Source organism: Aquarana catesbeiana, linkage group LG04 (genome assembly GCF_042186555.1).
Source record: "Aquarana catesbeiana isolate 2022-GZ linkage group LG04, ASM4218655v1, whole genome shotgun sequence".
In the NCBI taxonomy this organism is placed as follows: Eukaryota; Metazoa; Chordata; class Amphibia; order Anura; family Ranidae; genus Aquarana; species Aquarana catesbeiana.
Window position 1 is genome coordinate 119,524,238 of NC_133327.1, and position 144,179 is coordinate 119,668,416.

General features: G+C 43.9%; 1 protein-coding gene across 2 annotated transcripts; it reads right to left on the minus strand.

The window, feature by feature from the left end:
- Nucleotides 1–27,607: 27,607 nt before the first annotated feature.
- DZIP1L (DAZ interacting zinc finger protein 1 like) lies at nucleotides 27,608–113,470 on the minus strand. 2 transcript variants are annotated; one of them, XM_073625500.1, is made up of 16 exons: nucleotides 90,429–90,492; nucleotides 77,426–78,001; nucleotides 74,220–74,304; nucleotides 71,813–71,937; nucleotides 70,648–70,800; nucleotides 68,023–68,154; nucleotides 66,276–66,338; nucleotides 55,528–55,668; nucleotides 52,109–52,160; nucleotides 43,763–43,825; nucleotides 40,191–40,324; nucleotides 37,406–37,598; nucleotides 34,605–34,785; nucleotides 34,222–34,433; nucleotides 32,160–32,296; nucleotides 27,608–31,575 (listed from the first exon to the last, which is right to left on the minus strand). In XM_073625500.1, exons 1-16 carry the CDS (start codon nucleotides 90,429–90,431, stop codon nucleotides 31,417–31,419), a joined length of 2,409 nt encoding a protein of 802 aa, XP_073481601.1. In that variant the 5' UTR covers nucleotides 90,432–90,492; the 3' UTR covers nucleotides 27,608–31,416. The 2 variants fall into 2 exon arrangements, with proteins under 2 accessions (XP_073481601.1, XP_073481602.1); XM_073625501.1 differs by lacking the exon at nucleotides 90,429–90,492 and adding an exon at nucleotides 113,344–113,470 and having other exon boundaries at nucleotides 27,609–31,575.
- Nucleotides 113,471–144,179: the final 30,709 nt, after the last annotated feature.

Consider the following 144,179-nt stretch of genomic DNA (forward strand, 5'->3'; position numbering starts at 1 on the left):
ACATGAACTGTGTTTGCTATTGCGTTCAGATGGGGTGAATTCACCCCAGGAAAAGCCAAATTTGGAAGATGCACACAAATTTACCAATGTCAACATGTGCTAGCTGCCATCACGGGGGATCAAGGGACGTGTTTTGGGGGAGAAACCCCTTCCTCTCAGCTACTTTATTATTGAGGAAGGGGTTGCACCCCCAAAACGCGTCCATTGATCTCCCGTGATGGCAGATAGCCGATGTTGGCACACTGTGTGCATCCTCCAATTTTGGCTTTTTGAAAAATCGCTAAAAGATTTTTAACATTGTAGCACACAAAAAAACAAAGGGATTTGGAGGGGTTTTAAACTCGCCCCAAAACATCAATGATGTTTTTATTTTTTTGAATAACATCATTGATGTTTTTCTTGAGGTTTTCCAATTGTAAATTACACCCCATGATCTCCCCGATCAGGATCTGGGCACTTTCTGATGTGAAAGGATCTGGATCCACAACATCACGATCACCTAAAAAGAGAGAAAACTCCATCTCTTACCTGAGCCTGTGGTCGCAGACACTCACCTGTTGTGGTGACAATTTCCACCACATCTTCTTCCTCCTGCCCTTCTTGTGTTGGGTGGATTTCCCCTTCTTCCAGAGGTGGGGGGTCTGTGGTCTCCTCGGATGAGGGGTGTCCTCCGAGTCTTTTATCCCCTATGTAAAACAACAATGGTAGAATTAGCACACAGATATTTGATGGCAGAACTATAAATAGGAAACATTGCTTGAAGTGGGGTACAATTGTCTATTTTGGCCGAGTTCCAAAATGGAGCATTTTCAGTGTCCTTTGTCAAGCTTCAATACTTTACCTGTCTTGTACAAGCTTCACAGATGGAGACCCCCCTATAGTATACACTGGAGCACCTGTGTGGCCCCTAATAAAAAGGGTGTTCTTGTGTCCCACACTAGTGCTCCAGCGTCCAGATGTGAAAACAGCTGCACAGTGTCCTCTCCTTACACAGAATCTAGTTTGCATTTCATTCTAGTAACAAAGCTATCTACACAACCAAATTAGTTTCATACAAGTAGGGCGTAAAAATTGTGGCCAAATGCATATGGCCAAAACAATGGTGTTTTATAGGCCGAAAGAAAAATGTTTGATACGAACGAATAATGTGCCCATGAACATGAAAGTTGCCATTTTAAAATGTCCACTTGTAAGAAAAGCACATGGAGCAGCATGAACGTAATAAACATAAAGAATAGGAACACAGGACAACTACTTACTTTTTTGCAGCACTCTCTGGATCTTTCTGTACTGCTCATGTTCTCTTAATTTGAGGTCCGACCTGAGCTGATCTTTCGATTGTCGTACCCTGAAATGCCGGTGCAGACTCCTGACCACTTTCGCCATGATCTTGGCCTTTCTGACATTGTGGTTGGGGTAAGGTCCATACTTCCCATCATAGTCGGCCTTCTTCAGGATGTCCACCATCTCCAACATCTCCCCAAAGGACATATTTGAGACCTTAAATTGTCTCCTTCTGGATCGGGACGTTTCCGGCTCCGGCCTTTCCTCCTCCTCGTTGCTATAATTAGCACACCTGCTGTGTATCCGACATGTGCTCTTCCCCCACTGCGCCGAACGAAAACGGGAGGGGAATAGACTAGAAAGAACGTCAGGGGCGGGCGGAGTTAAACGCATGCGCAGTGTGTATAAAGCGTAACACGCGTGCGTATTACGTAAGATCTGTGAGGAGGAAGGAGCATCGGAGGCGCCGATCGTGATAACGAAGGTAAGATTTAAACTTGGGCCTATACTGCTTCGAAATTGAAACCTATATTGTAACAAGATTAGGAGAGTTTAGCCTGACCTTAGGGTTTTTCTTGTGTTGTGTCTTGCAGAGAAAATGGATGGCTTCAATGACCATAACTTCCTCCCCCTGTTCATAGACAAATACAGGGAGCTGCCCTGTCTGTGGCAGGTGAGACATCCCCATTATAATCATAAACAAAAGAGGCAGGCAGCACTGGAGAAACTGCTGGAGTTGGTGAAAACGGTGGTCCCCACAGCAACCATCCCCTATTTAAAAACCAAAATTGGTGGCCTGAGGAGCACTTATCTTAGGGAGCACAAGAAGGTCACGGATTCCCAGAGGTCTGGAGCTGCAGCAGATGACGTTTATGTCCCCAGGCTCTGGTACTATGAGAGACTTTGTTTTCTGTCAGACCAGACTGAAGTCAGGGAATCCCTCTCCACTCTTCCTTCCACTCTTCCTTCCACCCCAGCTGAGGCTTCCGATGTCCAACCTGGGCCTTCCAGCCAGGAAGAAGTGGAGGAGCCCAGCTGGATTCAGGTATAGCATTCTTCTACAGATTTCTGGTCAATAAATAAATGATCTTTACTAGATGTCATTATTGATCACTAATTGCTGATTGAAAAAAGTGTTTTACATATCAATAGACAGTAGTGGGCACCCAAAATTGGGACAAGAATGAAAAATGCTGGGCTCAGAATGATAGTCTGTTATATTTGTTAACTTTCAATTTGCAACAGTCAGGAGGTGAAAATTGTGTGTGATTGATGACTAAAAAACTAAAACTATGTCCCTTTTTCATACACAGGAAGACCTCAGCCAGGAGGAGATTGTGGAATGTGGCAGTCAGGAGGAGGCGGGGATTAGTGGCAGCCAGGAGGAGGCGGGGCTAAGTGTCAGCCAGGAGAAGACTGGGACCAGTCGCAGCCTGACTGAATCGCAGGTTCCTCTCCTCTGCCTTCCATACAAAAGGGCGAGGAAGGCGACTCACATGCAGGATTCAGCGCTCAGGCTAATTCAGGAGACTTCTGCGTCCCTCCGAGCCTTACCCACTCCTGAAGAGGCCTTTGCCTACATGGCTGCCACAAAACTGCAGGGCATGCAGGAGGGTAAACGCAAACTATGTGAGGACCTGCTTTATAAAGTCCTAAGTAAGGGGGTGAGTGGGGAACTAACACCCAAGACCGACATGATTGAGTTGGACCATCCTCCTCCTCCTCCTGCCACAACTCCACCACCAGAGCCACAGCGTGGAAGGAGGTGTGGAAAGAAGACCAGAGAGTGATGGCCCTGGGTTCAGTCTGGTCTGACAAAAGATGCAGTCTCTTGTATGACCACAGCCTGGGGACACAGATGTCATCTGCTGCTTTCCGGATCTCTGGGACTTCTGGACCAGACTGCACTCCCTTATATATGGACTCCTCAGGCCACCAATTTTGCTAGAAAATAGTTGATGTGTGCCCTGGGGGTCCAAGGCTTCACCCATTTCTGCTGTTTCTCCAGCGTTGCCTCCCTCTTTGTTTAGTTGTGAGCCCTTAATAAATGATTTTTTGGGAAAATTATACTCTCCTATGTGTGTTTTCATTCAAAAAGGACAGTTTGTTTGTGAGGATTCAGGTACGTTTCTAAAATACAATGTGAAATTAACAAGGGACAACAACACCAAACAATCTCCTACAGATTAAATACAACAACATATCAATGGTGTTGTGGTAACTTGACACAAAAAACACACACAAAAAAATATTCTGGAGTAAAAATAAAAATACAATAAAACAAAAATCAGCCTTGAAAAAAATACAAACCAAAAATAACTAATCTGCCTTAAAACCAAAAAAAAACAAAAAAAAAAACACCAAAATAATGTTGTCAGATGTGACAAATCAAAATATATTGAGGGAATCCCGATAAATAATAAAGAAATAAGTTTGTGAGAAGTCTGTGTGAATATGAGCCAGGGGCGGATCCAGAGTCTAGTCTCGGGAGGGGCACTGCCAGAAAATATATTTTTTTGGGGTACATCTATCGGGGAAATGGCTGGTGTTGGCGCTTCAATCATCACGGCACCATGGTTGTTATGGTGTCAGGATGATTGAAGCGCATTATTACTATTATTACATTGTTATAAAAAATTAAATAGTTTAACTCACCATAATGCAGAATCAGTGGGAGCCCCGAGTGTGTCACTTGCCACGTCACCTGTCGCCAGATGCATATTGTCACTTGCCACGTCGCCTGCCACATGTTGCGGATTGTCACTTGCTACGTCGCCTGTCACCAGATGCAGATTGTCACTTGCCACGTCGCCTGCCACGTTGCGGATTGTCACTTGCCACGTCGCCTGCCACATGTTGCGGATTGTCACTTGCCATGTCACCTGTCACCAGATGCAGATTGTCACTTGCCACATCGCCTGCCACATGTTGCGGATTGTCACTTGCCACGTCGCCTGTCACCAGATGCAGATTGTCACTTGCCACATCGCCTGCCACATGTTGCGGATTGTCACTTGCCACGTCGCCTGTCACCAGATGCAGATTGTCACTTGCCACGTCGCCTGCCACGTTGCGGATTGTCACTTGCCATGTCACTTGCCACATGTTGCGGATTGTCACTTGCCATGTCGCCTGTCACCAGATGCAGATTGTCACTTGCCACCTGCTAAGGTGGTCTCTTGTGTCCCAGAGACAAGCAGCAGAGAGATGATGTAATCTCTCTGCTGCCGCAGCTGCCTGCATGGTGGGGGGGAACTGCAGGGATGCAGGGCGGGCGCCGGGCGGTGAGAGATGTTGTCATCTCTCTGCTCCCCCGCCCGCCTGCTCCCTGATTGGCCAGCAGCCGCTCACAAACACATCGAGTGGCACATGTCAGCGGCGGCTCTCTAACCTATGGAGCCGCCTGGCGGCTCCCTTGCTCACGGAGCCGCCCAGTGGCTCTCTCTCTCTCACGGAGCCACCCAGCGGCTCTTTTACTCACGGAGCCGCCCAGCGGCTCTCTCTCACGGAGCCGCCCAGCGGCTCCCTCTCTCACGGAGCCGCCCGGCGGCTCTTTTAATCACGGAGCCGCCCAGCGGCTTTTTTACTCACGGAGCCGCCCAGCGGCTCTTTTACTCACGGAGTCGCTCAGCGGCTCTCTCTCTCTCACGGAGCCGCCCGGGGGCTCTTTAACTCACGGAGCCGCCCGTTGGCTCTTTAACTCACGGAGCCGCCCGGCGGCTCTCTCACAGTGACAGTCACTCACCTGCATTTCTCAGAGGGGGCAATTGCCCCGTTGCCCACCCCTGGATCCGCCCCTGATATGAGCAGCAAAACTACTTAATTCTTCTGACATTATAATGAAGAAGAGAGTGCGCTGTATTAAACCATTTTTTACATTGCACCGTGACGAAAGTGCTGTATCCATTGCGAACGCTAAGTTTACCAGACCAAGCTGTTCCGTGTCGGAATTTCTTCTGAGTATGCGTGGCACTTTGTGCATTGGAACAGGCCACACACGGTCGGAATTGACGCGATCGGATTCTGTTGTCAGAAAATTTTATAGCCTGCTCTCAAACTTTGTGTGTCGGAAAATCCGATGAAAAATGTCCGATGGAGCCCCCACACGGTCGGAATTTCCGACAACACGCTCCGATCGGACATTTGACATCGGAAAATCCGACCGTGTGTACGGGGCATTACAGTGTTCCAGGGAATATGCACTCTTTACAAATTGCATCTAACAGGGCAGTCGGCTTGCTCCAGGCACTCACTTCGTTGCCACGACCTTGCATGTGTTCCACCACTTGCCAGGCGTGATGTCACTAAGGAACCGGAATCTAAGTCAACGTGTTTCGCCCCTCCCATAGGGTGTTATCATAGACCTGGCAAGGGGGCAAAAGACATCCACGTAGACTCCGGTTCCTTAATGACATCACTCCTGGCAAGCGATGGAACGCACACAAGGTCGTGGCAACCAAGTTAGATCCTGGAGCAAGCTGACTGCCCTGTTAGATGCAATTCTAAATGTGCATATTCTCTGGCACATTGTAAGTGTGATTTTAACTTTTTATTAAAATAAAAAGAACATATTACACTATACAAATTCTCTCCTATGTATGAGTGGTGAAAATATAGACCATAGACATCCATCACCCACATAGGAAAATTTTGGGGACCTGCGGTTACATATCCCCACTCACCAGTCTTAAGTGCAATAGACCCACATGCAGTATTGCTAAGGGGTCCATACCATATGGTAGAGGCACAAAGGGGGTTGTGTGGAGCACTTTTCACCGTGTGATCATTTGGAGCACTGCAGCACTTTAGAGTTTCTAATTATAATTTTTTTGCGCACCAGCACTTTGGAAGAAACTACCATTTTGATTCCTCTTTGGGATTATCAAATATGAACTTTTGTGGACTTTATAATTGCAAATTTTTTTGAATATATGATTATGGTTTATGCACAGCTGTAGCACTGAAGTTAACTGTCTATTAATTGTATATTGCACGTTTAATTTGCAACTACTGTTTGCACTGTGGTTTGATGTATACAGTAAAGCCAGGCACACACTACAGTTTTTTTTTCATGCAACCCCATGGGTTGCATGAAAAAAACTGACAGCTCCAGTCGGAGCCGCTGTACTAACAATGCAAGGTTAGCCCAGCAATCTCCCCTGCTAAACTGTTGTGTTCTGACAGAGGGGCCGCCCCCAGCCAGAACACTCCAATCAGTTCTCTCTGCCATCGGCTGAATGCAATGATTGGGAGTCGGTCAGCCGCTGGTTTTCAAGCATGCACGTCCGACAGAAGCCAGCTGAATAGCGCGCTTCTGTCAGACAGACCGACATACACACGGGCAGAATGTTAGCCGGTATTTTTTGTACCGGCAAATGTCTCCCAACATTCTGCCCCTGTGTACGCGACTTAAAGAATTTTAATTGTTTGTGTGTTAACAGCTTAAGCGCATTATGTTTGTCGATTGTTGTGACTTTAATGAGGATCAAATCACATTTAATGGCAAATTATGGCAGAAAAACCAGTAAATTCCAAGGGGTTTGTATCAGTGGTGGCTGGTGCTCAAAATTTTTGGGGGGGCGCAAACAAACTGAAAAGTTCTTAAAAAAACCCCCATCAATCGCAGCCACTATGCCATCAAACCCAGCCACTGTGCCCATCAAACCCAGCCACTGTGCCCAAATGCAGCCACTGTGCCCATCAATTGCCACCACTGTGCATCGAACGCAGCCACTGTCCCATATCAAATGCAGCCTCACTGTGCCCCATCAAATGCAGCCTCACTGTGTCCCATCAAATGCAGCCTCACTGTGTCCCATCAAATGCAGCCTCACTGTGTCCCATCAAATGCAGCCTCACTGTGCCCCATCAAGTGCAGCCTCACTGTCCCATAAAATGCAGCCTCACTGTGTCCCATCAAATGCAGCCTCACTGACCCATCAAATGCAGCCTCACTGTGTCCCATCAAATGCAGCCTCACTGTGTCCCATCAAATGCAGCCTCACTGTGTCCCATCAAATGCAGCCTCACTGTGTCCCATCAAACGCAGCCACTGTGCCCATCAAACGCAGCCACTGTGCCCATCAATTGCCGCCACTGTGCCATCAAACGCAGCCACTGTGCCCATCAAACACAGCTACTGTGCTCATCTTATGCACCCACTGTGCCCATCTTATGCAGCCACTGTGCCCATCAAATGCAGCTTCATTGTGACCCATCAAATGCAGTCTCACTGTGTCCCATCAAATGCAGCCTTACTGTGCCCCATCAAATGCAGCCTCACTGTCCCATAAAATGCAACCTCACTGTGTCCTTCAATTGCCACCACTGTGCTTAAAACGCAGCCACTGTCCCATCAAATGCAGCCTCACTGTGTCCCATCAAATGCACCTTCACTGTGCCACATCAAATGCAGCCTCACTGTGTCCCATCAAATGCAGCCTCACTGTGTCCCATCAAATGCAGCCTCACTGTGTCCCATCAAATGCAGCCTCACTGTGTCCCATCAAATGCAGCCTCACTGTGTCCCATCAAATGCAGCCTCACTGTCCCATCAAATGCAGCCTCACTGTCTCCCATCAAATGCAGCCTCACTGTCTCCCATCAAATGCAGTCTCCCTGTCCCATCAAATGCAGCCTCACTGTCCCATCAAATGCAGCCTCACTGTCCTATCAAATGCAGCCTCACTGTGTCCCATCAAATGCAGCCTCACTGTGTCCCATCAAATGCAGCCTCACTGTGTCCCATCAAATGCAGCCTCACTGTGTCCCATCAAATGCAGCCTCACTGTCCCATCAAATGCAGCTTCAATGTCCCATCAAATGCAGCCCCCTTGTGTCCCATCAAATGCAGCCTCACTGTCCCATCAAATGCTGCCTCACTGTGTCCCATCAAATGCAGCCTCACTGTGCCCCATCAAATGCAGCCTCACTGTGCCCATCAAACATAGCTACTGTGCCCATCTTATGCACTCACTGTGCCCATCTTATGCAGCCACTGTGCCCATCAAATGCAGCTTCACTGTGCCCCATCAAATGCAGTCTCACTGTGTCCCATCAAATGCAGCCTTACTGTGCCCCATCGAATGCAGCCTCACTGTCCCATCAAATGCAGCCTCAGTGTCCCATCAATTGCAGCCTCACTGTCCCATAAAATGCAGCCTCACACTGTCCCATCAAATGCAGCCTCACTGTCCCATCAAATGCAGCCTCACTGTGTCCCATCAAACGCAGCCACTGTGTCCATCAAATGCAGCCACTGTGCCCATCAAATGCAGCCTCACTGTCCCATCAAATGCAACCGCACCATGTCCCGTCAAATGCAGCCTCACTGTCTCCCATCGAATGCAGCCACAGTGTCCCATCAAATGCAGCCTTACAGTGTCCCATCAAATGCAGCCTCACTGTGTCCCATCAAATGCAGCCTCACTGTGTCCCATCAAATGCAGCCTCACTGTGTCCCATCAAATGCAGCCTCACTGTGTCCCATCAAATGCAGCCTCACTGTCCCATCAAATGCAGCCTCACTGTCCCATCAAATGCAGTCTCCCTGTCCCATCAAATGCAGCCTCACTGTCCCATCAAATGCACCCTCACTGTTTCCATCAAATGCAGCCTCACTGTGCCCCATCAAATGCAGCCTCACTGTGTCCCATCAAATGCAGCCTCACTGTGTCCCATCAAATGCAGCCTCACTGTCCCATCAAATGCAGTCTCACTGTCCCATCAAATGCAGCCTCACTGTCTCCCATCAAATGCAGCCTCACTGTCTCCCATCAAATGCAGCCTCACTGTCTCCCATCAAATGCAGTCTCCCTGTCCCATCAAATGCAGCCTGTGTCCCATCAAATGCAGCCTCACTGTCCTATCAAATGCAGCCTCACTGTCCTATCAAATGCAGCCTCACTGTCCTATCAAATGCAGCCTCACTGTGTCCCATCAAATGCAGCCTCACTGTGTCCCATCAAATGCAGCCTCACTGTGTCCCATCAAATGCAGTCTCACTGTGTCCCATCAAATGCAGCCTCACTGTGTCCCATCAAATGCAGCCTCACTGTGTCCCATCAAATGCAGCCTCACTGTGTCCCATCAAATGCAGCCTCACTGTCTCATCAAATGCAGCCCCCTTGTGTCCCATCAAATGCAGCCTCACTGTCCCATCAAATGCTGCCTCACTGTGTCCCATCAAATGCAGCCTCACTGTGCCCCATCAAATGCAGCCTCACTGTGCCCATCAAACACAGCTACTGTGCCCATCTTATGCACCCACTGTGCCCAACTTATGCAGCCACTGTGTCCATCAAATGCAGCTTCACTGTGCCCCATCAAATGCAGTCTCACTGTGTCCCATCAAATGCAGCCTCACTGTGTCCCATCAAACGCAGCCACTGTGCCCATCAAACGCAGCCACTGTGCCCATCAATTGACGCCACTGTGCCATCAAACGCAGCCACTGTGCCCATCTTATGCAGCCACTGTGCCCATCTTATGCAGCCACCGTGTCCCATCAAATGCAGCTTCACTGTGTCCCATCAAATGCAGCCTCACTGTCCCATCAAATGCAGCCTCACTGTGTCCCATCAAATGCAGCCTCACTGTGTCCCATCAAATGCAGCCTCACTGTGTCCCATCAAATGCAGCCTCACTGTCCCATCAAATGCAGCCTCACTGTCCCATCAAATGCAGCCTCACCGTGTCCCATCAAATGCAGCCTCACCGTCTCCCATCAAATGCAGCCTCACTGTCCCATCAAATGCAGCCTCAGTGTCCCATCAAATGCAACCTCACTGTCCCATCAAATTCAGCCTCACTATCCCATCAAATTCAGTCTCACTGTCCCATCAAATGCAGTCTCACTATCACATCAAATGCAGCCTCACTGTCCCATCAAATTCAGCCTCACTGTCCCATCAAATTCAGCCTCACTGTCCCATCAAATTCAGCCTCACTGTCCCATCAAATGCAGCCTCACTGTCCCATCAAATGCAGCCTCACTGTCCCATCAAATGCAGCCTCACTGTCCCATCAAATGCAGCCTCACTGTCTCCCATCAAATGCAGTCTCACTGTCCCATCAAATGCATCCTCACTGCCCCATCAAATGCAGCCTGTGTCCCATCAAATGCAGCCTCACTGTCCCATCAAATGCAGCCCCCTTGTGTCCCATCAAATGCAGCCTTACTGTGTCCCATCAAATGCAGCCTGTGTCCCATAAAATGCAGCCTCACTGTCCCATAAAATGCAGCCTCACTGTCCCATAAAATGCAGCCTCACTGTCCCATCAAATGCTGACTTTAATTTTTTTTTTTTTTTTGTGAGTGCCTGGAGGGGAGGCGGCTGGCTGGCCGACTGGCTTGTATATTTTTTCATGCCACTGTAGATTGAAGGGTCTACTTCACAAAATAGGCAAATGATTTTTCATTGTCACCGCAAGTGATGTATGGAGTCTGGCCAGCGGGGTGATATGGTGGATGTTTGTTACTAGTGGCAACTACACCGCTACAATGACTAATCATGCCAAAAAAACTGTGTTTTATTCAAGGATAGTGATCACATGAAGCCATTTATTATCGCATAGTTTTTTGGCTCCTTTTAAAATGATAATGATAACAGAAATCACCCAAATGGCCCTGATGAAAAGTTTACATACCCTGGAATGTTTGGCCTTGGTACAGATGCAGAAAGTGGCACACACAGGTTCAAATTGCTATTAAAGGTTAATTTTCCACATTTGTTGTTTTTTAAATCGCAATTAGTGTCTGTGTATAAATAGTCAATGAGTTTGTTAGCTCTCACATGGATGCACTAAGCAGGCTAGATACTAAGCCATGGGGAGCAGAAAAGAACAGTCAAAAGACTTGCTCTAACAAGGTAATGAAACTTTACAAAGATGGAAAAGGATATAAAAAGATATCCAATGCCTTGAATATGCCAGTCAGTACTGTTCAATCATTTAATAAGAAGTGGAAAATTTGGGAATCTCTTGATACCAAGCCAAGGTCAGGTAGATCAAAAAAGATTTCAGCCACAACTGCCACAGGAATTGTTTGGGATACAAAGAAAAACCCACAGGTAACCTCAGGAGAAATACAGGCTGCTCTGGAAAAAAAGATGGTGTGCTTTTTTTTTAAGGAGCACAATATACATGATGATACTTGAACAAAAAAGAGCTGCATGGTCAAGTTGCCAGAAAGAAGCCTTTACTGCGCAGGTTCCACAAAAAAGCCTGGTTACAATATGCCCAACAACACCTTGACATGCCTCATTAGGCTTTTTTGTGGCATTGGCACAGTAAAGGCTTCTTTCTGGCAGCTCAACCATGCAGCTCTTTTTTCTTCAAGTATCATTGAATTGTGCTCCTTAAAAACAACCACACCAACTTTTTGGAGAGCAGCCTGTATTTATCCTGAGGTTACCTGTGGGTTTTTCTTTGTATCCTGGGCAATTTGTCCGCCAGTTGTGGCTGCAATCTTTCTTGGTCTACCTAACCTTGCCTTGGTATCAAAAGAGCCCTGAATTTTCCACTTCTTAATAAGGGATTAAACAGTACTGACTGAAATATTCAGGGCTTTGGGTATCTTTTAGGGATGAGCCCAATGTTCAAGTCAAACGTAAGTTCGACTCGAACATCAGGTGTTCACCTGTTCGCTGAACAGAGAAAATTATGCAGTGTTTGTGGCAAATTCGAAAGCCACGGAACACCGTTAAAGTCTATGGGACACAAACATGAAAAATCAAAAGTGCTAATTTTAAAGGCTTATATGCAAGTTATTGTCATAAAAAGTGTATGGGGACTCGGGTCCTGCCCATGGGGACATGTATCAATGCAAAAAAAAGGTTTTAAAACTACCGTTTTTTCAGGAGCAGTGATTTTAATAATGCTTAAAGTGAAACAATAAAAATGAAATACTCAAATATCATGCCTGGGGGTGTCCTTAAGCCTCGTATACATGATCGGATTTTCGGCAGGGAATTATGTGATGACAGACTGCCTAAAATCCGACCATTAGTACGCTCCATCAGACAACTGTTGTCCAACTTTCCGCCAACAAATGTTGGATGGCAGGCTAGTAAATTTTCGGCGGACAATGGTCTGTTGTCAGATTTTCCTATCGTCTGTACACAAGTCCATCACACAAAAGTTGAAAGTACAAACACGCATGCTCAGAATAAATGCTCACCAAACACGACTTTAGCAGAAGGTGCCCAAAGGGTGGCGCTCAAGAGCTGAAATTCCTCGTAGTCCGTCACTACGTTCGTGTTTGTTGGCCGACAATTGTGTACCATTTGTATGCAAGACAAGTTTAAAACGGCCATTTTTTCAGATTTTAATAATGCTTAAAATGAAACAATAAAAATTAAATATTCCTTATTATTACCAATGAAATATCGTGCCTGGGGAGTGTCCTTAGTATGCCTGTAAAGTAGCGCAAGTAGTGCATTTTTCCCATGTTTAGAACAATTCCACAGCAAAATGACATTCCTAAAGGAAAAAAAAGTCATTTAACCACTTGCCAACCACCGCATACACATATACATCGGCAGAATGGCACAGGCAGGCAAATGGAATTTGAATTTGCCGCCTATCGGGCGCACGCATGCCTGCGGGTTCCACAAAATCGATGTTCGCCGGTGGCCCGCGATTGCGCCTAGGAGAGGCAGAACAGGGAGATGTAAACAAGGCATTTCCTAGTTCTGCCTAGCAACATGACAGGGATCTACTGCTCCGTCATTGAGAGCAGTGATCTATTGTAGTGAGCCCATCCCCCCCAGTTAGAATCACTCTCTAGGACACACTTAACCCCTTGATTGCCTCCTAGTGTTTAACCCCTTCCCTGACAGTGTCATTTATACAGTAATCAGTTTCTATTTGTAGCTCTGATCGCTGTATAAATGCCAATGGTCCCAAAATAATGTCAAAAGTGTTCAATGTGTCTGCCATAATGTCACATTATGATTTAAAAAGGATCTAAAAAACTATGTGATAATAAATGGCTTCATGTGATCACTATCCTTAAATAGGATCATGCCAAAAGTTTTTTGGCATGATCAGTCATATTTTCAATATTAAAGGGGTTGTAATCCGTCGTGTTTTTTCACCTTAATGCATTGGAAAAAACTTCTGGCAGTGACCAGCCCCCCCAGCACCCCATTTTACCTACCTAAGCCTCGTATTTCCCTCGGCATAGACACGCTCTCCCTCTCTACACGGGGTCCCAGCTCTTCATTGGATAGATTGATAGCAGAGCAGCTATTGGCTCCTGCTGCTGTCAATCAAATCCAATGACGTGGGTGCCGGGGGGCAGGGCTGAGTCCGGCATTCGTGTCTATGGACGCAAATGCTGGACTTGGGAGCGGCCCGCAACGTAACCCCTCCAGGAAAGCGCTTCTCCTAGGGGGTTATCTGATGGGAGGAGGAGCTGCGAGAGCCGCCGAGGGTCCCCAGAAGAGGATGATCGGGACCAATCTGTGCAAAACGAGCTGTCCAGTGGAGGTAAGTAAGACATGTTTGTTATTTTAATAAAAAAAAACACAAAGGTTTACAATCACTTAAATGCCAAAATATCACAATTTCTGCCAGGGTAAGCAAACTTTTGAGATCAACTGTATACCATAGTTTGTAGACTCTAACCACATGTTTGTAGCAGAATCAATTTTGGCCTAAATTTATGAAGTAAGAATAATTTTTTGCAAAGAAACTAAGAAAAAATATTTTGTTTTGCAAACATTTTGGCCAGGTTATTGAATGACCTCTGTCTGTCCAATGACAAAATTACACATCCACAATCCTGGGTCTCTCAGTCTTGTGCTTTGCAGGTGAGAGCTACATAGTAAATATATTTGACACAGACATAAACAGGCAGAGCAAGTTACAGAGAGTTCAACATATCATGCTTTATAGCATTAGCACGCCCACATTTGTGACGCAGCACAGAGGTAATGGCAAAACATGGATTGAACACTGTGTGACGACCCAGAACAAGAAGTTGTCTATCTCTCTGGTGAATATGGACAAGTTAGATCAGTGGTCTCCAAACTGTGGCCCGGGGGCCGGATGCGGCCCTTTGCTTCCTTTTATTTGGCCCTTGGGGCATTATTCCCCCCCCACTCTCCACAACAGTGGGGCAGTTCCTGCCACTGACACCAATAATGAGTCATTATTCCTCATACTGACACCAATGATGGCACAAAATTCCTCCCATTGGCCCCAATGATGGCACACTATTCCTCCTAGTGGTACCAACGATGGCGCACTGTTACTCCCCTAATACCAATCATGGGGCATTGTTTACATCTCTTATGCTCCGTACACACGGTCGGATTTTCCGACGGAAAATGTGTGATAGGACCTTGTTGTCGGAAATTCCGACCCTGTGTAGGCTCCATCACACATTTTCCATCGGATTTTCCGACACACAAAGTTTGAGAGCAGGATATAAAATTTTCCGACAACAAAATCCGTTGTCGGAAATTCCAATCGTGTGTACACAAATCCGACGGACAAAGTGCCACGCATGCTCAGAATAAATAAAGAGATGAAAGCTATTGACCACTGCCCCGTTTATAGTCCTGACGTACGTGTTTTACGTCACCGCGTTTAGAACGATCAGATTTTCCGACAACTTTGTGTGACCGTGTGTATGCAAGACAAGTTTGAGCCAACATCCATCGGAAAAAATCCTAGGATTTTGTTGTCGTAATGTCTGAACAAAGTCCGACCGTGTGTACAGGGCATAACAGTGTGGCCCACAGAAGTTTGAAGGACACTAAACTGGCCCTTTGTTTAGAAAGTTTGGAGACCTCTGAGTTCCACCTTCTACAGGCTGTCTGTAGAAAACCACAGAGAGGGAGGAGACAAGACAATGAGATGCAGTAGTGCAGTAGTGACTGATCTTTATTACAGGAAGCTCCTGCACAAAGGCAACATTTCACAATGGATTACTGCACAGATCTGGAAGAAATACACAAAGCCAGACAAGATACAAGTAAGAATTCATGTCTCTTATATTTATATTTAAGCAACATTTGCTAATCTCAGTGTTTCGCTTTAAAGCAACTGCTGTATGATTAACTACCTCCCACCTGCCGTATAGACCAGTGTTTGTCAACCTTTTTTCTGTCAGGGCACCCTTTAAAATTATACACAATCTCGAAGGCATCCCCAATCTAAAATGTAAAAACAAAATTAATATTTTTACACAACGCAGCAACATCCATGCATTTAGGACACCCAACATTAGAGGTAATATTTTCTTCCAAAGCAAATACTGCTTTGCACACAATTTGCTGACTAGTATACCAATGTTTCTATCCCTCACTCAGCTAATGTGCCCCCAAGTGTTGATGGAGAGGGGCAAGCAAGGATGTTGTGAGTCCAACATTCTTCTCATCAGCTGATGACGTCATTGGTTATTAGGAGGCCAGCAGTTGGAAGGTTGTAATGGTGCACAATGAAAACCTGTGGCTTTGTGTAAGTAAAAGGCAGGCTTGCTCCACCCACTGGCTTGTATGACATCATTGGACAATTTTTAAGCATTTTGCTAAGGCACCCCTGAAGAAACCTGAAGGCACCCTGGTTTAAAAAGGCTGGTATAGATAAATGAGGGCAGGCGGAATGCTCTCTCGTTCTGGGACGACGTCATATGACGTCACCCCAGTCTCACCACACTGCGCACCCCTGCGCTGATCACAGTTGATGATCTCATGCAAAGAAGGGAGTGCCATTAATTGGCTCTCCTCGAGGAGAGAAGAGCCGATCAGTGGCATTTCCTCACAGGGGAGACCTGTACAGATAATCAGGGCACTGTTCATCAGTGCAGCCCCAACAGTAACCAGCAGTGATGCCAGTCAGAGCCCAGAAGTGATGCTAATCTGTGCCCAAAAGTTATACCAATTTGTGCCCATAAGTGCTGCCCAGTGCCCATCAGTGCCTGCTCATCAGTGTCGCCCATCAATCAGTGCTCATCAGTGCATGCCACCTACCAGTGCCCATTAGTACCATCTATCAGTGCCCATCAGTGCCGCCTATCAGTGCTCATCAGTGCTGCATATCAGTGCCCATCAGTGCTGCATATTAGTGCCTCCTCATTAGTGCCGTCTCATCAGTGCCCATCAGTGCAGCCTCATCAGCACACATCAGTGAAGTAGGAAAATTACTTATTTACAAATTTTTCTGACAGAAACAAAAACATTTTAGCAAAAAATAAAAAAACCTAGCAGTGATTAAATACCACCAAAGCTCTATTTGTGTGCAAAAAAAATTATAGAAATTTCATTTGAGTACAGTGTTGAATGACTGCACAATTGTCATTCAAAGAGTGAAAGCAATGAAAGCTGAAAATTGGCCTGGACAGGAGGGGGGGGGTTTAAAGTGCCCAGTATTGAGGTGGTTAAATTGTGCTTAGCACAGGTCACACCTCTGCAGGATCACAGCCATTAACAATAGTAATGTCAAAGCCTTAATGAACTCCCTACACTGTCTGTGAGTTGTTTTTTTTTTTTTTCATGTAATTACTACAGAGCTGCACTTAAATTCATCTCCTCTTTCTTTGCTTAATGAAATTGTCCTGTTTACCTTTGTGGGCAAATGATTTGTCTAACAAAGACAGGGGCGTGTAGAGAGTATCCTCAAAATGAATAGTTAATGAATAACAATGTTGATGCTGTTAGTAGCAGCTCTCAGATGGCTTGTTCCTGTCTCACAAACAGAGAGATGATCCATCTGTCAGATGTAAACTGCTGTTCTATGACACTTCCCCTCTGCAAACACACACTTGATGAGCACCAGGGCTTTGTCACTTGCAATGTTTATGCTCAGTGGGGACAGAATAGACGCAGAATTCCTCACCCCTGGAACTGTCAACATGACACAATGAATTTTGTCACAATGGAAAGGCGGGCTCAATGACCAAAGCAATATGTGAGTCGTGTAGCTGTTCTAGTTATCAGAGAGCTGACACAATTATAATAAAGACTTAAGCCTGATGGGTTGCATAAAAAAAAAAAAACCTGTCAGCTCGCTGTACTAACCATCTGACACATTAGTACAGCGATCTCCCCTGCTGAGCTGTTGTGTTCTGGCAAGAAACTCCCCCCCCCGCTACGCCCGCTAGAGCACTCCAATCAGCGCTCTCTGCCATTGGCTGAGAGCACTGATGAGGAGCTGGTCGGTTGCTGGTTTTCCAGCATGTTCGTCTGACAGAAGCCAGACAAACAGCCAGCTTCTGTCGGACAGACCGACATAACACACGGGCCGAATGTCAGACTTATTTTTTTGAACCGGCAAATGTCTCCCAACATTCGGCCCGTGTGTACCCGGCTTAAATGAAAAATGTGATGGGCTTACATGCGTGTGGCCAGAACTTACAACCTTAGTCCCCTTTGGAAAGTGGACCTCTCTTTACAAGCTTGCATGAAATATTTCCGGACATTGTGCAATGTTCAGCAACAGTGTTCTTAAAAGCTGTAGCTTTTATCATTAAAGGGATAGTTCACCTTTACCACAAAACTGTGTATGTAGATAAGGGGCATCGGTAGATACAAAACAAACTGTTCAGCTCTGACCAAAGTTGAATAAAGGCCTTGCCAGGGGTGTAGGCCATTTACATACCATATATAGCCTGACTCGAACACTCCCAGGACATTGCTAAGTACTCCCAGGAAGTTGCTAAGTGAGGCCTAGTCATCACTGCTCACCTCCACCTCCACCATCTCAGGAGTGAACTCTCAAACACTGGGCTCAGAGCCACTGCATCAGGAGAGAAAGTGCATGGGTTTGAATCAGAGACAGAGCTCACTCCTGTGATGGTGGAGGTGAGCAGTGATGACTAGGCCTCACTTAGCAACATCCTGGGAGTCTTCCAGTCCGGCTTTTTAAGGTATGTAAATGGCCTACATCAGTGGTTCTCAACCAATCTAGTGCTGTGACCCCTTGATAAAATTTCTCAAGTTGTAAAAATTATTTTCGTAGCTTGGGTTGGCAGCAATTTGCGCCCCTAACTCATGGACATTTAGTGCTTCCTGAGTCCCTTCCACTTGTACAGTATTAAAACCCCTTCTGGTACATTTTTGAATGTACCACTCTCTCTCTCTTTGTTCTCCTTTCTTTCCCTTTTATCTCTGTCTATCCTAATTTCTTGCTTTTTTCCTCCCCATATTTCTCTTTCTCTCTATCCATCTTTCTTGTTCTTTCTCTAATTATTTCTCTCCCTTTTTTTTGTTCCTTCCCCTCTTTTTCTCTCTTCCATTTATTCTTTTTTTTTTTCCTTCTCTTGCGCCTTGTTGGGGTGGGATCAGTGGCAGTGCTGGGGGGGAGTTCTAATCAGCAAACTTAGGTGTTCTTGATCAAGGTCATCTGCTAATCCAGTGACGGCTGGTGCTCAAAATTTTTTGGGGGGTGCAAACAAACTGAAAAATACTAACCCCCCCTCCCATCAATTGCAGCCTCACTGTGCCCATGCAGCCATTGTGCCCATCAAATGCAGTCACTGTGCCCATCATATGCAGCCACTTTTGCCCATAATATGCAGCCATTGTGCCCATCAAATGCAGTCACTGTGCCCATCATATGCAGCCACTTGTGCCCATCATATGCAGCCATTGTGCCCATCATATGCAGCCACATGTGCCCATCATATGCAGCCACTGTGCCCATCAAATGCAGCCACTGTTCCCATCGATTGCAGCCATTGTGCCCATCATATGCAGCCATTGTGCCCATCAAATGCAGCCACTGTGCCCATCATATGCAGCCACTGTGCCCATCATATGCAGCCATTGTGCCCATCATATGCATCCATGTGTGCCCATCATATGCAGCTACTGTGCCCATCATATGCAGCCACTGTGCCCATCATATGCAGCCATTGTGCCCATCAAATGCAGCCACTTGTGCCCATCATATGCAGCCACTTGTGCCCGTCAAATGCAGGCACTTGTGCCCGTCAAATGCAGCCACTTATGCCCAGTATATGCAGCCACTTGTTCCCATCATATGCAGCCACTGTGCCCACCGACCCCCCCACTCACGGGGCTCGCTGGCAGCACCCCCAACCCCCCCTCTCGCGTGGCTCTGACAGAGGGGACTTACTGCAGCAGCTCTTCTCCAAGTGCACCAGAGCGGCGGCAACCTCCGCTCCAGCTGCGTGTGTCTCCTGTGCTCCTCTTCCTAAGTGCCAGGCATCCAATAAGGTGGCCTGGTGCTTTGACCAATCAGGAAACAGGTCTGATGCCCTGCCTCCTGATTGGCGGGGAGGAAGGTTAGTGTGAAAATAGCAAAAATGTTTTCGCTATTGTCACACAATTGGGTGGGATCAAGGTGCACTCTCTGCGCCTTGAGCCCACCCTATTTTGAAGCCTATTAGAGCCTCTAGCTCTAATCAGGTGCTTCAAAAAGTACCACCCCCTCCCACCCCCACCATAGGAATCCATGCGTCTGGCGTGTGCTGACTCCGCCCTACACGTTTCGTCACTCTGACATCATCTGGATCGCTCCAAATGACGTCAGAGTGACAAAATGCATAGGGCGGAGTCAGCACACGTTCTTGCATCACTTCCGGTCATCAGCCTTAGTGTCAGCAATACATGTCTTATTGTGTTTGCTAAAATGTGAGTACATTTCCACATAATTTTAACTGGAATAAAAGTTTAAAACAGTATTACACTATTGGGATCCCTCTCTCTTTTATGGTATATAAGCGGAATAGCAAGGAAACATCCCGGACTGGCCAAGAATCAGGGTGCTACACAGTGACAATTACTGTGAATCCCTCATACCCCAAGCGGGGAAGAAAATTCTTGTGAGTGCAGCCACAATAGGAGCACGGATAAGTCACGCATGCTGTAATCACCTTATGAAGAGGAAATTAAACCAGTGCTACTATATATATTTTTCACCAGCCATAAGCAGTTTATTGAGCACTAATTATTGAACTATAAGGGACATCCCTATTTTTGTTTTTATTTCAATTCATTTTATTTATATCTCTATCTGTGATTGATGTTCACCTATTTGTATGGTATATATGATATTTAGATGTTTTCTAATTTGCACATAAAATATTTAGGTGTTTTTTATACATATTGGCAGTATACCTTTGATCATAACCGTATGAGACTATACCCCACAGAGTTATGTACTATTTTCACTTTATAAAGTCACTACAATTCACCAATTAATTTAATACCTATAGACCACTATAGGCACTGACCTTCAGTCAGTTAGTATTGCATGAATCACAAGAACAGCGCCACATCTACTTCATTTTTTTCAGCCTCATCAGTGCCCATCAGTGTGGCCTCATCAGCGCAGCTTATCAGGGGCCACCAGTGCAGTCCCATCAGTGCTGCCTTATTAGTTCCCATCAGTGCAGCTTATCAGTGCCCATCAGTGCAGCCTCATCAGGGACCACCATTGCAGCCTATCAATATGGCCTCATCAGTGCTGTCTTATCAGTAAACACCAGTTCAGCTTATCAGTGCGGCCTCATCAGGGGTCACCAGTGCAGCCCCATCAGTGCAGCTTATTAGTGCTCATCAGTGCGGCCTCATCAGGGGGTCACTAAATCGGCCTATTATTGCAGCCCCATCAGTGCAGCCTATCAGTGGGGCCTCATCTTTGCTGTCTTATAAGTGCCCATCGGTGCAGCTTATTAGTGCCCATCAGTGCAGCGTCATCAGGGGCCACCAGTGCAGCCTATCAGTTCCCATCAGTGTGGCCTCATCAGGGACCACTAAATCGGCATATTATTGCAGCCCCATCAGTGCTGCCTTATCAGTGCCCATCAGTGCAGCTTATCAGTGCCCTTTAGTACGGCCCCATCAGGGGCCACCAGTGCGGTCTATCAGTGCCCATCAGTGCTGCTTTATCAGTGCAGCTTAAGAGTGCCGCCTCATCAGTGGCATTCATTGCAGCCTCATCAGTCTCATAATATCACAACTTATTTGTGTATGTGAATTATGTATGGATTATAGCATGGTGCACTTTGCAGTACAATAATTTTCACTTAATGTGGACTGTTTAAAGAGTTTTCATTAATTTCAGCATGCATGGAGCACTTTGTAGTAATAAACTTTCATTTCAGCATGCATGGAGCACTTTGTAGTAATAAAATTTCATTTCAGCATGCATGGAGCACTTTGTAGTAATAAACTTTCATTTCAGCATGCATGGAGCACTTTGTAGTAATACAATTTCATTTCAGCATGCATGGAGCACTTTGTAGTAATAAACTTTCATTTCAGCATGCATGGAGCACTTTGTAGTAATAAAATTTCATTTCAGCATGCATGGAGCACTTTGTAGTAATAAACTTTCATTTCAGCATGCATGGAGCACTTTGTAGTAATAAACTTTCATTTCAGCATGCATGGAGCACTTTGTAGTAATAAACTTTCATTTCAGCATGCATGGAGCACTTTGTAGTAATAAAATTTCATTTCAGCATGCACGGAGCACTTTGCACATAATGAGATCAATGCAAATAGTCCACATTCAGTGAAAGTTCATTACTGCAAAAGTGCTCCATGCATGCTGAAATGAAAGTTTATTACTGCAAAGTGCTCCATGCATGCTGAAATCAATACAAACTCATTAAACCATCCACATTCAATGTTTGCAGTACATGAACTTTCACTGAATGTGGATGGTTTAATGAGTTTGCAGCACAGATCACTTACTTACAATATGATCTGTATATTAATTCAATCCACATTTAGCACTTTATATTGGCTGCTTGGTAAGGGACTTACACAAATAATAGTAACTAATTAATTGTACCTGCAGCAGTGCTGATCTTGCCGCCTGGGGGTTCCCCTCATCCTCCTCTCTCTCTCTCCTCCTCCTCCTATCGTCCCAGACAGACCCCACCCCGAGCTGGGAGAAGATGCAGTGTAAGGATGCCGCACGAAGGGTAGGCGGAGCATTAGGCTCCTCCTCCGCCAACTGAAATACGTGGGGCAGGTCTGGCCAGTTACCGGCCACTTTATGATGATACCAGTCGCTCTCCTCCCCCTCGGCCTGTACCGCCCATAATAATAAGTGCCGAACGGAGAACACAGCTGAGGACTGTATTTTTTGTGCGGGAGGCAGCCGCAGGAGTAGGGACTCGGGCGGATGGGTCGGGAGGGCTTTTTTTCGTGCAGGGGCGTTTTTTTTGCCACCCCCCCCCCTCCGCAAAGTGCCACCCTAGGCCTGGGCCTTGTCGGCCTAGGCCAAAACACAGCACTGGCAATGGGTACCAACCCAAACAACTGTATCTCAATGCCACAGCGGTGAAAAAACTCTTTTAAAATGTCACTCCTACATTTCAATAAATCACTGTTAAAAACATAGCATCATTAAAAATAAACATCAGCACACACAAGCAGCTGTTTGTTCAGTGTGAAAGCCCGAGGGAAAAAATCTCCTGTCAGCCGCTTTTTAGGAGCGGTGAAGGAGCGGTGTATTCACCGCTCCTTCACCGCTCCTGCCCATTGAAATCAATAGGACAGCGCGGCTATACCGCGGTAATACCGCGGCTATAGCCAAGCTATACGAGGGGTTTTAACCCTTTTTCGGCCGCCAGCGGGGGGTTAAAACTGCACCGCTAGCGGCCGAATACCGCGGTAAAACAGCACTATATATAGCGCTGTTTTACCGCCGACGCCCCCTACCGCCCCAGTGTGAAAGGGGCCTAAGGGGGTGGGATCGGGTCCTCACACATCTGGGGCACAGATTCCACAGCAATACGGAGGGTCAACCACGGTATATGATATAGAAAAATCACTTTATTAAAGTTACAAATATAAAAAAATGGGTCCACTTAGAATGTCAAGATGACATAAATAGTGGAAGCATCCCCCAGTGTACCCAACAATATAAAATACATAGAAGAAAATGACAACGTTGTCAAAATATGGCGCCAATCAAGGGGCCCCACACATACATACACATGCATAAACCAGCTAAGGGAAAGAGGGGAGAAAAATGCTGCTATTTAGAATTGAGCCAGTATAAGAACTTAATCCTGTATAATCAAAAGTATCAGAACTACATATGCTGCATCTCTGTATACTGGGCTAATGCGGTTATTATGTAGAGAGGTTGCATCAACAGGTAAGTCAAACACGTGGAGCTATTAATGGGAATCCGTAGCCTAAGTTGCAATGTGGATCTGCTGACTTTTGATGGTTTTCAGAGGCTGCCTTTCCACCTGTGGATATATAGCATAAAGTGAAGGGTCGCTGGATGAGTAATATGTAATTCAAACTGGTCATATAGGGATAGACTGGTTGTTGAGTATATTATATATGCGTGCCTTGGCTAGTCTCCCTTAACCAAGTGTGGTATATCAAGCAGTGCACAGTTATGATAAGTCCACTCGGTATCAACAGGAGATAGAGACGAAGGATGGGGGGGAGAAAAGATGTTGTTTGCCTTAAGGTTCTCACCACTCCAGGGTAATGGCTAGGATGATACGTAAAGTTCATGCCCCCCTTGAGTCAGCCTGTAGATAGATGCTGTGTCAGCGTATGGATGGTCGCTTATAGGGTCCGTCAGCATGTTTCAGTGGCAGCCTGGTATAGAGCGTCTATGCTCTAGGCATCCAGTCAGGTGTCAAGTTTGCTGGCTATGGTTTCCCGTAGGTAAATTGCGAAGCAGGCTTATCTGATCAGTCCCTATGGAGATGGCGGTGAGGAATTAACTTGCATTGTTGCTGGAACGCATGGTGGAGCGTGGGGCAGAGTTGGCGCTGCCTACATCAACGTGTTTCGCACACCAAACCATGCGCTTCGTCAGGACGTATGGCGTAAATTATCTTCATCTTTTTAAAGAGATATATGTCCAATCAATTTAGATTATGTCAAGGTTTCATTTAGGGGCCATCTTGTGGTGACAGATCATATTGCAGTGATTAAAAGACAGGAAAAAGGATAGAGGGAAAGTATGAGAAAAAGTTGTAAAAAAAGTTCCAAGAAAGATTCCCAAAAGGAAATCTTCTACACTGACCATTTCAATTACGTTATACAATCATAATAAATCTGCACAGGACAAGGGCATGAGTATAGAATACTATTAGCCAAGTGAGGGCAGATAGGCTCAGATTAGTTAGATGGACACAATTGTTTAGGTGGCAATTATTAATGACGGGCTAAAACAATAATGAGTTATGGCTCAAGAAAGATTTTGAGACTCAACTCAATGTTTAATCCCTTAGGCTGTAAAGTATTGAGCCTAAAGATCCAGAATTTTTCTTTCCTCAATAGAACGGTGTCATAGTCACCCCTACGGTCTGTTAGGGTCAGGGCATAGAACCCCTTAACCTTCAGACCCATGGGTTTGCCACCATAACATTGTATGTAATGTTGAGGCACAGGAGTGTTCTCTTTTTGCTTTATGCTCTTAAGGTGTTTGCCAAACCTGATATAGAGCTGACGTTTGGTTTTGCCAACCTAAAATTTTTTTGCACGGGCATTCCAAAGTGTAAAGAACCTGCGTTGTGGCATAGTTAATATACTGTTTAATTTTGTATTCTTGCTTTTTTTCAGAGTCGTTGAAGACCCTTGAGCATTCTACATAACTGCACATTCCACAGTGGCCACAGGGGTACATTCCTTTTAGTCTGGGCAGATCAGTCAGCCAGTTTCTATTTTGTGGGCGGATAAACTCAGACTGGACCAATGTGTCATCTAGGCTTCTTGCTTGTCTTGCCACCATATGTGGCCTAGAGCCGACTATATCCTCCATGCTCTTGGAGCGTGTCAGGATATGCCAGTGATCCTGCAGTATCATACCGAAAAAAGAAAAAAAAAAACAATATTTTTTACTTTCTCCTATAAAACATATCCAATAAAAAAAAGTGAAAAAAAATCTAATGACTTCATAAATGTATTCTACTACATATTTTTGGTAACAAAAAAAAAAAAACACTAATGCCGCGTACACACGATTGGAAATTCGGCCAGCAAAAGACCAATGAGAGCTCTTGGTCAGAAAATGCAACCGTGTGTATGCTTCATCGGACTTTTGCTGGCCGAATTCCAACCAGCAAAAGATTGAGAGCATGTTCTCAATTTTTCGGTCGGAAAAAGTTCCTATCCGAAAATGCCATCGTCTGTAGCAACTCCAATGCGCAAAATTCCTACGCATGCTCGGAAACAAAAGTGAACTTTTGTGTGACCATGTGTATGCAAAGCAAGCTTGAGCGGAATCCCGATGGAAAAGCCATCATATCTTTCGATCGTGTGTATGCGGCATTAGCATATATTGATTGGTTTATGTAAAAGCTATAGAGTCTACAAACTATGGGATATTTATATATTTTAGATTTTTTTTTACTAGTAATGGCGGCAATCAGTGACTTATACTATATATACTATACTATACTTTTTGAGGACCAGTGACACGAATACAGTGATCAGTGCTAAAAATATGCACTGTCACTGTTCTAATGACACCTTCTGGAAAGGGGTTAACATTAGGGGCAATCAAAGGGTTAACTATGTGTCTAACCAGTGTTGTACTACACTGTGGGAGGTGCTTTTATTAGGGGAAGAGGCTAAATGTATTCCTTGCTTTGCAGGGACACAAATTTCATCTCTTTTCTCCTGTCAGAACAGCAATCTGCCTTGTTTACATAGGCAGATGGGCGTTCTGTCTCTTTTCTGGATGATCGGAGGGTGCCAGCGGACATTGAGTCCGTGGTACGCACCGATCGGCTCTTGCTGTGTGTAATCACAGCGGGAGCGGGCCGCTTTACAGGTGCTTTGAGGCAGGAAAGCAACATGGGGTATAATTTTTGAAGAGAAGCAAAGCAAACTCATTATGTGAACAGGACTGTAAGGTAACCATTTTATTTAGTGACAGGTATTCAGAGTGCTTTATAAAAGTGTGTACTATGGCAGATTTTGGTGCAAGTGTAAAAAAGCCAATAGAGCTTTATTTTGGTGGTGTTTAATCACCACTAGGTTTTTTTTTTACTTTTTATTATATAAAGGAAAAAAGATTAACATTTTGAAAAAAAAAATAGTTTCTGTTACAACAAGCGGAAATAAAGAATCTTTCTTTATTCATTCATTTGGGCCAACAGGATTCTGCTACATTTCTTTTGAGAAAAGAAAAACAAATCAGTGTACAGTGGTACTTTGGATTACGAGCACAATTCGTTCCAAAAGAATGCTTGTAATCCAAAGCACTCGTATATCAAAGTAGTTTTCCCATAGGAGTCAATGGAAACTCAGATAATTTGTTCCAGTGGGCACTGCTATTGTATGCAGTACTGCATGTGGCCAGAGGTGGGGGGGGGGGTGCCGGAGCCACTCAGAAACACTCGGAGACCGATCGGAGCACCTCGGATTCACTTGGAGACACTCGGGAATGGAGTGTTTCCAAATGTCTCAGAGAGGCTCAGAGCGTCACCGGCACCCCCACACCTCTGGCCAAATGCGGTACTGCACACCCCAGAGGCTTGAATCCTGGTCGTCTTGCAAGACAACGCTCACAAACCAAGTCAGGATTTTAAGAAAATAATAGCTCGTATTGCGAAATGCACGTAAACCGCGTTACTCGCAATCTGAGGTATTACTGTATATTATTTAGCCTTTCTTAATGTTATAGAGTCTACAAACTATCGTATATATCTATCATATCTACCACAATCTAAGGAGCACATTTTGACTTAGAGTATCATTTTTTTGACTACCCATCATATTTCTTGTGTCCCTGAAGTGTCACATTTTGGAAATCAAATACCTTTCTGAAAGGCATAGTGAGCATTTTGAAAATGCAACCTTTGCACAAGTTTTTAGAAAATGTAGGAAACTTAAAATGTATTTTTTTTTACAAAAATGTGTCAATTAATAAGATATTTCTAACACACAGCATAGGCATTCTTAAAATGACACCTCAAAACACATTCTGCTACTCCTTCTGAGGATAGTGGTACCACGTGGGAGACTCTTTCATAACATAACCTAACCTTGTACCCCAATCTGTGATAACTGGGCACGCTGCTGCATGTTGTAGAAGCTGTGCAGAAGTGGCAGATGTGGGATGCTGTGTATATAAACCCTCCTGCATTGACGAAGCTCCTATCCAGCTGTTTATGTACAATGGCCAGATGGGAAATGGTTAAAGAGAGAGCTTTCTTTTTGAAAAAAAGGGTTTTTTTGGACAGTTGTAAAAACAGAAAACTGAACAACTTAAGAAAAAAACGTAACAACATCCGGAAGAGAGTGTTTTGTGGGGAACAGCTCTAGAATGGAGGGGAGTCCTGCAGCCAGAGCTGCTTATTATTTTCTTTTATACCCTTGGGCCTCATTGTTTATTGTTTTTTTTGAAAGCTAGAGTTGGGCATTGACCTTTTCATTTTTTCTTGTACAGACTCATTCAATTGTTTTTTTTTTTTTTTTTTTTTTATTAAATTGTATACAATTTAATTACAGCTAAGTATATTGCAATTTAAAAATAACATTTCTCATTTTATGGCATCATGTACCATCATGTTTATAAAAATAATTAACAAAAAGAGTAACATTTAAATAAAACCACATACATATAAAAATAATTTTATATTAAATGTAAACATAAAACCTGTGTACTGTATTATATTTGTTTAGCAAATGAGTAAATATTTGGTTGTGCAACATTTAAGGTTACAATATAATTATTGTGTATACTGTACTGCTATAGCAGACATTTTGATAGCTAAATATTAGACATAGCTATGACTGTCCCTTATACAGTACGTCCAGGCAAGTCCACTCAAAACTGTGATCACTGGCTACAGCTCTCTGCTACAGCTGTCATAAACTTTGTTTATTCATGTATGTCAGATGTCCTTTGTTGAATATATATTACAGATACAGCATGCATGTTAAGTCAATGGTAGTTGCTGAAGACGTGTGGGGAAGGCAAGGCTCCCACAGGTGATCTTCTTGCAGTAGAGTTTTAACAAGCCTGTTGATCGACATACATACCAGCATTTAGTTTTAGATAGACTTACCTTTGTGTAGCATAACTAGAGTGAACCAGTGGACCAACACTATAAAATAGCTAAAACTATGTTATATTAAACCACACATATGTGATATCATACCCCATCCAAAACAGGTAAAAAAAAACAATATATTAAATATGCATATTTTAATAATCACAATAGTGACTATATACATCTTCCAGTGATAAACACATGATCAACTTCCCCATACACCAATGAGCAGAGTTTGATAAATGATAGTATATGGCAGTTCATAAAAATCCTTCAATACGTGTGTCCACCACATGCCACATCATGTTTCTTCCTGCAATCCTTCACCTCCGTGTACCACCATATACAAATGCAAGAGTGTGCACCAAATATATATGACCATTTATCTCTAAGATGGTTATAAAACATCTGATGTTTCAAGGGTCAAACCACCTCCAGCACTCTTCTGCTTTATGTACAACACATTTTGTCAAAAGGACTTCCTCAGAAAGACAGCGTATGCCAGGCAATAGATGGATCTCAATTTAAAAGATCATTTTGCCATTATTGAATACCTGTCCCTAACATAAGCATTACCCCACACTCAACCATATACATTCATTTTAGTTGAATGTGTAGAAAAGCATGACAAATGTCATGCTCCAACCCAATTGCGGAACATCAAATAGACCTCTAAAGTCGTTTTAAAAAACAATTTAGATCAAATTCACCCTTGAATCCTTTGGGCAGCATAAAATCCAGCTCCTAGATCCATCTCATCTCATTATGAGAAATTTCCCTCATCTTATTTGAACCCCTCCAATGTCCTCTAATCAAATCAATGACACAAAAGTTTAGCATTTTTGGGTCCCTATTGGGGTATAGACAAAAATGTTCAGACAGATATGGTTTTTAAATCCTTTATATTATTCTGCGTATGTTCCCCCAATCTGACATTTCATTTATGTGCAGTGAAGTCCACATGCTGGAGGTCACAAGGGCACTCTAGTAAATAGGTAACATGAGTGGTACCACATGTAATACATTTTCTTATATCATATTACTTACCAGTAACATTAGATTTAACTTATACAATGTTCTTTGAGATATTATCTAAGTAGATCGACAAACTTTACATCTTTTACAAGGGTAGAAACCTAATAAGTTAACCAAGTTACCTCTCTCTTTAGGAGGAGATAAAACATTATGCATCAGGTTGTTTCTTAATGTTTCTGTGTTTAATATTTTTACTGAACTTGTGGGGCCAGGAGCGCTTTGTGCAATCCGTGGGAACCTTGAAGGGCTTCAATCTCTTGTCCGAAGAGCCTGGTGAGCAAAAAAAATGTGCAGAGAAAGATAGTTCCTGCATGCGTTGTGGCTCCTTCCCTTTCCTGTTTTTTGGAAAAAGTATTTTTCCCTCCCATAAAGATCCTAAAGATGTCATCCAGGGTGGCACCAAAGAGCCGCTTACCCTGGAAGGGCAAATCGGCAAAGGCCTTTTTAGAAATCTGGTCCTCAGACCAACAGTTAAGCCAGAGGACTCGCTGAAGAACCATGGCCGAGACAGAGAGCTTCAAAAGCAGTGGAGCCGCATTCAAGGAGGCATCACAAACATATTTGAGACCCTAGACTAGTTAGTCCCCCAGTTCCACGTAGATTGGAGAGACCTGCTCTTTACCCAGACCTTAGCTTAAAATCTTAACCCACTCGGTGAGTGTCTGTGACACAAGGGCTGTGGCTAGAACGAAGCAAAGAGCCGAACCAGGGATTGTAAACAAAGAGCGGGCGACTGATTCCACCTTCCTGTCTGTGGGATCCTTGAAGTAAGGAGACTCCTCCACCTGAATCATGGTTACGTTGTTAATTCTAGAGATAAGAGGGTCCTTCACAGGGGGGGGAATTGAACTTCTTAAGAAAGGCCTCCTCAATAGGGTAACGTACCAAAGAGCATTTTGGACCTACAAAAGGATGCTTCGGGTGTTCCCAATCTTTGTAAATAAATTTATCAAAATAGGCATGGTAAGGGAAAACCTTCACAAAATGTGGTTGTGGGTACCAAAGGGGACAGCCACCTCCTTAGCAGCCAAGCAGTATCCTCAAACTTTGAAATAGAAGGGCCTGAGGACCCCGCCACCTCCATGAAGGGGTCTGAAGGAGATGCATGCTCCTGAGACTTAATTTGCTAGCACAACCCCCAATCCAGGCATTGCCAGTAACTAATGCCCAAGGAGCAGTTTAACACCCCCTAACAGGCAGCCACAGCAGGACTCACCACCAAAGCAAAAAAAAAGTGCACCTGGGATGCTGTGCTGTATGCCATACCACATGGGAAGGGAATGCCATGTGGAGAAGCACGCCGAGCTGGTCCGAGCCAATTGAGAAGAGGGGACTGACTACCAGTTAGGACTGCTCATAGGTGGGGCTATGTTGTTTTTTTTGCCTAGTGGCCTACCGCTGAAGGTGGTGCTATAACCCTACAATCAAGAATAATGACAAGCTGTGTCCTTTAATGAACATAAGATACATTTTTGTTCAATCAGTGCTGCAAGTGATGATCTAACAGAAGAAGAGTTCCCACTATCAGAATACAATAGCACAGCAGGGAGGATTTCTCTATCTACCTCAAATGTGTGGAGTGTTAAGTGATGCATCTATGGCCAGACTTACCTTCTATATGTTTATTGATATCTTGACTATCTTCCAGGAAAGCAAAGATTTTTGTTACAATGGGTTGGAGGAAATGATCAATATATTCTCTAAGTCTAGAATGCATAAAATCTATGCCATTGATAATAGGTCTTCCAGGGGGTTTAATAAACGTTTGTTAATTTTTGGGAGGTAGTAGATAGTTGGAATCCTACATACTGATAATAAATATGTAGGGTTTATTATAACATAGTTTTAGCTTTTGTATAGTGCTAATTCACTGGTTAACTTTAGTATTATCTATCCTGGGGGGATAGGTTTTTATCCAGCAGCTTATATAAATTTGGTGGATTACAGCGCAGGTATTGTTTGATATTTAACTTAACTAGATTGCCAAGATTCCATGTTCCAACTTTAATTTTTTAATGTGCAAAGCCACATATTGCACCTCTTTTGTTGCAACTCAAAACATAAGCAAGTATTAAAGCTCAGACCAAACCAAAGAGTTTATTGTGGGTATGACTGATAACCCTTAGATTCTTCTACCAGCCCCTTCCACTGGCGGAGCTCCAGACACTGGTCCCATGAGAGCCTGTGGAGTCCGCACTGTGACGTACAGCAGGCTGAGGTTTCCTCGGGTTGAGGTCAAGGTTATCTGTGATGTCTTCCAAGGAGGAGAGTTCATAGTCATCATCCCAAGACTAGAAAATAAGACAGACTTTGTTTTACTGAACATTGGTAACAGTCTGAAGAACACACATTCTATATTGTAAAATAAACCAGTGCTTATAACACAATAGGCTAAATTCACTACAGGATTTTGCATGTGATATGAAGGTCACACGACTAATTTTTCAAAAATATTGCATGAGATAATAATATCATTATCTTGTTTTCTAAAAATTGTGTTTACTAAAAATATATTTTGGGAAAACAAACCTGTAATTTTTCCCATCAGACTGCAGAATTAAAATTGAAGACAGAAACACATAGGAACGCTATAGCTATCCACTCTCCATTATACTCAGTTTTATTATGTACACTAATTCATTAAATTTGGCCTGTGGGGTATAGCCAGTGAATGCCCATGGGGTTTATGCTAATTAATGGAGCAGATAGAGCCTAATGATCAGAGGAGAGCTGAAAAGGTAACTTTTACAGATCACATGACCTGGCTCTCCTATTAGTTTTTACTTTTAATCACAACTTTTTTAATAGGCCGCATAGATTTGCACAGGGCTCGTAGAACAGACATATTAATGTCAGTTTTTGACATTCAATGTACCTGAGATTTTCCTGCTGCTGTAGTGTTTGGGGACTTCATTGGGTTAGTAGGGATAGTAGCCACACCTCCAAATGGTTTCTCCCTCTGCATTGACAGCTGCTTCTCTAAGTTACGTGCTACAGAATGCACAAAGGAACCTGCATATAGAAGACACCGTCACATCATAAGAAAGTAAATATATATAAACTTGAGCATATGCTAAAGCTGTTTAACGCAGAGGTAACTAGCAGTGTTTGTGTAGATCCAGCTCCCTTATGGCAGCTGAAGTGATATGCAAATATAGATTGTCTTGTAAATGTCATGCTTGGCCACTCGTTCCTCCTTTTTAGCATTGCTTTTGGTAAATTAGGCTGCCCATCAAATTAGATGACCAATGACCATTGCTTTTGGTAAATTAGGCTACCCATCAAATTAAATTACCAAAAAGGAGGTTCAGAAATCAAGATACTATGCGGGTAAGCTTCCCCTTAAAAGGAAAAGTCAATATTTGCAAATAAATTTGGCTGCCAATATTTATGGACCTACTCATGGTTTAACATGTTATGTTTTATGAAGCTCACTTTTTTTTATTACATTTTTTTCAACATATGCTTTTTGACAGATTTGATTAATAATTTTGTTTGCAAAGCAAAAAAAGAGGTTCAAGTGTAGAACAAAACCCAGATATTTGATTAAAACCAGTTCATGAGCTGAACTAATATTTTATAGAGTGCAACCTTGGGTAATTGCCATAATTTAGCAATAAATTATATCCTAACAAATGCTGTTACAGTCAACAAAATGGCTGTCCCTGCTGTGTATTGACAAACAGTACACATTCATTCTGAAAAGGTGTACTTGTATATGTTGTATTTTATACTCAGCCGTGTATATTACCACACATGCTCTGCAGAACATCTATAAAACTGGTCTGCATGACATAGTGGGGTTGATTTACTATACCTGGAGAGTGTGAAAGTCGGTGCAGCTCTGCATAGAAAACAATCAGCTTCCAGGTTTTTTTTGTCAAAGCTTAATTGAACAAGCCGAAGCTGATTGGCTACCATACACAGGTGTACCTGATTTTGCACTCTCCAGTTTTAGTAAATTAACCCCATTGCATTGTTATCTAGATGTCAAAATAAGGAGTGGAAGGGGAAAGCGCACTTTGTAATAATTTTCCATAGCTTTAGGATTACCTGTGATACACTGTATGATTGTTATAATTTTGGTGGATGACCATGGATGAGCTCAGCTGACAGCTCCTTGTGGCATGATGGGGGGTTCTAGTCTACTAAGGCCACACCTCTAGCAAACACCACAGTGAAGTGATGCAGTTCTGATGCTCAGGCTAGACTAGCACTTTATTCTGATATGGAATAGACCAATAAGCATGTAAATGAGGAAAGAGCCAGAATATAGCAAGGAAGATTCCAATCCAAAGTGTATAACACATGCCATATCAAAGAAATCAAGATTCAGCCAATATAGCAGCCTTGAATATTGGAATGGGTGCAACAGCTTACATAATTATAATTACATGAATTGAGTTACATGAATTCTTAAAATGCTCTAGGGTTTTGTTTTTTTACTGAGACTAGTAGTTCAACAAAACATCACACCAGGTTTTTAGGACTATCAAGGCCTTGTCCCAAAACAAGATGTAGCATTTTTGTTGTGAATAAAATGTGCCGTAAGTCCCCCCAAGAAATATTTTTCATGAATATTCAGAATATCCATAAATTCACGGAAAGGGATTTTATTTTCTGACAGCATTTATTTAAATTTATAAAAAGTTGGGTGGGTTTCCTCTCTCTACTCCACCTTGTGAGCCTGCGTAAAATATTCACGGTTTAAATCCAATCTTTTTGATGTTGAAAGAAGTGTAGCAGGGATGCCCCCACACCCTTCTTTTGTTTGCTCTGGCAACTAAGTTCTTAGTAGAGCTTATCATAGAAAATCCAAACATTAAATGGGTCAATATAGCTGGTCATAAAGCATATAGCATAAACAGTACAACATTCTGTGACATGTTACATCACTAAATCATTTGAAAACAGTGTCCATTGTGACTGGTTCTGACCTTGGTTGTTGTCTTTGGAAAAGCTAACAACCCTCGGGCTAGGCTTCCCTAGAGAGATCTCTGACCCGGACCAGTCATCATCACTGTCCTCTTGAACCTGCTTCTGCATAGACGAGACAGCCTGGGAGCCAGTGTTGCCTTTCTGTGCTGGAGAGCTGTAGGGAAAATGGTCAACCATAGATGTCTCCTCTTCAGAGGTGAATGGTGGTGTTCTGGAGAGAATCACAAGGTTATAAACAAAAATGCCCTTTGCACACAAAATGTTTGCACACAAAATATATTAAGATTGTCAATCCACACTGATTTATTAGTGGGTACAAGGTCATTATTTTCAGTACAAAGCTGGATATACTGAAATTGAATGCTAGGTAGAGTTATCTTACCTTGGCAGTGGCTGTGGAGTAACATTTATAGTTCCAGCTGTATTCTGACTAGCTAAGCCCTTAGTGCGAGGCGAAGGGACCGGGGCTTTGGTTGGTGAATATGACTCTACAATCTGCACGCTCTTGAGCCGAGGTATTGATTCTGAAGGTGGGATGCTGCGTGGGCTTCTTGGACTTTGTACTATGATGAAAAGGAAACAAATGAAATCATTCTAATTCATTACAAGCAGGTGCCAAAAAAGAGTCCTACTAATTATTTCTGAAAAGGATTGGAAGAACAATTGTTCCTGATGGAAACAGTAATAAATCTAATTGTTGAGGGATCTTCCACACAGAGCAGAGTCTGCTACAATCGTCAGGGAGAAGGATATTACATATGTGCACATTTAATTTATGCAGAGTGGACATGGCAGACCCCACTGAGCTCTATGGGCATCCGGGTGTAACACTGATATTCTGTAAATGCTGTTGTAGGCATATTAGCAAATGTAAACAGGATATTTGTCATATTTTGCAGCAAAATCTTACCTTCTCACAGGCATTTAGCGTTTTTGATGCGTTTTCCATTCATTTCAATGAGGAAGTGCATTTTTGGTGCTGTTTTTTTACCTGACCGAACACGCACCAAAAATGCAGCAAGCAGTATTTTTTGCAACTGAAGCGCAACTGACTGGTGTGAAAAGCTACATAGGATTTAAAGGGATGCTTTAGGGCACTTTCACACTGATCTGTAGCAAAAACACAGTAAAAATGCATATACATTTTTGCCACATTTTTACTGTATTTGCGGTGCATTTTACACAGGACATGTGAATCAAAAACTGCATCAAACACGCAACCGCGTTAACCACTTGCCTGCTAGGCACTTTCATCCTCTTCCTGCAAAGGCCAATTTTCAGATTTCAGTGCTGTCATATTTTGAATGACAATTGCATGGTCATGCAGCACTGTACACAAACAAAATTTTTATAATTTTTTTTTAGACAGATAGAGCTTTCTTTTGGTGGTATTTAATCAGCACTGTGTTTATTTTTTGCTAAATGTTTTTAAAAAAAGTTTTTTAGTTTCTGTTAATTTTTTTTTGTAAATAAGTAATTTTTCTCCTTTACTGATGTGCACCGATGAGGCTGCACTGACAGGCTGACAGGCGGCATTGATGAGGATACACTGATGGGCACTGATAGGCAGCACTGATGAGCACTAATAGGCGGTACAGATGTGAAGGAATATGCGGCACTGGGGGCACTGATTATCAACACTGACAGGCACTGTCAGGCATCATTGATGGCCACTGACAGGCATCACTGGTGGGCACTGATTAGCAGCACTTGTGGGCACTGTTGGGGCTGCACTTATCATCAAGACACTGATGATCAGTGCCCTCATTGTCAGTGTAGATGTCCCCTTTGTGGATTTGGCGGTTATCGGCTCTCCTCTCCTCACGCACTGTCAGCGTGAGGAGAGGATGGCCGATAACCGGCAAATACTGTTTACACTGTGATTAGCTGTGATTGGAAACAGCTGGTCATATGGTAAAGAACCACTGTGATTAGCTCTTTTTGCCGATCTGTGATCAGCTGTGTCTGCAGGATGCCCTCCCGGCAATGAGAGCCCGAGCTGTAGCCGTCTTTCGTCTATAGCATGGACGGGGGTTGGTTACAGTGGTTGTAAACCCTTACATTAACCCAGTGAAGTGACTGGCCTCTGGTGATTCACAGAGATAACATCCTCCTAAATAAGATGTACCTGTCTATTTGCAGCCTGTGGTGCCTTCTAAAACACACAGATAAAGGTATCTTTTCTCAGCTCCAGCAGGCAGGGGGTGGAGATCTACAGTCTCACACACACTACAGAGCTAGAGCACAGAGCTCCAGTGAAACCTGAGTGGGGGGAATGGACAGATCCCCCTTTAAACACTGACTGACTTTGGTTGTCATTCATGTCATGCTGGAGGGGAGGTAGGTTGTCTCCCGGGAGACTGTCGTATCCGCTTAGAGTGTTATCAGTAACTCATGAAGATAACAGAGAGAGCAGAGAAAAATGATACTCAGTGCTTTAAATTGAGGCTAGTACACACTATAGAAGGAAGTGCTCTGTTCATTTTTAATGTCTGAGGTCTACAACTACTTTCATGGACATTTATCTATCACTCATTATATCTATATATAATTTTATTTGTTGACATACTGATAAGCCTATAATGATGACTTTACAGTATAACAAAATTTTCCTTTTCCATTGCCAAAGTTCGGTTTCCTACTCCTTTGGTGCCCAGTTTCACTTCGTATCCTAGAGATTCACGTGTCTGTAACATCCAAGTGGTATATAAAGTGCTACAGTATATCATGCATTTGGAACCATCTCCTTTATACCACTGCTGTACAGGGTAACTTATGGATTGAATTGGGGGGGAACGTTATACCAAACCACTTGAGACATAATAGTACAGGCACCATCCAGTCTCTGCACACAGGCAAAGCACTCCACTATCTTTAATCCCAAGATGCTGCATTAGAGCCAAAATAACCTTCATGGTTTACATGTAGTCTTTCCCTTCCTGTTCTTGATGCCACATGAATCCATGAGAGATCTGGTTAGCCTTTGGTTTTGTGGTGTGTTCTGAAATCAGCATTTAGGCACCTAAAGGTGTCTGCACTATTATGTTACCAGCATGGAATAGACCCAGAGTAAAAACATTTAGACCAAGGTGACACATAAATATGTAGAGCAATATCCTCTCACAGTGAATACTGAACACATCATTGTATTTATAGAGTGACTAAAGAGAGCATATCACTCACAAGATAGCTGTGAATAGGTGGACTGTAATGTCTCCTCACTCCTTCTCTGCTGCTTCACTCGTTTGGTAAGCACCTTGCCCAACCTGTTTTTCAGATCCTCAAAGTCTGCAAACTTCTTCATTTTCTGCTGTTGCTGCTTCATGAGAAGACCCTTCAGATCTTTGTAGGTAGATGCAGGAATTCCTTTTGCACCCTTTGATTAACATCATATAATTGCATATTAATTAGCTAAACTGGCAAACAATGGAAGGGCAGCACTGTAAAAGTAGGCAATAAAAAATATACAGTCATCTCAATTTATAAAAACTGGAAGAGAAGATGTATCCTCTGCTTTAAATATATCAACCAGTCATACTGAAGCTGTCAATGCTGTAGTACAGGCTTTACATAGCAGATTGACTATGTAAGAAATAATCTTCTTAACAGCAGGCACATATAAACATGATAACATCTGCCTTTATATTCATAAATATACAGCAAACTGTAGGATTAAAGGATGGTTGAACATACATTTGACATTTATTTTATTCAAAAGAGTTTTTTTTATTCTTCCTGGAAAAAAATATATAATTGTTTGATAAGCTCTGCAGGCACCCAAAGATATGGTGATCATCACACAATCTAACTAAAATCAAAGACTCTACTGAATCAAACAAAAAGAAAAGCATTTATGTAGCCTTGAGACCAAACAGTCAAAATACTTTTTATTCATTTAATACAGTGGCAAAGGGTTCAGCTGGCCATACATGGCTAGAATTTTGGGTCAATTACTGCTGAAGTGGCTGAATTTTGAGCTGTGGGTAGCCCTGTTGGGATTACCAGGCTTGATACATTTCAGTTTAAAAATGAAAGGAACCAGGTGGAAACTGGTCAGCCAAACTGTGATTGTATCCAGTCGTATGCAGTCACTATTCCAGAATTCAGACACGGGGACCAGTTGTCTAATACAATAAGCAGCAGGGAAGATCCCTCCATCTATGCTGTTTAGTATAGATGGAAGAATCTATTAGATATCTCACACCGAACTAGACAAAAGTTTGTGTGTATGCCTAGCTGTGGAAACCCTTATCAGGTTTTTACTGTGATCTCTGTGTGTATTTATTAAGAGTCACCGTTTTTGCACCCAACCAATTAGTATCCTCACAACCAATGAATAATTCAGCTCAACCTTGGCATAATTATACATTTCTAAGGAAATAATAGTTCTACTGACAATTAACAGATTATTCATGAAATGTGAATTTCTCTACATGAAGAACTGAGGACGAGCATTATGAATTTCTCAGGTTGCCTTCTGTGTTGATTATTGCATCTAAGCTGATATAGCACTGATAATATAAAACCATGTCTTTTTGTTATGAGTCAGGAACAAGCAGGGCAAAAAGCTAAACCGAGGGCCGTGATAAGGCAGTACAGCCAGCCTTCCTGTACCATGCCCTATTCAAAAGGGGGGCCCATGCACCTGCCAAGCAGGAGGGCCGGCTGTACTGCCCTATTGCTGACACTTGTGGATCCCCCTGCAGTGCTGCTGGATTCTACTCTCCTTTCTCCCACCAGCTGCACTGTGGTAAGATTGGTTCTCCGAACTATGCCCCCTTCCACATGCTGCAGGCCTCACTGTGTGCCCCCCTCCCCTGCAGCACTGCTGGCTTGCCTCCTCTCCCACTGTCAGCTCCTGGCTCAGGCTACAGAGAAAGGAACTGATTAATCTCTGCCCTCAGTCCCTTTCTCTGTCTCAAATGTTTGACGTCAGGGGTCTGTTTAGACCCCTGATATTTCACCAAACGCCAAAGGGCAGTTAAAAAAATGTAAAAATTTAAAAGACGGACAACAAAACTAATAAGGGGTCTGGAAGATATTAGTTATGAAGAAATGTTGTGAGCACTGAACTTATTCTCTCTGGAGAAGAGACGCTTGAGAGGGGATATGATTTCAATGTACAAATACTGTACTGGTGACCCCACAATAGGGATAAAACTTTTCTTCTAAAGGGAATTTAATAAGACACATGGCCATTCACTAAAATTAGAAGAAAAGCGGTTTAACCTTAAACTGCGTAGAGCGGTAAGAATGTAGAATTCTCTTCCACAGGCGGTGGTCTCAGCGGGGAGCATAGATAATTTTAAAAAACTATTAGATAAGCACCTGAACGACCACAACATACAGGGATATACAATGTAATACTGACATATAATCACACACATAGGTTGGACTTGATGGACTTTTTTCAACCTCACCTACTGTGTAACTATGTAAATGAATAAATAAAAATGTAAGAAAATAATTAATTCTAAAACAAATAATTCTAAAACAAATATTTTAAAAAATTTAGGACTTGTTGAAATGTGCTCTGCTGTCTGAAGAACAGTAAGCATTTGGATCACTTTTCAGAGAGCATTTGATAGGCTGTGAGGAGGCATATTGCCTGCTTACTACCCTGCATTAACCCTGCACTAGCGCAACACATATGCATGGGGCACTTGCAGAGCAGCACTATTCACTTAAATGGGTCTTGTTTAATAAGGGTATCATTTCTGCCATGAGTGTGAAGCTTATCATCACAGCCATTGCATTTTAACAACAATATCATTTGATATTTTTATGGCGGGGGCGGGGGTGGAGGCCTGTCAAGCAGGCTGTACGGGGGCCCCATGATTTCTAACAGCAGTCCTGAACCAACCCAATAATTATTGCAGTAGTAGGAGGACCTCAACGGCTATATTTGTTGCAGAAGTGTACATACTCTATTAATCTGAGAAATGGATCCAACAGAGAAGCTTTTTACCTTTTTCACACCCATGTTTTCCAGCTTCTCAATTAACGTTTCCTCCAGGATGGGACGGAATTGTCTGATAAAGTCGGGGTTTCTTCTTAGTGCCTCAATCTTTTTCATAGTTTGATCTAGAGTTACATCCAGCTCTGCACATAACAGACAGAAAAGAAGAAACTTGTAACAAAATGCAGTAACATGTGTCAGGGATAACACTACTGTATGCAGCTAAAAGAAATCACTTCCCAGGCAAACCCATTTAATGAAATGCGTTGGTAAAATGCTGTATGTCTGATTTTTGTCTGTTATGGTGTGCTAGCAGTTCATAATGATGTAACAAGCTTTTTAACACAATGCACTCAAAAAGACAGATCTGAATGGGCCCTTAAAGTGCATATAAAGATAGAGGAGAGAAGAATCAAGTTCCATGTCAAGTTATAGCTGAGCAAGCGTGCATTATTCTTTCTCTTCAGTCTTCAGAGTGGCCTTCGAAGTCTGTGGGAACTGACTACCTAGGGTTCTGCACATCCCTACATTCATAGGTGAAATACTAAGTACTTTGGGAATTTAGTACCATTCTATCCATTTCTGTAAGCAAGTATTTATTGCTCTCTGTGTCCCCACTAGAGAGTTTCATCCCCTATAAGTTCTAGTGACCATTGCCACTGAAACAGAAAGTGATGGGGAATCCAGCGTTTTAGAGTTGTCACCAGGACACAAAGTGATGCTAAATCTTTCAATGTGGCCACTTGTTCTGGTGACAGCTGTTTAAGGTGGGATTTTCTCGTAATTCTCATCTTATGCCCTGTACATACGATTGGACATTGATCGGATGTTCCGACGACAAAATCCGTCTGATTCTTTCCGACGGATTTTGAGCCAAACTTGTCTTGCATACACACGGTCGCACAAAGTTGTCGTAAAATCCGATCGTTCTGAATGCGGTGATGTAAAACACATACGTCGGGACTATAAACGGGGCAGTAGCCAATAGCTTTCGTCTTTTAATTTATTCTGAGCATGCGTGCCACTTTGTGCATCGGATTTGTGTACACACGATCGGAAATTAAATGATTGGATTTCGTTGTCGGAAAATTTTATATCCTGCTCTCAAACTTTGTGTGTCAGAAATTCCAACTGAAAAAGTCCGATGGAGCCCACACACGATCGGAATTTACGACAACACAATCCGATCGCACTTTTTCCGTCTGAAAATCCAACCGTGTGTACAGGGCATTACTCTTGTCTTTCTTCTCTACCTTCTTACTTCCTTTACTTCCTGTTGTGTTTCCAGACAGCAAAAAAACGCTCACATCGGTTTAAACCATTCCCTACTATATCCAAATAAAAAAAAATGTTTTAGGTATACATAAATGTTAAACTAGCCATAATCTTTATACACACTCTTTTAGTTTTACAAATACGTATGTTAAGACCTTTGTAAACAATCAATATAATTTGTAACCAACCAGGCATGCCCTCATTTCATACAGTTGTTGGTAAACTAAAGAAGACTTTAAAGTGATTGTAAAGCTTCAAATATATATATTTTTTTAAATAACAAACACGTCATACTTACCTCCACTGTGCAGTTCCTTTTGCACAGAGTGGCCCCGAACACCAACTTCTGGGGTCCCCCGGCAGCTCTCGCGGCTCCTCCCTGCATCCGATAACCCCCTAGGAGAAGCGCTCTCCCGAGGGGGTTACCTTGTGGGCGTGCTCCCTAGTCCAGCATTCGGTGTGCATAGCCGCTGAATATATGACTCCTCCCCGCCCCCCGGCGCCCGCATCATTGAATTTGATTGACAGCAGCGGGAGCCAATGGCTGCGCTTCTATCAATCTATCCAATAAAGTGCCGAGTACAATGGGCAGAGGGACAGCGCGTCCTCACCGTTGGAAACTCCAGGACTCAGGTAAGGTGAAAAAAGATGGGGGTTTACAACCCCTTTAAGTGTTACTAAAGGATTTTTAAAAAAATTAAAGTAATAACTTGGTATACTCACACAATGGTATTGCACAGAGCAGCCCTGGTCTTTCTCTTCTGGGGTCCTCTGCCGGCAATCTTACCTCCTCTTCTCTGTGTGCCCCCATAGCAGCAACTTGCTATGGGCACACATGTGTGTTCTCGCTCCCAAGCCGTGTATGTGTCTATAGAGCTGCTCGCCATAGATACACAATGTGGCTTGGCCTCGCCCCCCTGCTTCCTCCTCACAGATTTTGACTGACAGCAGCAGGAGCCAATGGCTCCTGCTGCTGCCTGAGTCCCTGTGTGAAATGGAAGAGAGAAAAGATGCACAGCGCGGGATCAATTGAGGACTTGGATAAGTATTTAGGGACATATTCCATTATGTGGAACTTACCTGCAAACAAAGCCCGCAATGTCCCCGATGTCCCCGCTGGTGGAAGTACCCATCTTTGCCCCTCTTCCTTCCGGGGCCGTGGACTCCAGCTCTGTGACTGTCCGGAGCTACGTGACGTTACTCCCGCACCGATTACATCATCAGCGCACTACAGGGTAAATATCTCAAATGTAAAGAGAGAGACAGAGCTCTCTCTGGTAAAATGGGATTTTTGAAGGGAGATAATGTGTCTGTTAATGGTGAGCCAATCCAGCAATAGTTAATATAAAAGTATAAATTTTATTGAAAATATTTTAAAATATACATTACAGAAATAGCAATCAGACGTCAAGATGACCATATAATAGCTTGTGTTCAGAAATCATATGTGATCAGCCAGCCGTCTAAGACGCACCCCGCGGTCCCCCGTCGGAACTGGCGAGCGCTGGCTGCCCTTGCTAAACACCACGATCCTATAGCCACTCGGTACTCCACTACTAGACCTCTGCCTATCACTCTGCATGGTCCAGTTCCCCTATCAGCACTGCCCATTGGGATCTGGCACCCATGGGCTTTTTGCTCCGGGTGATGTATTAGGGGGCATTTGGCTGTGGAGGTGGCTGCTCTTTTGTCCTTTCGACTTGCAATAGACTAGATAAAATCAGTGATGTCCTTAATGCCCTGACGAAGCAAAATATATGCGAAACATGTTGGCTGGCTGATCACAAATGATTTCTGAACACAAGCTATTATATGGTCATCTTGACGTCTGATTGCTATTTCTGTAATGTATATTTTAAAATATTTTCAATAAAATGTATACTTTTATATTAACTATTGCTGGATTGGCTCACCGTTAACAGACACATTATCTCCCTTCAAAAATCCCATTTTACCAGAGAGAGCTCTGTCTCTCTCTTTACATTTGTTTTGCTCTTTAGGGATTGGGATTCCTGTCTCTGTTTTCCATGTAAATTAGTCCAACCATTCACTTTCAGGGTAAATATCTCCTAAATAGCGCACGTTTAAGAGATATTTTCAATACATATAGGTAAGCCTGTAAAAATAGGTCAGGGAGGTTAACAACCACTTTATAGCCACTTTTACAATTAAGCCGCAACATGTATGGTCAACTTTATTTCAAATGCTATTAATGCTTATGTAAATTGTTACATGCTTGTGAACACACCATAGTGTGCAAACAGTACCAAGGTTTATTGAATGCATAAAAATGACATTTCACCTACCATCTTCACTAGAATCATCCTTTGCACTTCCAACAGGCAAAACCATATGAGATACTTGTGGCACTGTATTAAAAGACAGCAATAAAATAACTGTAAAAATGGGTCAATTTATTTGGCAAACAGATATTTTGTAAAAATGGTTTGTTTCCAAGAGTGGTCTAATGGTCTCATCATAATTCTACTATATGTGCTCAATCCAGAATCATTCATTATGTAGAAATGTATCATCTAAACTTGTATAAAATTCAAGCTTGCATAGAAAAAGGAAAAAGAACTGCGCTGTATGCTAATAATATCTAAATAGCTGCAAACTCTGCTATGAGATATGCACAGAGACTGTATATATATATATATATATATATATATATATATATATATATATATACATACATACACACACACACACACAGTATATCCACCGTAAAATTAAAAATGCAAAAAAGTGTAAATCCTCATTGTGATGTACCAGATCACAATAACAAACAAAGTGAGTGCACTTATGCACTTACCAGCTTACACAAGCTGAATCGCTTGTGGGCAATACCCAGCCAGGGCCTTTTCCTTACGAGATGTCAGAGAGATAGCACTCAGACCGGGTAGACTTTTACTGCGCAGAGGAAACCTGATAAGCATAACTTTCCACTAAGTAAAGGATCGTCACTCAGGCACCGTGATTGTGGATGCGAAAAGTGAGAGACCGGAGACCCCATCACCCCAAGATCCGCGCAGGATCCACGGGGCTCAGGAACGGATCAGAGCAGCAGGGCACCTCCTGCCAGTGTGGGGGTGAAGAGGAGCCACACAGCATCAGCTGGACATGCCATTCCAGTGTGGAAGAGGTGCAGGAGGGACAGCGAAATGCCAGGGCCTTCTGCGGGCGGCGCATCCCCGCCAGCCCTAAACCCAAACGAGCATCAGGATTCCTTGCATTCCGAGGGGGAGCTGTCCAACGCGGAAGAGGATGTCGCTCCTCTGAGGTAGGCAAGAATGGATTCTGGAACGTCAGCTGTGGGATCTGGTCCTGGTCGGCCTGGTAAGTCCACATCTACTACTGTTTCTTATGTACATCTTTCAGTGTCCCTAGTGCCGGGTTTTAAGGGGGGGCGGGATCCCAGGGTGGGTTTGGGTGTCCCTACCTCTCCGGGGGACTGCCCCCCTGCCAGCTCTTGAGAAGTTTAACTTGGACCAGATTAAACTGGAAGAGTCCAAGAAGGAGGACGAGGAAAAGTGTCATTACCGTCTGATCCTGCTGACGTTTAGCAACTCTCTCCAGGCCTTCGCCATCTTCGGGAGCGTAATCGGGGGAAAATTCCCAGAGAACTGTTCCCCTCTTTTTTGTTATCTGGATGCCGTTAGCGAGGCTCAGAGGGTGTACGGGGGGAGTGGCTTGGCTTAGGTATAAAGAACAGTTTCGTTAACGAAAGGCTGTGCGGCCATCGTTACGCTGTGATCATAAGGACATCAGTTTATGGATGAAACTTATGTCCTCACCACGGGCATCCACTTAGTTTTCTCCAGCGTGGGACGGGAGTCCAACCGCCCCTGGACAACCGGCCGCAAAACCGCAGGGCCAGTGTTGACAGTACAACGAGGGTTTGTGTCGATTCTGCACCGGCTTCCGATACAAACACGAATGCTCTCACTGCAGGGGGGCTCACCCCCTGTGTCGCTGTTTCAGGCCGGCAGGTCACGTCCCGGCGACACTACGGGGAAAAGGCAGGACACCAGTGAGGGTGGACAGGATGGCCCCCTTTCTAAGCAGATATCCGGATTGGCCTGCAGCTCGGTTGTTGCAGGCGGGTTTTGCGGAGGGCTTCTTGATCCCTTATTCCCTTTATCAAATCCCTCCCGCTGCTAACAATTTGCGATCTGCGTTGTTACACTCTGAAGTGGTTTCCAAAAAACTCGCTAAGGAGGTGTTACTGGGCCGCATGTGCTGCCCTTTTACTCATCCCCCCTTGGATAATTTGGTGGTTTCACCTTTGGGAGTAATTCCAAAGAAAGAGCCCAATAAATTTTGCCTGATCCACCATCTTTCCTTTCCAAAAGGTGGGTCAATTAATGATGCCATTGACTCTGAGGCGTGTGCGGTGTCTTACACCTCATTTGACGCCGCCGTCTTTTGGGCTCGGCAGTACGGTCAGGGTGCCCTTATGGCTAAGACCAACATCGAGACTGCTTTTCGGTTGCTGACAGTACACCCGAGCAGTTTTCATCTTTTGGGCTGCAGATGGTTGGGCGCCTTTTACGTGGATTGCTGCCTGCCTATGGGCTGCTCTATCTCTTTTGCCTTGTTTGAGACATTTAGCTCGTTTCTTGAATGGACGGTTCAGGAGGTGGCAGGGCTCAATTGGGTAATCCATTATTTAGACGACTTTCTGTGTTGGCACTCTCACTTCAAATTTATGTGGTATTTTGCTGGTTACGGTTCAGCACCTCGCTGAGTGCTTTGGCATCCCTCTCGCGATGGACAAAACCGAGGTCCCCATGTCAACAGTCAAGTTCCTGGGGATAGTGATTGATTCCCAAGTGATGGAGTGTCGTCTGCCTGACGACAAGTTGCTTGCCCTTAAGGAGGAGGTTTGTTTGGCCTTTGGCAAACACAAGATTCAGCTCAGAGAGCTACAGTCTCTCCTAGTTAAGCTTAATTTTGCATGCAATATAATGCCGATGGGCAGGGTTTTTTTTTTTGTCGAGGGCTCTCGGCCACCACTGGGGTCAGTTCAGGCATTTTGTTTGACTGAATAGGGAGCACAGGGCTGACCTGCTGGTGTGGCATGATTTTTTTGGGCACTTTCAATGGTTGGTCGATCTGGATGGAAGGACCGGTCAGCAACTATGATCTTGAGCTTTTCACGGATGCAGCCAGTTCTACGGGCTATGGTGCATTCTTAGGGGGTCGGTGGAGTGCGGAACGCTGGCCCGCCAAATGGCGTGAGGCGGGCTTCCTAACGAATCTAGTGCTTCTGGAACTTTTCCGGGTGTGGTTGCCATAACGCTCTGGGGGGAGTCGTTTTCAGAACAAAAAGGTTTGTCTCCACTGTGACAACCTGGGGGTGGTTCAGGTTATCAACTCTCTGTCAAAGTCCCCCCCCCCCCCGTAAACCTTCTTTTGCAATATCTGGTTTTGTGCTGTTCCAGAAAAATGTGTTTCTGTACGCTGTGCATATTACAGGTGTGGAGAATACGGTAGCTGACACACTCTCTCGCTTTCAGTTGTACAGGTTCCGGGAGATGGCACCGGGCGTGGAGCAACAGGGAACCCCTTGTCCTCTTCGGCTGTGGCGGATTGCATTGAAATCACCTCTGGTTTGATTCAAAGCTCCTTGAGTGAGTGGACGTGGTCTTCCTACACCAAGGTCTGCTGGGAATGGGGGGAGCTGCTACAGTGGGCAAGGGTTGCAATGGCCAGTTAGTAGGTCAGACATCTGGTGATTTATTTCATTTGTCTGTGTTTCTCTGCCGGCGTGTCCATTTCCGCTATGAACCAGAAATTGTCCGGTTTGGCGTTCCTTTTTAAATTGCGGGGCGTACCGGACTTTACCAAGGATTTTTTGGTAAAACAGACCCTGAGAGGTTATCGCAAAGGCGTTCGGACAGCCTATTACTTTTGACATTCTACGGTCCTTGTTCATGCAGACGCCCATGATGTGTTCGTCTGGTTTTGAAGTTTTGTTATTCCAGGCAGCCTTTGCTTTGGCTTTTTATGGAGCTCTCAGGGTGGGTGAATGGTTAGTCTGTCTAGGGCCGCACAGGGCGGCTTATCACCGGTAGACATTCGCTGCGATGGCTTTTCTGTAATACTGTTCATCCATCGATCCAAGATGGATCAAGCGGGAAGGGGAGCTCATGTCATTTTGCTACGTTCTCCTGGTTCACCCATCTGCCCGGTTGCAGCGGTGGAGGAGTATTTACGGGTTCGACCCGGGGTTCCTGGTTCCTTTCTTACTCATTCGGATGGCTTGGCCTTGTCGAAATTTCAGTTCCGGACATTTTTTCGGCGCTGTCTCACAGCTTGAAACCACACAGCTACTCTTTTCATTCTTTTCACATTGGGGCTGCCACTGAGGCTGCTCGGTGGGGATTGGATAATGCGATGGTAAAACGTATTGGCAGGTGGGAGTCGGGCCGGTTTAAACTTTATGTGCGTTCTCATTTGATTTAATATCCCCGGGTTCGCTGGGGCGTCTTTTATATTATTCCTATTACGTGTGCTGTTGTGTGTTTAGTATGTTCTGTGTTATGTTTTTCTGTATTTCTTTTCAGATCATGCTTGCCTCATGTGGATTCTGGGACATTCCTTTGTTCATTGGGGGGTCAAGAGGGCTGATGTCAGGGCTAATGGCCCTCAGCTGGGATTCCCCAGGTCCAAGGCCAGCATCAGGTGGATAGGGGTCCCGGCATTGTTATGGAGCAGAGTGGTCCGGGAGGTGACTAGGGTTTCTAGGTGGGACAAGCCCCCTGACGTCCTGGTATTGCATGCTGGAGGCAAAGATCTAGGGGTTCGATCAGCAGACACCTCATTCGAGATGTCAAGTTTGACGTACTCCGCCTGCAGATGGCCTTTCCTCACACTGTGGTGGTTTGGTCTGATATTATAGGTCGCACTACTTGGCATTTTGCCAGGTCTGTGGATAAGTTGAACAGGACAAGATTAAAAGTTAACAATGAAGTTGGGAAGTTCATAGCGCAAAACTGCGGTTTCGTAGTACGGCACCGGGAGCTGGAGATAGATACGTGGCGGTATCTCCACAGTGTTGGGGTTCACCTGAATGCGGTGGGCACGGATCTGTTGTGCCTGGGTTTGCAAGACAGGGTACAGAGGGCATTGCTTTTTTGACGGGGCACAAAGGTGTGAGGCTTTTACACTTTGCGCTGTGGCAGTTGGGTCTTTGGAGGCATTTTAAAACAACCTTCTGTTATTAGATTATTAGGGACCCATCTAAGGTATGGAATGCCAGTTATGGTGGATTAACTGGTAGTTACAATGGTGGTACGGCAGGGACCATAAAAGTAATTACACAGATACAAGGAAAATTCTGATACTTGGTGCCTCCAAGGATCGCCAACTTTAAAAAGTGTTATGTTTTTTACTTGGTAAATATTGGTTAAATAATTTGTTATTTGTTTTAAATAAAGGGGCCGAAACAGCCAATTTACTCCAACGGTTGTGTCAGGGCATTTTTTGGGTAAGGTCTTGTTGGGGTAACGTGTTGCCGGTACAGCATGTACAGTGCCTTGCAAAAGTATTTACCCCCTTGGCTTTTAACCTATTTTGTTACATTACAGCCTTTAGTTAAATTTTTTTTTTCTGAATTATATGTGATGGATCAGAACACAATAGTCAAAGTTGGTGAAGTATAATTAGAAACATATATACATAAAACTATTTTCAGAAATAAAAAACTGATAATTGGCATGTGCGTATTTGTATTTGCACCCTTTGTTATGAAGCCCATAGAAAGCTCTGGTTCAACCAATTACCTTCAGAAGTCTCATAATTAGTGAAATGATGTCCACTTGTGTGGAATCTAAGTGTCACATGATCTGTCATTACATATGCACACCTTTCTGAAAGGCCCCAGAGGCTGCAACACCTAAGCAAGAGGCACCGCTAAGCAAACACTTCCATGAAGACCAAGGAACTCTCCAAAAAAGTAAGGGACAATGTTGTGAGAAGTACAAATCAGTGTTAGGTTATAAAAAAATATCCAAATCTTTGATGATCCCTTGGAGCACCATCAAATCTATCATAACCAAATGGAAAGAACTTGGCACAACAGCAAACCTGCCAAGAGACGACCGCACACCAAAACTCATGGACTGGGCAAGGAGGGCATTAATCAAAGAGGCAGCACAGAGACCTAAGATAACCCTGGAGGAGCTGCAGAGTTCCACAGCAGAGACCGGAGTATCTCTATAGAGTTGGGTTTTATGGCAGAGTGGCCAGAAGAAAGCCATTACTTTCAGCAAAAAAAAAAAAAATGGCACGTTTTGAGTTTGTGAAAAGGCATGTGGAAGACTCCCAAAATGTATGGAGGAAGGTGCTCTGGTCTGATGAGACTAAAATTGATCAAAGAAAACGCTATGTCTGGCGCAAACCCAACACATCATATCACCCAAAGAACACCATCCCATGCTGTGGGGATGTTTTTCAGCAGTCGGGACTTCGAAACTGGTCGGAGTTGAGGGAGAGATGGATGGTGCTAAATACAAGGATATTCTTGAGCAAAACCTGTATCACTCTGTGTGTGTGATTTGAGGCTATGACGGAGGTTCACCTTCCAGCAGGACAATGACCCCAAACACACTGCTAAAGCAACACTTGAGTGGTTTAAGGGGAAACAGCAGGGCATTTTTTCAGCGGGAATGCAGGGGAACGCAGTTCCAGCACTAAATGTATGTAATGGCAAGGGGTGCTAGGGTGGGCTGGAGGGTCTATTGTTGCTGGAGGGGATCTAATTTTGAATGGAGGTCTATTGTTGCTGGTGGGTCAATTATTGCTGGAAGAGATCTACTATTGATGGAGGGGGTCTATTGTTGCTGGCTGCTGGATAGTCTATTGATGCTGGCTGCTGCGAGATCTGTTGTTGCTGCTGGGTGGTATTTTGTTGTGGGGGTCCATTGTTGCTAGGGGGGTCTATTGTTTCTGAGTGAATATATTGTTGCTGGGGGGGGTCTATTGCTGCTGGCTGTGGGGAATCTATTTTACTACTTTTCTTGCTATCATTAACAAATTTCATACAAATTACTTAGCACCACAAAGTTATACTTGACTCTGTACTCTCTAAAAGGGGCAGTACTGAGAGGTGGGTAGGAGATGAAACCAAGCAACGGTGCTCAGAGGTGGGTAGGGAGCGGAGATAAGAAGTGACTCAGAAGGGTGCAGTTCCTGCACTTATTCTCTGAGAAAAAAAGCAGTGGAAACATGTAAATGTGTTGGAATGGCCTAATCAAAGCCCAGACCTCAATCCAACAGAAAACCTGTGGTCAAATTTAAAGATTGCTGTTCACAAGCGCAAACCATCCAACTTGAAGGAGCTGGAGCAGTTTTGTAAGGAGGAATGGGCAAAAATCCCAGTGGTAAGATGTGGCAAGCTCATAGAGACTTATTCAAAGCGACTTGGAGCTGCGATAGCCACAAAAGGTGGCTCTACAAAGTATTGACTTTAGGGGGGTGAATAGTTATGCACATTTACTTTTTCTGTTATTTTGCCCTATTTGTTGCTTGCTTCACAATAAAAAAAAAATCTGATGCAGATCCTCAAACAATCCATGTTAATTCCAGGTTGTGAGGCAACAAAACACAAAAAATGCCAAGGGGGGTGAATACTTTTGCAAGGCACTGTAGTTATACAAAAGGGTCGGATACATCTGGGGTACCTTGGTCATGTCTCCGGGGCTGTCATCCATGGTTTCACTACCTAATTAGTCACTGACCCAGAATAACTATGCAGCCAGTGACATCCGAAAAGCTTGAGCTCCCTTTCTTCAAGTTTTTTTCCAAATCAATGACTCACTAATCAGTAGACATGTGCATTCGTTTTCGTCCAAATGCATTTTCGTCTGAATTTCAGGTATTTTCGTTATCGTTTTAACAAATGATAACGAAAGTGCAGAATCCGAAAAACGAAAGATCCGACATAAACAAATGCTTTATTTTCGTTTTCATTGCTACAACAGTTCGATATAGATAGGAGATTTGACATGATGATGACAATAGCGATCTGTGTCCATCAAACCTGTGGTCGAATGTGCCTAACCTTAACTCTATTAGTCCAAGATTATTCTACATAGAGAGAAAAGATTTGACGTAGGGGAGAAAAGATTTGACGTAGGGGAGAAAAGATTCGACGTAGGGGAGAAAAGATAAATAAAAATAATGATGATGATGAATGTTATTGGCTGATTGTAACCAAAGAGGAGGAGCAGTAAAATAGCTAGAACTAAGTACACACGTACTTTGGCTTATGGTGTCTGTTGAAAGTTCTCAGAAGATTCGACAGAGCAGGTAAACTATACGGCATTGTACAGTTTAGCTGCTCCATCGAATCTTCTTTGAACATTCGACAGACACCATAAGCCTTCAATGACAGATTCGACCTTAATTTGGATTTTTGGACGAATGCAATTTTTAACAAAAAACGTAATAGGTAAAAACGAATTTCGGGAGTAACTAAATAAATGTATTTTTCGGACGAAAACGAAATTCCGAAACTAAATATTTCAGTGTGCACATGTCTACTAATCAGTGAAGCCAAGAGCAGGATGACACCCCATAGTAGGCAGCTTAAAGAAGTTGCCCCTTTTATTATAGGTACAGTACTGTATAAATGTAGCTCTTACCTTCTTTGATCTCAATCTCTTTGATTTCTTTTCTTGCAGCCAGCTCCTTAATCTAGAGAAATTGGGTAAAGGAAAGGTCATTACATTGCTTAACCTCCCTGGCGGTATGATTATTTCGGATTTTAGGTGCCGAAAGCGGTACCATTATTTTGCATGGAAATTTGGCGTTTTATATTGTAGGTCTGTAATTCTTAACAATAACACACTTAAATCTGTCCAAACAAGAGTCTAGTAGATATCCCGGGTATGATAAAGTTTGAAACACAAAAACATAAATTATAATATAATAAATAAAAATAAATAATTAAAAAAAATAAAAATAAATAGTAAAAAAATAAATTACCCCATGATTCACTATCGCTCAATTCTGCAAGTGTTCTAATTTATTATCGCTGTTTTCTAGCTGGTCTAAAGCCATTTTTGACGTAAAGGGACACTTTTTGGTTGCTATGGACAATCTCCAGTTTCCAGGCAGAAAGAACAGTATATATCACATAAAACTGCATGCAGGGCATGGGCCAAAGCACTGGGGACAAAAGGGATGTGAAATCATTTCATACAGTACTGTAATCTGTAAGATTACAGTACTGTATGTGTTATGATTTTGACATTTTTTTGAATTTGCCGCCAGGCTCCGCCCCCGTGCGTTGCGACGCTCGCAGGGAACGGAGCCTGGCACGGAGAGGCTTCGGGCAGAGGACACAGCCCGCGGACACTGCGGGGGACATCGCAGGATCCCGGGGACAAGGTAAGTAATGCCACACCAGGATCCTGCGATGTAATCCCGAGTGTGGCTCGGGGTTACCGCTAATGGTCCTGATTTTTAACCCCGAGCCACACTTGGGAAAACCGCCAGGGAGGCTACAGCGGAGCTCCACCCGATTTTTCTACACTAGCTGCAGCTGATTACCGCAATGTCCTAATGACAAAACTGCACTTTTTTTTTTTTCAGGCTGTACCTTTCTTGTAAATAATCTCTTTGTTTCTTCCAGGAAGCACAGGCTGCGGTTAGGGGCGTGTTTTCTGCGGCTAATTAGTCACTTCCTCTTAGCTGCACTGGCTCCTGGGAGCTTGTTTCATTGTTCCCAGGAGTCAGTGATTCGGCCTGTTACAAGAGTCATCTCGAGATTTCCATATTGGGAGTGACGTCATTACGACAGGCAACCGGAGCTGTTGACGGCGCTCCTATTTCTGTCTAATGCGCATGCGCGAGATCAGGAGAAGAATGGGCGGTGCATGCTGGTCGATCAGCAGCACCGTATCCTGGAAGAGGATGCCTGTGGGCTTCACATGCCCACAGGCAAGATGACAACCGTGTAGATGTGATTATGTAAGTTTATTTATTAGGCAAAAACAGACAGCACTGTCACTTAAAAACGGAACAAGTGAGTTCCCTATTGATATACCATAAACAATGTCATTTGGCCAAAAAAAAAAATTAATCGGAGAGAGTGGAACCCCGCTTTAAACAGTGTTTAATTAGGAGTTAGCTCAGTCATGCTGCATAACTTTAGGTGAAAAGCAAATTCCTGTTACTGATTCCATCTGCACATGATTAGGCAATTTCAGTGAACAGAAAGTTGCTTTTCATGTGATTGGATAACTAAAGTGAATATTCACACAATTTATTGAGTGAAGATTCTCAACTCCTTAAATGTCCTTCAATACATAATGATATCTGTTTCCTGTGGGACCCAGCAGATCCTCCCACTCCAGGCAACTACAGGGGATACAAGACCAGTCACACCGCACAAGCCTGACCTCTATTACAGGAAACTCCTGCCTAGAGCCAATGTACAGAAGTTGTCTCATCTTTGATTACCTTACCGATCTGGAAAAAATTACACCAGGAAAACCAAGATTCCAATAAAAGGCATTGCTCTTGCATGGTATTTGTTTGGCTTGAATTTCAGCAAAATGTATTGCTCCATATGGTTATGGATTATTTAGAAATTTTAAAACCCTTAGGTTGGGTTCACCCTGGAGAATGCAGCAGCTCACAGCAGGAGTTCGGTGCGTCTCCATTCACCGTTTTAGGCCCGATTTCAGCCTGAATTTTTGGCTGCATTCGGACCTGAAACAGACCAAAAGACACACAGGACTCCTGTGCAATTCGCACCAGAGCCACTGCGGAGATGTGGGAACCAGCTCCATAGAGAGCCAGTCACAATCTCCTGCTATGCGAATTGGATGCGGAGAAACCATCCAACACGCAATAGTGTGAACCCAGCTTTAAAGTGTAACTTCACCTTTGGTAAGAAAAACAATCTCCTTTGGATGATCTAGGTACATTACAAAGATTTGACACACTTTGTAATATAGAGGAACAACATTGTCATCCTCTCCTCATTTATGTATATAGGAGCAACAACACAGCAGTACCTGCCCTCAAGGAGCTTACAATCTACAGTCCCTATCTCACATGCATACATACACATACTAGGGCCAATTCAGAGTTGTTAGTATGAACCTATTAGTATTTCTAGAGCATGGGAGGAGAACGAAGTACCCTGAGGAAACACACGCATGCACTGGGAGAACATCAAAACTCTATGCAGATAGTGTCCTGGTTGGGATTCAGGCTCAGCACTGAGGACTGGGTGTTGGAAGGCAGAAGTGCTAACCACCAAGGAACTTTGCTACCCACAACAAATGCATATTCCTCTGTTCATCTCCATTGCAAAGAAGGGGAAGGGGAATTAGTAGTTTATAGAAGATAGCTTGGAAGAATTATAATGTTCTTGGTATTTTAAGCTCGGTCCACAGGAAGATTCAAGGACACTGTCATTCTGCCAGGATTAACATTTTCATGTACTTGAAGAAAATTTTCTTAGCCTGAAAATCATTTTGAATTTTGTTTTAGGAATCTTTTGTAAGATGATGAGGTAAAGCTGTCCAATATAATGATGTCATATTTTTGAGTGCATACATAAATATTTTAGGAAGGAAACTAGCCAAGGTACAAGTAGTACTAATGCCGCGTACACACGATCGCACATTCCGACAACAAAATCCATGTTTTTTTTCCCGATGGATGTTGGCTCAAACTTGTCTTGCATACACACGGTCACATAAATCTTGTCAGAAATTCCAAACGAGAAGAACGCGGTGACGTACAACTTGTACGACGAGCCGAGAAAAATGAAGTTCAATAGCCAGTGCGGCTCTTCTGCTTGATTCCGAGCATGCGTGGAACTTTGTGCGTCAGAATTGTGAACACAAGATCGGAATTTACAACTACGGATTTTGTTGTCGGAAAATTTGAGACCCAGATCTCAAATTTTGTTTGTCGGAAATTCCGATGGAAAATGTCCGATAGAGCCAACACACAGTCGGAATTTCTGACAACAAGCTCCCATCGAATATTTCCCGTCAGAAAATCCGACCGTGTGTACGGGGCAAAAGAAGTCTGCACTTACCTTCTTCTCCTGTGACTTGATGACCTTCTTCTGGCTTTGTATTGTAGAGCTTAGTGTCTGCATAGTTGACTCGACCTGTTCATCTCTGGCCCGCTGATCATTAGACAAGGATGCTCTCAGTCTGCTGTTTTCATTTAGAAGCTGCAGAGCACAAGACAACAATATCATCACTATATGTACAGAAATATCTTGACTATAAGTAATGATTAACCAGTTGTCTACCAGGCACTTACACCCTTCCTGCCCAAGCCATTTTTCAGCTTTCAGCGCTGTCGCACTTTGAATGACAATTGCGCGGTCCTGCTACACTGTACCCAAACAAATTTTTTATCATTTTCTTCACACAAATAGAGCTTTCTTTTGGTGGTATTAAATCACTGCTGGGTTTTTTTTTTTTTTTACAAAAAAAAAGACCAAAAATTTTGAAAAAAAAAAAATGTTAGTTACAAAATTTACTGACAGAAAAAAAGTAAAAAAGTAATTTTTCATCTTCACTGATGTGTGCTGATGAGGCGGCACTGATGGGCACTGATAGGCTGAACTAGTGGGCATTGATGAGGTGCCACTTATGGGCACTGATGAGCCGGAACTTATGGGCACTGATTAGGTGGCACTGATGAGGAGGCACTAATATGCCGCACTTATGGGCACTGATAGGTGGCACTGATATGTGGCACTGATAGGCGGCACTGATGGGCACTGTTAGGTGGCACTGATGGGCAATAATAGGCAGCACTGGTGGGCACAAATAGGTGGCATGGATAGGCGGTATTGGTGAGCACTGATGGACATTGATGGGTGGCACTGATGAGCATTACTGGTGGGCATTGATTGACAGCAGTGATAGGTGGCACTGACTGGCATCACTAATGGGCACTGATTGGTGGCACTTGTGGGCAGTGGAGGGCACTGATTGCTTCCACTGATAGCTGCCATGGGTGGGCAATGGTGGGCACTGATTGGTGACACTGTGTTACACTATTGTAATCAGGGCACTGATGATCTGTGCCCTGATTACATTCCTACATGTCCCCCTGTGAGGAGATGCCGCTGATTGGCTCTCCTCTCCTCACACTCTGTCAGTGTGAGGCGAGGAGAGCCAATTACCGGCACTTCCTTGTTTACATGTGACTGGCTGTGATTGGACACAGCTGATCACATGGTTAAAGAGCCGCGGACGCGGCTCTTTACAGAGATCGGGGTTGCGCTGTGTCCTAGCAACACGGCACGGGCGTGATCGGCGCACTGCGCACCCGCGATCACCGCGCTGCGTGCCCATTTTGGGATGCTGTCATATGACAGTGTCCCAGGAGCCGCACTGCCCCGCCGTCATTTGACGGTGGGCAGGCAGCAAGCAGTTCATGTATAGTACTGTGCAAAAGTTTTAGGTAGGTGTGAACCATTGTGCTGCCATTTTTCTGCACCTCAAATCCTATGTTTTCATGCATAGGAGGTCGAAACATGACTAAATGACTATGCATGAAAACATAGGTACTGGGGTGTACAAAAATGGTAGCAGGTGCCCTGGACTGATGAGTCATAGTTTGAAATATTTGTCTGTACCAGGAGGCAGTCTGAAAAGTGGTGCAATAATGAGTGTCTGCAGGCAACAGTGAAGCATGGTCCAGGTTCCTTGCAAATTGGGTCTGCATTTTTGTAATTAGAGTTGAAGATTTGGTCAGAATCAATGGTGTCTTCAATGCTGAGAAATACAGGCAGATATTTCTCCATCATGTCATACCTTTAGGGAGGCGTGTGATTGGCCCCAAACTTATTCTGCAGCAGGACAACAACCCCAAACATACAGCCAATGTTATTTAAAACTATCTTGAGTGTAAAGAAGAACAATGAGTCCTGGCAGTGATGGTTTGGCCCCCATAGAGCCCTGGTCTCAATATAATCGAGCCTGTCTAGGATTACATGAAGAAACAGAAGGATTTGAGGCAGCCTACATCCACAGAAAAGCTGTGGTTAGTTCTCCAAGATGTTTGGAACAACCTACCTGCTGAGTTCCTTCAAAAACTGTGTGCAAGTGTACCTTGAAGAATTTATACTGTTTTGAAGGCAATAGGCGGTTACACCAAATATTAATTTGATTTGTGTTTCCCTTCTGTTCATTTACTTTTCATTTTGTTCATTGATAAAAATAAACTGTTAACGGAGGGCGCATGCACGAGGCTTTACATGGCGGACGTCTCCCTGTGAAGCTCCGCACTCCCCGCCGCACACTCGGGACCTTAAAGCACCTTTAACGCAGCGATCCGGCTCCCGTTTTCCAGCGATTACCTCCCCCGGACATCAGTGCTTCCTCCGGTATGGTACTTACGGGTCATCGCGGCAAAACAAAGCCGAAACCCATAAAAGAAGCGCTGGCCCGCGCTTCTTCCAAGATGGCGGCGAAGGCCCGAGCCCTGGCTGATCAAGCAGCGTCCTCTCCTGCACACTCAGAGGTGCTGGAGAGTGAAGATGAGACAGACATGCAATCTCATTCAGGCGGCTCTCCCTCCCTACCGCAAGCAGGTATGTCACAGACTGCTTTTATAAGGCTGATGGAAACCATGCTCCATAAGGCATTGAAAACAACCTCTGACCAAATCACTAACAATTTGACACGTGAGATCCGTGAAATAGGCCAACGCACTGCAGACCTTGAGACCAGGGTCGACGACATAGAACTCACACTGCAAGAACAGGCCCAAGAACATATTGCCCTCCGTGAGGAAAACGCTATGCTGTTATCGCGTCTGGAAGACGCTGAGAACCGTTCTCGCAGGTCCAATTTGCGACTCAGGGGTATACCAGAGGCGATTGATGATTTACAATCATTTACCACTGCTTTATTTCAAGAGCTTGAACCCTCTATACCCATCGAACGCCTGGAGTTTGACAGAATTCACCGGGCACTAACCCGCCGACAAGCAGACGGGCCACCGCGAGACATCATAGTCAAACTACACTTTTTCCGCACGAAGGAACAAATACTAGCAGCAGCACGGAATAAAATCCCCCTTCAGTTCCAGAGTCACGACTACCAACTGTTCACGGACTTAGCGCCCCTCACCATCGCTAAACGGCGTGCTATGAAACCACAACTGCAAGTATTACAACAGCACCATCTCAAGTACACATGGAGATTCCCATTTGCCTTGCAATTCTCCTATCAAGGACAACAGCATACCTGCACCACCCCTGAGTCGCTGCAACGCTTACTAGAATCTCTGCACCTGTCGCCCCAGACGCGTCAGCCTGAAACATCCCTACCTCGCACACCAGCCAGATCAATCTCCCAACCATACAACATGACCCCGAAGAGAAACAACCCCGATCCACAGTCCATCCGGAAAGGAACCCCAGCACGATCATCTGGAAACTACCATCCCAGCCCGAAATCTCAAGCCCTCCGCTGAAAGCATGACAGACATATATTCTTTTTTCCTTTTTTGTCTCCTTCCCCCCTTGTCTTTTCCAGCATACAGTTCCCTGGTTGCATCTTCCATGACTCTCTTCACATAGAACGCTTCAGTGACCGGGAGCTGCTGAACGACATCGGTTGGTTTAGGAACTAATACAGCTTCTTGCAAGCCTCCTCTACAGAGCTTCAAGGCCTTTTAAGGCCTACTCAGGTTCAGTTTAACATCCAAACTGTATTTCTACCTGCCTGTATAATGTATAATGTATACACACATTGTATTTTGGCTCATATGCTTAAACTGGTATACACAAAGTGTGCCAGGTTAACCCTAGTATTCAGCCATTCCCACTACTACATCATCACAATATAGCAACCATAATCTTACGAGAATTTACCCTGAATACAAGTCATGTTAGGGGTAGAAAAAAAGAGGAAAAATTGACTGATTATGTTGTATGTCCAAATTCCCTCCCTCCCCTTATTCCCCCCCCCTCCCCCTCCCCCCCCTTTTTTTTTTTTTTTTTTCTCCCCCTTCCCCCTCCCCCCTCCCTCTCCCTCCATTCCCAATTCCCCCCCCTCCCTCATGTTCTGCGTTAGGTTTATGCCTTATTACATGTTACAACATTGTGGGCTTTAACTTTAAATTGTTTTGATTAATCCCGACTGCGGCGGGGAGCTGTCATTGTGCTCCCTCCCTATGGTGCGCCCTCTCTCTGATTGGTCAACTGGTCGCAGGGATGGCGCATTTACTGGTCGGGCGCCACTGACCATTTGCCTCCCTGATAGGGGGCGATCTCGGTGGCGTGCCCTACACCATATGCCTTCTCCTTTCTTTATTCCCTCTTTTTTTCTTCTCTCAAACTCTCTCCCTCTACTTTTCCCCATTTTTTCTGTTGGTCGGCTCGCACGGGCTTGGTATCCCTGGCTAATAACTCTCCACATACCTAAACATGGCACCACTTAATGTACTCACTCTAAACGTTAAAGGGCTTAATTCTCCACATAAACGGGTCAAAGCCTTTCAGACGTTCGCATCCCTAAAAGCCAACATAGTGGCTCTTCAGGAAACCCATTATTCAAAACGCCACACCCCCAACTTCTTTAGCTCTAAATATCCGCAAGTCTTCACCGCCTCAGCAGACACAAAACACCGAGGGGTCCTTCTAGCTTTCCACCACACCACACCATTCACCCCCTTAACTGAAATAAGAGATCCAGAAGGTCGTTACCTACTCCTTGTAGGTCTGTTACAGGATGTTACAACAACTTTTGTGTCTTATTACGCCCCTAATTCAAACCCAAACCCCTTTTTCTCACATCTACTATAAATAGTGAAAACCCACTGTAAGGGAACCCTATTCCTATGTGGTGACTCCAACTCTGTTTTACAACCACATACAGATAAATCCCCCTATGCCCCCGAACACCACACCCCCTCTATCCAATTCCGTAAACAAATACTTAAGGCCTCCCTTTTAGACACATGGAGAGAATCCAATCCCACTAAGAAAAATTTTACATTTTATTCACACCCCCATAAATCTTTCTCTAGAATCGACCACATTTTTATTCCCATAGCATCCGCCCCACTCCTCCTCCATTCGCATATTCACCCAATCACATGGACAGACCACTGTGCTGTTATCACCACAGTATCTTCTTTAATACCACAGGCCCCTCAAAAATGGTGGTCCATGAACGACTCCCTCCTAACTAACCAATCATACTGCTTAGATATCCAGATAGCTCTCAAAGATTACTTAACTCATAATGCCACTCCCGATATCTCCCCTATACTACTCTGGGAAGCCCATAAGCCAGTCATACGAGGCACATGCATTTCAGTAGCGTCACACCTCAATAGGGATAAAAATCTCCGAATACACCAACTTGAATCAGAATACCAGAACCACTTCTTACAATTTCAAACTAACCCAATTGAAGCCCATAAAATAACTCTAGAAAAGACGAAACTCGAACTAGACCTACTTTTGGCTGAAGCGGCTGATAAGACTATCCGCAGGTCTAGTCACACGATCTACACCAAAGCAAACAAACCTGACACATATCTGGCCTTACGCCTTCGTAGACCAGACCGCGCTCGTGTCCCTATCAGACTTAGACTGTCTAAAGATAATGTGACAAGCAATCCGGTTAAAATTCTCGTTGAATTCCGTAAACAACTAGCAAACTTGTATGAGTCTAAAACAGCATTTTCGCCGAATCAGGCGGAAAGGCTCTTTAGCAATCTTCCTATTCCTACATTGTCTAATACCAGTCGTGATCTGATGGAGAGCACGATTACCACGGAGGAAGTCTTATCAGCCATCAAGTCACTTAAGCCTCATAAACGCCCAGGCCCGGATGGTCTGCCGAGCCTTTATTATAAAAAATTTGCCAGTGAATTAGCCCCCCTCCTTACCAACTCCTTTAACGCTATACTCAAACAACACTCCTTCGGCAGAGACACATTGACGGCACTCATATCGATGATCCCAAAACCAAACACGGACAACACCTCATGGTCTAACTACAGACCAATTTCACTCTTAAATGTCGATATTAAGATTCTAGCCAAAATTTTAACCCTACGTCTCAACCCTATAATTGGAGGATTGATCCATAAGGACCAAGTAGGGTTCATACCTAAACGACAGGCGAGTGACAACATCCGCCGTGTAATTCTCCTCCAACACCTAGCCCGTTCCCGTAAAATCCCGATGCATCTCCTTTCCTTAGACATCCGGAAAGCTTTCGATACTGTCTCCTGGCCTTACTTATTTTATATTCTCCAACGTTGGGGCTTCGGCCCACATTTTCTGGGGTGGGTCAATGCTCTATACAATCAACCACAAGCATATGTGCATTACTCAGGCTTCCGCTCAGACCCCTTTCCCATTTCACGAGGAACTAGGCAAGGTTGTCCCTTATCCCCCATTTTGTTTGCACTCGCGATCGAACCTTTAGCTGCCCTGATAAGGAGTAACCCTGATATTCGGGGCTTGGAGATTGCGTCTACCTCACATAAACTTTGCCTTTTTGCCGATGATGCTCTTATGTTCATCACATCTCCCCATACTACCATCCCAATCCTTTTGCACACTCTAGATAGATTTGCCAGGGTCTCGGGGCTCGAAATCAACCAAACCAAATCGAGGGCTCTCAATGTGTCTTTGCCGCAAGCTGATTTAGAAATGATACGTCAAAATTTTCCTTTTCAATGGTCTACCACTTCTATTCCCTATTTAGGGATTAAGCTGACAAGTGACCCATCCCACTTGTTCCAATACAATTACCTCCCAATGCTTACTCAACTAACTTCCCTTCTTAATCTTTGGTTGCCCTTGTGTATCTCCTGGCTCGGCCGCATTGCGGCTGTTAAGATGTCTTTGCTACCGAAGTTATTATACCTATACAGAGTCCTCCCTGTCACAGTCCCTTCATATTATCATAGGATCATACAAAGTAAAGTTTTTAAATTTATCTGGGGATCTAAAAGACCCAGAGTTGCTAGATCCGTCCTTCTTCGTAACAAGTCTGATGGAGGCCTTGGCATCCCAAACTTTCAACATTACTACCAGGCTGCAAGGCTGGCCCAGACGGCTCTCTACCACTCGAAACTCGAAATACCACTCTGGGTTAGCCTTGAAGCTATTGACTCATTTCCGCTTACTATAACTAATCTGCTATGGCTTTCCCCAGCATCTCGAGGCCCCATATCTAACCCAATCACACAACACACTCTCAAACTTTGGGATAAACTGAAAACACCCTTCCAACTGATTTCCCCGCACTCCCCCCTCTTGTCATTTCTAGGTCACCCACAATTCTACCCAGCCTATACTGAACCTTTATCATTTCAGTTCTGGGAGCGTGCGGGCCTGACTCGCATATGTGATATAGTCAATACTGACGCTATTAAATCATTTGCCAGTATCCAAGCACAAGCACAGCTCCCCAGTAAAGAATGCTTCCGTTATCTCCAAATTGCGCACTTTACTCAATCAACAATAAAATCTTTCACTGGATTGGATACTATGACAGAGTACGAGACTATGTGTGACTCGGACCCGCACGCTTCAGGCGCTATCTCCCGTCTCTACGCCCACCTCACTACACCATCCTCGCGTCTACCCGCATATGCACAGAGATGGTCAAATGATCTAGACATTAATATCGAAGCGGAGGATTGGGCGACTATCTGGACCAACACAAAAAATGCTTCCCAGAACGTGATTGCCTCAGAGGCAGGTTACAAGGTGTTGATGCGGTGGTATCTAGTCCCGGCTAGAATTGCTAAATTCTTGCCTGAATTTTCCCCAAACTGTTTCAGGGGATGTAGCGACAGAGGTACTCATCTACACATCTGGTGGACTTGCCCACTGGTGCAACGCTTCTGGGAAACTATATTCCAAATGGCGTCCACCCTTCACCAAGTCACCCTAAAACCCAGCCCAACGATAGCCCTGCTCAATTTAATTCCCCAGGACTACACAAGAGCACAGCTTCGCCTCCTTCTCCAGCTGTTCACCGCAGCTAAGCAAACAATCGCTAAGGCATGGAAAACACCCACGCTCAGTACAACCGAAACTAAAAATCGGGTCACACAAGCAATGGTTCATAGCAAGATTGAGGCGAAAATTTTGGATAAGGTCCCCCACCATGTCAGAATCTGGCAACCATGGATAGATCACTTCCTACCAGCTGGTATTGATGAACATTTGTTGGGACTCTAAATCTATTTGGTCCTAAACCTGAGACAGTGATGCCACACCTCCGCCCGTGCGACCCGGCCAACCCATACCCCCCTTTTGCTCCTCTTTTTTCTATCTATTTTTTCTCTTTCCTCCCCCCCCCCCCCCCCCTTTTTTTTTTTTTTTTTTTTTTTTTTTTCTTTCTTTCTCTTCTCTTTTTCTCCCTTCTTTTACCATTAATACCTATTGGTATTGTACTCGGTCTTATACAATGGTCCTGGTGGCTCCCACGTCTGTTTTCTAGGGAGTGACTCGGAACCTTTACATTTAATACTTATCTGGGGAACCCAGTTCCCTCTAAAACTTCTAGTTATTCAATCTTATTCGTTCATACTTGCGATTTGACTGAGTATTCACTTGTTGGTATAATCCTTTATATGCCATGTTGTTAATGATATTATCTATGTCAATGAAAAGCACTGTCTTATGCTACCTGACTATCCTTTTTGTAATGTATGGAACAGTTGCGTGTTAATTACCAATAAAATATTTGAAAAGTAAAAATAAACTGTTAACACTTCTATATCTGAAGCATTCCTTATTTACAGCATTTTTTTTACACCTGCCTAAAACTTTTGCACAGTACTGTATGCATTACCAAGGTGTAACCTTTCATTTAAATTAGACTTTTATTATTTTATTTTGGGTTTTCCAAAAAACAATACTGAGTCAATTGAGTTGAACGTGGGCTCTGTGCTCATTTGAGACATATTTCAAACAAAAACATGAAATATAAGAAAAGAAATGGGTCTTAGTAAAGATGGGTATACATTAGATTTGAAAGTAGTTCAAGATTTTGTTTGCTTTTAACCTTCAATTTTGGAATAAATGGACTTTACAAAACAAAAAACACATACACTGTTAGAAATTTCAGACATTCGAGAAAGATTTTCTATGTTGCTCCTTCAAATTTTCTTGTCACTGCGGTTGAAAACGAATGTCAATTTGATCCCACTAATGATTAGAAAACGGAATGAAAATTACACTGATCTTTCAACGAAAAATGTTGAATGAAATTCTACTAGTGTATACCCAGCTTAAGTTGTTTAAGAAATATAAGGCTGGAATCACAATACATGATTGATAATGTGTTTAATTTGAGAGAGCTTTTTGTGGTCAATACTTATGTAAAGGCTGTTAACCTGATCCTCCTTGCCATACCATGCTGGCCAGAAGAAAGTATTTTTCTGGTGACTTTGTTTGGCATACAAGTAGGTGTAAACTTTGGTCCAGTTTGTTGTTTTCTAGCATAATGCATTATGTTTATTAACTTTTGTTATATGTATAGCCCACAGAGGCTTTAAATAAAGCTATCTTAATGATTTTGCACTATGAGGATTCTGTTCTCTGTTTTTTCTATCTCCTGCTGCCGCTGACATCTCGTGTTGGAATTTGTTCGCCTACTGTGAGGAGGATCATTGAGGAGTTGGCCAGAGGACATTTGGAGGTCTTTTCTGACCTTTCTTATTGTAGGGCAAGGGGGTCAAAAACATCTGTTGAGTCCAGATCTACACTTTATTTGTCACACGTGATGTTCACTCTCCTTTGGGGTCCATTATTGGAGCTATTTTCGATCCATGCAGGAGGAATCCTACATACTGGATGTCACTGAGGACTGTTTGGGACTTTTTTGCACTTTAATCATGACTTTAGCCACTGCACTTATTCATTTGGTTTATTAGATGTCAATTAATGATATAATTGTTTCATTGAATTTTTGGCACATAGTTATGTATGTTTGCATTTGTACTAGCAAGCGCTGTTTTTGCATAGAGGTACCATCTTTGCATAATATATATAATGTACTGTATGTCTCAAGGCCTGGCATTAAAATTATGCCTATTTTTTAAAGCTGAAGTTTAAAGTAGGTATGATTTTTATAGCATAGGTACATTAGTCCAGCTTGGAGTAATATAGTTATGCATATTTCATACTTGTAGAATTCAGTAGAGTGTAGTTGTAGAATGTATAAGCAGAAATCCTGAACCATAAGATATACCCAAAGCTCATCTTTGCTAGATCCATCATCTACTAGATGCATCAAAGATATAACAAGGGTACACTGTGGAAGCAAGCTCTGTAATCAATATAAATAATCACAAATCCAAAAGAAAAGGGTACGACTGCATATCAGCTACAAAATAATATTAAAAAAATCTGTTTTTTTTTTCATTCTCTCTAAAATCAATATTAAATGAGAACTCAAATGAAGCCCTATGTGTTTGCGGTAGGGCAGAATACGCATCTGTTTTCCACCTACATGCTGACTTGTTGTTCCCATTAACAAATATGAAATATAATTAATTGGCTTCAGGGTATCAGTGTATTGCCATACTGCAATATACATAGACTCTCAATGTGTAATAATACTGAGACCCCAAATAATGAGCTGACATGGTCACAGGGCTGATCTGGCCATCTATGAACCCATGATCTTTTTTTATCACCCCATCTAAGCTAACAACTCACAGATCAGGTACCATTAATAAAAACCATGATACATAAGCAGTTTTTTATTACTGTATATACTGAAAGAAAACAGTCACGTAATAATTGTTACTATTATTACAATTATTATTTACCTCTGATTTTTCTGCTTTGTGTTCTTTCTTTATTTCCCTTAGCTTATTTTTCCATTCCATGCTCTAAAAACAACATAAAATTATGATATTTGAGAAGTATTTCCCATCATTTATTAATGCATCAAGCAAGGCACTATAGCCAACTGTGAAATGGAGAAGTTATAGGTGCCTATATGTCTGTCTCTTCTTTTTTATCATAAGCTGTTTACCTGTGATTTAATTTAATTTGTAATTCTATAGCACTTTTCTCCCTTGGCAGCCATCTTGGGGGTATTCAGTTTGTGTGCAAGGTGCAGTGTGGTGTGGCAGGCAGTGAACGCACAGCGTCCGAGTTAGGCAATATAGTTATATTGTAGAAAGGTTCAACCCAACTTATTCAGGCCCAGCGGGTAGGTACACCCGTCAGGAGCCACTTACAAACTTTGACAGCAGTCTGAAGACTTGAGAATGTTGACAGCAGCAACTGCAACAAGGAGCAGAATGTGGCCTGGACAGTCCACACTCAAAGGGGAGGCTTCCTAAAGTGACGTGGATGTAGTCCCTGCACTGTCCTTACTCCTCTGGAACCTTTCCCTACCCCTAAGCACTGCCCCTGCCAAACAAGGACCCTATCTCTACACTAGCCACTCGCATAAATCATGCCAAACAAGGGAAACAGAGTCTTAAAAGGGCTCTGCCTGACCCAAGATGTGGGAGGAAACACACACATAAACAGGGAGAAGTCACATGGGGCGTCAGCATCCAATTGGACAGCTGCCTCCTTGTGATCACAGGAAGTCATAGAGGAACCAAGTTCCTTACAACTCCCTTCCCCTTCTGCATTGCCGCTTCGGTTGAGCGTCACCTGCAGTGGAGAGTACAGAATGCACCTGCCTACAAATTGCACAAATTAACCTACCAGCATATCTTTAAAGTGTAGAAGGAAACCCACACATATACAGGGAGAACATGCACATTCAATGCAGTGTCCTGTCAGACCTGCTAATAACTAAGCCATTATGCAGCACCAACAGGGAATTAAAGTCCAGCTGTTCAGTCAGTTCAGATTACCTTCACAGAGCTTTGTAATTGTTATAAAATCTCCATGTGATACAAGGTTACACCTGCAAATAGCACTGTGGGTGAAACCTGAAATTGCATCATAATTTTCTAGTGCAGGAAGCTAACTATGTAATTTTAGTCATTTGCATACCTTAAGTACTTGAGCTGTTGATTAATCTAGATAATCTGTCATCAAAAAATCTATCGCATTGATTTCTGCCTACAGAGTGGTTCCATTGCACTCCAGCGGATCTGTGGAGCACCCTAATGTACATGCTCCTGGCTGGGACTGTGCACTGACACACAGGCACCACCAAAGAAAACAGTAGAAGCTAAAATGTAACAGGTGGTATGTGCAAAGGGGCAAGGAATCATGGGACATGTAGTCCTGATACAGTAGGACACCTGACTGTTGCATGATATAAGCAGAGCATGCTCCCTAACAGGAAGCATAAGGAGGAGATAATGAGCTATAGGAATTACAAAGTGAGGCTTTGGGGCAAAATAACAGTAAAGGACCTGGCAGTAATTCATAGTAATGAGCTGCTAAAGTAAAAAAAAGGTTTCCACTAGCATATAATATTACTTTAATTGCTGCACATTTATGTGATAAATAAATTATACAAGCCTCCTAAGACACCTCCTAAGAGTGTTTCTGCATTAAACTGATGGATTACCATGATTCACCCTTCCCTCAGATATTTACCAGTCTTTCTCTCTCCTCCTTAATGTTCAATATTTCCTTCTGCAGTTTCAGACGTTCCTGTCGGTCTTCTTCATCCATGAGCTCACCAAGATTTGTGGTTGCAAATTTTTTAGACTCCATCTCTTGAATTGTCTAATCAATAATGAAATGTACAACAATGTTACATTAAACTAGTTTTAAAACAACATGCCTTATGACAACTATCCATCATATTCCTGCTTGGTCCATGATTGATTTGCATGACTGTTTTCTACCAGAGCTCAGATCTGCTATAAAGACTCAAACATTGTGTCTGTTAGGATGAGCGCAATGCGTGGAAAACATTAAATAGAAAATATAAAAGACTAGGAGTTCAAGCAAATAGCTTTTCATTGGCTCATTCTGAGCTAAACCCACACTTGAAAAAAATTCTGCTAAATAGGTCATTCCAAATGATAATGGAACCCACTTTTGTCCAAGTATTTTTTCCACACACATTCCTATCTACTCCTCTTGGAAACCGTGCTTTTGGGTGTCACCATTGTTTTCCAAAACACCACTCATAAAATTCCATTGAACAAATTGCATTTTTGTGTTCTGGAATATTGGGGACAGAGTGCTGCTTGGTTGGGTCTGAGCATGGGCGGGCCCCTTGCATTTATTTTCCAAAACACATCATCTCAAAGGAAGCAGACTTCAGTAAAGGAATTAGCCGGCAACACAGGAAAAACTAAGAAAAAGTACTTCTTTACATAATTACATGGTTGGTAAGGTTGAATAAAGACAACAGTCCATTCAGCTCAACCTGTGTTGGTGTGTGCATGCAGAAAATCATTTCCCATATCCCTGTATATTGTGTTCGCTAAGATGTACTAACTCACATTATAGAATCCAGTGCAGAGAATGCCCTTATGTGCTTCAACAGTTAAGCCTTACTCAAAGCAGTTGCTATGAGTAAGGTGTAACTGCTGAAACTTGTAACAACAACTGACACTAGAAGATAGTTAAAGGTGTGTAGATGATTGGACCTCTGACAGTGGCATTTTAACAAAGGTTTCAACAATTTAAAAGACTCTGCTATCGGCGGCCTGTGAGGCTTGTCTTCTTCCCCAACAGACCTAGTTGCAACATAGCACCAGCTTTCCATGACATTCTGGATCATCTGTGATGCATGATCACTGACCCTAAATGATGTGTCGAAGAGGTGTTATGGGGTTGGGGGTAAGGGACCACCAAATGCAGAGAATCCTTTTGTACACTAGTTTAAAGCAATATTGCTTGTTATTGAACAGTGAAGATCTGTAGAAAAATGGTCAGAGAACCCTGTAGGGGAAAAATATAAACATTGACAAAAAACAGTAATCCCCTTTAAACTGTAAAGGGATGGTGAACCCGCGCAGTGGAAATAAAGGTCTGTTGGTGAGATTTTTGGAACTGCTGCCGCCCAACAAGCAGTCACCATAAATGGGGACAGCTGAGTTGATTAGTGTGATGGAAGGGTCTGGCGCTGTTCCTTTAATTAAATAATTCCCTACCTGTGTATAGGTTTCTTAAACAAGGCATATACATGTAAGGCGTTTAAATAAAAACGTGCAAGTATCACATGGTGATATACTTAAAAGATTATGCAATTGTAAATGATACGCAAACTGTAAATATATAAAAAATATAAAAAATATAAAAATTGGTGTTATCAAATCCCATGTATAGTAGTGCTGGTTAGTATTCCAAAAGGCGTTAGGTAGCCTTTTGGCCACATCCATTGGTGATCATCCAAAGTCTATAGATAGCTTTACTCTCCATGATGTAGTGACAGCTATGTAGAAATGTGTCAAGGAAATCCAATTCATCCCCATGCTCAAATAAATGTGCATGCACTCCGAACAGTCCACAGAACTGTGCAGGACCATACGCACATTCACATGTGCCTGTGCGCATGCACATATGAGTGAGCCTTAGCGTGCTCTTGAGCATGCAGATTTGAATAGCCTTTGGCGCCCAGTGGTCTATTTTAAGTCTGTGTTCTGACCCATCCTGTCGACTCTGCCTGTTCCTGAAACTCTGTTGATGGCTCTGGCTTGTGACCTGACGTTTCCTCCTGCCAGCTGTTTCTTCTCTCTTGCCCGATACTGACCTTGGCCTGGCTCTGATTCCTGGTTTCTGATTCCCTACCTCTGCTGCCCGATTGTTGCCAAATTCTACATTCCTGAAAATGCATCAGAGATCTTGCACCTGACATCTTTCCTGCTGTACTGCCTTCAGCTCCGCATCTACAAGGCCTCCCACCTGGATCTCCTACGGCTACGGGCACCTGTGCCACTCTGTGCCCTGTTATACCCTGTTATTAACCCCAGAGAAAATGGGACAAGAGGTGTAAGGGAAGCTCTCTCGTCAACTCAGCCTCGACCAGGTATGTGACAAAATGCTTCCCATTTGAACTGAGAAGCAGTAGATTATAATGTTTAAGCCTTTAATATTTATATTCTGCTTTTGGTGTCCCTCTAAAATAGTTTCAGGAATCTAACAGAGCATCATAGGTTTTTGCTCACTGAATTTGCTCACACATTTTCAGATCTTGAAGTAATACATACAAAAGGCTTTTGGCAGAAACTATTCTCTGTGGTAGCAAACCCACTTTCTACTTACAGCTGTATTTTTAAGGGTAATATCTTCGATCTGAGAGAAGAGCTGTTGTCGGAGTTTATCCATATCATTCTGCAGCTTGCTTCGCTCTTCGTCCTTCCATCTCTCAAACTCTCTCTTGATGTTTTCCTCTCTCTGGCGAATTTCCTCCAGCTCCTGAAAGTAGACAATTAAGGGCCTTATTTTTTTTTGAGGTTAGATACACTTTAGCCAATACTAAATAGAAAGCTAAAATGCAGCACAAAGATATGGTACAAACAGCCCATAACTGTTTGCCATAGTCCTAACCCAGCTCTGACACCAGCTATGAAGCAACAGTATTTTTTATAGCAGTGGCCTCCAAATTGTGGCCCATGGGCCAGATGCAGCCCTTTGCTAGCCTTTATCTGGCCCTTGGGTCACTATTCCTCCCACTGATGTGAGGCACTATTTTTCCCACTGACACCATTGATGAGGGCTTATCCTTCCACTGACATAAAAAACGGGCCCATTTCTTCCACTGAAACCAATGATGGAGCACTATTCCTCCCAGTGACACCAATGATGGGGCACTATTCCTCTCACTTGACACCAATGATGGGGCACTATGCCTCCCACTGACACCAACAACAGGGAGCTTTTGCTCCCACTGACACCAATGATAGGGCACCATTCTTCCCATTGACACCAATAATGGTACACCATTTCTCCTACTAATAACATTTATGGGGAACAATTCCTTCTCCTACTGATCACAGGCTTTATGTAACTGTTTTTCTCCCACTAACCACCAAGCCAGAGGCATTATTAAATGGCCACAGTCCAGCCCCCTGAAGTCTGAAGGAAAATAATCTGGCCCTTTGTTTAACAAGTTCAGAGGCCCCTGTTTTATACGAACTGCTGTACATACAAATAGAACATGGTAGGTGTCTATGACAAGACCTCTTCTAACACCTAGATCAGCCTTTCTCAACCAGAGTTTCTCCAGAAGTTGTGAGGGGTTCCTCGAGACCAGAAAGTTATTTTTAAGGGTTACTCTAGGTTAAAAGGTTTGATAAAGGCTGAGCTACTTATGCAAAGGCAATTTTAGATCCAGCCTTAGATGTCACATATGCTTACATTCTCAGTCTGCTGGTAGGCATTATCCTAAATTATCCCTAATGCAAATCTTCTTTAAATTGTGCATCACCTGCATCCTTCTCTGATGTTCCATCTCCCTTTCTGCCTCCAGCTGAGACTGAGTCTTCTGTAATTTGTATTTAAGCTCTTCAATGCCATCTTCCATCTGTTCCACCTGTTTCTTTTTCTGCCTCTCTGTAAAAAAACGAAAGCAGGAAAGGCTCAAAACGGTCTCATAAGATGTGCACAATCCTCAATACAGCATATTAGTAAGGTACAAAGATAACACTACTCTCACAGATAGCAAACATAACAGTAGAAAATATATAGGCCAGCTAATGTTGTACTGGTTACATCAAGAATCCAGTACAGTATAATAGATGGAATAGAAGAAATCAAGAATTGAAATCCAACACAGGAAATTGTCAATGGCAATTGTTCTCTTCTGTTTTATTTTCATCAAAATAGTTACCTAAAGCTGTATTAAACTCAAAACTCAAAAATATAATATATTGCAGTTTACCAAATCATTATATGTGGTGGCTAGTGGCTACATTACCTTCCTTTTTTTCCATCCTGGTGATCTAGACAGTAACATATTTCATGCCTTAAGTCTCATGTACACTGAGTTTATGAGCTTTTGGCATTTTTTTGACAAAGCCCCTGAACTCAACTCAATAAAAGCCTGTGTGTCCATGTACACTTGAGGGTTTATTTACTAAAGGCAAATCCACTGTGTGCTACATGTGCACTTGGAAGTGCAGTCGCAGTAGATCTGAGGGGGACATGCAAGGAAAATAAAAAACAGCATTTTTTCTTGTACGTGATTGGAGTATAGAAATCAGCAGAGCTTCCCCCTCATTTCAGATCTTCCCCTCAGATCTACAGCGACTGCACTTCCAAGTGCACTTGCAGTGCACAGTGGATTTGCCTTTAGTAAATCAACCCCATAGTCTTTTATCAAAGTTTAGGATCAGCAGAGTTTATGGGCAGTTAAACATCCCTTTCCTGAACATAGACAAAGAGGACAGTGTCCAGAAAGAGATTCTTCAATAAGGAACAAAAAGGTATGTATAAAAAATAATATTAAACTTTATTAGAAAAATTAATCCACACATAAAACAACATATTCACATAGTCATCTATAAATGAAACATCATAAAAAGGTCCATAAATAGTAAACATGTTATTCATACAAAGTCATAACAAAGTATATAATGATATATAATGAAACAAGTTGTGTAGCATCCATGGAACTCAACGCGTTTCGTGGATCGTATTAATGTTCACTCATCAGGAGTTTGATGTGATAAAAATATTAATGCATGATAGAAATATTAATCTCATGTAGGTCTGTATAGAGGAAAAAAAAGAAAAAAAAAGAAAAAAGGAAAAGAAATAATATAATCAGTATACTCCACAAATAAATGGGAGAGTATGATACTGGATGGCTTTGCTACTCACATGCCACCTCAAAAAAAGGGCTCAGTATCAGGGAGGAGAAGTGGAGGCACACGGATGAATGCCTGTCATGGGGTTCAGGTGGGGAAGAACTGCCCCAGAATAACAGGTCGTGGGGAATCAGCCAGGACCTCTGGTGTGGTTCATATAATGTGTATTCATGTGAGCCAGTCAATTCTAGAATAAATATATGTATGGCAAATAGTATTAGAATGTGTAATAAATAAAAAAATAAAAAAATTGTATTGCTGAAATAATGTGTTGAGTGAATCAAGAAAAAAAGACAAAAAATGTGCCAAAGTGGGAAATCCAAGGAGCCGCCATAAGGGCAGTGTGCAATGTGAAATGGTAACTAGTCCCAGTTAAATAACCCCCAGCCTGTGGGCGGGACCCCTCCAACATCATATAAACACTGCTCCAAAGGAGGACCAGGCCAGATAATGTGCAGTGTGAGATGAACAACAAGACCGCGGCAACACGGCGGAAGCAGCCGCTTGACGGGCATGGAGACATGGCGTTGAGGCGCAATGTGGCTCCACCCGCCCACACCCTGGATACAATGAGAGACGGGGAAGGAGGTGACGAACCGCGCCTCGCAACCCCAGAACAAGCAGATCCAGACAGATCCTCCCACTGAGCCCAATCAAGTAGAGACAGGTGGATAAAAAACAGAAATGATAATGAGAAAGTCAAAATAAAAATATGTATATATAAAAAAAGAAGAAGAGAAAAAAGATTGTTATCTATTCAATTGAGGTGTTATAGTATGATAACTATTGGGTGTAAATATATATATATATATATATATATATATATATATATATATATATATATATGAGTGTAAATAAGATGGTGCTGCATCACCTACAGTATTGCAACTGGCCACAAGGTGGCATCTGTGCCATGCACAAACACTGGATATTAACACAGCCATGCCAAGTTATTTATTCTATAAAGCTCAATGGTGAGCAATAACTAAAAAACAGCAGCAGCAAAGTGACGGTTGCTAAAGTTACCAGTATCAGTGACTTCTGGGTGTCTACGCTGGAGATGTCCCTGTAGGTAGGAGTAGTTCATAAAGGCTTTATCACATAACTGACACTGTGAACAGAAAAGAACATTACTTTTTATAAAATATGCATATTGTGATGTTTATAAAAGGGCAGACAATGGGGTTTATTTACTAAAGGCAAATCCACTGTGCACTGCAAGTGCTCTTGGAAGTGCAGTTAATTAGGGGGGCAGCAAGGACAAGGACAATAAAAAACAGCATTTTAGCTTGCACATGATTGGATGATAGAAATCAGCAGCGCTTCCCCTCATTTCAGATCTTCCCCTCAGATCTACAGCGACTGCACTTCCAAATGCACTTGCAGTGTACAGTGGATTTAGCTTTAGTAAATCAACCCCATAATCTTTTATCAAAGTTTAGGATCAGCAGAGTTCTTTAGTAAATCAACCCCAATGTGTTTGCTAGTTTACGTGTTTTCGTCTATTAGAGGTCTATGCAGTCTTGCCTATAACAAGTAGAATATGGCAAGAATGTTACTCAGACAAACACATGACAAGAGGCTGCAGTCCCACTCAGAAGACATGTGAGAATTATGATTTAGGCCCAGAGACTATAACCATGAGAGAGGTTTAGTAAATGTGGCTGTACTGAAAGTAGGATTCCTGGCTTTATCTGACTAGTCTTAAAAATACTCCCTCTGTCAGCCAGCGGTGCTGCAAGGGGGAGGAGAGAGTGCTGACAACAAATGGCTATAGGAGCCTATGGGTGACGTCACCGCTCCCAGGCACAACTAGCCCTTATCTGCACTTTTTCCTCTACAGCTGCCACTGACACAGGAGAGATCACATGACCAGATTGGAGTGGCCTGAAAATAGGCAAGCATACAAATCTTTTTTAATCAGGTTTGTCAGAATAGGTGTCAGGAGGTGTAGGCAGGTGGAGTGGTAGAGTGCCCCTTTAGGTGGGATCTCTTTGCTTTGGTGGGAGGAGTGGGAGGGAATCCCATTAGGTGGGTGGTTCTAAACCTAGGAGTTCAGTTGAGACTGGAAGCAGAAAGGTAAAAGAGGCCAGCATACCAGGAGACAGAAGGAAACTAAAGACTAATAGATCCCCTCACCTTCTGCAGTGGGTGGCTGCTCATACACTTGTATGTCTAACAGCATACAAGCTTGTACTCAACAGAGTTCCCTAGCATGAATAAAATCCAGTAAATATGAAAGTACAGTCTCGGGAGTTACCCAACAATTTGCATGAAACAGGACAGGTACTATATGGATAACTATGTTCTTTCATTTCTTTCCTTTATGGCATTCTGCTAATTGTCTGGCTAACTTTCGAGACCACAATTTCATGATGACTGGACCTTATCCATGCTGGGAACCTGCAACTGTAACCCTTGACCAGGAGCTAGCTCACTCTGTTGAGTACAAGCTTGTTTGCTGTTTGACACACAAGTATATGAGCAGCCACTGCAGAAGGTGAGGAGATCCACACATTTGTAAGTGAAGTCCATAACACCAAAAGACTTAGAATCTTACAAGGGTTATAAATGGGGTATCCTAGCTCCAGGATGAGGTATGGGTGTACATGTGGACCCCTTTACCAGCTCACACAGTGGATCAGTTCTCCTGGCTGAGTAGTCATAAAATATCCCTAGAAGAGTTTTCTCACCTTGTAGATATCTCCCTGCCCTAAAGTAGCACCCTGATGTTTAGGCAGGGCTGCGCCTAAATTTACCTGCCAATTATAGTTGCCTTGGCCAATTGCTAGGGATCAATTGATTTCACCCTAAGTATGGAATTGCTGCACTTCTCTCTTCTGTCGCTGGGTGGCTGGGTACCTGGTGACATTAGATAAGATAAGGGCAATGCAAGAACAGATTAGGAGTATATGGGGTGTCTCAGCCAATGGGCAGGGGTTTTCTTGGATCCTTAGCCTGCTGGGAGAACCTATATATTTGGATCGACTCTGGTAATCAGGGTTCTGTGCCACCTGGATGGGTGTCTGCATGGACGTGTGTTGTGCTGCCTGGGCTGCTAAGCCAGAGTTTGGGCCTATCCCGGGCACATCTGGCTGCTAGGCTGTCTGAGGGCCTATCCAGAAGCAGGAGAGCAGCATAGGGTTGGGATTGCGGTGTGCAGTCCAACCAGAAGTTCTGCCAGCTGGAGAACCTCTTGTGGTCGGTGGTAGAGCGGAAGCTGTCACCACTAAGGGACCAACCACCTTGTTACCAGGGACCATAGTGAGTAGCTGAAGCAAGTACCGGAGCAGTATTCTTACTAACCGGGGACTGTGAACATACCTCCCAACATTTTGAGATGGGAATGAGGGACACCTACTAACAAATGTATGTAGGCATAGGACACATCCCCTGCCACACCCCCTTAAAGGAGAATTAACTAAAAAAAAGGTTAATTAAATCCACAAGGACTTTTTTTTACCACTACTATTCCTTTATATTGGCTTTTAAAATGTACAAATGCAGCAATTTAGTAATTGGATGAAAGGTTTAGCACTGGGAAACACTTTTTGAAAGATAAAAAGTGCATTTTTTATACAACTATATAGATCAGACCAAAATGAGGGACAAATGAGGAGGAAAGAGGGACAGAGGGACATTGCTCCAAATCAGGGACAGTCCCTCCAAATCAGGGACAGTTGCGAGAAGATTAGAAGAGCTCATGGGATTCAGTGGCAGTGAATCAGCAAGTCTAGTGAGAGAGACTGGGAGCTCAGTGGGCTGAAGATCTACAAGAAGTGATTGTATAAAAGTAAAGGAGTTCGTTACAACTTGTAACAACTTGTGATAAATCATAAACAGAAGTGCAAATAGTCTATAATAAAGCAAATTCCGATAGCGAAGTAAAGTACGGTACTTCCCGATTAGGTAACTTATTTGGCAGGTTTCAGGGATCCCAACCCACAATCCCCCAAAAGAAGAGTGAAATACTCACTGGATACTGCACACTTACATACCAGAGGTCTTTTTACTAGTTCACTGTATGTCTGGGCATTGTGAATATTCAAGTGACAGAGTGAATCTCGGCATTTAATAAATTATGGGCAGATTGGATTAGCTGAGATTTACTCCACACTTTTCTTATATAAAAAAACCCCAGTCATCCAAGGTCAAGAACCTCTGACAGTTTGGAGTAAATAGGTAATAATCTCAGACTTTTAACTGTCATACGACTGGTAGGATGACCATACCTTATGATAGTTGTTAGCTCCAGCCTGGAGTAACATCTGCTGAGTGCCAATTAACTTCTTCCTCCTCTTATTCTCTTCCTTCACATTCTTCAATTCATTATTCAGCTTGGCCAGCTCATCCTTTGTCATCTGATGTTCGTTTGTTGCCTCCTGTACCCGCTCCTCCAGATGTGCTACAGTGCTGCTCAGGCATTCTTGGCACTGCAGCAGATATTCAATGGTCAACTGTGCCAATTTCAGGACTTTCAGCAACACCGGGTCTACTGGATTCTGACAATATGGGCATCTTTCATTATCCAGATTGCAGAAGGTGATGGAGCTGATGTTCTCCTGTAATGTTGATATATCCAACTCTCTGGCTACCTTCTCCACATCAATGGCACTGATACGCCTCCAGTCGATGCCATCTCTACGTGACTGGAACCTGAAAGTCTGAATAAGGCTGCCTTTAGCTGACAGGGGCACAAAGGGAAAAGATGGGTACTGAGCTGGGGACGTGATATATCCTGGCATGTTTAGAGAACGTGGGCTGGAGGGAAGAGCTGTCAAAGGATAGTATATATTGTTGAGGAAAGGCTGCAAGATAAAAGAACATAACTGTAAATCACACAATATTGGCAAATCAAATCTTTAATACAACTGTCAGAAGCAATGATTCTTTTTTCAGAAATCTGCAATAGCATGGATCTAAGTCCTAAATACCTGCCATTTATGTTGACAAATCACTTTGCATCATAAACCGCCATCTTTTTAAAAACATTTTGGAACTGCAGGTCTCTTTCAGCCTCTTCCTGTCTACATGCCCTACTCCAATGTCAGCTGCATGCCACTGTTCTTGACCAGCTTCCTCATAGTGACAACAGTGGATCATTGCCACCCAGTATGTGTCGGCATAGCCTCTTGTAGTCCCCATATGAGGATAAGAGCGCAGGATACAGGATCCAAAATGGAAAATTCTTATCACCCTCTAAAAGGAAGTGCCTGAACAAGCACCTTCATAGCAAGATCACCGGGTACTCTTTTACATTTACATTAGTGCATTAGCATTAATCATTGTTCACTGCAATAAAGTTGTGCACATTTATTTAATGCACTGGAGTCCATGTGTTGCCATACCTTGTTATGCTACATGTTAACACACATGTGTTACCGTAACATATACTGAATGTGTGAAACTAGCCTTAATGGAAGCTGCAGATAATAAAGATTGAAAACCACTTTTTTAAAATGACATTGATTGTCCATTTATATATATATGCATGTGCACAGAGGTGCGATTGTTTTGTAGCGTTAGGTTAATGCATATGCACATTATGTCACACATCAACATAACTAGCATTTAGGCAGCCTCCACTGAAAGAAGTCCTTTCACTGATTATATTGCTTATAACACAATCTATGGATGGGAGAGAGTCACGGGATGCTCTTCTTCATTTACAGATCATGCAGCTGAGCCCATAAACCCAAAGCTGTTAACCCCACAGCGCCGGGAGTTCAGCAGCAGGAAGAGGACAGGGCTGCCCTGTAGTGAAGATTATTTACAGAATCCAGCAGCCTGCATGTTGTGGGGCATACTTCATGACAGGTAAGTAATGTAACTAAAGCTGTAGAGATTTTTTTTTTTTTTAGCTAAACTTCAGCTTTGAAGAACCTGTCTGCATTTAAACACAAATTTAAAAATCTCAGTCCAAACGTGGATGTACCCAACACGTTTCAAATGATGAGGGATATGGCTTTTAATGCTTTTACCAAGTGTATCTAAGTGTTTAAATTTGTCCCGCATATTGTGCGTTAGACAGTTCAAGTAGTATTTGTTCACAAAAGACCATACTTATAGTACAAAGGCATGAAATGAACAGACAGATGTGTAATGCATCTTATATTTCTTATACAATCATTACATTACTGTCCAGGTCATGGTCTAGCTAGTAGTAATAAGTGACATTCAGCTGGACTTGTTCTGTAATGTTGAAGGTGCACATTAAAACTGAAGATGCTATTTGGATAAGCAATGAAACATCTTTAACATTATAGAACAAATCCAGCTGAATGTAACTAAGGAGGACTACTAGCAATATTAGATGGGATTGCAGAACACAAGATTGTCCACTAGGCGTCAGTATTAAACCAACAATAACAATACATTATAACATTCTTGTATGTACACTAGCCCAGTGTTTCTCAACTCCAGTCCTCAAGGTGCCCCAACAGGTCATGTTTTCAGGATTTCCGTCAGATTAAACAGTTGCGGTAATTACTAAGGCAGTGAAACTGATCAAATCACCTGTGCCAAATAATGGAGAGCCTGAAAACATGACCTGTTGGGGCGCCTTGAGAACTGGAGTTGAGAAACACTGATCTAGCCTACACTGGCAACTCCTAAACTTGAATTTAGGAGCTTTTAGCGTTTTTTTGCCAGAGCTCCTAAACTCAACTCCATAAAAGCCTATGGGATTGATTTACTAAAACTGGAGCACTCAGAATCTGGTGCAGCTGTCCATGGCAGCCAATCAGCTTCTAAGTTCAGCTTGTTCAGTTAAGCTTTGGCAATAAAACCTCTGAAGCTGATTGGTTACTATGCAGAGCTGCACCAGACTTTGCACTCTCTAGTTTTAGTAAATAATCCCTTATTTGTCCATGTACACAGCAAAGTTTAGGAGCTATTTAGTTGACCTACCTCTCCTGAACGTGGAAGAATCATCATGTTCAGGATAGAAACGTTTTGACCGCCGGCCTTGGGAAAACGCAGCAAAACCGCGGCAAAATTGTGGCACTTTTTTTTTGCGGTGTTTTGCATTTTAACGTGACTGTGTTAAATAAAGGCTAGTGTACATGAAGCCTTATGCCTGGTACACACAATGAGTTTATCAGACGATTGAGCATTCGTTTTTTTTTTTTTTTGCATGCTAATCTCATATCGAAAATGAAGAGTTTACTAAAGTTACGTAAATTCTCGTACAACAGAACAATGTATGTTCATTACATTACAGCAGTGTTGTAATGTATTGTCTTGTACTTGTATTTTCGGGTGGAAACTATACTGATTGAACGAAAATCTTTTTATTACTCACGATCAGAAAATCAGATGAAAAATACCGCTTTCTAAGTGATCGTATGATAATTTGATCATTAGTACACAGTTTTCGAGAGCTGATCACAACAGTTCATCTGATATTATCTCCGATGGGACAAGCTCAAATATTTTTCTCGTATAATACCAGATACGATACTACGATTTTCATTTAATCAGTACAGTTTCTGTCCGAAAATACAATAAAAATACAGTACAATACATTACATAACTTCCAAATTTGTGTTCTGTCATGAGAGAATTTTAGTAACTTTGCTAAACTCTTCAATTTCTATATGAGATTAGCATGCAAAAAAAAACCAGACGATTATTCGTCCAATAATCTCATTGTGTGTAACAGGCATTAGTGTGTATTAGAAATCCAGTTATTCACAGCTACATATGCTACATGCAAAAATGTTTACAAGATGCTTCTATTATTAAGATAAGGCTTGCCTACAGTGTCCCATAACTAAACATCACTTTTAAAATTTCTACTAAAAAACAACAACTGGGGGGTGTGGGTAGTCTGGGACCTAAGATGGCTGCTTAAGCCGAGTGCTCGTGCAAGCCGAGGATTATCTTTCACTTCTTGGGGAACCACCGCACCTTTCCACCATGGGTAAGCCGAATAGGAGCGCCTCAGCATCCCGCACACCAAAGGAGACCAGAACACAGCTTAGCCGTAACATCCCTGAGCTGTTCCGGAGCCTCCGCTCCGACAACCACGAGGCATCACAGGCCTCAGGGCCATGCTCCCTGAGAAGCGGATCTGACTCACACCCGGAGGGGAGAAACGACCCAGGCAGACACTCAAGCCCACCGCTGAGCCTACCTGATTTGCAGAGAGTGGCATCCGACCCTGTCGGCTGCAATCTCAGATCTCAAGACGGACATTCAGGCAGTAGCTACCCGCCTCACAGATGTGGAGCAGACAATGCAGCTCCACTCAGCAGCCATAAGGCAAGTTCAACACACTTATGATACACAATTGTCCTATCTCTTTGACTTGCACCGCCAAGTGGAGGACCTTGACAACCGGGGCCACAGACATAACGTTAGAATCCGGGGAGTGCCTGAGGGCATAGATGCGGGGACCCTGCCACAAAGGATCTGCACCATTTTTAATGACCTGCTTGATCACCCTGTGGACTCCCCCATTGAGATGGAAAGGCTACAGCGTGCTCTTAGGCCCCAACCCCGAGACAATGAACCCCCAAGGGATGTGATGTGCTGTGTAGTTAACTTTTCTCTTAAGGAAGAGATACTGAGAAAGGCTTGGGAAAGAGGCCGCATATTGCACAATGGTACTGAGATTAAGCTATTCCAGGACCTTTCCCAAATTACTTTGCAGAACAGACAGGTCTCGCTGAGACCTGAACCAGGACAGCCCTGGACCCTCGGTAACCCCCCGCAGGGATCGCCTGGAGGCCTAAGGTCCTTTCAGTATCCATGTAACTACGTGCTTGTAAGTGCCTACACACTCAGTTTTTGTTGTTTCAACCCAGTTCACTTTTGTTTGACCAAACTTTGGGCAGATTCCTAAAACCTGCAGACAGAGTTATACTGAACTTGGCTCAAGCTATACTCACCCTTCCCTATAAAGGACGCCTTGGGCGACCTGCCATGATTACCGCAGAGGCTACCAGGGGTTAGTATACTGACACTAGTACCTATGCTTGCAACGCAACTTGAAAACCCCTGCAGACTCTCATTACCCTATGACGAGAGCTGTTAAACGCCCCCAGTAGCCTGGGATGCTTCCTGAACCTCACTCACTGCCATGACATCACTCACACTGGAACTTCGGATGGACACCAGACGCTCCCAGCCAGAGAATTCACCATGTCAATACCAGGAGCTACTTTTTTCTCTCCTTTTTTTTCTTTTGCAAATACCTGTATGATGAATGCCCCACGGATAGCCGATGCTAATATATATATTTCTTTAGCCTTCCCAATGTTGCAAAAAGCTGTCCTCTGGAGCCTGTTGATGATCCTTGTCTGGCAATAGCTACACCTGGACATGGCGGTGCCCATTATCTGTTACATTATGATTCCATAACTGTCTAGAAAAATTTTTAAAAAATTTTAACCTTGGTTACTATGATTGGCATCTATGATCCGTGGGGACTCCATATATTACATTTTTACATGTTAGACGTTCCTTAAGATATGAGCAACATGAGAATAGGAGGTCTAATGAGGCTGATCTATTGTTTACTGTTTATCTTTTGGGGTACTGGCCTCCCGAAATATATTCAGAAATCCTTAAGCACCAACGTTGCACCTCTCTCGGGTGCGCTGATTGCAATGCGGGTTGCGCCACTAATGTGGAGGAGTCTTAACTTTCTCTCTCTAACTGTGGACATTCCGTGCTGTTTCCAACAGTATCTTGACATCCCACTGTTTTATTGTATTTTACTTTGTTTGGTGTAACCAACGGGTTACTAATAGGTCATTAAGACCAAGTTAACTTTAAACAATGTTCTTTAATATAAGGTATATCTGCTATTTAGAATTGTATGGCACTTGCAAAATGGTAGCAGCGTTACTTCTTTTTTATTATTGTTAGAACGTTTTACAGAAGTCCAGCTTACCCTTCCTTTCTCCTATTGTAACTCATTAAGCTACTGTTTCCTAGATCCTCCATATTGCAGCAGTATGTGATTCCTGATCTTACCACCATCCTCCTACAGCAGTTCTACAAGTGAGTCTGCTGACCATCCAGCTTACTGTCTCTTATGTGGACTAGTATATCTATTTCCACCTCTGGTATTTCCCTCTTTCCACAACTTGTAAAACTTACAAGTTTACTTTTCCTCCCTCCTGCTGTTCGGGCCTCTTCCCTTTCTAATTCCCCCTCTTCTATCCACTAGTATCTCTTTGGGTTTTTTACCCCCACTTTTTTTTTTGTCTTTTTGTTCGTCCCTTCCCCTTTTCCCCGTCTACTTTGTTTCTAGTCCCCGCCTCCCTACCACTTATCTACATCAGCTCGCTCTCCAGTTAAGCCGCCACTGTGTCTGCAGGCACCCCCTAAAAAAAGTGGGATAGTGAATGTGCTTTTCACAGCTTTGACTCTAGCTCCAATTGTACCATCCAGAAAGACTCAAAATCCCAAAGCCCTCTATCATTGAAGTGTTTCTCGCTTAATGTGAAAGGTCTAAATGTGCCGGAAAAATTTTCGCAGGTCATGTCAGCTCTTACCAAACACAAAGCTCAGTTTCTTTTTCTTCAGGAAACCCATTTCCTGCTTAGACTCCATCCCTAAACTTGCTAACAACCTCTATCACACAGCCATCCACTCCACAAATCCTACCGCAAAGACTAAAGGGGGTCCATACTAATATCCAAGCATGCTCCATTCCAATTGTCAGACTCCTTGGTGGATCCGGAGGGTAGATTTGTCTTCTTTATCAAGGGCCTATTCGCCTCTAAACCACTGACACTGGCGAATATTTATTCTCCAAATGAACACCAGGTTTCCTTCTTTAGGAAAATCAGTGATCTTTTGCTTTACTTTTCGGGAGGGCATGGTCCTTCTGGGGGGAAACTTTAATGTTCCACTGGATCCAGAGATTGACACTTCCTCAGGCACCTCCACATTGACATACCAAGCCCTTCGCCAGATTAAATTACAGCTTCAAGGACTAGCCTTACATGATACGTGGCGCACATTATTCCTCTTGGTCAAGGACTATACTTTCTATTCAATCCCATTTCAAAAATATTCCTGAATAGATTATTTTGCTTCTCTCCCAGCCTGACCTGACTTACCTTATGCATGCGACAATAGACCCGATGTTCCTGTCGGATCACCACTCTATTTCGGTTACCCTGACTTTCCTGGAATCAGTTCCCAGAATAATAACCTTGCAATTAAACTCGTCCATGTTCAAAGACGTGGAATTTGCCGCCCACCTAGAGTCCCGACTTCGACTGAATTTTGCGAAGAATGCCTCCCCAGACATCTCTCCAGTCACCCTGTGGGAGGCCCACAAGTGCGTGATTCGGGGGAGAACTTATTGCTCAGGCAGCGAAAATCAAAAGGCAACACCAGGAGAGAACTTGTATTGAGGACTAATCTTAAGTACTCCAGATGTTCCAAGGAGCCAAGGCCAACTTTAGAAGGCAGGCAAGCAAACCTTTTCAGGACATGTACTGTCTGCTGGACATTTGATGTCAGCTTCCGAGCTGTTTGCTCTCTGAGGAGAAGGACATCCGGGTACCCCATAATGGGGATGCCCTGGGTCCTTAATAACCCCAGAACCAGAGCCAAGACTTTGGTAAACACCCTTGAGGCTATGGACCAGGCCTAAAGCCAACAGCACAAAATTGACAGTGGCGATCCTCCACTGTAAATTGCAGAAACCGCTGGTGGGGCTGGAAAATCTGGATGTGTAGGTAGACATCCTTAATATGCGCTGATGCTAGGGAATCCCTCTGATGAAGTAAAGCAATCACCAATTGGGTGGATTCCATCCTGAATTTCTGGACTTTCAGAAATGTATTGAAACCCTTGAGGTCCAAATGGATATCTCTGTTTGGCTTAGGAACCATGAACAGGTTGGAGTAGAAAACATGAGACCTCTTCTTTTCCGGTATAAGAGTGATGATCCCTTGGGACAGCAGCATACACTTCACCCAGACTTCAGGGGGCTCGTTCACACTGAAAGGACAGGTGCTTTAAAAAAGTGACACTTCATTCATGTCACTGTGCAGCAATGTGATACGCTGCGCTGCTGTACAGTGGCATGCGATTATGTACAGCGTACTGCTACAAAATGCAGCATGTCTGTGAATTGGCCTTTAGGGCTTAGCAAACTCCCACTACAGGCTAAGAAGGGCCACTAACCTTTTACCTATGGTGTCTTTAAAGATTGGGATCTCATCCACTGGGAACATTGGGATCTTATTCAAGTAGGAAATGACTAGGTCAGCAGACGAGAATCTGATTTGTTGCAGAATTCCAGCTCCATGGGGTACCGTTGAGCGGAGCACATTGGTGGTGAAAATACCTTCTTCAGTGGAGCCCAATCGGCATTCATTACTTCCTGCAAGTGAGGATGCACTGGAAAGGACTTGGTGTATTTTAAACCAAAGCCAGTAATTGCCAGTCAGGGTGCACCATATCCATCAGGCAGGAAGCACACCATGGTCTTTTGTGTCTAAGACATCCCCGGACCCTGTGCTTGCTCCTGGCAGGATTCTTCTACAATAGATTCCTGATCCTCAGCAGCTACCTCCTCCTCCTCCTCATTTTGGAGGTGCTACCTCCTAAGCCTCATTTTTCCACAAAAGGGCAAAATGGGAAGGAAAGCACTCACGCTTGGTCCCAGACATTCCAAACCAGTGAGAACCCCCTGAGAGCTGATCATGCAACCCAGAAATGGGAAAAGGGTGGAAATACCAGATAAGGGCAGGTATTCAGAACTAATCTGACCCTTCAGGAAGCTACTGCAGAATTAACTGTGCCAGGGTCCTCTCTACCTGACTGACAGATTTGGGAGCCCACCCCATTGTCCTTCCCTCCAAATAGTCTGCTTGGACAAGACCATGACTTGCTGAGAGTTAATACACCTGCTAAGGGAGCAGCCACCCAGCTAATAGGAGCGTTGGCCAAAGTCAGAACACCTGTATATAGACAATACTTGCTGTGCTTTCCTATTGAAAAGATCTCTTCGTCGTCCGCTGAACCACTGGAGTCATTCTGCATTGTGGTGTACCATGACCCTGTGATTGCACGTGTTTCTGCTCCCTGGAAACTAGTATAATGATGCCCAGGCATATGTAGATGCATGCAATGATGCTGTCCCACACATGCACTGCTCAACACCTATTGAGCTTGGCCACCATTGTATAGCATTCTGCATAGAAAACTGCCTATATCGCCCCCTTTCCCCAACACTTGGGGAAAGACCGCCACGTGTGCCACCATATCAGAGGCTTCATCACTCCTGCTGCAAGGTCAGAAGGTTGAATTTTCACCCTTCACAGAGGGGGACCCACATGGCATTCCAGGACTTGACTCCCCTCCAGGGGGTTCATTATGCTGGACCTCTAATGCACCCTGCCAGCAAGGTCACCGAATGCATTGTACCCCAGAGATCGCTGACCACAGGATGAAGCACCGACTGGCAACATTGCAGGCTGTCCCTGTTCTTGCATGCGGGGTCCAGTTACAATCCTTCTTGGCCTTGCCCATTTACCTGAAGGTGACTGAATTACCCGAGTAGTCATGAATTTGAAATCCTCTATGTCCTGTAATGAATGGTTTAGAAATGATTATAATTTTTTTTGCAAACTACCTTTTTTGATGGTCCCAACACCACATTTCTGTCTTTTTTGCATAGATACACACACCCACCCCCACCTCTGCTGCCTCTTGGGGTACTAATGTCACACATCCCAGGAGGCTTTGGGTCAATCATCACTACACTGTGCACTTGCTGGGTAGCCCCTGCCACATTGTGCATGTGCCTCTGTGAATAATTAGGGGGCTGGCTCAAAAAACCTGGACGAGACACCCGGCTTCTTGATGACGTGGGATGGGAAGATGGCAGAGGTGCTGGGTCCATGTGCTTACACCAGAATACCCTGATTTCGCTGGGCATGTGAGTATGTTTTTGGAGGACAACCTAGTGGACAAGGTAAGAAAAGGAGGAGAGTGAAGTTTCAATTATGGCAATGTGCATGAATTGTAAGGGGTCATAATAGTCTGGTGAATTAGTTAATTGCCACCCTATAAAGAAATTAAAGACTACTTTTTATACATATTCAAATAAAATTCATAAAATCAAACACACATGACTATATTTGTGTTTTTTTTTCTTCAGGAATAGGTGTCGATATTTAGAGTGCATAAAGCAAGTACCGATCTGACTCTTAAATTAGCTTCAGGGAGTAGAACAAGGGTTAGGTTAGGGGTTTTGGTGGGTCAAATCTAAAGATCCATTTTGAGAATCCATTTACACTTCTGGTGCATTACGTGCATTACGTTAGGCAGGCCATTCAAGTTAAGTTGCTGCCAATGCACCAAAATGGACAAAAAAGGACGTGACATTTTTACTGATGTAGCTCACCACAAGACACGGTAGTATATAACTGTGCACTGTGTTGTACTGCAAGAAATATACTATATTGCTAAAAGTATTTGGACACCTCCCTTTAGATGCACATGAACTTTAATGGAATCCCAGTCTTAGTGCATAGGGTTCAATATTGAGTTGGCCCACCCTTTGCAGCTATAACAGCTTTATCTGTTCTGTCCACAAGGTTTAGGAGTGTGTCTATGGGAATGTTTGACCATTTTACCAAAAGCACATTTGTAAGGTTAGGCACTGATATGGGACGGGAAGGCCTGGCTCTCAGACTCTGCTCTAATTCATCCCAAAGGTGTTCTATCAGGTAGAGGTCAGGACTCTGTGCAGGTCAGTCAAGTTCCTCCACCCCACACACGCTCATCCATGTCTTTATGGACCATGCTTTGTGCACTGGTGTGCAGTCATGTTGGAACAGGAAGGGGTCATCCCCAAACTGTTCCCACAAAGTTGGGAGCATGAAATTGTCCAAAATGTCTTGGTATACTGACGCCTTAAGAGTTCCCTTCACTGGAACTAAGGGGCAAGCTCAACCCCTGAAAAACAACCCCACACTATAATCCCCCTCCACCAAATGATTTGGACCAGTGCACGAAGCAAGGTCCATAAAGACAAAGATGAGCGAGTTTGGGGTGGAGGAACTTGACTGGCCTGCACAGAGTCCTGACCTAAACCCAATAGAACACCTTTGGGATGAATTAGAGCGGAGACTGTGAGCCAGGCCTTCTTGTTCACATCAGTGCCTGACTTCACCAATGCGCTTCTGGAAGAATGGTCAAACATTCCCATAGACACACTCTTAAACTTTCCTAGAAAAGTTGAAGCTGTTATAGCTGCAAAGGATAGGCCAACGCAATATTGAACCTTATGGACTAAGACTGGGATGCCATTAAAGTTCATGTGAGTGTAAAGGCAGGTGTCCCAATACTTTGACAATATAGTGTATATATTGGAGGTCCATTGGGTTACTGTTTGGGAGTGCCATTCAAAATCAATGGCACCACAATGTGCTGATGCATGTAAGATGTAATCACATGTATTTTGTTACTACTATGTATGCATGTAACTGTGCCCTTAGGATTCATTTACACCTTGGTGCATTGCCTTAAAGCAGCCATTCAAATGAATGGGCTGCCAATGTCCAAAATATAGCATATGCACCATTTTTGCAGTACATGTGTGTTCCCTTAGCATGTTAGGGTGGCAATGAAATTGAAAGGCACCTCAACACACTGACACATGTAACATAAGTTGACATGCATTGCATTAACGTTTGCATTACTGCACTGCAACAGTGTGAATGGGCCATCAAGGTTAAACAGAACCTGTGCTTTGTCTATTCAGTATTAGGAATCAGTCACTTGTTAGAACTTAATTATTACGCCTCATGCACACTGGACATTATATTAACGTTATAAAAACGCCAGTAGCGTTGCAGTGAGTTTTTCAACAGCGTTTTATTTTATTTTTTTCAATGGATCAAAAACATTAAAAAACGCTGGTGAGCCGCAATTTTGAGCGTTTATCTGCGTTTTTAGGCATTTTTTTCCCTGCCAAAAACAGTTGATAACATCCTATGTGTGCATGGACACATAGGATTACATGCTGGAGAGTTTGTTGACTATAGAAAAAAAAAGTCTGAAGCCAAAAACAGCAGCTGTAAAAACATCCAAAAACATCCATGCATGAGGCCTAAGTGTATAGTAAAGGATTAGTAAATCAATTCAACAGAACCCCGTGTTACAAAAAATAAATAGCCAAGATTGATTAATTTTTATAAAATAATGTTTTTTATTCCTGTAACCTTTTAGGCTGTATTTATACCTTTCCATTTTAGTGCAAAGCATTAAAAAACATCCCGCTTGCTGCATTTTTTGGTGCGGTTTCCAACACAGCCAACCATCCACAGGGATGAATGGTAAATCACGTATTACCTGGCACACAGCAATGTACTACATGAGCAATGCTGGGGTGTGAATGGAGACTCTCTGTTGTGCAACAGGTACAAATAGATACCTCCCAACATTTTGAGATGGGACTGAGGGACACCTACCAGCAAACGTATGTAGCCATAGGACACGCCCCCCTGCCACACCTCCTTAAAGGAGAATTAACCAACAAAAAAAGGTTAATTAAATCCACAAGTGCTTTTTTTACCACTACTATTCCTTTATATTGGCTCTTAAAATTTACAAATGCAGCAATTTAGAATTTGGATGAAAGTTTTAGCGCTGGGAAACACTTTTTGAAAGATAAAAAGTGCATTTTATGTACAACAATATAGATCAAGCCAAAATGAGGGACAAATGAGGAGGAATGAGGGACAGAGGGACATTGCTCCAAATCAGGGACAGTCCCTCGAAATCAGGGACAGTTGGGAGCTATGCAAATAATTAAACTGTATATACACAATCAGCAGGATAAACACAACTAGAGAATACACCGTCATACCCAGCGGAATAAAATAACACAGTATAGTTTACATTTGAACACAAAGTGGGATAAAACAAAAAATACATGCCAATAATTGTTTGATGGAAAAATGGATAGGAAACAATTTCAGCTTTACAGAAATACTTTTTTTTTGACAATGGTCATCTATTGAATCAAATCATGTTGCTAAATGGAAACACGTAAAATTGCTGAGCTGAATAAACAATATGATAAAAGAAGAACATGTTAGAAGAATCACAACCTTTCTATATGGTATAATGTCATAGTGAAATACGCCTGTGTCTAGCAAATTATTCAGTCTTTATCTGTATTTAGATAGAGGAGCCGTGCACACATTTAGGGGTCTTTAGAAGCACTTAGTGTTCTTTCTCTATACATACCATGTCTTCATGCAGTAAGCTTCTTCAGTTTCTGTTTGATAGATAGCTTGGTAACCAGGTGTGTACAACAGAAACCTGACTCTAGCGTTCAGCCTACTCTATATAATACTCTATGTCAGGATACTCTGCATATCCACAAATATTGTTACTGTATATACATGTCTATATAAACTGGAGTATTATTTTTTTTTGGGGGGGGGCTTTAATAGCGTATGGAAATGTTGGGACCTCTGACAGGTTTTTGTTGCTGAGTGTCCCCGGAGAAGATTTTCTGACTTCTTGTCATAGTGACCACTGTCATTAGTATAGAAAGATCATAAGAAAACACTGCATAACAGAACCAAAACAAATACTGCACCAAAAAAGTTTGATCTGCCTATAATTTGCTTTCCCTGGTTAAACCTTTCCCCTCTCGTCAACATACTAATGAAACTTTTTTCAAGTAAACCTTTTCATCCATATGTTTTTTTAGTCCCAGTATGTAGCTTAGGGTTGTCACTTTTTCTTCAAGCCAAACCCGAACACTTTAGCGGCGCACAGCAGTTTTTTTTTTAATATACACTATAGGATTGTAACAGACCTGGGACACCTTTGGGCTCTCCAAAGAGAATAGTAATGTGGCACACATAGTGCCCCCTCACCTTCCTGTTCTGAGTCACATTCCTGTCTGAATAATGTGTCCGGTTTTCAGGTGGATTGAAACCCAGACACATGATTCAAAACCCGAACTGTCCAAGTGAATCCTGGACAGGTGGGAACCCTAATGTAGCTTCTTGAAAGGGCCACAGGACCCTGCCTCAGTATTCTTCTCAAGAGACCTCAAACTTAAAGCGGAGCTCCACCCAAAAGGGGAAGCTCCGCTTGTTTGCTCCGCTTGTTTGCTTCCCTCCCCCCCTCCCCCCCTTCGCTGCCACATTTGGCATCTTTCAGGGGGGAGCAGATACCTGTCAAAACCAGGTACCCGCTCCCACTTTCGGGTAAGATCGCCGCAATGCTTGTGCGGTGATCTACAAAACCTCTGGCCCCTCCTGGTTCCCCCCCCCCGCTTCCTTCTGGGAGACACACAGGTCCCAGAAGACAGTGGGACCATTCAGAAAGTGCAGCGCAACTCGCGCATGCACAGTAGGAAACAGACTGTGTTCCCTTAGTGAAGATACCGGCGCCTGGACCTGGAGCCGATGGACGGATCAGCTTGGGGTTCCAACATCATTGGTAAGTGTCCTTATATTAAAAGTCAACAGTTACAGTATTTGTAACTACTGACTTTGAAACATTTTTTTACCCAGACTGGAACTCCTCTTTAAAGTGATTAGTGATTGCAAATGATCAGCTTGTAAAATAACCCATTCAGTTTAACTGCCGTGCCTTTCATGTGACTTTGAAGCCGACATCCCAGCGTAACTTCAGCACGACTTGCATACGACTTCTTTAACAGAAGTCATGCCAATGTCACACCAAAAGTAGTGCAGGAACCTTTTTTCTAAGTCAGAGTGACTCAAGTCGCTCCTATTAGAACGGTTCCATTGCACTTAATGGGGTGTGACTTGTCATACGACTTGTGCTCGCAGAGTCGGAGTGCATGTCACACCAGTGTGAATCGGGCCTAAAGTAGAAATAAAAGGCAACATATTTGTGTATAGATATAAAAAGCATTATAAATATATTGTGTATAAGTAATCACTTTCTCTCTGTTCTCAGCTACATAAATAAGGCCCCGTTCACACAAGGAGCGTTTTGGATCACGACAGAATTGCTGCGATTCTTCCCAGAAATCTCAAAATGCACTACAATCTCAAAACACAGGTTCAGGTGGTTTTGTAGGTCCAAGAATAAAGAATGTCATGTAATTAGCATATTTGACACGCAGGGCTTCTCTATATGAAAATTATTATTTAGCAATAGCAATTAATGAAAACAAATAATAATAAAGGACAAAAAAGAAAAGCAGGCAATGAAAGTGATGGTCAGTGGAAAAATGACCCCTTTCATTAACATTCACTGGGAAAGTTTCCCCCTACAAGGGCCCTAGTACATTGGTGGTCAATGGGAGGAAAGCTTTTAACACTGAAAAAAAAAAATGAAAAGATAACTGCTGTCAGAGTTACTTAAAGTGTTACTAAACCCAGTAATATGAAAATAGTTCATCCGCCCCCCAGTGCCCACAGCTTATAAATCTTCTTTTTACATTAAAATACTGACACTATATACTTTTTTGGATGATCTGTATACCACGGTTACATGATAAACTGCACAGTTTCTTCAGTGCTGAGAGTTCAGGAAGAAGATTTCCACTGCAGCCTGTATACACGCCCACATGTGTGATGTCAATATCATGTGACCTGGCTATCTCTGAAAACAAGTAAATGTTCTCTCCAGTATAAAAGACACAACTGAGCATGTGCAGGTTGGCTACTCTGCTTGTGTTAGCTGGCCTTCCCCAGATAGACAGTGCAGGAGGGAAGGCCACTTCACCATGCTTTTATGATGTGTTTTTGATGCTTCGGTGGTGCTTTTTTGATGCTTGGCAGATGCCCTGTGTGTGTGTTGATATCTCATACATGCAATTTCTCCAAAACAAAGCGAAGCTGAATTAAAGTGGTTGTAAAGGCACAAGCATTTTTACCTTCATGCATTCTATGTATGAAGGTAAAAAAACCTTCTGTGTGAAACAGCCCCCCCAATACTTACCTGAGCCCCCTCTCAATACAGTGATGTCCACTAGAGCCTTGCCTCTCCGGGACTTGCACTCCTGATTGGCTTTTGGCAGCAGCGGGAGCCATTGATTTTAGAAAGATTAGAACGCTTGTCAGTTTTCATGGCTGTCTGTGCCCCCATTATGAAGACGCACCCTTTCTATTTGTCCTGTTTGCCATTATCATTGAAAGGGAAAGTAAGAAAATCACAGAGTTTGGGTTGTCCTCAGAAAAGTAATAGATGTTAAATCTTCCTATTGGGACACTAGTTTTGGTGACCTGGGGGTCCATTAATTTGCAGGGATTTCCTCTCACTTCCTGTTTGGCTATGAGATAGGGAGTGAAGGGAAATCTTCACAATGGGACACAGATAGCAAAACAAAATCTGACAGAGGTTATAACTCTCCTTTGCTCAATCCAAAATGAAAAAAAAAAAAGTTTTGCCTGTAGTTCTACCTGAAAGGGGTTGTAAACCTTTGTGTTTTTTCACCTTAATGCATCTTATGCATTAAGGTGAAAAAACACCTGGCAGTGACCAGCCCCCCAGCCCCCCCTGTCTTACTTACATGAGCCCTGGAACTTGACCAGGCGGGGACACGCTGTCTCTCTGCCCAGGGTTCTCAGCTCTTGATTGGATAGATTGATAGCTGCTGCTGTCAATCAAATCCAATGACCCAGGGGGCGGGGCTAAGTCATACATTCGGCGGCTATGGACGCCGAATGCTGGACTTGGCAGCGCACCCGCAAGGTAACCCCCTCGGGCAAGCGCTTCTCCTAGGGGGTTATCTGATGTGGGGAGGAGCCACCAGAGCCACCGGGGGGGACCCCAGAAGAGGAGGTTAGGTGTCACTCTGTGCAAAACGAGCTGCACAGTGGAGGTAAGTATGATATGTTTGTTATTTAAAAAGAAAAAAAATGAACCCTTACAATCACTTTAATTTAAGGAAGGGGAAGACACAGGTCCATCTAGTTATCTAGTTCAGTGTTTCTCAACTCCAGTCCTCAAGGCGCCCCAACAGGTCATGTTTTCAAGATTTCCCTCAGATGAAACGGCTGTGGTAATTACTAAGGCAGTGAAACTGATCAAATCACCTGTGCAAAATAATGGGAAGCCTGAAAACATGACCTGTTGGGGCGCCTTGAGGACTGGAGTTGAGAGACACTGATCTAGTTCATCTAGTCCACCCAGATTAAGTCACTCATTAGCCTCTTATATTTTGATATTTGCAGGTCTCCACACCTGAGTTCCCAGTTCCGCCCACCTTCTGGGGCAGCTAGGAGAAGTCCCACCCTACCAGTTGGGTTTCCACTTTAAAGAGACACTGTCATCTTGCCTATTCAGGGCAAAACAGCGTGATCCATTTTAGGCCTCGTTCACACCATGGTGCAGAGAGGTCAGTCTTTCTGCACACGTTTTGCAAGGGCACAAACAAAAAAAAAAACATTGTTCTCCATGTGTCCTGTTCACTTCACAATACTGGTATCAGGTGCACATTTCTTCTGCGCAGGAATCTGCAATATGCAGTTTTCTGCACAGGAAAAAAAACTGACGTTTACATTGGGGTGAACAGGGCACATAACTGATTCATGAAAACCGATGTCAACATGCATAAAAACTCACTGAACCATGTAAACTCATGTCTCTACAAGTGAAATGTGCGCGGTTTGCCCATCAATTCCCATCAGTTTTCATGCACGTATGGCATGGACAAGCCCTAAAGTCTACCTTCTGGTGTCCCTAATTCCATGGTTGCCACCTTGAAATACCCAATGCTGCCAGGTACTGGGGAGCCTGTGACCTCCTCTCATTATATAGTGCTCAGGTCTAGCAACTAGCATTTATATCTAAGCTTAGACACTTGCCAACAACAGGTATTTTATAGTGTCAGCCACAGAAAAAAGTAGAAGCACCGTGAAGGTGCATATAGTGCCTTGAAAAAGTATTCACACCCCTTGAAATTTTCCACATTTTGTCATGTTACAACCAAAAACGTAAATGTATTTTATTGGGATTTTATGTGATAGACCAGGGGTAGACAACCTTTTGAGCACGGTGTGCGGAAAAATGTTTTCAAAGAAATTGAGCGTGACGATTTTATAACAAAAAAATGTCAACTTCACACTCTCAATCACAAAAATGATTTTTTATCAAGTAAATGCTGTAAACTACTTTAGTAGTGAGAAATTAACATCCTGCACTCTCATGCCTCAGATCAACCCCAATTCATGCAACTTCACACCTCAGATCACTGTCCCCCTGCAAATCTGTTTCACCACTGTACCCCCCTGCTCATCTGTCCCACCACTGTACCCCCCTGCTCATCTGTCCCACCTCTGTAACCCCCTGCACATCTGCCCCACCACTGTACTACCCTGCTCATCTGTCCCACCACTGTACTACCATGATCATCTGCCCCACCACTGTAACCCCCTGCTCATCTGTCCCTCCACTGTACCACCCTGCTCTTCTGTCCCACCACTGTACCATCCTGCTCATCTGCCCCACCAATATACCCCCTTTCTCATCTGCCCCACCACTGTAACCTCCTGCATATCGGCCCCACCTCTGTACCCACCTGCTCATCTGTCCCACCCTGCACATCTGCTCCACCGCCGTACCCCCATGCTCTTCTATCTCTCTGCTGAACCATCTTCTCATCTGTGCTAACACCAAATTTCTCTGCTCATCTGCCCCACCACTGTACCTCCCTTTCTCATCTGCCCCAACGGTGTACCTCCTGCACATCTGTCCCACCACTGTAACACCCTGCTCATGTGTTCCACCAATGTACCTCCTTTCTCCTCTGCACCCCTCTGCACATCTGTCCCACCTCTAGACCCCCCTGTTTCTCTGCCCCACCGCTGTAACCCCCTGCTCATCTGCTCATCTCTCCCACCAATGTACCTCCTTTCTCCTCTGACCCAACACTGAACCCCCCCTACTCATCTTTCCCACCACTGTAAACCCCTTCTCGTCTGGCCCAACACTGAACCCCCCCTGCTTTTCTGAACCACCGCTGAACCCCCTTCTCATCCCTCCCACCACTGTACCTCCTGCACACCTGCCCCACCACTGTACCCCCTTGCTCTTCTGTCCCACCAATGTAACCCCCTTGCTTATCTGCCTCATCAATGTACCCCCTTTTCTCATATGCCCCACCACTGTACCTCCCTGCACATCTGCTCCACCACTGTATCCCCATGCTCTTCTGTCTCACTACTGAATCACCTTTTCATCTGTCCTAATACTGAACCCATCTGCTCATCTGCCCCACCACTGTAACTCGCTTTCTCATCAGCCCCACCAATGTACCTCCTGCACATCTGTCTCACCTCTGTACCCCCTGCTCTTCTGCCCCACCTTTGTTCCCCCTGCTCTTCTTCCCCACCAATACACCTCCTTTCACATCTGCCCCACTGCTCTACTCCCCTGCTTTTCTGTCCCACCACATTTTCCCCACCGCTGTACCCTCCTGCTCATCTGCTCCACTGCTGTACCCTCTTTTCATCTATGATATGCTCGATATGCAGAGTGGTGAAAGGAAGCAGAGATGAGACACATCTACCTGTCCTGGGACACTCATCCTGCTGATCCAACTCTCGCATCCAGCCCACGTGCTTGTATGTGATGTATGTGATGTCATACAAGCATCTGGAATGGATGTGCAATGATGAGTTCAGGTCGGGGGTATTTTCTGAATGCAGTGGGCCTGTGTGCAGGATCATAAGTTGGGCCCCCACAGCTGATAAAATGTGCGGTGCTCTGTGCCATAGGAAAAGTTGGGTGTGATTTTCATTGCACTGAATACTGACAGTAGCTTAAAGGGACACAGAGTGCCGGGGTTCAGTAGTAAGTGATGGAAAGGTTCAGGAATAATTTCAACAAAGTTCCCAGAAGCTCAACAGTAATTCCACAAACTGTCACCTGATTGTGGTTTTCTCAATCACAGTGAAATCTCTTCTTTCTGAGATTGGTAGTGGCAACCAAGAGAGTCATCTTCCTCCAGATGGTGGGCGGGCTAGCAGGACTGTGATCAGCTTTAGCAGTGGCCAATGACAGTCCTCCTCCTCCTGGAAACAGGGACCGCCCCCCCCCCCCCCCCCCCAGCAGAACTGCACCCAATCTCTTCCCCATCACAAAAGTTGACGATCGCAGCTACAGCCAATTTAGAGAACCAAACAATGTTTCCCATCTTTTACAATGTGTGGGGGCACAGTGCCTCCCCCTCAGTGTAGGTGTGGCGTGGGAAATTCTGAAATTGGAATGCATTAGTGTCTCACTGACACTTCCCTGCGCTGCTCTGCTGATGGGGAGTGAGCCGAGTGCCGCAAAAGAGGCTGCGTGTGCCGTTTGCGGCACCAGTGCATGGGGTTGCCTACCCCTGTGATAGACCAACACAAAGTGACACATAATTGTGAAGTGGAAGGAAAATGATAAATGGTTTTCAACATTTTTTACAAATAAATATGTGAAAAGTGTGGCATGCGCTTGCATTCCGCCCCCTTTACTCTGATATCCCTAGCTAAAATCTAGTGGAACCAATTGCCTTCAGAAGTCACCTAATTAGTAAATAGAGTCCACCTGTGTGCAATTTAATCTCAGTATAAATACAGCTGTTCTGTGAAGCCCTCAGGAGGTTTGTTAGAGAACCTTAGTGAACAAACAGCATCATAAAGGCCAATGAAGACACCAGACAGGTCAGGGATACAGTTGTGGAGAAGTTTAAAGTAGGGTTAGGTTATAAAAAAATATCCCAAGCAGTGCATAAATAAGCTTAAACTCCCAGGTACAGAGAGGTTTAGATTTGCCCAGTTATGCCATTTTCTTTCCTCTCTAACGAAGGGACAGGCACTCCCTTTGGAATTTACATCTTATGAGCGTTGGTGCGGCCAAGCACTAGACACAAAGGGGGGTATATCTCTCATATACGCGTCTCTTGTGGAACCCACCACAAAATTTTCTTACATGGAAGCGTGGGAGAAGGATCTACAGGACACCTGGAGCCTGGAGGAATGGCATCAGAGAGGATCCACAGCCTTTAAAGGTATTCTAAATACAGCTTTGATAGAGGCTAATCTAAAAGTGCTTATGCGATGGTACCTAGTACCCACCAGACTTGCATCTATGTTCACTTCTGTCTCCCCGTTATGCTTTAGAGGGTGCCAAGCCCAGGGCTCCATGATCCATATCTGGTGGGAGTGTCCGAAATTAAGAGGTTTTTGGAACAAAATATTCGCGTTGATCCGTAAAGTATCGGATCTTCCTATCACTAAATCAGCCCAAGTGGCACTACTTAATGCACCAATCCCTAAAACAACGAAACACTCTCAAAGATTAATATCCTTCATGCTGTTAGGAGCTAAAACTACTATTGCCAAGGCCTGGAAGCAACCCACAGTGTCTGTCCAGGCAGCCAAAAGAAAGATTTCGTGGATTATGTCCCAAGAAAAAACGGTCAGCTCTCTGATGAATACCACTAAGTCATTCGAGGCAACATGGGAGCCCTGGGCTAGACACTTAGGCATTTCCCTTATACCAGGTATTCAAATGACTCAGGCAAGAGGAGTTTAAATTTAAAAAAAAAAGAAAAAAAAAAAAAAAAGAAACACCTTGGACTGGTCACAATTATATACTCCCAAGCTAGCGCTTTCTTTCTTCTTCTTTTCTTCTTCTCTACCCTATCTATTTTTACTACGAATTGATATCATATTAGCAGTGTACCAGTTATGTTTAAATTTTTGATTTACATTTTGGCAGAATTTCTCAAGTTGCCATCAGTTTCTGTATAGTGAGTTCAAGTTCCAGACTCAAAACGGATTACTGCCAGTTGGGGGGGAACTGATGGAGGGGTTTAAAGGCCTCTTTAGGGGTTCCCTTCTCTACCTCTGGGATGCTGGCAGGACCCTGGTAGTGGGGACAGCGGGGGCACTGGGTCATCCTTGATACTTTCCCTGGGATGGGGGGACTCCTAACACAGTGTGATCCCGTTAGGGGTGTTGGGAATGTCATCCCGCACAGGGATCATCAGTTACAGCCTTTCCTACTGTTTCATTGACAAATGCATATGGATCTGAATCTCTGTTTATTATCTATGTACTCTCATAATTACAATCCCGCACTTGCAAGTGTTCGGTCGATATACCTCTGTATTTTGTTTTCTTCAATGTACTGCACTGTTCTTTAATAAAGCTTTATTTAATGAAAAAAAAAAAAAAATCCCAAGCTTTGAACATCTCACGGAGCACTGTTCAATCCATCATCCGAAAATGGAAAGAGTATCGCACAACTGCAAACCTACCAAGACATTGCCGTCCACCTAAACTGACAGGCCGGGCAAGGAGAGCATTAATGAGAGAAGCAGCCAAGAGGCCCATGGTAACTGGAGGAGCTGCAGAGATCCACAGCTCAGGTGGAAGAATGTGTCCACAGGACAACTATCAGTCATGCACTCCACAAATCTGTCCTTTATGGAAGAGGGGCAAGAAGAAAGCCACTGTTGAAAGAAAGTCATAAGAAGTATGTTTGCAGTTTGGGAGAAGCCATGTGGGGGGACACTGTAAACATGTGAAAGAAGGTGCTCTGGTCAGGTGAGACCAAAATGTTACTTTTTGGCCAAAAAGCAAAACACTATGTGTGGAGGAAAATTAACACTGCCCATCACCCTGAACACACCATCCCCACTGTGAAACATGGTGGTGGCAGCATCATGTTATGGGGATAGTTTTCTTCAGCAGGGACAGGGAAGCTGGTCAGAGTTGATGGGAATATGGATGGAGCCAGATACAGGGCAATCTTAGAAGAACACCTGTTAGAGTCTGCAAAAGACTTGAGACTGAGGCAGAAGTTCACCTTCCAGCAGGACAATGACCCTAAACATACAGCCAGAACTACAATGGAATGGTTTAGATGAAAGCATATTCATGTGTTAGAATGGCCCAGTCAAAGTCCAGACCTAAATCCAATTGAGAATCTGTGGCAAGACTTGAAAATTGCTGTTCAGACATTCTCCATCCAATCTGACAGAGCTTGAGCTATTTTTCAAAGAAGAATGGGCAAAATTGTCACTCTCTAGATGTGCAAAGCTGGTAGAGACATCCCCAAAAAGACTTGCAGCTGTAATTGCAGCGAAAGGTGGTTCTAAAAAATTATTGAATACTTTTTCAAGGCACTGTATATGGTGAATGGGTATTGTGCGTTAAACAGATGCAGTCATTTTTCACTGAAAGGTAGGTGACAGGTCTCTTTAACCACTTCAGCCCTGGAAGGATTTGCTCCCTTCCTGACAAGGCCATTTTATGCGATACGGCACTGCGTCATTTTAACTAACAATTGCACGGACGTGCAATGCTGTACCCAAACAAAATTGACATTTTTTTTCCCACAAATAGAGCTTTCTTTTGGTGGTATTTGATAACTCCTGCGTTTTTAATTTTTTTCGCTATAAACAAAAAAGAGCAACATTTTTGAAAGAAAAAAACAATATTTTTTACTTTTTGCTATAATAAATATCCAAAAAAAAAAAAAATTCTTCATCAGTTTAAGACAATTTGTATTCTTCTACATAGTTTTGGTAAAAAAAAAAAAAAAAACAACAAAAAACGCAATAAGCGTATATTGATTGGTTTGCACAAAAGTTATAGCATCTACAAAATAGGGGATATATTTATAGCATTTTTATTTATTTATTTTTTTTACTACTAATGGTGGCGATCTGCAATTTTTAGTGAGACTGCGACATTGCGGCGGACAGATCGGTCACTTTTGACACCTTTTTTGGGACCACTGACATTTATACAGCGATCAAAGCTAAAAAAAGCCACTGATTACTGCATAAATGTCACTGGCAGAAAACAGGTTAACACTAGGGGGCGATCAAGGGGTTAAGTGTGTCCTAGGGAGGTGTTTCTAACTGTGGGGGGATGGGACTGACTGGGAGTAGAGAGAGATTACTGTTCCTGATTACTAGGAACAGCAGATCTACTTCCCTGACAGAACGGGGATCTGTCAATGTAAGCAGAAAGATCCCCGTTCTGTCTCTATGAGGACCGTCGCAGGTGGCTAGCAGACTGCCGGCCACGTGCATCAGCTATGGCGTCTTGCACCTCTGGTGGTGCACGCGCGCCCCCTAGAGCTCTTAAAGCGGCTGACGTACACCTACGGCGATTCGCCCAGGAGAGCCAACCTGCCACAGTGTAATGACGGCGGCTGGTCGGCAAGCAGTTCATTTACATTTCAGTGGAGCGAGTGAGTCTGTTGTTGAAGGGGTGGGGTAGGGCAAGGAATTCATGCAGTGAGATCTCTCCATCAGAGGCAGTAAGAGATACATTTGAAACCAACCCATCCAGGGTCATGATATTGTAAGGCAGATCAATAAACGTCATCCTGCATCGAATAAAGTGGACTCTCTCAATGCACAAAACTGTTCATCTGCAAGATCAAAATCTGCCTGTGGTTTGCTAGTTTTAGGCCTCATTCACACAGGCGTACTTATCTGTATACCTGTATGAAGGGCCGAGTTTGCCTGTGCAGGATGCTCAGGTGTTCTGTGCATCCATGTGCAGCTAATCCCATCCATGTCTATCGGGACACAGCAGCTGCACTGACACAGCGGCCCCGGTTCAAATTAAGACTAGCAGCTGTGCCCGCTGTGTCTCAATAAACATAAATAAGACTGCCTGCATGACCCTGTGGGGGCAAAGATGGCACTTCATAAGGGCGTACAGATTGGTACACCCATGCGAAGGGCTGTCTTCAGCCACCTGGGATGCACAGGTGTTGCATACATTAGTGTGCAGGAAGGCTGTTGAAATCAATGACAAGTAGCCAGCTGCACAAACCCCCCATCCATGCTGGTCCAATGCACAGATCAGAATGCATTGGGGTTGATTTACTAAAACTGGAGAGGGCAAAGTCTGGTGCACCTGTGCATGGTAGCCAATCAGTTTCTAACTTCAGCTTGTTATTCTAGCTTTGACAATAAATTATTGGTTTCTATTCAGAGCTGTACCAGATTTTACACTCTCCAGTTTTACCCACTTCCCTTTCCGTCCATAGACATATGACGTCCGCAGATGTGATCTCCCATCCTGGGCGGGCGTCATATGACGTCCTCGGCTTCCCGGCTGTATTGGGGGCGCGTCACCAAGGAGCCGATGCACGTGCCCTGCGGCCACGATGACCGCCGGGCACTCGCGATCGCTTGTTACAGAGCAGGACCATGGATCTGTTTGTGTAAACACAGATCCACGGTCCTGTAAGGGGAGAGCAGACTGGTTGTGTGTTCCTTGTATATAGGGATGCCGATCGGTCTCCTTCCCAAGTCAGTCCCCCCCCCCCACAGTTAGAATCACTCCCTAGGTAACACATTTAACCCCTTGATCGCCCCCTAGTGTTGACTCCTTCCCTGCCAGTGACATTTATACAGTAATCATTTTTATAGCACTGATCACTGTGTAAATGTGAATGGTCCCAAAATAGTGTCAAAAGTGTCCGATATGTCCACCGCAATGTAAAAGTCACGATAAAAATCGCAGATCACCGCCATTACTAGCGAAAAAATAAAATAATAAAAATGCCATAAAACTATCCCGTATTTTGTAGACGCTATAACTTTTGCACAAACCAATCAATATACGCTTTTTGCAATTTTTTTAGGGGGGTGAAAATGCCCTGTATTGAAGTGGTTAATAAATCAACCCCATTCTGTCTGTGACAAATGGCAGAACTGGTGACAGATTCATGTAGGTAAGGATAACATGAATCTGTCACTACAGCAGATAAACTATTAGGAAAGGTTAAAGGTGTAATGCAAATGTATCAAATACTTGTTGCAGACAAAATTTGTTGCAGAATTGTCTCAAGGAAGCGATACACTAATTACATGTGTTACACAATTAACAGTTTACTGCAACATGGCAGAGGCCTTATTTACCACCACATTGCTTATCACCAATATGGCGTTTTTTCTTTGTGAATTTGTCTTAACAATAGTGCCATATAGCAAAAGTGTCATAAATACGAACGTCCTGAATTTATAGCATTGATCTGTACTAACAATGAAAATGTTGCACAGTTTTTATGAATTTGGCGCAAGGCTACACCCCACCAAAAAAATGTGTTGCAAATTCCTTATTGCATGACTCCCAATTTGTTCTTGTTTTAATTACATCAGCACATCCTATGTGATTTGCATTCCATATATTGGTAGATAAATGCTTACCTGATGTATAATGTGCTGTTTAATGATCAAAGCTGCCCATATACTCTGATGACAACTGCTGGTGACATGTGACTCCTTCCATGGCTGTGTGCACCAGGCTGTGAAATTTATACTGGGCTGGCATTCCTTGGTTAATATATTAATGTTGCTCAGTAACCAGACCTGGCCCCTTCCTGCTCTCCTCACACAGGCTCACTATTGATAATAACTACTTGCAGCATCTTTTTAGACACATAAATTGTATGCAGACAGGGTAAACAGAAAAAAGAACAATGCATTAACCGGTATGGTGTTTGTTTTATTTTAATTTGAAAAGGCTGGAAACTGAGAAGGAGAAGGAAATCTGATTTGGTAAATTTTGCTTTTAGGGCTTGTTTAGACCTGCGGGGGGAGGGGGGCGTAAAAACATGTGGTTGAGCTGCATTTTTACCAGAAGGGACAGAAGGGGGAAGGTTCACATGCCGCAACTAGGAATGCAAGGAATGCAAAGCATAGCTAAATGTCCCCCTGTTTATTGGGAAGTACCCCTACTGAACACGACCCATCCAAGTGAAACAGTCTCGCAACTGTATGCAATGCAAATGTTTGCGCTGCAGTGGTATGGCTTTTACAGGGTTAAAACAGGTGGCGAGCAGGCAACATATCATCTCCTCACTGCCTGTCAAACATGTCTGATAAGTGATCTGATCACAGAACGCTTTTCAGAAATGAGACAGTCTTGCCACATATATAAACGTACCCTTTGCAAAATCTGCTTTGTTTTAAAGATGGAGCATACCCAGGATTTGGAAATTGAAAAATCTGTAAAAAAAAAATCTTTATTAAAGCAGAACAGGGTCAAATAGACCCCTGATGACTCATTAAACAGTACCTGCCTCTATAAAGAGAACTTGTCTAAGCAAAATGTTATCACATAGGGGACTTTAGGCTGAACTAAAGAAATCTATAAAGCTGGCAATAGGCAGATCAAAATTTGGCTGTCAGGGACCGGATGAATTTCGAACAGTGTATGGCCTTTTCATCTTGGCAGAAGTCGATCATTTGGAAGAATGTTGGAAAACTTTTCCAGATAGGCTACAGCTGCTGATCAGTGTATTCTGAAAGCAGTGGGTACAGCTGTCAGAATACTATGTCCTGGCAGGGGAATTCAACCATCACTGCCTAAAAGTATAACCAGCTTTACATAAATGAACTACTTGCCGCCCGTAGGACATCCTCAGGTTTTAGTAGTTATACCAGGATGAGGCTTGCACTGACAGGCATCATCCCAGTATGGATGTTTTCAGCCGGCGATTACCTGTAAGGCACAAGAGACGTGATCTGAGTGGCCAGTTAGCCAGAGGTGGCTCTTTAATTAGGCACGTTTGTCTCCATTCCATGGGCAGACACAATTTTAAAGCGTGACATGTTAGGTATCTAATCATCTTTCACATTATAAAAAAAAAAAAGAAATCGGGCTAATTTTAGTATTTTTTTTTTTTAATTAATGAAAGTGCTATTTCTCCAAAAAGAATTGCGTTTGAAAAAACCACTGTGAAAATACCATGTGACATAAAAAAATTTTCAACACCCACCATTTAATTCGATAGGACCTCTGCTGAAAAACAAAGATATGTTTGGGGGTTCTAAGTAATTTTCTAGCAAAAAAAAAGTAGATTATTACATGTAGGAGTGAAGTGTCAGATTAGGCCTGGATACGAAGTGGTTAAACTTAAAATTACATTTATTTTTTGTTTATTTAACACATATCTGCAGTAATTTATGTTTTTACGCTACCTGGAGCCCAGCTTTAAATCTGCACTTTTCCACTACCTGTCTGCTAATTTCTTTATGGAACTTCGGGAGATTCAGTGGATAGTTGCGGAATTTTCTTTATCTTAAGCCAACAAAGTTCAACATGCAGGAATTTGACAGAAACACAGAGCTCTTTGTATTAAATGAAGAGGACAAATGTCATTGTCCCACAACCACAAATGACCACATGTTGAAAAGTAGCGGTACTGCATTTTGACTGCTAGCCAAATGCCATAACAACAGTTATAAGTACACAAACTTCAACCGTGATAGAAAATCCTGCTCTGCTAGGAAATGGAAATTCCAACAACTAAAAACTTTATAATATTTGATTATTAAAATATTTGGTTATCAGTGTGAATGTGTTTATCTTCTTTAATGTGAGATTAAAGATGTTTATTTAAATGAGATGCTTAAAGTGGGACTTATACACTTATGCTATTCTTTTGAAATATCATCAGGTTTACCCAGACAGCATGGACACAAGACTTATGCCGCGTACACACAAGCGAACTTTCCGGCAGACTTGGTCCGGCGGACCGGACTCCGTCAGACGATTCGATCGTGTGTGGGCTCCAGTGGACTTTTTCTTTCCCAAAAGTCCAATGGACCTAGAAATAAAACATGTTTTAAATCTTTCCAATGGACTCGAGTCCGGTTAAAAAATCCGCTCGTCTGTATGCTAGTCCGATGGATGAAAACCGACGCTAGTGCAGCTATTGGCTACTGGCTATCAACTTCCGTATTTTAGTCCGGTGTACGTCATCACGAACGAATACGTTTTGGGGTGATCATGTGTAGGCAAGTCCGTTCGTTAGGAAAGTCCGTCGGAAATCCGCCGAAAGTCCGTTGGATAGACCGTCGGACCAGTCCGATCGAAAAGTCTGCTCGTGTGTACGCATAACAATACTGAAGGACTAAATGTCCAAATAACACCAGACTGAAATAAAACTCAAGTCATTTGACTTCCTTCATCCAAGCAGTACAATTGCATGATGTTACAAATGAAGGTCATACATCTTATTGAATTCAACTAAATAAAACTTTAAAATTATTGCAAAACAATCATCTACTGTATTATTTGTAATATAAATATTTCATGGTCAGTGTTGCTTTGACTGGTGCTCAATAAGATCAGTCTGGAGAAAGGGTCAAATTAATTGGTGATGCATTGAAATGTCTCAAAATACACATAAAATTTGAAAAATCATGTGCTGCTAACAGGTAAAAAGAATGGGCAGCACATCAGCCTTCATTCCCCTCTGCTACCAGTGGCGGCCGGCCCATAAGGGGCGCAGGGGTGCCGCCCCTCCTAGTTTGCATGCAAGGCACCAGACTAATGCCTTTCTATAAGGTCTGTCTTTTTTTTTTTTATTTTTTTAAATAAAAAGCCCCACCATAATCCTCAGCACTAAGAATGGGCTCGGGTGTGTTCACCCAGCCCACATGCAGAGCCCGCCAGGAGGTCGGCGCGGCGCTGCGCTAATCACAGGCAGTGAGACATTTTCCCGATGTGCGGCTGCAGAGATCAGGAAATGTCTCACTGCCTGTGATTAGTGCAGCGCCTTGCCGACTTCATGGCGGTCTCTGCACGTGGAGTGTGCGAACACGCCCGAGCCCATCCTTACTCAGCGCCAGGCCCATGATGTTCTTAATCCGGTCCTGGGGAGAGGACACCCCAGGATGATTAGTGCAAGCACATTATTAGAGCCTGAGACTTTAATTTGCTTGAAAAAGGTTATGCTCGGTGTGCACTTCACTATTGGTTTCCGGCTTCTCCTCATGGCCAATCAGGACAGGAGGCAAATCTAAAGAAGACCGGGTTAGCTAGGAGGTGAAGCCGAGGAAGCTGCAGTGCCCTGACCGATGGAGGGGTGAGTGCGGACCTGGGGGTTTGTTTGCCACCCCCAAAAAATGTTTAGCACCAGCTGCCACTGGCTATAGCTGAACAAGCAAAGCTTTGCCACTTTATTGTGCTGTTCTACCCTGTCCCCTGCACTGCCTAGAAATATCACAGCTTTGTCAGAATGGCTGCCATTCAGATGTAGCAGAAGTGAATGAGAGCTGCTGCAGTGTTGAGGTCCCTGAATATAATTCCATGTGCTGCCCTCACCCCTGTCTTTACATTGGTCCTCTCTCTGCTGCTTTTATACTAATCAGCTACATCGACCTCTATGGGATACTCTTACTCCTGTCTTTACATTGGTCCTCTCTCTGCTGCTCCTGTACTAATCACCTACATAGACCTCTATGGGATACTCTTACTCCTGTCTTTACATTGATCCTCTCTCAGTGTCTGCTGAATGCAATACTCGAGATAGTATACAAAATAATTCTGTGCTGCCTCAGACAAAGAAAAGCAGCTAACACAGCAAATAGTGTATGCAAAGAGATGTAAAACAAAAAAGTGTAGCGCTAAACAAGTGAGTCACATGTATAAACATGTGAAATAGGTGGGGATATACCCAATAGGTAAACACCAACAAATGAAGAAAAAACAAAGTGGATAAATATGAATAAAATAAAAAGTCCCAAACATGGATAGAGTATAAAGTCCCAAAAAGACTTGTAAGATGTGGAAATCTTGATAGATGCAAACATGAAGTGAAAAAACAGAACCATCGGTGAAATGGAGGCTTACCAGAGCGTTTGAACCCAAAAGAACCTAAGTTCCCAATGTGTACAATCACAGTGGGAGTCAATGGGGGGGGGGGGTGTCCACCTGTACGGGCAGCCCATCCGCAGTACATTGCGGGCGGGTGGTCCGCAAGTGGTTAACTGTGCACAAACCTGTACATCCATTCTGTGGCTGGCTGTATGCATCACCTATTGCTCCTCAGGTGGGAAAAAACATCACGATATTGTGCTAGAGCATATTTTTAAGCCTCCAAACATCTTCATGTATGCAGTAACATTCTCCAGATAGTTTTCCTGGTTTGGATTGTGAATAGACATTCATATGAGTGAGCCTTCTGTGTGACCTACTTACCTAGCTCTCCCCTGGGAATGCTAGACATATGGTACCTGGTGAACCTTGATCACGGTATAACATTACAAGCTCCAGGAGTCATTTCACTATATTCACCATTTTAATACATTATCTTTTTCTTATAAAAAGTTCAATTGCCAAACTATAATGAAAAAGATCCGAGGTCCATATAGCTACTACACCCCACCCCCAGTCCACCATTTTATCTCATATCTGTATAAATATCTATATATACTGTCATTATATTTTCACTTTAAAGTGTAAGTTTACCTTTTTCACAAAAAATGAAGTGAACTGAAGCAGACTTTTATTAGAGTGATATTAACGTCTCATTTTTTTATTAGTTAAAAATAACAAACATGTTATACTTACCTGCTCTGTGCGTTGGTTTTGCTCAGAGCAGCCCAGATCTTCCTCTTCTCGGGTTCCTCTTCAGTACTTCTGGCCTCTCCCTCCTGTTGAGTACCCCCATAGCAAGCAGCTTGCTATGGGGAGGCCCAAGCACACAGTGCCCCTTTACACCACACAGTGCCTCTTTACACCCCCTTTGCACCACGCAGTGCCCTATTACACCATGCAGCGCCCCTTTACACACCCAGTTACACCACGCAGTGCCCCTTTACACAACACAGTGCCCCTTTTAATGCAAGCTTCTCCTGTATAGTCCTATGGTACCTTTGGTAGGGCAGAGGCACTAATCATCCTGGGGTGTCCTCTCCAGGGCCATATTAAGAACATCATGGGCCTGGTGCTGAGGATTATGGTGGGGCTTTTTATTAAAAAAAAATAAATACAAAAAAATTAAAAATGCAAACAATTTTTTGCTATAACAATTTAAATTAAATAGAGAGAGGGAGGATGAGAGAGAGAGAGAGAAAAAGAGGATGAGAGAGGGGTGAGGGTTAAAGGAGGGAGGATGAGAGATAGAGGGGGGATGAGAGAGAGGATGCGCATGCGTGGAAGTGACAGCAACACAGCCCGGCCAAGGCAAGTGACCAAAGGCACAGAACTCGGAAGGAGGACATGGTGAAGATGGAGCAAAAGTGTGCCCATTCTAGAGCTGGTAACATTGAGGATATTCAATATCATTTTAAAGAACTGTTTTTGTGTGTAAGAGGCATAGGGGAGGAGTATGGATGGTATAAAAGTGTGAAGTATGTGCAGGTGAGGGAGAGGAATGTGGAGGGTATAACAGTGGGCACTATGTACAGGAGAGGAGTGTGGAGGGTATGCCAGTGGGCAGTATCTACAGGAGAGGAGTGTGGAGGGTATGATGGGGCAGTATGTACAGGAGAGGAGTGTGGAAGGTATTATGAGGGTGGTATGTACAGGAGAGGAGTGTGGAGAGAAAAATTGTTGGCAGTATGTACAGGAGAGGAGTGTGGAGGGTATGACAGTTGGCAGTATGTACAGGAGAGGAGTGTATCACAGTGGGCAGTATGTACCGAAGAGGAATGTGGAGGGTATGACAGTGGGCAGTATGTACAGGAGAGGAGTGTGCAGGGTATGACCATGGGCAGTATGTACAGGAGAGGAGTGTGGAGGGTATGACAGTAAGCAGTATGTACAAGAGAGGAATGTGGAGGGTATGACAGTGAGCAGTATGTACAGGAGAGGAGTGTGGAGGGTATCACAGTGGGTAGTATGTACAGAAGAGGAATGTGGAGGGTATGACAGTGAGCAGTATGTACAGGAGAGGAGTGTGGAGGGTATCACAGTGGGCAGTATGTACAGGAGAGGAGTGTGCAGGGTATGACCGTGGGCAGTATGTACAGGAGAGGAGTGTGGAGGGTATGACAGTAAGCAGTATGTACAAGAGAGGAATGTGGAGGGTATGGCAGTGAGCAGTATGTACAGGAGAGCAGTGTGGAGGGTATGACAGTGAGCAGTATGTACAGGAGAGGAGTGTGGAGGGTATGACAGTGGGCACTATGTATAGGAGAGGAGTGTGGAGGGTATGACAGTGGGCACTATGTACAGCTGAGGAGGATGTAGGAATCTGGAAAGGAAAAATGTAAAGGTTTGTGGAAGGCTGTTTAGGGACTGCATAGTGGTTAAGCAGGCCATACATGAATTGAAATTAAGCCAATTAAGCAGTGACTAGCTATAGTCGATCTATGTATGGGCTAGCTGGTTGTACACAAGTCAATCTATTAATCGACTTGAGTACAATCAGCCTGTCAAGTTTTTCCCAAAACAATCACTGCTGCCAGCTATAGTTAGCAACACTGATCATTGTATTGTGTGGGTTGGGAAGGCTCCCCACTGGTAGAACACAATAACACTGTGGGATTGATTCCCTTATCCACAGGTCAGCACGTGAGAAGGTGTGTGGGGACAGGCTGGGGAGAGAGGTCTGTCAGCAGGGGGGTGTGAGGTGGTCATGGAAGGATATCAATCAGCGGTTGGGGAGAGTAACTGGGAGTGATATCTTTTGGATTAGGGTCTGTCATCTGCAGGTTGGGAAATGGTCACCTGTGATATGAGTTGAAGGGAGGTGGCTTACATGGGAAGTGGCTGGGGAGTGACCTGGTTTGTGGTGAGTGTGAAATGGATGATGTGTTTCAAGTTTCTTTCACATTTGCGTAATGCTTACTGCCTTCTGAAAAGTGATCTGTGGTGTATTGCTTTTCAACAAATGGTATAGCAGCAGCTGACAGGCGTTCATAAGGTGCTCCTTTTTTTTTTTTTTACATTGCTGAATGGCAGTTTTACATTGTTGGACTATGCTGCTACTGCGAGCGAGTTTGACAGGCGGTGCTGCCTGTCAAACTCTGCAGGCGCCAAGCTATCCATTGAGCTCAGTGCCTCTGACAAGAAGTGAGGAGAGGCACTGTGAGCTCATCATCTCAGTCTGCTGCAAACAGAGTGTGCCAGCTTGTATTTAAACTGGCCGCTCCGCAGGGAGCTTCTGACAGGGAGCCCCGTATCTCCAGGACCATAGGTGATAGGAGCCCCAGTAGTGGGGTAGACCTTCTGCTACCTACCCCCTAAATTTGGGCTCTATGTGACCCCTGGTCGCCGAGCCACGACCCACTAAGTCAATCGTTTGTTTTTTTTTTTTTGTGTTTTTTTTTTTTTTTTAAATGAGCCTATCTTAAGGTAAGGGGCCTGGAGCTGCAGCTCCAATAGCCCCTATGTTAATCCGGCCCTGCCTCTCCCAGGCCTCCAGCCCGGCCACCGATGTCATCCTCACAGCGGGTGGGAGAAGCTGCAGATCAGGACTGAGGGGCAGTAGCTGCCAAAGTTTTTATGTAAACAAGCAGGTGATTACCTGGCTTGTTAATATGAACAGACTCCTGCTCTGTCCCAATCTGCAGCATACTGCCACGCTGCTGATCAGGTCAGAGAGTGAGAGTCTTTTCATATTAACAACCCGGGTAATCACCATCCCAATCTGCAGCTCCTCCCACCCGCTGTGAGGGTGACATCGGTGGCAGGAAGGGAAGCCCCGGGAGAGGACACCCAACCATTGCGGTGTCATGGCCGCGGTCTGCACAGGACTGTCACTTGGTCCAGTTCCAGATCACGGTCTGCCATTTAGTGACCACTGGTATAGACTTTAGAATGGGGGTGGGAGCAGGTTTAGATTTAGTTAGATTTTCACTGAACTTCCACTTTAAAGCCCATGGTTTAATGTTAGTATGTTACATTTTATATATATGACAAAAAAAAAAGAACAACATGTGTGTAATAAATTTGTGAGAGAACCCAAAAATACATTCCTGAGCAAATAACGAGGGTGAAAACAGCGTATGTGTGTGTTGTGATCAGACCCCTAAGCAGCGTACAGTCCAGATCCAATATATTTGGTACAGCAATTCCCCTACTTACGAACGGGTTCCATTCCGGGAGTTCGTTCGTAAGCCCAACAAAGATCAGTGCTTACAGACAAAGGCTGCCAGCACTGATCAGTGTGTTCTGGTGGGAGGAGTCCCCCTGTCAGAATGCAATAGCACAGCTATGGAGATCGCTGCACCAACATTGCTTGTGTTAGTACGTCGATCTGTCAGTTTTTTTTTTTCATTCAGCCCGCTGGGTTGAATGAAGAAAAAAACTGTGCAAACACATGTTCGCCTCTTTGAAAGTTTGCAACTCTTAATGCCCCGTACACACGGTCGGATTTTCCGATGGAAAATGTCCGATCGGAGCGTGTTGTCGGAAATTCCGACCGTGTGTGGGCTCCATCGGACATTTTCCATCGGATTTTCCGACACACAAAGTTGGAGAGCAGGAGATAAAATTTTCCGACAACAAAATCCGTTGTCGGAAATTCCGATCGTGTGTACACAAATCCGACGGACAAAGTGCCACGCATGCTCAGAATAAATAAAGAGATGAAAGCTATTGGCCACTGCCCCGTTTATAGTCCCGACGTACATGTTTTACGTCACCGCGTTTAAAACGATTGGATTTTCCGACAACTTTGTGTGACCGTGTGTATGCAAGACAAGTTTGAGCCAACATCCGTCGGAAAAAATCCTAGGATTTTGTTGTCGGAATGTCCGAACAAAGTCCGACCGTGTGTATGGGGCATAATGGCGCGTAGACACACGATCGGACTTTCTGCCAACAAAACCGTGGATTTTTGTTCGAAGGTTGTTGGCTCAAACTTGTCTTTCAAACACACAGTCACACAAATGTTGCCCAGCAATTACAAATGTGGGAACACGGTGACGTACAAGATGTAAAATAAAAATGTAGAAAAAGGAAGTTCAATAGCCAGTGCGGCTTCTTCTGCTTGATTCCGAGCATGCGTGAACTTTTGTGCAACGGACTTGTGTACAGGCAATCGGACTTTCCGACAACAAAGTTTTGTTGGCGGAAAGTCCGACAGCAAATGTTGGATGGAGCACACACACGGTCTGACTTTCCGACAACAAGCTCACATCCAACATTTCCCGTCGGAGAATCTGACCGTGTGTACACAGCATTAAGTTCGTATGTAGGGGACTTACTGTATACCATATGCCTGCAAAGAGACATACGTGTGTGCTTACATCAATGCATAGCACACACTACATCCCCCATACATATACAGATCAGATCTGCAGAATCTTCTGTTCACTTCTCCAACAATATGCAGAGCTGAGATGTGTGTGTGGTGTCATCCCCTCCCCACTGCAATATAATACTACTACTACTACTAATAATAACAATAATACTGTATTATCAATAATAACAATAATATTCTCAATAATAATAAAGGTCCCTCTTACCTCCTGATCATGAACACTGGAGTAGCTGTCTCCTTGTCACTCTAAGGCTTCCCTCCTCCTCATCAATGTGTAACTGATCCTCTTCGTGGAAGCCAAGCTGTAACCAGAGTAACAAGCCACGCCCTCCTGTGCAACAACCTCTGCCTTCTCCCAGCGTACAGTGAAGCTCTCCTCCAACCTGTGTACACGGCTGCCAACCGCTGCTCTCTTCATACACACCCTATGCTGGGGACACCCTAGGATTACCACATCACCCCTTTTAATCCAGGACACATATGAATGACACAGGTTCTGAGGATGATTTAATGCAGATAAAGCACCAAGTGAGTGCAATTACCACCTTAATCAGCCACAGAACCTGTGCAATTAATGTGTGTCCTGGATTAAAGGGATGATGCAGCAACCCTAGGACACCCATGGGACTTGTCACCCCCTCCTTTTCTTCCTGTATGGTTTTCTACACTTCAGTGTCATGGTTTTCTTTACTATCATGATTGATCAGACGGTTATGGTTCGGTGGAATCAGAGTCGTTGTTTGTAAGGTTGTACAGGAGGTGGAATTAGGTGGGGTGGAATCAGGGTGGTTGTTTGTGGGGTTGTACAGGGGGTGGAATCAGGTGGGGTGGAATCAGGTGGTTGTTTGTGGGGTGAAATCAGGGTGGTTGTTTTTGGGGTTGTACAGGGGGTGTAATCAGGTGGGGTGGAATCAGGGTAGTTGTTTGTTGAATTGTACAGGGGATGGAATTGGGGTGGTTGTTTGTGGGGTTGTACAGGGGGTGGAATTAGGGTGGTTGTCTGTGGGGTTGTACAGGAGGTGGAATCAGGTAGGGTGGAATCAGGGTGGTTGTTTGTGTGGTTGTACAGGAGGTAGAATCAGGTGGGGTGGAATCAGGGTGTTTGTTTTTGGGGTTGTATAGGGGGTGGAATCAGGTGGGGTGGAATCAGGGTGGTTGTTTGAGGGGTTGTACAGGGGATGGAATCAGATGGAGTGGTTGTTTGTGGGGTTGTACAGGGGGTGGAATCAGGTGGAGTGGAATCAGGGTTTTGTTTGTGGGGTTGTACAGGAGGTAGAATCAGGTGGGGTGAAATCAGGGTGGTCGTTTGTGGGGTTGTACAGGGGGTGGAATCAGGGTGATTGTTTGTGGGGTTATACAGAAGGTAGAATAAGGTGGGGTGCAATCAGGGTGGTTGTTTGTAGGGTTGTACAGGGGGTGGAATGAGGTGGGATGAAATCAGGGTGGTTGTTTGTGGGGTTGTACAGGAGGTGGAATCAGGGTGGTTGTTTGTGGGGTTGTACAGGGGGTGGAATCAGGTTGGCTGTTTGTAGGATTGTACAGGAGGTGGAATCAGGTGCGATGGAATCAGGGTGGTTGTTGTGGGGTTGTACAGGGGGTGGAATCAGGGTGGTTGTTTGTGGGGTTGTACAGAAGGTAGCATAAGGTGGGGTGCAATCAGGGTGGTAGTTTGTAGAGTTGTACAGGGGGTGGAATCAGGTGGGGTGAAATCAGGGTGGTTGTTTGTGGGGTTGTACAGGGGGTGGAATCAGGTGGGGTGGAATCAGGGTGGTTGTTTGTGGAATTGTACAGGGGATGGAATCGGGGTGGTTGTTTGTGGGGTTGTACAGGAGGTGGAATCATGTAGGGTGGAATCTGGGTGGTTGTTTGTGTGGTTGTACAGGAGGTAGAATCAGGTGGTGTGGAATCAGGGTGGTTGTTTTTGGGGTTGTATAGGGGGTGGAATCAGGTGGGGTGGAATCAGGGTGGTTGTTTGAGGGGTTGTACAGGGGATGGAATCAGATGGGGTGGTTGTTTGTGGGGTTGTACAGGGGGTGGAATCAGGTGGAGTGGAATCAGGGTTTTGTTTGTGGGGTTGTACAGGGGGTGGAATCAGGTGGGTGAAATCAGGGTGGTTGTTTGTGGGGTTGTACAGGAGGTAGAATCAGGAGGGTGGAATCAGGGTGGTTGTTTTTGGGGTTGTACAGGGGGTGGAATCAGGTAGGGTGGAATCAGGGTGGTTGTTTGTGGGGTTGTACAGGGGATGGAATCAGGGTGTTTGTTTGTGGGGTTGTACAGAAGGTAGAATCAGGTGGGGTGGAATCAGGGTGGTTGTTTTTGGGGTTGTACAGGTGGTAGAATCAGGTTAGGTGGAATCAGGGTGGTTGTTGTGGGGTTGTACGGGGGGTGGAATCAGGGTGGTTGTTGTGGGGTTGTACAGGGGGTGGAATCAGGGTGGTTGTTGTGGGGTTGTAGAGGGGGTGCAATCAGGTGGAGTGGAATCAGGGTGGTTGTTGTGGGGTTGTACAGGGGGTGGAATCAGGGTGGTTGTTTGTGCAGTTGTACAGGGGGTGGAATCAGGGTGGTTGTACAGGGGGTGGAATCGGGTGGGGTGGAATCAGGGTGGTTGTTGTGGGGTTGTACAGGGGGTGGAATCAGGGTGGTTGTTGTGGGGTTGTACAGGGGGTGGAATCAGGTGGGGTGGAATCAGGGTGGTTGTACAATCCCATGCCGCCCCTTCCTAGGTTCAGGCTCCCTCCCTGATTTCTGGGTGTCATTCACTCTTTTCTTCCCAGAGGATCCTAGGTAGCTGCATGTGATTACACTGCCAGCAGCCCATACCTGCGTCTATAGACCTTGCAGAATGGCTGTTTTTACTTTAAGGATACCGACCTTCACAGACACATTTAAAACTCTAATGCCGCGTACACATGATCGCACATTCCGACAACAAAATCCATGATTTTTTCCGACGGATGTTGGCTCAAACTTGTCTTGCATACACACGGTCACACAAATCTTGTCGGACATTCCAAACGTCAAGAACGTGGTGATGTACGACGAGCCGAGAAAAATGAAGTTCAATACCCAGTGCGGCTCTTCTGCTTGATTCCGAGCATGCCTGGAACTTTGTGCGTCGGAACTGTGTACACGCGATCGGAAATTACGACAACGGATTTTGTTGTCGGAAAATTTGAGATCCAGATCACAAATTTTGTTTGTCGGAAATTCCGACAGAAAATGTCCAATGGAGCCTACTCACGGTCGGAATTTCCTACAACAAGCTCCCATCGAACATTTCCCGCGTGTACACGGCATTAGGGTCCTTTCACACGTTCATGTCCGTTTTCACGGACTCCGCTTTGCTCAGCAGGGATCGATCTGCTGAGCTGACGGATGAGACGGTGCAGAGACAGACCTGTCAGAGCCCTGCTCTCCTCTATGGGAGATCAGATGAAAATGGATCCGCCTGTCCGTTTTCATCCGATCCGCCAGACAGATGGAAAATATTGTTTCCATCCATCTGGATTTAGTGGATCGGATCGGATGTCAGCGGACATGTCACCGCTGACATCTATCGCTCCATATAGGTGAATGATCCGATCAGGTCCGCCTGAAAAACTGTGAAACAGCCCTAAGGCCTCGTGTACACTGCTGCTGATAAACGGATGTTTAGAAGCAGTTGGGCGTTTTTTTTCAGCTGCTCCTGAAGTCTCCTCTATGTTATCTTATCAGTACATGTACACAGGGTCGTTTATAGATTATATTTTTTATTTTTTTATATTTAGAAGGATTTTTTGGAAAGCAACAAAATGCGTTCAGGACGGATGTTCAGAGGCATTTGAAATGCCAAATGCCTGTAACAGCTTGTAAACGTGGTAACTCACATTTAGCCACGTTTCGTTTACAGGCGGTTTAAATTTTTGACTATTTGCAGATAAAAAAAGCTTCTAAACGCAAAACTGACGTTTTTAAATGTTGGTTACTATCTGTCTGTTAAATCGTTCAGGAGAGGTTTTAAAATGTCCCGTGTACAATGTGTGAAGGCTTCAATCACACATAGGCGATTTAAATTGGGGACGGGATCGTCACGATTCTGGCTGCAAATCCAGAATCACAGCAAAACGCAGGACGTGTTTGCAATGTCATTATTTTTCAATGACACTCTAAAATCGCACCACATTTAGGTTGCCATTGAGCTATAATAACATCGCAAACGCGTCCTGTGTTTTGACATGATTCTGGAATCAGGGGCAGAATCGCAGCGATTCAAATCGCCTATGTGTGAATGGAACCTCAAGCTCACCACATAGGTTACAATCTGATTGTACCATTCCCTTTAGATCAACAACTATGTAGTGCAAGGGCCTGCCTGATTGGATATAGAATGATTGGTTGGATGAGGTTGGTCCTCATATTATATGGTTTTTGTAGATCTAAAGTTGGTTGTACACTCAGCTGGTAAGTGTGCAGTGACCCTTTTGCTGGCCATACACGCATAGGTTTTCATTCATTAAATTTTCTAATCATTAGTGGGGTTCAAATCAACGTTCATTTTCGACTGTGGTGATGAAAACATTTGAAACATTTGTGGTGATGAAAACATAGAATTTTTTTTCGAATATACAGATTTTCGGGCAGTGTATGTGGTTATTGTTTGGGAGTTGCATTAATTCTAATCGAATGTTGAAAGAAAGTGACATTGTCAAACAACATTTACATCCAGTTATCGAATGTACGAGGCATTTTTGTACAAATGTTCTTACAAATATTCTCGTGCAAAAATCAGCTAGTGTATGGCCAGCATTAGGATAACTATACAATCTGATTGGACAATTTAGATCTACAATAAAAGATGTACTGTAAGGGCCTGCCTGATTGGATACTTCCTAAATGGATTATTTAGTGTTGTCCTCATATTATATAGTTTTGGTAGATCTATAGTTGGTTGTACAGAGATTGCACAGTCAGATTGTAAGGTGTAGGGTGACCCTAAAGCTGGCTACATATTATACTATTTTCTTAGATTTACCTTCAACTAGGTAGTTCAAGAGCCTGCCTGATTGCATACAGTTTGAAAGTGTTTAGGTTTGACCTCATATTATATGATTTTGGTAAATCCAAAGGAAAATTGGACAAGAAAATTGTATAATGTGTAGCCAGGTATAGGCTTACCATACACTATACCAGTGGTCTCCAAACTGCAGCCCCTGGGGCTGGATGCTTTGCTTGCTTATATCTGGCCCTTGGGGCACTATTTCATTCTCTGACACCAACGGGGAACAATTCCTACCAATGACACCAACGATGAGGCTCAGATCCTCTGAATGACACCAACAATGGGACCCAATGACACCAATGATGGGGCACAATTCTTCCCAATGATACCAATGACAGGCACAATTCCTCCCTGTGATACCAATGATGGGGCACAATTCCTAGCAATGACACCCACAATGGAGCACAGTTCCTCCCACTGACACTAACCATGGGGTCTAATGACCAGTGGCGGCCCATCCATAGGGGGCACATGGGCAACACCCGCCCTCCAGGCAGTCACAAAAAAATGAATAAATAAAACTGTCCCTTAAAAAAAAAAAAAAAAAAAAAATATATATATATATATATATAGATATATCTATATAGATATATCTATATAGATATATAGATATATCTATATAGATATATCTATATATATATAGATATATCTATATATAGATATATCTATATATATATATATATATATATAGATATATATATAGATATATCTATATATATATAAAGGTCCTTAAGTGCACTATGTTCGGACGCCGGACACAGTGCACTTATGGGAAGCACCACATCTATGCAAAACAAGATTTGCAGGCGCAGCGCTTCATTTGCGGGCTTTTGTCCCACCTTGTGGCTCTTTCCGAAGAGCCGAGTAGCTTCTACCCAGCGCTCGTAGTATCTATTACACAGCAAGGTAAGTACCGCTGTGCTGGTCTGGACCTCCCATGGAGAAGGGGGGGAGGTGGGGGGTTTGATGTGACACAGGCTGTATTTGATGGGACACAGGCTGCATTTTATGGGACAGTGAGGCTGCAATTGATGTGACACAGCCTGCATTTGATGTGACACAGGCTGCAATTGATGTGACACAGGCTGCAATTGATGTGACACAGCCTGCATTTGATGTGACACAGGCTGCAATTGATGTGACACAGGCTGCAATTGATGTGACACAGGCTGCATTTGATGGGACACAGGCTGCATTTGATGGCACACAGGCTGCATTTGATGGGACACAGCCTGCATTTGATGGGACAATGAGGCTGCATTTGATGGGGCACAGGCTGCATTTGATGGGGCACAGGCTGCAATTGATGGGACAGTGAGGCTGCATTTGATGTGACACAGGCTGCATTTGATGGGGCGCAGGCTGCATTTGATGGGGCGCAGGCTGCATTTGATGGGACACAGGCTGCATTTGATGGGACACAGGCTGCATGTAAGGAGGGACTCCGCTGGGGGCACCTGATGTAAGGATGGACTCCACTGGGGGCACCTGATGTAAGGAAGGACTCCACTGGGGGCACCTTATGTAAGGAGGGACTCCGCTGAGGGCACCTGATGTAAGGAGGGACTCCGCTGGGGGCACTTGATGATGTAAGGAGGGACTCCGCTGGGGGCACTTGATGATGTAAGGAGGGACTCTGCTGGGGACACCCGATGTAAGGAGGGACTCTGCTGTTGGCACCTGATGTAAGGAGGGACTCTGCTGGGGGCGCCTGATGTAAGGAGGGACTCTGCTGGGGGCACCTGATGTAAGGACGGACTCTGCTGGGGGCACCTGATGTACAGTAAGGACGGACTCCGCTGTGGACACCTGATCGCAGGTGACACGCTCAGGCTCCCACTGATTTTGCATTATGGTGAGTTGAATGATTTCATTTTATATTACAATGTAATAATAGAAATAATGTGCTTCAATCATCCTGACACCATAACAACCATGGTGTCGGCATGATTGAAGTGCTAACATCAGGTGTTTGGAGTATCTTTATCTGATTGTTAAACTTTCTGGAATACACATATTTCTATTGCTGTGTAGGATCTGGGCCTGCTGTCCCTCCATCTCTCTCTCCCTCCCTCCCCCTTCATCCCTCATTCATCTAAGACACTAACCACACCACCTTAGAGCCACGCCCACTATTTCGCTGAAACCACGCCCATTTTCACCAAGTGGGAGGGGTCAAAAAGGAAGGGCGGGGTCTGGTGCCCCCCATCCTAAAACTTCACCAGCCGCCACTGCTAATGACACAAATGATGGGGCATAATTCCTACCAATCACACCAACAATGGGGCTTACTGATACCAATGATGGGGCACAATTCCCACCAATGACGCCAACGATGGGGCAAAGTTCCTCTCACTGACACCAAAGATGGGACATTGTTTACTTCAACTGATGCTGGGACATTTTCTGCTCCCGATGACCACAGTCCAGCCCCCCTAAAGTCTGAAGTAAACTGGCCCTTTGTTTAGACAGTTTGCAGACCCCTGCAATATACCATAAACGATGCAGTGCTAGGGCCTGCCTAGTTTGATAGAGGGGTAGAGAAGGAAGCGCCACCTGAGTATAGTATTAACAAATGATGTTTAATGACACCAGGTAAAAACACACTTACAGGATAAAAACATATAAAAGGCTCATTTGTATTGGTATGTGGTCCTCGGTGTTCCCTCTGATCCTGTGGTGGTGACGCTGCAGGGATGCTGGGCTGCAGAAGGTGGATTACCAGCCGGGAGCTCCTTCTGTGGCCATTAGGAAGAGACTAGGGGCCGGCGTGGAGCGCATGTGGAGTGTGCGTGACGTCACAGGTCGTCCGTCCGCTTCCGGGTTCGGTATCCAGGGGAGGGATTGTCCAGGGAGGAGGGCTTGCAGGGAGGCCCTCTACTCCTCTCTCATCCATCACAGAGCCAGCTCTCTGAGGACAGCAGCCGCCTAGCCTACCAGCCTACTTTAACCATTACATTACCGGTTACCACTTAACCCTTGAACTTCCAGCCTGTCCCCTATGGACTGAGTTGCTCAGCCCTTTATATCTCCTGTTATATATGGACTTGTGTGTTTGCGCTTACAGTTACCAATACTCTGCCTGCCTAGTTTGATGCTTACTGAATGGGTGGTTTAGGTTTGTCCTCATATTACATTTTTTACAGTTTTTGGTAAAGCTAAAAGAGATTGTACAATCAGATTGTATAGTGTATGGCGAGTTTAAAAGCACCTCTCACGTTGACTTTCCAGGGTCCAGCACTCCATACCTATCTACACAGGTAAAAGCTAAATCTTTATTGGAACTGATATCAAAACACAGCCAAAACACAATGCACTTCAGACATGTGACATGCTGTCCAAAACACATTTTATGCCATTTTTCGATAACAATTAACCACTTGTCTACCTGGGCAATTTTTAATTTTTCGCACACATGTTAAAATCAGCATTTTTTATTTGGTAGAAATTAATTTAAACCCCAAAACAGTGGTGTATTTTCTGAAAGCAGAAGTCCTGGCGAATAAAATGGTAGCCGTTGCACTTTTTTTTTTTCCACATTAATCAAATCTTGTTCATATCTTCAGGACAAAATACAATACGATTAATTTTAGTGCCCACGATAATATCTATTTTTCTTGTAAAAATGCACACATTGTGCAAGTCTGATATTGTAACCATTAGGATCCCCCCCCCCCCGCCCCCGAGGAATGTCATGAAACCACCTCTGGGGTATATGCATGTAGATGGGAAGTGGTTGCAAAGAGGCGGCACTGAGATGCAACAAAGGATAAAAAGGTTAGTAAAAAAGAAAAAAGGCAATTTGATGATGATGATGACGCAAACTAAATGCCCTTTATTTAGGATTCAAATCTAGTTTTACATGTATGCTGCACAATGTAAAACGTAAATGTGGTTCTAGCATGCGAGGCACTGTCCAAGTAACCTTTAAGTGGAGGGAGGGCAGGTTAAAGTAGTATAGGGGCGGGTTGAGGTAGTATAGGGCAGGTTGAGGTGGTATAGGGCAGGTTGGGGTGGTACAGGGCAGGTTAGAGTAGTATAGTGGCAGGTTGAGGTAGTATAGGGCAGGTTAGAGTGGTATAGGGCAGGTTAGAGTGGTATAGGGCAGGTTAGAGTGGTATAGGGCAGGTTGGGGTGGTACAGGGCAGGTTAGAATAGTATAGTGGCAGGTTGAGGTAGTTTAGGGCAGGTTAGAGTGGTATAGGGCAGGTTGGGGTGGTATAGGGCAGTTTGGGGTGGTATAGTGGCAGGTTGAGCTAGTATAGGGCAGGTTGAAGTGGTATAGGGCAGGTTGGGGTGATATAGTGGAAGATTGAGGTGGTATAGGGCAGGTTGGGGTGGTACAGGGCAAGTTAGAGTAGTATAGTGGCAGGTTGAGGTAGTATAGAGCAGGTTAGAGTGGTATAGGGCAGGCTGGGGTGATATAGTGGCAGATTGAGGTGGTATAGGGCAGGTTGGGGTGGTACAGGGCAGGTTAGAATAGTATAGTGGCAGGTTGAGGTAGTTTAGGGCAGGTTGGAGTGGTATAGGGCAGGTTGGGGTGGTATAGGGCAGTTTGGGGTGGTATAGGGGCAGGTTGAAGTGGTATAGGGCAGGTTGGGGTGGTACAGGGCAGATTAGAGTAGTATAGTGGCAGGTTGAGGTAGTATAGGGCAGGTTAGAGTGGTATAGGGCAGGTTGGGGTGATATAGTCGCAGATTAAGGTGGTATAGGGCAGGATGGGGTGGTACAGGGCAGGTTAGAATAGTATAGTGGCAGGTTGAGGTAGTTTAGGGCAGGTTAGAGTGGTATAGGGCAGGTTAGAGTGGTATAGGGCAGGTTGGGGTGGTATTGGGCAGTTTGGGGTGGTATAGGGCAGGTTGGGGTGGTACAGGGCAGGTTAGAGTAGTATAGTGGCAGGTTGAGGTAGTTTAGGGCAGGTTAGAGTGGTATAGGGCAGGTTGGGTGGTATAGGGCAGTTTGGGGTGGTATAGGGCAGTTTGGGGTGGTATAGTGGCAGGTTGAGGTAGTATAGGGCAGGTTGAAGTGGTATAGGGCAGGTTGGGGTGGTACAGGGCAGGTTGAAGTGGTATAGGGCAGGTTGGGGTGATATAGTGGCAGATTGAGGTGGTATAGGGCAGGGTGGGGTGGTACAGGGCAGGTTAGAATAGTATAGTGGCAGATTGAGGTAGTTTAGGGCAGGTTAGAGTGGTATAGGGCAGGTTGGGGTGGATTAGGCAGGTTGTAGTGACAGTGTGCTCAGTCATTGGAGATGAAGACACCTGGGGCTGCTGTGTCCTTGCCTCTTTCTCCTTCTTCAGCTGCGGGTCAGCCAGAGTGAAAGAAAAGTCTGTGGGAGGAGAAGAGGAGGCAGCCACACCCCCAGCTCCGCCCACCAACCCTAGCTGCCTCGGGAGATATTGGAGATCACCGAGGGACAGCTAATAACCTGACTAGAGAGTGTCATAGACAGCCTCCCCGCATGGCTGGGTGTCACACTGCTCCGCTGCAGCTCTGTAAGTGTAAGCAATGTAGTACAGTGTGTAGCGGCGGCCCCACTGTCACCCGGTGTGGGCTGCACCCCCATAGTGATGCCACTGAGGGGAACCATCTTCCATAGAGCATACCACATTTCTGGGTCTGCTAGAAGTGCTTCTTTTCCTGACAAACCCATAGCCCCCACCTGTCCCTGATTTGGAACAAAGTCCCTCTGTCCCTCTTTCCTCCTCATTTTGCTCTGATCTATATAGTTGTATATAAAATGCACTTTTTATGTTTCAAACAGTGTTTCCCAGTACTAAACCTTTCATTTAATTTCCAAATTGCATTTGTAAATGTCAAAAGCCAATATAAAGGAATAGTAGTGGTAAAAAAAAAATGTTCAAATCTATGCTTTTTTTCAGCCGCTGTGTTTTTGGAAAGAGTCAGAGACTTTTCTTTAAACGAAAATGGCGTGTTTGGTTCAATAGACTTAAATGGAGAAGCTGCAGAAAAAGCATGTAGTACATTTTTTGCCACGATTTGCATTTTTTAATCTGCCCAACAACAAATTGTCCCCAAAAAAAAAAGGCTAAAAAATGCAAAACACATCAAAAGCATGCGTGCAAAAATGCACTGCAAAATACGAATCAAAAGCAAACTGCATAGATGTGAACCAGGCCTTAGCGGTTAATGCAATTTTAAGGCGCATTAACACTTGCAAATGCACCCACTATGCGATTAGCTGCGAGAACCCTAGTGGGGGTTCCCAAGAGTAGGCAGCCCCATCTCTCTGCTAATTGCTCATACTTTGTACCTAATAAATCAGACCTGTCATATCAACAAAGCAGCCAGAGATTGGTATGCACAATGCACTGTACAAGGCCAGTTCTAGGGTTACCTAGGATGTGGCTTGTCATGTAACACCAGGCGGGAGATGAGGGATGTGTGGAGGGAAAAGGATCAGGCACTGTATGCACAGACGTACACACCCTACACTGCTAACAGCTCAAAGGACTACAGAGGGAGGACTCACTGTGATTGCTGTGATAGCAGAGCATACTTTACCTGGAAATGTCCCTCATTTTTAGCACGTCTAACTGTTCCATATACGTTCAATAAACACGCCAGAAGCTCTCCTTCCCGGGAATGGAGCATCATGCATTTTTTCGAAGAGACAAAATGCACGGCAAAATGTGCGTCTAACCGTGTTTGGGGTGCCATTACAACTACAATTAATGGCACAGCGAGTGCAATGCATGTTTGCAGCACTTCTTTGCGTATTTCTGAAACCCATAGCAAACATGGGTTTCCTGTGCGTTGAGGAAATGTGAATGCGCCCTAAAAGGAGAAAGCTACTTCTGAGCTTTTTCGTTAGAAAACTCATAATGTTCTACAAATACCTGAACTAAAGATGCATCAATACCGATAGCGGTATTGGTGCCGATACTGAGCATTTTCACGAGCATTCGTGAAAATGCCCCCGATACCCAAAACGATACTCTGCGGTGCTATTTGCGTCCATATAAAATGAATGCCACTGCAAAGAATGGCATGCGATTTGAACAGAAATTCTGTTTGATTCCCGTTCGAATCGCATGCGCTTTTCTGCACTGCTCCTGTGAGAACCCAGGCTGAAGTCACTATAACACATGCACATACCTCTAATGCCGGCCATACACAGTTCGAATTTCGAAAGAATTTTCTTTCAAAAATCATTTCTAAGAATTTTCGTACAAATTTGGCACCATTAGTGGGCTGCAGCAACGGCCGATTTTCGTGCAGCAATCAAATTTGAGGAATCGGACATGTTGGAAATTTTTAGAAAAACGAACGATTTTCTAATCAATGATGGGAGAATCGTGCGACAAATGTAATAAGAAAAGAAAATTTACGGAGAGAAAAGAAGGTTCACGGCCACGAAAATTCTTTTCTGTAGCAACATGAGGTGAAATTGAAGGCTTGGTCGGCCGAATTTGGAAAATCAATGGTGGCATCATCGGATCACAAAAAAAGAGAACTTTCTGATTTTGAAAAGAAAATTTGTTCGAAATTCAACCATGTATGGCCTGCTTTAGGCTTAAGACTAATCATTTAGCCGCTTCTCACACACCCTCCACTGGCCTTAGGAAGAAGCAAGGTCACTTGGCCCGCCCCAAACATTTATACTCCCCCCAGCATGCATCAGTGGCAACAAACCCCCTACTAGTTGGCTAGGGGAAACATAAATATTCATAACTCATTTTTGCTGTAGCTTCTCACGCTATAGCCAGAGGTACCAGAGGCACCGACAGTATCTCTCAAAAGTGAGTACACCCCTCACATTTTTTGTAAATATTTTGTTATATCTTTTCATGTGACAACACTGAAGAAATTACACTCTGCTACAATGTAAAGTAATGAGTGTACAGCTTGTATAACAGTGTAAATTTGCTGTCCCCTCAAAATAACTCAACACACAGTCATTAATGTCCAAACCGCTGGCAACAAAAGTGAGTACACCCCTAAGTAAAAATGTCCAAATTGGGCCCAATTAGCAATTTTCCCTCCCCGGTGTCATGTGACTCATTAGTGTTACAAGGTCTCAGGTGTAAATGGGGAGCAGGTGTGTTAAATTTGGTGTTATCGCTCTCACTCTCTCATACTGGTCACTGGAAGTTCAACATGGAACCTCATGGCAAAGAACTCTCTGAGGATCTTAAAAAAAGAATTGTTGCTCTACATAAAGATGACCTAGGCTATAAGAAGATTTCCAAGACCCTGAAACTGAGCTGCAGCAAGGTGGCCAAGACTATACAGCGGTTTAACAGGACAGGTTCCACTCGGAACAGGCCTCATCATGGTCAACCAAAGAAGTTGGGTGCACATGCTCAGTGTCCTATCCAGAGGTTGTCTTTGGGAAATAGACGTATGAGTGCTGCCAGCTTTGCTGCAGAGGTTGAAGGGGTGGGGGGTCAGCCTGTCAGTGCTCAGACCATACGCCGCACACTGCATCAATTTGGTCTGCATGGCTGTTGTCCCAGAAAGAAGCCACTTCTAAAGATGATGCACAAGAAAGACCGCAAACAGTTTGCTGAAGACAAGCAGACTAAGGACATGGATTATTGGAAATATGTCCTGTGGTGTGATGAGACCAAGAAAAACTTATTTGGTTCAGATGGTGTCAAGCGTGTGTTGCAGCAACCAGGCGAGGAGGACAAAGATAAGTGTGTCTTGCCTACAGTCAAGCATGGTGGTGGGAGTGTCATGGTCTGGGGCTGCATGAGTGCTGCCGACACTGGGGAGTTACAGTTCATTGAGAGGACGATGAATACCAACATGTACTGTGACATCCTGAAGCAAAGAATGATCCCCCTCCCTTCGGACACTGGGCCGCAGGGCAGTATTCCAACATGATATTGACCCCAAACACACCTCCAAGATGACCACTGCCTTGCTAATGAAGCTGAGGGTAAAGGCGATGGACTGGCTAAGCATGGCTCCAGACCTAAACCCTATTAAGCATCTGTGGGGCATTCTGAAATGGAAGGTGGAGGAGCACAAGGTCTCTAACATCCACCAGCTCCGTGATGTCGTCATGGAGGAGTGGAAGAGGACTCCAGCGGCAACCTGTGAAGCTCTGGGGAACTTGATGCCCAAGAGGGTTAAGGCAGTGCTTGAAAATAATGGTGGCCACTCAAAATATTGACACTTTGGGCCCAATTTGGACATTTTTACTTAGGGGTGTACTCACTTTTGTTGCCAGCGGTTTAGACATTAATGGCTGTGTGTTGAGTTATTTTGAGGGGACAGCAAATTTACACTGTTATGCCCTGTACACACGATAGGACAACAAATGTTTGATGGGAGCTCGTTGTCAGAAATTCCGACCGTGTGTAGGCTCTATCGGACATTTTCCGTCGGAATTTCCGGAAATTCGTTGTTGAAAATTCCGATCGTGTGTACACAATTCCAACGCACAAAATTCCATGCATGCTCGGAATCAAGCAGAAGAGCCGCACTGGCTATTGAACTTCATTTTTCTCGGCTCATCGTACGTGTTGCATGTCACCACGTTCTTGACGTTCGGAATTTCCGACAACATTTGTGTGACCGTGTGTATGCAAGACAAGTTTGAGCCAACATCCTTCGAAAATAAATCCAGGATTTTGTTGTCGGAAAATCCTATCGTGTGTACAGGGCAATATACAAGCTGTACACTCACTACTTTACATTGTAGCAAAGTGTCATTTCTTCAGTGTTGTCACATGAAAAGATATAATAAAATATTAAAAATATAATAAAATATTTACAAAAATGTGAGGGGTGTACTCACTTTTGTGAGATACTGTAGCAAAGAGAAATCACAGGTCTACTGAGTTTATTATTATTATTATTATTATTATTATTATTATTATTATTATACAGGATTTAACTCATGATTCCATGGTAGACGAGTGGCAGCACCATTAAAGGATAAGTTCACCTTTAGTAACATGTTACACCCATATTTAGGGTGCAACACATAACATTTTACTAGCTGAGCAGCCACCACACCCCTTCCCCTACCCCCATTGTGACAGCAGGTTGGGAATCTGTTCTCTGCACCCACTATTACAATTAGACAGTTGCAGAGTTCTGTGAACGGGAAAACTACAACTAACTTCATCCATTGTGGCTGACAGCTTGTAGCTCTCAATGAGCTACCAGGTAGCTGATGAGCGTTCTAGGTAGTTCATTGATCCTTCCGGTCATTCAGTAACTGTCTGCCCATACGAGGTAGGGGCAGACAGCCACACTGACGATATGCGGAAGCCTGAGATTGCACCCATCTGCTGATCATGGGTGCAATGCTTTACAGGCTCCTAATAAAAATGTAAAAAAATGGGGGGCGTGGTCTGGACATGGCCGAGTAAGGACGTGTTTCTGAGGAGCTCCCGGTCCGTCCTGGCCTTTCCAGCCCTAATATCAGCCATAACTCTCAGAAAAAACGGCATGTACTCTGCTGGGAAGCGCAGAGGGAAGCACAACAAGAAACTGCTCCCCAGACCTCAAGCAAACGGAGAAATTCATAGATATTTCTCCGGCTCACAGGAGTCGTCTCCGGCCCCTAGGATGGCGGACAGCACGAGGCTCGGCGGACATGTGAGTTCAGTGCCTCGAGACACCCAGACACCACCCATGACCTCAGTCATCCTGGAAAGGGACCTAGACACACCAGCGGTATTCCGCTTCGACTCCCAGGACTAAGCCCACCTGCACCTCACCCCCCTCACCTTATGGGCAGACATGGAGCTGAGGGCACTTCTGCAGGCCCTACCTACGAGAGCTGACATAGAATCCCTGGCCAGCAGACTTGAAACCTCCCTTTTGCAAGGGCATCGGGGCAGTGCGCCCAGACATCACCTCCCTGACAGAGCGCATGGGAGCAGGGGAAGCCACAGTAACAGCACTAGAGAGGAGATTGAAGCAATTGGAAGACACCCAGGCCACAAAAGCAGCGTCGGTACTCACCCAGCAGCTGCACCTGGAAGAAGTTTAAGATCACAGCAGAAGGAACAACCTGCGACTCCGGGGCTTCCCTGAAGCCACTGGAATGGAAGACCTGGCAGCGAGTATGCTGGCCATATTCAGGAACCTAGCAGGGGACAACTTTCCAGCCACTATGTCCTTTGACTGGCTCCACAGAGCTCTGGGGCCACGATCCACAGACTCGAATCGCCCGCGGTATGTGATCTGCCGGGTCCATCAGTATGTACACAAGGAAATCATCCTGCGGAAGGCGTGGGAGGTGAGGCACCTTGAATTCGATGGGGCTGTCATTCAGATTCTGCCGATCTTTCAAGAGCCACCCTGCAAAGGAGAGCACTGCTGAAGCCTGTCCTTGATATTGCCCAGCACTCCAGCATCACATATAGATGGGGCTTCCCTATAGCGGTGACATTCAAGAAGAAATCACAGTTCTTCACCCTACGATCACCATCAGAACTCCCTGCACTGTTCCACTTCCTGGAAACAGATCCGGTGGACATTCCAGACTGGCTCCAAGTGATCCCAAGATTCAGCCCCCACCCGGGAGAGTTGAGCCAAAGAAGAACCCGCTCACAGAGACCACAACCGTCGTAGATCCCGCATCACCTCACCAGAGGAAGTCAGGGAAACCTAGCAGAGGCTGCCTCAGCGGTGAGATTGTACAATACATGAATACAGCCACTAGTGCCTCATTCCCATTGCTCCCCTAGTTATACCCCCTAGTTACACCTCCATGTTGGAACCTCCTGAAACTTTGTCTCAATTTGAAGCCAGTTATGCCAGGTGGAAACTGCCTCCGGTCACCCACTCACCATAATCCCTGTTTCTTATTTAACCCTCAAACCAAAGATTTGACACTTGGGGTGGGTAGTGGACTGTGAGAGGTGGTTGGACACTGGGATTAGAGATAGAGATATGAACGGGTAACCGATCCGGAAACTACCTCCATAACTTTACTCTTACCTGGCGCAATGGACTCCTGAAACTGGCCCCAGTACTTGTCATACAGAGGGAACCCCCCCCCCCACATAATTCCAAATGACCTACAATGGCACTCCTGATATGAGACCCACTTTGTGTCACACTGCAAACTGATCAATTACAATCAGGAACCGAAGGTGAACAGGAGAGCCATAATCAGTGAGGAACTGAGAATTAACAAACAGGACTGTAGAGGGAGGCACTCCCATACTGAGGAAAAGACAACCTGATCTCAGGATCCACGAGTCCATGTATATTTAGGAAAATGTGTGACTCTAATGGGTAGCCACGGATTTGCAGAAACACTTACACCTAACAATTGTTCTGTTCCTTACAGGTTGTTTTAATGTCTTGAGGGGGTCTGATCAACGTGGGGGGTTAAGGCAAAATGGACCGTCTGCTACATTCCACGAAGGTTATAAAGCCTTAATGTTTTTCTGTGAGCAGCGGCTGCCCCCCCCCATGCCCGCTAGGGGGTGTGGAAGGGGGACAGCCGCAGTTACTCGCATACATCTTAGCGATACTCTCTATGGGTCCATGAACCTCCCCCCCCCCTGCAGTGTGCCGACCCGACCATAATATAATGTTATCTATCAGATAATAACGACTACACTATGCAAGGTGGGAGTGGACTTCTGGGCTATACTGGTGGAATTTAGAAATCATTGGTGTCAGCCAGAGACCATCTCAAACAGGGCTCTGAGAAGAAGAAGGGGGGAAATCCCTCAATTGGGACTGAACTGGACCCATAGGTCCATAATTCTGCAGTAGCATTTTTCTACGCTCCCCCCAGTTTACCCCCGGGGGGGTGTGGATGTGTCCTCTCGAGGGTGAGCGTGGTTCCCCCTTTCCAGTGGAACACGACCGCACTGACTAGTCACAGAAATCAGGTCTGCCTACCCCACAACAAAATGCCGGAGGACCGTAAAGGGACCATAAAGAATAACGACCAGGTCAGATAGTTTAACCACTTGCTTACAGGGCACTTAAACCCCCCTCCTATCCAGACCAATTTTTAGCTTTCAGCGCTAACGCATTTTGAATGACAATTGCGCGGTCATACAACGCTGTACCCAAATGAAATTTTTATCATTTTTTTCCCACAAATAGAGCTTTCTTTTGGTAGTATTTGATCACCTCTGCGGTTTTTACTTTTTGTTAAAAAAATGTAAAAACCTGAATTTTAAAAAAAAAAAAAAATTTTTTTTTTTTATATTTTGTTATAAAAAATTTTTAACGGGTACTTTTTCTTCTTCATTGATGTACGTTGATGAGGCGGCAGTGATGGGCACTGATAGGTGGCAGTGATGGGCACTGATGGGTGGCAGTGATGGGCACTGATGGGTGGCAGTGATGGGCAGCACTGACAGGTGGCACTGATTGGCACTACAGGTGGGCATTGGTAGGTGGCACTTGTGGGCATTGGTAGGTGGCACTTGTGGGCATTGATAGGTGGCACTGTGGGCACTGTTAGGTGGCACTGTGGGCACTGTTAGGTGGCACTGTGGGCACTGTTAGGTGGCACTTTTGGGTGGCACTGATGAGGAATGTGTTGTGCTTCCACTTCGGGACCGATGTCCCTGACATCTGAGCCGGTGATCGGCTTTTTTCTCTACTCGCGCTGTCAGCGCGAGTAAAAAAAAAACCGATTACCGATCTTCCTGTTTACATCATGTGATCAGCTGTCATTGGCTGACAGCTGATCACATGGTAAGGGGCCGGGACCGGCCCCTTACTCAGATCGGTGATCAGCCGAGTCTCAGTGACTCGGTGATCACAGCGCGCCCGGAGCATGGGAGCCCAGGGAGCGTGCACAGGGGAGGACGTCATATGACGTCCTCCCGGGAATGCAGGTCCGCGCTGTGGCCGTCATTCAGCCATAGCGCGGATGTCTAGTGGTTAAATGGAGGAAGAGGACAATGCCCATCTTTGACACAAGTTTTGCCACCAATTGTTTGAAGGTATTTTGAAAATGAATATATGATTAATGATTTAGCACTGGAGTCATATATGATTACAAAGGTGAAAGTATATATATGTTCTCACTTGTTTGCTTGCCTATTTAGTTGTTTTTATGTTTTCCCATAATACATGCCAAAGTTATACCCTGGGGCTGGGGGGACTAGACGGGTCCGGGTAGACTCCCCCGGTCGTAGTCTAACCTCCTCCCCAATAGCCTGAAACACCTTCCCAGTGATAACCGGAGTGTGTTTCATTGCAGAATTTTGCATACAATTGTTTCTTAACAATTTGTACTAGACAGGACAATTTATAGTACTTATTATATGTTTTATTCTTTCTTGAGCTATCCTTGCTCTCCCCTTTCTATTCTATTACCCTCTCCTATCTTATTTACAACTTTCCTCCCTAACACGGGCATGATGGACCACGTTAACATTTTTTAACTGAACACCAAAGGGTTAAATGTACCTGAGAAATGCCGTATGCTCTTGAATGATCTTAAAAAGAGCTAGAGCAGATATAGCGTTCATACAGGAAACTCACTTCAAAACAGGTGCACCATCATGCCTGAAAAACCGGTACTTTCCAATAACTTATCATGCCAAGAATACAATGGCAAAATCTAAAGGAGTGTCTATACTCCTTCCAGGGAAAATACCCTGGACCTGCCGTGACACAAAAATAGAAACAGAGGGGAGATATGTGTTCATTAAAGGGCTAATAAGGGAAGTGCTGGTGACACTAGCTACCGTCTATGCACCAATTGATAGACAAGATACCTTTATACACAATACACTGACCCTCCTGATGGATTTTGCCGAAGGGAATCTGATTTTGGGTGGTGATTTTAATGTACCCCTGAGCCTGACAGTGGACACATCCTCCGGGACCTCATCCCTGCAAACCTGTGTACACAAATGCCTCACTCGAGATCTCCATGAAGCCCAACTAATAGACGTATGGAGGCTTCACCACGCAGGGGAAAGGGACTACACGTTCTTTTCGTCCCCCCATAAAATATACTCATGCAGCGATTATTTCTTGATACCACATGGCCAATTGGAGGTAGCCTATGACCTGGTGATAGGTAATATCACTTGGTCAGATCACGCACCCATTACCATGCGATACACCCTCTTTCAGACCTCGACGACTAAAGCAAAGTTTTGGAGACTGAACGAAAGCCTACTACAGACCCCTACAGTACTGACAGACATTACGAAAGCACTGAAACAATATTTCCTAACCAACGACACTGACAATTGCGACCCTGGGATACTATGGGAAGCCCACAAGTTTATAATCAGGGGGGTCCTGATCAAGCATAAGGCACATATCAAACAAGAACGAGAAAAGCAACTATTGTTACTTCTAAACAAGATACATGAATTAGAAACTAAACACAAGAGGAACCCCATTCCCGCACTAGAAACAGAACTACAGTACTGACTCTCCGCAGACAAACAGTGGATATATTACAATATAAGGCTAAAGCAGCATTACAATTCTGTAGGAAACTCTCCTACGAATCAGGGAACAAGTTCGGGAAACTTCTGGCCAAAGCAGTTAGACAACAGAGATTGCGCACATATATTCCCCAAATAGTCTCATCTTCGGGACATAGGAAAGTTATGCACACCCAAATTGTCGGTGAATTCCAGGCCTACTATTCCTCCTTATATAACCTCCCAAAGCAGCGTAATAGTGACACAACAATAAGGGACTATCTTAATTTGTCAGACATTCTCAAACTCTCAGAAGACACTGGAACAGCATTGGAAGAACCTATCACGCTGATGGAACTACAATGCGCCATTAAAAGTATGAAACCAGGTAAAGCGCCAGGCCCAGACGGATTTACCCTTCAATACTATCAAACCCTCCTACCTGTACTAGGCCCCTACATGATCAAACTATTCAACAATCTCATAGAGGAAGGTCATCTACCCTAAGAACCCACATCTCCCTCATACCTAAAGAAGGAAAAGATCCAACTGCCTGCGGCAGCTACAGCCCTGTATCCCTTCTAAATATAGATCTTAAACTCTTTACTAAAATACTGGCAAACAGACTATCCCAGCATATAACAGACCTGATGCACCTGGACAACACCACCAAGGTACTTAATCTAATACATAGGGCTTCAGTGACCAAAACACCATGCGCCTTTCTCAGCACAGATGCTGAGAAAGCCTTCAACCGAGTGAGCTGGGAATTTATGTCCTCCGTTCTTAAACATATCAGACTCGGTAAAAACATGCCAAATTGGATCTCCAATATTTACTCTATACCGACGGCCCAGGTCAAAGCCAACAGAGTCCTCTCTGACCCCTTCACCATCTCCAATGGTACCAGGCAGGGCTGCCCCTTGTCACCACTTCTCTTCTCCCTAGTACTAGAACCCTTCTTATGTATGATTCGCCGGAACCCCGATATCCGGAATCACCATAGATCAGGCCCAATACAAGATCTCTGCTTATGCGGATGATCTTTTATTTCCTCTCACTAACCCGGTTGTATCCCTTCCAAACCTAATTAAAGAATTCAACAGATATGGGAACATATCTAATCTGAAAATTAGCTTTGACAAATCCACAGCTATGGGCATTAATATGACATCTGACAACCTGACTCCCCTGAAATCTAAATGTAATTTCAAATGGTCAGACAGACATCTTAACTACCTAGGAACAAATATCCCTAGCGACCTGACACGCACATTTGAACTTAATTTCCCCCAATGATATCCAAAGCAAGAGGGCTGCTCGAGGAGTGGAGCAAGGGACTCCACTCCTGGTTCAGCAGATATAACCTTATCAAAATGTGCATTCTCCTGAAATTTCTTTACCTGTTCCAAGCATTGCCAATTAAGATCCCACCTTTATACTTTAAACAAGTGCACTTGATGTTCTCAATTGATATGGTCCCATACAAAACCACGACTACGCAAACGTTACCTGACACTACCGAAACACTATGGAGGACTCGCCCTCCCGGACATAAAACACTATTACCAAGCGGTACACCTAGGGAGAATTATCGATTGGATCAGACATGAAAAAAACAAATTATGGATTCACACAGAATGCACCCAGGTATGTGTCCCGCTAAGGTGTGCGATTTGGTGCTATGATTGACTACCTTCGGACATGACGACACATCCTATCATAGGCACCACGCTACATGTGGGCTTCACAATAATACATACAACCTCCCTGATATCAAGACAGTCCCCACTATTTCCTATTTATCCTAGGCAACCCAGCGTTTATGCCTGGACTAGACCGATCAGAGTATGAGACACTTTTGACAGTGGGTAAAGACTGTGCTTTACATTACATAAACTCAATACCAGAACAGGTACAATTCAAACACGACCTGAAAACATTTGAGAACTACTGTAAAGAGGAAGGAATATTACCCCAAGTGCTCTCTAAAACATATACTCTGCTTAACACCCCAGCGGAACAACCAGACTTGATATTCCTGCAAAAATGGGAAAGTGACCTACAATGCACTTTCACTGCCATACAAAAACAAAACATTATCAGATTCTCTCTAAAATCGTCCATCTGCAGAAGCATACAGGAAACGAACTATAAGATCCTAACAAGGTGGTACTATACACCTCGGTTGCTACCCAGCTTCTTCCCTACTACAACAGATAAATGCTGGAGATGCCAAACAGACAAAGGGACACTCCTCCATATCTTCTGGTCCTGCCCATTACTGCGACACTTTTGGACAACAATAGAGACAGTTATACAAAAATTTACAGATCACACAATTCAGAAGGACCCAGCGTTCTTCCTGCTACATGCCACCACAATCCCGACACAGTCGTACAAGAAATCTATTGTGCGACACCTACTCAATGCCCCAAAATCTTGTATTCCAGCTACATGGAAACAAAACATACTCCCATCCATTGGATTGTGGCTGCGTAAAGTGGAGGACATTAAAAAACTGGAAGACCTAGTGCGTACAGCACAACACAAACAAGAAAAGCATTCTAAAGCCAGGATGCTATGGAATATGTTCATATTCTCTGATGAAGGGCAGTCCTTACTAAACTCTTAAAGGTCACACTGAAACTGACCGACTGAAATGTAACACCATCATGCTCGTGTTGAACAATACCCCCCCCCCCCTTTTTTTTTCTCCCCTCTTTCTTTTTCTACCTTCTACTCCCCCAACTGAAGATTCTATCGCCAGTCAATTTGATGTCTTCCTTTCTCTCTGGTTTTGCTAATATGGTCGGGACACAGCTAATCTGACTGTGTTTGTAGCCCAGAAACTAAGGCAATATCATATATATATATATATATATATATATATATATATATATATATATATATATACATATATGAGATAAGGAATGGCTATGGTCAAACTGGGTGATATATAAGATGGTTTAACATATCTTTTTTATTAAATCTTATACTATTCACGTGGTAGATAGAATCTGAATCTTCTCTTGAAGACCAATATGTACGTTTGAGTGCCTATTATGGCCACAGTTGTATTGCACCTTTTTTTTCTGTCCCCCCCCTTTCTTTGAAAAATTCAATAAAAAACTATATTTGTAAAAAATAAATAAATAAATAAACACATGCACATTGTTTTAGCTGCAAAAAGATGTGCATTTATATATATTTTTTAAAAGGAGAACTTATCGTTTACCCACAATTGGGAATGTAGTAGGGATATTCATGCTGAGTACTTTTGTGTTTTAAACCATTTTTATGAGCATCCATCTTCACCAGGTGCCCAGTAGAGATCAGCAGCCCTCAGAACCTCATTCCTTGTGCTCCTATCATTATACCTTATATACAATACATGATCCCACCAAGATAGGATCTATTTATTATAAGGAGCTGTGTATTTTCTAGCAACATTGCTTTAATTACACAACAGTAATTACAGGAACATGAACCCTCAGAGAACAACACAGCTTTAATGATCTCTTGCAGGCTCTCCATGGAGCACAAAGCTCTCCCAAGTCATCTGGCTGTTCTGTGGTTCCTGCACTTCTGTATCTTGTTAATCACATATTATTTATGTATGGAAGAAAAAAAACATAATTTCTCTAGCTAAAAACTGCATGTTTCCTCCTTTCTGTAGAATCTTACAAGCATCAGGGTTTTTAGTATGATCTTGGCTAGATACCATTCAAAAGAATGTCTCCATGTTCTAAAAATTGGTAGCATAAGCCTTATTAAGTGAACCTATGAGACTAAGAACCCTTTCACACTGAGGCGCTTTAAAACTGTCTATAAAATGGCGAGTGATTTTGCGGCGCTTTTCAGGCGCTTTTGAGGAGTTAGCGGTGCTCTTTTTTGAAGGTCACATGATTAAAAAAACTGCTGCAAGAACCACTTTGAGGCAAGACTAGTAGAGGAATACTCTCGCGCTATCACTGGAAGTGGAAAAAACAATGTATAGCACAACTCCCGCAAACATCGATAGGTGGATCCATGACCAGTAAGTCCATAACTCCCAACTTTTTGAGATGGGAATGAGGGACACCTATCAGCAAACGTATATAGGCATAGGACACACCCCCTGCCACGCCCTCTTAAAGTAGAATTGTACAAAAAACAAGATTGGTTAAATCCACAAGTGCTTTTTTTACCACTACTATTCCTTTATATTGGCTTTTGGAATTTACAAATGCAGCAATTTAGAAATCAGATGAAAGATTTAGTGCTGGAAAACACTTTTTGATAGATAAAACGTTCATCTTATGAACATCTATATGTATTAGACCAAAATGAGGGACAAATGAGGAGGAATAAGGGACAGAGGGACATTGCTCCAAATCAGGGGCAGTCCCTCGAAATCAGGGACAGTTGGGAGCTGTGAATAAGTATATGTGTATAATAAGTGATGTTGCGCTGTTGTTGAACTGAAGTGTAACCAATGTGTCACAAAATATGTGTATGTCGATCAGCTTGATGAGCATCGATTGACTAACCACCCACGTTTGTTATATATGTCATTTTGTTTGTTGTACAAATCATTTGTTATTTGCTTGATTGTGAGGAATCTGTTATTTGAAGAGTTTATTTGCACGTTTGGTTTACACTGCCACCTTGTGCACACTTTTATCATTGCCTTTTCATTTCATGTATGTTTATTATTTTGTGACACATTGGTTACACTTCAGTTCAACAACTGTGCAACATCTCTTTTTATACACAACCATTTTGAGGCTTTTTTGAAGAGCTTTTCAGATGCTTCCTATACAATTCAATGGAGAGGAGCGCTTTTGTGGCTCTTTTTTTTTAGCTCTCCAAACATGCTTCAAAGATGCTGCTTGCAGGAGTTTTTTTACCTCCCGCCCAGCGCATTGCCCCAGTGTGAAAGCATTCATTGATTTTAATGGGAAGCAGTTTTTGTGAGCTTTTCAGGTGCTTTTTTAGCACAAAAATGCTTGAAAAACTCCTCAGTATGAAAGGTGTCTAATAGTTATTGCACGTAGACACACATATACACTCACTGGCCACTTTATTAGGTACACCTGTTTAATTGCTTGGTAACACAAATTGCTAATCAGCCAATTGCATAGCAGCAACTCAATGCATTTAAGCATCTAGACGTGGTGAAGACAAATTGCTGAAGTTCAAACCGAGCATCACAATGATGAAGAAAGGGGATTTAAGTGACTTTTAACGTGACATGGTTGTTGGTGCCAGACGTGCCAGGTCTGAGTATTTCAAAAACTGTTGATCTGCTGGGATTATCATGCACAACCATCTCTAGGGTTTACAGTGAGCAACAGTTGTGTAGACAAAAATGCCTTGTTGATGTGAGAGGAGAATGGGCAGACTGGTTTGAGATCATAGAAAGGCAACAGTAACTCAAAAAAACACTCGTTACAACCAAGGTAGGGATAATACCATTTGTGAACGCACAACACATCGAACCTTGAAGCAGATGGGCTACAGCAGCAAAAGACCACACCGGGTGCCACTCCTGTCAGCTAAGAACAGGAAAATGAGGCTACAATTCACACAGACTCATCAAAATTGGACAATAGAAGATTGGAAAAACACTGCCTGGTCTAATAAGTATCGATTTCAGCTTCGACATTCAGATGGAAGGGTCAGAATTTGGCATAAATAATATGAAAGCATGGATCCATCCTGCCTTGTATCAAGGGTTCAGGCTGGTGGTGGTGGTGTAATGGTGTGGGGGATATTCTCTTGGCATACTTTGGGCCCCTTAGTACCAATTGAACACCATTTAAACAACATAGACAACCTGAGTATTGTTGCTGACCATGTCCATCCCTTTATGACTACAGTGTCCCCATCTTCTGATGGCTACTTCCAGCAGGATAATGCACCATGTCACAAAGCTCAAATCATCTCAAACTTTCTTGAACATGACAATGAGTTCACTGTACTCCAATGGCCTCCACAATCACCAGATCCCAATCCAATAGAGCACCTTTGGGATGTGGCGGAACGGGGGATTTGCATCATAGATGTGCAGCCGACAAATCTGGAGCAACTGCGTGATGCTATCATGTCAATACGGACCAAAATCTCTGAGGAATGTTTCCAACACCTCATTTAATCTACAATTTTAGTGCTGTTTAAGCGGCGCTTTTCGGCCACTAGGGAGATGCTTTTAACCCCCTCTAGCGGCCAAAGAAGGGGTTAAAAGTATGTTGAAGCTCTTCGGAAGAGCTTTTCAGGTGCGCTGTCCATTCATTCCAATGGACAGGAGCGGTTAAGGAGCGATGTATACAGCACCCCCACGCCGCCCCAAGGATGGTGCTTGTAGGATTTTTTTTACCCGTCCTGCAAGTGCACCGCCCCAGTGTGAAAGCACTCGAGCTTTCACACTGGGGAGGCATGAGAAGCAGTTTTCAGGCGCTTTACAGGCGCTATTTTTAGCACTTCAAAGCCTGAAAACTGCCTCAGTGTGAAAGTAGCAGACCAGACCAGGCAGCATAGATGATACTAATACTGTCTTAAAGCGGAGTTCCACCCAAAAGTGGAACTTCCCCTCATTTTGTCTCCTCTCTCCCTCTGGTGCCACGATTGGCACCTTTCGGGGGGGAGGGGGGGACAGGATACCTGTCTTTTGACAGGTATCCTGTTCCCACTTCTGGGAGTCCACACCACAGCCCATGACATCACTGCGGGGCTCCCTCCTCCTCCCCCTGTCGCCGGGCCAGTAAGAGACGGAGCCTCGTGCATGCGCAGTAGGGTTCCCGGCGTGAAGCCGTAAGGCTACACTGCCGGGTTCCCTTACCCATAATGGCGGCGGCAGCACCCGACAGCTGATGGAAACATCAGCTGCGGTGCTGACATCGCCGGAGTCCAGGACAGGTAATTGTCCAATTATCAAAAGCCAGCAGCTGAAGTATGTGTAGCTGCTGGTTTTTAATTTTTTTTTGGGGGGGGACCTCCGCTTTAATGTATCTGGGAATACAGCTTCTTATCCGCTTGCCGACCAGCCGCCGTCATTTTACTGCGGCAGGTTGGCTCGATCCCGCGAACCATCATAGCTATACGTTGGCTCGCGGGATCGGGATAGCGGGCGCGCGCGTACCCACTGCACAGAGGGGTGGCCGACGGTCGCTATGACCGCCAGCCACGAGCGATTGCGAGAGACAGAACAGGGACGAGTGTGTGTAAACACACGCTTCCCTCTTCTGTTCTGAGAGGAGTGACAGATCGTGTGTTTCATATTAGCTAGGAACCACGATCCGTCACTTCCTCTAGTCAGTCCCCTCCCCTTTCAGTTAGAATCACCTCCCAGGGAACACAGTTAACCCCTAGATCGCCCCCTAGTGTTAACCCCTTCACTGCCAGTGACATTTTTACAGTAATCAGTGGATTTTTATAGCACTGATCGCTGTATAAATGCCAATGGTCCCAAAAATGTGTCAAAATTGTCCAATGTGTGCGCCACAATGTCGCAGTCACGATAAAAATCGCAGATCACTGCCATTACTAGTAAAAAAAAAAAAATAATAATAAAAATGCTTTTGTAGACGCTATAACTTTTGCGCAAACCAATCAATATACGCTTATTGCGATTTTTTTTTTTACCAAAAATATGTAGAAGAATACATATCGGCCTAAACTGAGAAAAACATTAGCTTTTTTTAAAAAAAAATGCAGTCACGATAAAAATCGCAGATCACTGCCATTACTAGTAAAAAATAAAAATATTTGTTATCGCAAAAAGTACAAAATATTGTGTTTTTTTCAAAATTGTCGCTATTTTTTTGTTTTTAGCGCAAAAAATAAAAACCGCAGAGGCTATCAAATACCACCAAAAGAAATCTCTATTTGTGGGGAAAAAAAAGACGTCAATTTTGTTTGGGTGCAGCATCGCACGACCGCGCAATTGTCAGTTAAAGCGACGCAGTGCCGAATCGCAAAAAATGGCCTGGTAATTGCGCAGCCAAATCTTCCAAGGCTGAAGTGGTTAACACACAGGTGAGAATACTGATTTTATTTTTTTTTTTCCTGGCACACACCTTTGCCAATAGCAGACTTAGAGCTGGGCACACTCTCCTGTCATGCAAATTCGATGCGAGGAAAAGCCACATCCAATTCGCACTAGTGTGAACCCAGCCTTACTAATGTAGTTCTTATCAATGTTGTAGTTCTTATAATATTTTACTGCAAAAGTACAATCTCTTACTTTGTCTTGTCAATGTCTACAGCATAGGCATTATATAGAAATGTCTGCTACAACATCGGGTTCAGTTTCCTGCATAGTAATGAATGTAAATTACACATAAGATACTACAAACCTTTTACACCAATTTGCACTATTGCACTACATTTGTTTGGCCTAATCACCTACTACTCTTATTGTCACATGTTCACCTTAGGTGTGCCAGGGTCCGCCCGGGTTGCCGCCCGTGATGTGTGTCGCCGTTGGACCAGCCCCCCCAGCTCCCGACACTGATGCCTTTGGGTGGTCCGTGGCCCTTGACATTTATGCCTCCAGCTGCATATATACTTGTAAGTGATCTATTTGGGGGAGGGGGGGTCTCCATCTTCATTCTCCTCCCCTCTATTGATACAAGATTATTTATCTAGTTGTTCATCTCCCATTTGCAGATACACCACGTGCTTGCTCCTGATGAGCGGCAACAAGGCGCAAAACGCGTTGAGCTAACAACTGCTGTATACCAGTATACTACAGATTTAACAGTTTCTATTATTTATATATTCGTACCATCACATTATGTGACAGGGACCAGTAAGGTCATAGGCCATGCAGATGTTACCTTGCAACATTTTTGTACCCCACTGTGATATATGGTGGACTCTGTAACTCTATCATCCTACCCATTTTTAACCATGTTATTACCAGTTACCACAGTTTTAGGATTTGATGCCACGATTAATGTGTATTCCTATTTGTACGTATATGGAAATTATGTGGGTAATTTTGTTATTTACGGATTATTAAACATCTCAATCTCCACCATTGTGTTCATTTCAACCACTTGCTTTGTTCAAAGTCCCACCCTCTTGCTCCTAATTTTAACAATACTACAAACCTAGAAACAAAAAGAAATGATTAGTACTGTAAATGAATACAGGCTCTCTTCACTTAACAATCGGGTTCCAGTCCAACTAATTGGTCGTTAAGCGAGGAGCCAGGAGTAATCAATATTTTAAGCATTCTTAACTACTGTACTGTATTGTGAAATAAAAGGTCCACACACAAAACTTGTAGCAAATGGGGTGCGACTTGTCATGCGACTTTTAACTGTCAAGTCAAATGACAAGTGTGAACCAGGGCTTAATCTCCTTTAGACATTGCTCTGACAAGCACCCCTCTTCTATCCTCTTAAAATTAATTTCTCACTTAATTTAATAAAATTGTTACTTTATAAAAATATATTATATTATTGGGGATTTCTTTTTTATACCATTAACATATTTAAACACATACATACGGTGCCAATGATCATGAAGAGTTTATTTCCTTCTACCTTCTTCATGCTAAATCAAGTGACATATGTAATCATATTGTGTAATAATCATTCTACAATTTAGATCCTCTAACAATGATGCCTGTTTCATTGGTGGTCAGAGAAATGGCCCCACTGCATTGGTAGTTTGTGAAAGTCCCCGGTAACATTGGTGGTCGATGAAATGTCCTCAGGGCATTGATAGTCAGTAAAAAGCCCTAATTAAAGTGGTTGTAGGTGGGGTGCCTCATGGTGTGATAGCAATAATTGACAAAGTCAGGTGCAGTGTAAAACTTGTATTGAAGTAATGAAGGAACAGTCACAATAGACCCAGTTTCCAATAACCTAAAGAAGCAGGTTCCAGCCAATCCGACAACGTCTGCTGAGATAGAACAGAACGCGGCATGCCTGTCTTGTGCCCAATTAGGGAAGGTTTCCAGAGAGGTGCTACCCTACGCTTTCCCTCCTCATCAGGAACCTTTCCCTATCGCTAACACTGTCCCTAACAGACGAGGTACCTTTCCCTACATTACCCACTTGCATAAAGCATGCCAAACCCAGGGACCAGGGTTTTAAATAGAAAGCATAGAAGAACCATGTTCCCCATGTTTTCCTCTCCCTCTGCATTGCTGCTGCGATTTATTGCCACCTGCAGTAGAGACAGCACACTGCTCCTGCCTACATGGTGGCCAGTGTAGAATCCCTCATTACCTTGGTAGTCATTTTAGAATTCCTGGCTACATTGGTGATCAGTGTAAATGCCCCTTTACATAGTGGAGAAGTGCCTCCTTACTTTGGTCTGTAGGATGAAGAATGATCATTTATAATGGTGGTCCGCATACCACCCAACTTTTTGAGATGGGAACGAGGGTATGTAGTCATAAGCCGCACCCCCTGTCATGCCCACTTACTAGGAGAATTATACAAAAAAAAAATTTGTTAAACCCACAAGTGTTTTTTTTTCCACTATTCCTTTATACTGGCTCTTGACATTTACAAATTCAACAATTCAGAAATTGGATGAAAGGTTTAACACTAGGAAGCCCTTTTTGAAAGATAAAAAGTGCATTTTATATACAACTATATAGATCAGACTAAAATGAGGGACAAATGAGGAGGAAAGAGGGACAGA

Coding starts and splice junctions, on each gene's coding strand:
- DZIP1L (XM_073625500.1), bottom strand. Junction 70,801..71,812: donor AACATCAGAGAAGGATGCAG/GTGATGCACAAT, acceptor GTCTACTTTCAG/GAGCTGGAGGAAATTCGCCA. Junction 55,669..66,275: donor ACAAAGCAGAAAAATCAGAG/GTAAATAATAAT, acceptor TGTGCTCTGCAG/CTTCTAAATGAAAACAGCAG.